The sequence below is a fragment of the Poecilia mexicana genome, unplaced genomic scaffold, assembly GCF_051168715.1.
Source record: "Poecilia mexicana isolate PSO_F unplaced genomic scaffold, ASM5116871v1 scaffold_13, whole genome shotgun sequence".
NCBI lineage: Eukaryota > Metazoa > Chordata > Actinopteri > Cyprinodontiformes > Poeciliidae > Poecilia > Poecilia mexicana.
Genome location: NW_028263382.1, coordinates 3,833,960 through 3,962,927, shown reverse-complemented (window position 1 = coordinate 3,962,927; position 128,968 = coordinate 3,833,960). Strand labels below are relative to the sequence as shown.

The 128,968-nt window shown below is 39.6% G+C and overlaps 2 protein-coding genes and 1 long non-coding RNA gene across 3 annotated transcripts; 2 read left to right on the top strand and 1 right to left on the bottom strand.

Moving 5' to 3' along the window:
• Positions 1 to 8,053: 8,053 nt before the first annotated feature.
• LOC106907048 (A disintegrin and metalloproteinase with thrombospondin motifs 8) lies at positions 8,054 to 55,505 on the top strand. Its single transcript, XM_088011486.1, has 9 exons — positions 8,054 to 9,039; positions 12,613 to 12,852; positions 22,327 to 22,459; positions 22,544 to 22,711; positions 26,493 to 26,785; positions 36,065 to 36,251; positions 50,707 to 50,879; positions 51,753 to 51,928; positions 52,995 to 55,505. The coding sequence occupies exons 1-9, from the start codon at positions 8,314 to 8,316 to the stop codon at positions 53,731 to 53,733; spliced, it is 2,835 nt and encodes a 944-aa protein (XP_087867612.1). The 5' UTR covers positions 8,054 to 8,313; the 3' UTR covers positions 53,734 to 55,505.
• Positions 38,896 to 40,233, bottom strand: LOC148155673 (uncharacterized). The gene is made up of 2 exons (XR_015765015.1): positions 39,257 to 40,233; positions 38,896 to 39,191 (listed from the first exon to the last, which is right to left on the bottom strand). It is a non-coding gene; the product is annotated as an uncharacterized LOC148155673 (long non-coding RNA).
• Positions 55,506 to 60,955: 5,450 nt separating the features above from the next.
• zbtb44 (zinc finger and BTB domain containing 44) lies at positions 60,956 to 117,671 on the top strand. Its single transcript, XM_088011488.1, has 6 exons — positions 60,956 to 61,314; positions 93,144 to 94,248; positions 98,027 to 98,111; positions 102,197 to 102,348; positions 103,876 to 104,176; positions 111,651 to 117,671. Exons 2-6 carry the CDS (start codon positions 93,180 to 93,182, stop codon positions 112,039 to 112,041), a joined length of 1,998 nt encoding a protein of 665 aa, XP_087867614.1. The 5' UTR covers positions 60,956 to 61,314; positions 93,144 to 93,179; the 3' UTR covers positions 112,042 to 117,671.
• Positions 117,672 to 128,968: the final 11,297 nt, after the last annotated feature.

Here is a 128,968-nt window from a genome sequence, read left to right as displayed (position 1 = left end):
TGCTATTGATTATATAAAAAGTGTTTAAATAATTGTACATCTAAAGATGGGAGATTTAAATATCATGTAAGGTGGAAATAATTTGTGTCGTTTTGGTGTTTCAAAATTTAATTGATTATAAACTGTTGAGCATGAAAGGGGCAGGACATTATTAGATATTGCTCCTTTTCAAACAGATAATATAAAATTGCATGTCACTTGGGCATGATAATTTGTTTTAACTTTTATTTATTTTTTTTCTTCTTTCTTGATTTTCTCTTTCTTACTGTTTACTCAATGTCACATGTTTTTTTTATGTAAAGCACTTTGAAATGCCTTGCTGCTGAAATGTGCTATGCAAATAAAATTTGATTGATTTTTCTTTTGTCTGAAATAATATTTTGGGAACAAAAGGGAGCCATCTGCCAGACTTTTTTTTTTACACCGACAATCCAATAATTCAAGTCCAACTATCAACACTGAAAAAAAGAGAATGGAGCTCCAACTTAAATAAAAGTGGAATTTGTCACAAGTAATTGAATAAGATTGGTCCAACTTACTTTATTTAAGTTTGTTCAACTTAATAAACTTCACAAATTATCTTGGACAAACTTTAATTTGATTTCTCATCACCGATTAACACAACATATTTAATTTGAATCACCAGTTTTTTTCACTCAATGCGCTTTTGACTGAATAAAAAGTCAAAAGTGTATTTATCAGTCAACTGACAACTCTGTTATTCTAGTCGGAGAAAAACTGAATGATTGTTTTCAAATAGAGCTTGATTTAAAATCATTTGTTCTTTTCTTAACCATAGTTTTCTCCAAAGAATCACACATACGAACTTCACGGGCCAGAATGTTGCTGCTAGAAGGATTGCACTCAAACCAGAGAATAGACAGAAAGCTGGAAACTGGCACTGTCAACAGTCCCCTGTGTTTCAAACTGCTTTTACATCTTAGTCCTGTTTTTGTGCAGTAGTTACTGTCACAACTACTGCAGTTTACTGTCAAGTTGTTAGCATATTTTTAGTGTATTTGTGTTATTTCTCAATGATGATGTGTGCTGCTGCCTGTCTTGGCCGGGTCATCCTGGTGGAAAAGGTTTTGATCTAAATGGAACTTTATCTGGTTAAATAAAGGTTTAGTAAAAAATAAAGAAAAGTGGCAGTACAGTTTCCTAAGGAGAGCTCAGCTAAAGCAGGGGTCTGTCTGCAGCCAGAGGCTACAATGACTTTTCATAACAAAAAAAAAAAAAAAAACTATTATAAAATTAAAAAATAGATATAATTACAATACCATGCATATTTTGTGAAAATATATTTTTCTTATTGTATTCAAATGTACTGTTTTTTTTTGTCTGTTTTACATAAATTTCCACAAATATCAACTGCATCTTTTTGTTTTCATAAACACAAAAACCAGAAAGTTGTCTGTTTTCAGAAGGTGACATTTGCAGCTCTAAACAAGTATTTTAAGCTGTACTGCGGATAAAACGGCTTCTAGGACAGCAAAGGTTGCTAAGGGTTTGCATTACAACCAAGCAGAGCTTGATCAGGAATGGCAGCAAGGTTGTGCTGAGTGTTTCTGCATGCACTTTTAAATGCACTTTTAAATCAGGCCAGGAAAAAAACCCATCAAGGCCAGACTGATGCTCTGTAGAAAGCATTGGACTGCAGAGAGGTCGGGTTCTGATGTTCTCTATGGCGAAACCTCCTCAGGTTTTCCGGACATCAGGAGAAAAAGCCTGCTCAAAGTGAAGCATCCACTCACTTTGCTCTATGATCCAGAGGGATTAGATGATGGACAATGATTTTTTTCATCTGCCATATTATAAGGCAAAGTGATTACGAATTGACTCTGGAATCCAATATCGAAATTTTTGGCTCTTTGGCCAGGAAACCTAAACCTTCAAAACCTAAAGAAGCTTTACATAAACATAAGGTGTTTTTCATTGGAAGCTTATGAAACAGGAGATTTATTAGTGCAGTGCAGGTAAAGACATCTAACATTATTAGCTTAAAAGTTTATGGGCCACAATTTGGATGACAGGAACTAAAACAAATCAAATGTAATTGCGGGGAAACAGCGACACCAATAGGTGAGAGTTTAAAAATGCCTCTCTATTGCTGTCGTCTTCCGCCATCTACTGCTAGAAGTATAACAGTGTGCCTAATGAAGGTTGGTTTTGGTTTTCGAAGTGTTTGTATTGATTTACATGATGCAGGAAGCAGCTTTGCTTTGCTCTAACAGCACAAGAGAAAATCCCCCACAGTATCAGGGCTGACATGTTTCTGCTCCTCTTCTTATGGAAACGAAAGACAAAGCCTTCCAGACCTGAACCCGTCTGTGTGTGTTCACTATGTGTCTAGGAGCCAAAATTAAAACGAAACCAAAACCAGAAAATAACAACCTTGGCTTGGTCACAGTGGCTCTGAACTCTCATACTCCTTTACTCCTTCTACCCAAATAAATTAAAAATATTACTATTTGCATAGGTTTCATATGAAGAAACTTGGATTAATGCTTCTGGTTGCAATTTATTAAGTTAAAGAACTAATAGTTATCTATTTGTCTGTCTGTCTGTCTGTCTGAGTAGATAGACAGACAGACATGTACTTGTATTAAAACACTTGTATAAAATTACTATATTTATAATAAATGCTCTATATTTCCTCCCTCCATACGTCTATCCTGCTTATCTATGGGGGTCTGGAGGGCTGGAGGTGGGGCACAAGGTCAGCAGTGCATCACAGACAAGCACCTGCAAACTGTCCTCTCCAACCAGAGCAGCTCCCCAGTGACAGGTTTCTCTCACTGGGTTGTTCAACTGAGAGGATTAAAACTCTTTTGTCCCACAGGCCATTAGGCTTCACAAAGGCAGGGAGACGGAGTAATAAGCATTTTAATGTATTAAAGCTCCTTTAATAGACCACTTTTTAATGTATGTATATTGTGTACCTTTTGTAGATGTTTCCAGTTGTATGATTTTTTTAATGCTGTGTGGATGTGAATTAATGTGTGAGCAACAGACAACCTTAATTTCCCTACGGGATTAATAAAGTTTTACCTTACCTTACCATTTGTTCATTTACAATGTATTAATCAAATGGATGTAATATGTATTTGTACAATCAACAGTTTAGAAACAACAGGATAAAAGTACATATTTTAAAATTTCCCAACTCAAAATATGAGATAATATAAATTGAACACCTACAAACTAGATCGACAATTATACCTGATTGACAAGGATATATTTTCTGATATTACTACGTACAAACAGGTTTTATAACTCTAACCCTGGCAGCAGAATCAAGACTAATGGGCTAATCACTGTTTGTTCTGGTTTTACCTCTGTGTTGAAAAACAAAACAAAAATGAAGAACTGGTTTGTGGTTCAGGCATGACAAACCTCTGGAACAGCCATACTGTTAAAATGACATCAAACTATTGAAATCTGTCCTAGTAAGGTGACATTTAAACGTCAATGTTTTTTAATGTCAATATTGTAATCTCCTTCCTTCATCTGGTTTAGGATCTCCAAAAGAGACATTCTGGTGGAGTAAACTTATTATTTTGCTGTCTGGTAGTTTTGTACATGTGTGTTTAACAGTCTGAATGCAGAGCAGACGACATCTGCTGTGAACACAGCTGGTAGGCTGTGTGTGCTGCTACCTGTGTATTCCCTCTCTAGTATTCTTGTCCATGCTTTACCTATGGCTACCACACAAATCACAGTGCACAGCGCTCCTACTGACGTCGGACCACTTTTTTCAGTAACGAGTAATCTAATGCATAGCTATTTCAAATCAAGTAATCAGATTAAATGCAGGGCCGTAACACAGAACCTGGAGGCTGGGGGTTTGGGAGTGGGGGGGTCTAAAATCCTATTTAGAGTTCCTATTTTCCAGACAATAGTGGAACACACAAAAGTAGTAAAGTTGTTTTTTGTGTACTGTTGTAACCATTAAATAATCTCCCCTTCAGTTCAACCTTAAAGGTGGAGAACCATGTTACCATTATAAAATAACTTGCAATTAAGTTTTGGTAAAGCTCAATGTAATTTTCACAGGTGGCGGAGCGTTGAAAGTAACTAAAAAAGTTACTTTTTCAAGGAGTAGTCAGTAATCCGATTAAAGTTACTTTTTCAGAGTAACTATGCCATCACTGGTACACAGTAACAAAGTTATTGGACTTTTCCTAATATGTTGCCAAAAATTAAAGTTCATGAAGTTGATTAACCACAAGAGTCAAGTTGTCTAAACATTGTGTTTTAAATGTATTCATCTTGAATTTGGAGATTTAACTTAATAGGGCAATTTAAACAAAATAATTATTTCACAATATGTAAGAAAAAACTGTTCTCACCTAGTTAAAGGCACAAATTTCTCTATTTTTTTATTCTCACAAATTAAAAAAACTACTTAATTTACTTCAGAATTTATTAAATTAAGGTCTTGTTATGAATTGCATAAACAAAATTTCTGGCCTGGTGAGTTTTATTAAACATCACAATGAATTCTGTAAACAAACATTGAGTGTGAACAGGACATCATCATCATCATCATCATCATCATCAATTACTTTATTTTGGTAAATTGTCCACATTAAACACGGGAAACAAAAAAATAAATAAAAAATCAAAAACAACAATAAACAAAACCATAATTTACCAAAAAAGCAACAGGCTGAAGCCAAGCTTGTTTTTGCCTATTTTATACTGAACAACCTACATATATAAATCTACATAGCTTTTTTATATTTTAGAGTTCTTTTTAAGCTCACCAAGAAACTTAAAATCATTCAATTCATTCCAGTTTCACACCAATGACTGAAACACATCTAGACTTTATCTGGCTCTTCTCTTTTGCACATTCAAATATAATCAAACCATGTTTTTAACTCAGCTAATTATTTTACTACTTTTTATTTCATCCATATTTTTTCCATAAAAAAAGAACTTTGTATCATCAGCAAATATTGTCAAAGTATAAAAAATTTAAGTCCTAGGAGAGAGGCTTGAGAAAGACCACATTTAACTATTTCAGTGTGACTTTGAGTTTTTCACATATTATAATCTGTTACTCATGTAACCCCTGTAGTATATGCAGTTCACATTTACCTAATAGACGGTAACATCGTACAAGAGTCATATCAATGTAACACACTTCCATTTCACTCACGGTACAACACAGGAGTTAAAAAAAAAAAACATGCCGCTAAGCACACTGGGAAATAGTTCCCACTCTTCTTCTTTCTGTTTTTTTTAAGTGCTCACCTAAAAACTCTAGTTTGTTCAACTCTTGGAGGTTTGACAAAACTAATAAAAAGTTAACATAACGTAAGTTTATCTTTCACAAACACACATTTAGGTTCAAAATCTAAAACTCACAAAATGTATTTGACTTAAAGAGCAGAAGATAGTAGACACAACTAACAGCAAAATCAGCGTTAAAAGGATCCATGATTAGTTGGAGCAATTGTCCTTGAGAAATATTTATTATAGATGTAAAAACAATACAGTTGTAATATTATAAGTTGATAGTTTCTAGGAAGTTTAATAAAATATTGTCACATGAACGTCGCCATGTCACGCTGCAATGCATTCTGGGTAAATGACGTCTAACTGCTCTATTTCTCTCCAGCCAAAACAGCAATGAGTAACATCTTTAAGCCTTTTCAAATTGAACTGGAGCTCGTTGAAATGGCAATATAGAAATCACAAGAGATGATGAAGATGAGGATGACCAAATGGAAGAAGGGGACATTGTTGGCTGAAGAAGCTGGTGCTTGCTGCTCCTGCCCTGAGCTTCATAAATGAAACAATGAATGACACACAGTTCTGGTCGGACTGTGTGATCCAGTAAGTACTTCTGTAGCTCTGTGTTTGGTCCAGTCTTGGTCTGAGGCGGTCACTGCTGCAGCAGAGGTCTGTTAGCTTCCAGCGTTTCCTGTCTCTGATGCTTTTTGCTCCAGTGGCAACAGGGTTTAGGCACTTTGTTGATAAAAGCACCTAAATCCTTCTTTTAGCTGCTTTTAAAAGTGCTATGAAAAGCGCTTTTAGGCACTTTACCTTAAGGATTACCTAAAAGTGATCCTTAAGGTAACGATCACCTGTAGAGCCTTTGTCAGTTTTGTCTGTTCAAATGAATTAAAGTATTCTGGAGGGAAATGTTTAGGCCACAAATGTAGGTCCTTTGGAAGTTGTTCGGCTCCGGCTCTCTTTTACTGTACTCTTCTTTTGTGTGGGAAATGATCCAAATTCAGATCACAGTTTTTGTTTGTTTTTTGTAATTATAGCCAACAGTGACACATTGTGGCATTATGTAAAATTATGCCAGTCAAACTAAATATGATAATCAGTAACTCAAGTAAAGTTAGCCTTCCTGTGTTTACTCTGCAGATTCGAGCACAGAATGGACCAAAGCACATCATCAACCATCAACTCAGCAGGTGAAGAAATGGTGAAGTCCATGGCTGAAAAATATAACAAAAGAGATAATTTAAGTAATTATAAGTTTTGGCGTATCACAAACAGCAATTAATTAGTTAATAGAACAATTACAACTTATTTAGGCCAACATGTTTAACTAATCTTGAATCCATTGAAGCTGCTGCCACTAAATGAACCATCGTGCCATGGTTGTTGGTGTATAAAACACGTTTTAGCAGGTATCAAATATTAGAAAATAAAGGGAATTTTGTGGAACATCAAGTCATCTCACATAATTGAAGTATTTGTGTCGCTTTTTATGTGCTCCAATTCTGATAGAACATGTATTGGGATGAGAGGTGTGGAATTTAGTGTCTAGCTGTAAAATGAAGAGGTGTGTTATTTTTGCATTCTTGTTCTACTAATTTAAAAAAATTCTATTAAAAAAATCAGCTTACCATCTCCGAATTAACATGTATCCAAACATTATATTTAAATATTTATTTCAATATAATAGCTATTACGTTATAGTGGAATGTAATAGCTATGCCCCCAAGAGGTCAGAAAGTTATTTCCCGAATGAAGTCAAATAACGTCAAAATGTCTTTTACTTTGACATTTCAATCACATGCATTCCAGGTGATTGAATTTTATCTGGGCAAACAGCAGAGAGTTGTGTTGGAATAAGTAATGTTATTGGGTCATTGACAAGATTTTTGTTTCACAGTACATCCTATTCATTGGCATTGGGGCACATGTCACCATGTATACATGCTGTGGAAATTGCATGAACTGGTGATCAGTATCATTTTGACTTTTGGCGAAGATTGTCCATTGTCTGTAAACTAATGAACTTTTTCAGACATTTGTCAAAATGAAATGCCATTAAACGGACAGATGTCGTCTGCAGATGTTTGATAGACATTTGCTTTATGTTTGTAGAAAACTTTTGATGAATGTAAAAATGAAACTATTAAATGTTCAGACTAGTTTCTTTCTGATGGGAAGGTTCTGAGAATGTAATATCTGGGGTTAGGCTGTAGAAATGAATGCAAGTCAATGGAAAGTCTCCACAAAGATAGCCACGCAAACGTGTGTGTGTGTGTGTGTGTGTGTGTGTGTGTGTGTGTGTGTGTGTGTGTGTGTGTGCGCGTTTGTTTGTAATACCTTGTGGGGACGATTTTCCTGACATATGCTACGTTGTGGGGACCAGTCGCTCCTCGTGGGGACCTGAGCCTGGTCCCCACGAGGGGAAACCCTGTTTTTGGGTCAGGGGTCAGAGTTAGGGCTAAGGTATGAATTGAGTTTTGGTTAGGGTTAGGAAAAGGGTAAAGGTAAGGTTTAGGCTGTAGAAATTAATGGAAGTCAATGGAAAGTCCCCACAAAGATAGCAAAACAAACGTGTGTGTGTGTGTGTGTGTGTGTGTGTGTACACTCTCACACACCTCCAAAATAAGTCCCGTAGCGGACTTCCAGATATGCGTCGCCTCGTCCCGCCGCTGCCAGGCAGCAGGGCTGGTTAATAATAGGAGTGCGGTTGTCAGTCCCCTCCGCAGGGCGGAGAGTCAGTCCGCTCTCATTGGAGGACTTTTTTTCCGAGAGTTTCTCGTGAAGTGCTGGTGGGAGGAGAATTTCCAGCAAGAAGGGATATCAAAAATAAACCCCCGTCATGCCGAGGGAAGAGCAAGACGTATAAATACCCCTGATGTGTCCAGAATGCGGTGCTGTTCAGAGGAACACAGAAAGACTTCTGGAGACAGTTCATAGACAGAGCACTGCCTGGGAGTGTTGGGGATTTAAGGATAATAGTCCCTGGACTGAGGAGGGCGCATCACTTCCTAAACATCAAGCTGCATTTTCCCCGTGGCAGCAGCTCTCTGCGTCTTGTGTCAGAAGATGCGCATCACGCCGCGTTTCGTCTCTTTGCTCCTCTGCCTAGTCAACGCAGCTCTTGCCTCCCAGTTTGAGTCAGAGGATGTTGTACCTGTTCGGATTAACGGCAGAATCGGCGGCCGCTTCTGGAAGAGAAGCGAAGAGAACCCCATTTTCACCCTCAAGGCGTTCGGCAGGAACCTGACTCTGAACCTCATCCCAGACACCAGTTTTCTGTCGCCGGCCTTCAACATCCAGGGCGTCAGCGCCGGATACACGGCCACTTTACGCAGCGCTTCAGGTGCCCAGCCCGAGTTGCGCTCTGACCACAACGGCTCCAAGAACCGGACACAGGAGAGCGAAGGACGCCTGCGGAGTTGCTTCTTCTCCGGAAACGTGGGTCAGGACGAGAACTCGCTCGTAGCGGTCAGCCTATGCTCGGGCATCTTCGGCTCCTTCATCACGGAAGGGAATGAGTATCTGATCGAGCCCAAACTCCGCAGCGGCCAGCGACCGGACTCTGCCGAGCAGCTGCATGTGATCAGGAGGAGGATACTCGCCGAGAACCGCGGAGTTCCCCTCCTGTTTAATGGCGCTGCGGAGACGCTCGGAGCGGAAAGTTTTGCGCACGGCGGCAGTGATGCACGGAGGGAAGCTCGCCGGAAACGCTTCGTTTCAGAGCCTCGCTTCATAGAAACCCTGGCCGTAGCAGACTCGACCATGACCCACTTCTATGGAGATGAAATAAAGGTCAGGAGACGTGAGATCACTCCCTCTTTCACGGTCAACTCCAGCTTTTAGATTGCGCTTTCCCGAAAAATCAAAACCCCATTTTAACAGCATATGACAGATTAACGTGTTGATGAACCTGCTTTACAGTGTATAAGACGGCTCCAGTAACAATACAGAAAACTTTAAGGGACCATAAGAACCTAAGTTAACAACAAAATAAATAAACCAAACTAACTATGTGATGGAAACCAAGATATTCTGCTCAGTCTCAGCTTAAATGTAAAGAAATTGGGTTTCAGTATAGACTTAAAATGATTATTGGTTTGAGAAGCTCCTCTTTCCAAAACAGCCTCCCCCAAAAACTAATAGTCACGTCACATCTGGTTCCGTCCAGGATTGAGGAATGTCTGGTAGAAGCTTGTCAAAGTCCAGACTGGTAAGACATTCTGTTTAGAATCTTTAAAAATAAAAGCAGTTCTGAAATGGACTCAAAGTCAGTACATGAAGCCTAAAATCAAGCGATATGAACCTTTTTGTGCAACTTTCAGCCATGATTAATGATTAATCAATATGGTGTGTTCCACAGTTCCACAAAACAGGTAAAACTCACCAATTACTGTCTCTTACTGATGTCACAACCTGCAAACGTTACTGTGATGGTGAAACCTGACGTTCGCCAAATATCTCACTAACTTTCCTGGCAATGCTCATCGCCTTAGTTCCCCCAACCTGTCTGTTGAGCCTGAATTCAATGCTGGAAGAAAATACACCAGGCATCGGTTTGTTTTCCTCGGCTGCTTCATAGAACGTGCTTTTGACGCAGAGTGAGGCTGGGAGGAAACCGTTGGGCTGCTGATCTCCACAGGCTGAGAGAAGGAGTCAGGCAACAGAAATGCAAAAAATGCTGGAGCACATTCCTTTAAGCTTTGTCACACGTTGGCAGCATTGCTTTGCCATCATCCCAAAAGATTCATGGGGTTTGCAAGATTTATTGAATGCCATTTTCTTTTCAGAGCATCAGAAACTGGTTAAAGCCAATATCTATAGATACTGGCTTTAACCAGTTTGAAAACCGAGTTCTTTGTAAAGGGTTTGACACGCCTTGAACTTCTCCACATTACATAATATTTAAGTTAATGTGACAGGCCAACATACAATAGTTGCTCTAGTAACTGGGTATTTGCAGTTTTAGTTTTCTGCTGCCTGGAAAAAGATACATCGTGTCTTGTTTGTTTTATGAAATGAAATAAAACACATGTTGGCTATATTTAGGTATCAGGAGCTTGGGGGACGGGGTGATCTTGTGAAGGAACTCTGTTTGCACATTGACCAGCTTTCTCCTGACACTGGAGAGCTTTCAGAGGTATTCTGTCTCTATTGAATGCCTGAATATCTCTCACTTTGGCCAAAGTTCACAAAGTTTCAAATCTGATTTATGTACAGCTTGCTTCACCAAGGTGAGAAGGCCTCAACACCAACCGCTGAGCTGTGCCACAAGCTCAACGTTTTCTCCACTTTTCTTATCAAAACACTTGAAGCTCAGTCAGGTTGGATGCAACACAGATTCTCAATTTGATTTCAGTCTCAATATTCACTGTGCCTTTTTAATGCATGAACATGGTAATATTGAACCTCCCCACTAGGAATGCACAATATAAACGGTATAGTATAAAATTTTGCCCTGCGATAGAGATCTGTAGTCTACTGCTGCTCAGATGGAAGTGTTTTACACTGATTGGACTATTATATGTTTTTAAGGCAAATGTTCATTTTAATGCAACTGACAGTTTGCAAAACGTGAGGATAATGTCCTGTTCACACTAAATGTTTATGAGCAGAATTCATTTTGGTGTTTAATAAAATTCATTATCAGATCAGAAATTTTGTTCATGTAATTCAAAACAGGAATTTAAAATATTCTAAAGTAAAAGTAAAATAAGTAGTTATTTTAACTTGATATTGTGAGTACAAATAATTGCAATATGTGTGCTCTATAACTAGGTGAGGGAAGTTTTTCCTTACACATTGTGAAATAATTATTTGGTTTAAGTTCAATACAATATTAATTAAGTAAATAAACAATGTTTAGACAACTTGTCTCTTGTTGTTAAATCAACTTCATGAACTGTAATTTCTGAGTTAAAACCAAAACCATTTTCTTGTTGACTTAAATTGTATTTTCAAGGCACCAGGTGGACTTTTATTTTCAAGTTAAACCACCTTTAAATGTTTTACAGTGTGCACATACATATGAAATTAAATGAGACACATCTTGGCTCTATTTACTAGAGGCATCAGTGTAAAGGAAGATGAGTAAAATGCACGCCACATTTTTCATGTTTTTCAATTAGTAAAAGATAAAAAGAGGTGTGGTTTTACAGCACTTTTCTTCCACTTCACTATTAGAAGCTGCTTTGTATTGACCTGCAACATAAAATCCCTTTTAAACACACTAAGTTCAAGTGGCAGAATGTGAAAAAGTTCAAAAGGATGATGTAACGTGAAGATCCTGGCTCTGCTGCCTTTAAGCAAAACAAAATCAACAGATTTTCTTCAAGCTCGGAGAGCTCTGTCTGTTTGCATTTAGCCCCGTCCTCGGCTGCCAAGCCCTCTTAGGCAACTGTACAACCAGGATCAGATGAACTAAATCTTACACCAGCAACTCTCCAATACAAACACACATTTCAAATTTAAAACACCCCCCGCCCCCACCTGTAGCTGTTCGTGTAGATGTGGAAAACTTTCTATGTGGGACTCTGAAAAGTGATGTCAGCCACATCATGGCATGTTTTCCAGCTTTTTCTCTTACACACTCCCAGTCAGCAAGCAAATAATTTGACCTCTAGTGTCTGAAAATCCATTCCAGCCGTGGCATGACAAGACATCCCAGTGTTAGAGCTGATCCGTGTCTGTTTTCTCCACGTGCCTCTGACTTTACATTCTAACTGACTTTAGGCCAATATGTTCTGCTCTCATTAGAAACAGAAAATCAAGCCATGACTTTATAATATTAGAATGATTTATCTAACAATAGTCATTGCTACCTTGTAGCTTTAAGAAGATGGGAGCATCATGTGATGAATCTGTATCTTTATGCATTTGACATTAAAGCTGCAGTGTCCAACTTTCATAAAAATGTGTTTTTTTGCATATTTTTTTCAACTTTTTCTCTGTCAAGATGATATAGTAGGAGAAATGTGATAAAATGGAGCAGAGCCAGCTACAGCACAGCAGAGACCATGCAGACAGCAATAGGAGCCACACTTTTTGCAGATGACCTATCTCATGTTATACTGTTATGACATAGTGAAAGCTTTAAGATATATGTAAAAATTACATTTATATAAATGTTACATACTTCATCTCTATCAATAAAACAAGCAAAATATGTTGTATTTGACTAAACCTCTTGCATTTAACTTAAATAAAGCATATTCTGTGTAACACATACTAAATAATGACTTATAAGGCATAACTAGTAAGCAAGAGATTGTGTCAAAAACATTGTTTACCTCAAAAAAAGTCTGAAACACAACATTATAATTTTACTAAATGGAAAGAAACATCTTGTTCTTTTGCTTTTCTCTGCAGCACTACGTCCTCACCCTCATGTCCATGGTGGCCCAGCTGTACAAGCACCCCAGCATCAAGAACTCAGTGAACATAGTGGTGGTGAAGATGTTGGTGGTGGAGGACGAGGAGGCTGGACCGGAGCTGTCCAGCAACGGAGGCGTAGCTCTGCGCAACTTCTGCTCCTGGCAGCAGCTTTTCAACCCACCAAGCCAAAGGCATCCTGAGCACTACGACACGGCAATGCTGTTCACCAGAGAGGTGAGGGGTGGACCACTGGTCTGCTGTGTGCTGTAATGAGCTCAGGGTTTTAACTGACGCTATGCTTTTAGTGAAATTTGCTCAGAATATGATGGACCGGTTTAATCCAGATGAGACAGCTGCATACTGTGTGCCAGGCATCAGAAAGTAGAAGTGAGGTATCATGAGTGGAGGGATCAGTCAATCACTGAGCTAAGATCTGCTTGTGGATGTATTAAAAAGTCTCCAGTGCACTCAGGGGAAATGCTTTCTGGAATAGCTTTAAGCCAAGCGGTCAGGTTAAGTCATAACAGAGCAATTAGTAATGATATCTATCACATCCATTAGACACATTCTGCATCTGGCAACTGCTTGTAGCAGATATCCAGACCAACCCATGAAAAAGTAAATTCTCTGTAAAACTAATGGTTGTGTTGACAGCAACAACTGCCATCAGATAAAGTGAAATTAGATTTAAGTCTTTGACTTTCACACTTCAATACCATCATTTTTTGGCTCAGCATCTTTCACGTATAATTTTGTCCACTTAACAGTTTGATCTTCGGGCATTTTCATGGCTCATAGTCCAGTAGATTTGGTTCTATTGAGGACCAAAACTTCAACATTTGTTCCATTTTCAGCTGCTGCAGTTCTCCTCCAGACTGCACTGTGCTAAACGATCTAAACCACATGTGTCAAACTCAAGGCCCGCGGGCCACATGTGGCCCGCCCCAGCATTTTATAGGTCGATGATTGACTTAAAATAGGTTTTGAGCATGAATTGACAACAAACTACATCTCCCATAATGCATTCCGATTACCAGCCAACATTACGGCTTCTCGCCACTAGAGAGCAGCAGAGTCACCTCAAGCTGCTTATTGATTTTCCCCGCGAATAAAACTGAGACATCGACAAGCTAACATCAAAACGTCCAAGAAAAGAAAAATCGATTTACAAGTAAGACTGAATGAAGATGTGTGAGTTGGTGTCAGGGCGGCAGGTGGCGCTAGACTTTTTTTGTTATCCGTTATCTTGACCGACAACATAAAAAAATCTGTCATGTACTATTTTTATCCGTGAAATTACAATCATATTAACATCGGCTATTTAGTCGCATTTTATGCGGTTTAGTTAATATCCACCGTGAATCCAGATCCCATCACAGATTAAGCAGATAAATGTATCTACATTTTTCTCCGTAGTGACAAAAACCACTGACTGAGGCCCCAATAACGTTTAATAAATTGAATTAAGCGACTTCACTTAAATTAGCATCACTTCACCCGCTGGGGTCTGAACGCACTTCCTCCTGGTTCCCATCTGCAGAAAAACCTGCGCTAATTCATCAGTCAGTTGGATCTGTCTGATCCAAACAGACCAAACAGTGTTTTACCCTGTGAGGTCCGGTATGAGCTTTTACCAGGATTTATTTATTTTTTTTTTTTATTTTTGCGTGGTTTCGCTTCTCCTAAACGAACAGATGTTACGTCTGCAGCTCCTCCAGAGCGCCGCTCTCCTGGGTAAAATGCACCAAGAAGGCTCCATTTGTTAAAACCGCTGGATGAGTTACTTCCAGCGGTTTTTAATTCTTCGCAGCGACGGAGCCGCGTCCGCAGTGGTTGAGCAGCGGACTGCACATGTTACAGTCTGATTAATTCTGCGTCGTCATTTATTTCCTCAAGATAAACTGCCGGCTCCTCAAATGGATTAACACAACATTTCATTCTCTTTAGTTTTCTCTGGTTTGTAATGGAGACTTGAATTCAACGCGCCATTTTAAACCAAAGGTTTGTAATGCGCTTCCTAACCAGACGCTCCAAAGCGTCCGGTCCAAAACTCTTCAACACGCTGTCAGCTCCCGGTCAGAAAGACGCATTTAGTTCAGAGACCATGAGATGCCCAAGTCTAGTTTTCCAGAGCTACCATCTGCAACTTTAGATGGTTCCTTCTCTAACACACTTGGACCATTGACTCATTATAAGCCTCTACAGACCTGAATGAGGGAAGTCAACCTTTTGTCTGGGGTGTTTTAGCAGGGATGCACTCCTGATTTGTACCGTCAATGTGGCCCGTTGAGGGTGGCCAATATGCTGCAGTGGCCCTCGGTGAAATTGAGTTTGACACCCCTGATCTAAATCATTTGAAGAAATGGTTCCCCCCCTCGCCTGTGGTGGCGCTGCACCAAGAACCACTGAGGGAAATAACAGGAAAACCTCAGTAGAAGACACTGAGCACAACTTCCTTCTTCACAAAATGGAAACAAAAATGGAGCAGCATCAGATTTTAAAGGTTGTAGGATTTCTCTTTTGTCTTTGGCGTATAGGTCGTTCACAATAAGTAATCAATTAATTTAAATTAAAAATGTCTATTTGCGTGATTCATGATTTTTTTTCTCTTTTCTCTCAAAAACTGGATATTTGCTCTCAACTCCTTTTTTGAAGGATGGTTTTGTTTACAGAGACTTCATAATTCATTTTATTTGTTCAGTTTGCTTGGTGTTCACATATGCATTCAAAGTGCACCGGAGTTCACCTCAACTGTACCCATATTGAGGTTTGTAGGCAGACCAGAGTTCATTTTTTCTGTTTGTACCAGAGTTCAATTGCATATTCACACCTCCACAAATGAACTGGACTTCCAAGGCCAACAAACCAGAGGTTAAAGCGGACTAAACAGATACCATCAAACCACCAGTACATTTTAGAGTCAGTCTGAGGTTCTTTTTCTAAAATCCATGACAAATGTAGCAGGACTCATGCTTTCCAGATAGTTCTTTACAGTCAAGAGAATATTTCCCCAGAGGTATCCAGAATCATCATCTTCTTTGATTCATGTGAGGCATTACTGTGCGTAATGTGAACTTTGTGCTCTTTCTTCTTCAGTAGCTATTTCTGCATTGAAACTCAACCATGGATGCCATTTTTGTCCAGTCTCTCTTTTCTATTGTTGAATCATTGGATCATTAGCTCTGACCTCTGACCTCAACATAAATAAATAAAGGATCCCAGGTACCTTGTCTGGGATCCTTTATGGTGGACTCGGTGTCCATGGGCTGTTGAGATTTCATAGTCAAGTTTACTGATTACCTACATTTCTTGTGTGACAAAATCCTTCATTTCCCACAATCCAAATGGATACTAGCAAGTATAATTTAATTTAGTTTGAATTACTTCTTATACTTTTTATAATTGTTTTGTAGTTTATTTGTGTTGTTTTGTATTTACTGACAGTTTGTATCATTAAGTTATTTTATTCTTTGTTTATAGCTAGACAAATTGAGCATTGTCCAGGGACAACAGATGAAAAATAGCCGTTTAGCTAATTCTGGTCCATTTGCAGAAATGTCAATTAAAGTGTGTAGTCCCTACTGGATAAATGAAATTAAATTTAATGTTTAGGCCCATTTTTTTCCCACCAGCTCAGCCGGGTTCTCACTGTGGTTCGCTGCAGTCATAGAGCCTTAGAACTGACTTTGTTATCCTTTCCAGTAATATTTTTCATCTATTTTTTAATTTCTATGAATCAGGAAATGATGTTTTACTTTATATTGTCAGACAGGTTCTGCAACAGATTGGCGACCTGTCCAGGGTGACCCCGCCTCTCGCCCAGAACGTTAGCTGGAGACAGGCACCATCACCTCCCGACCCCACTAAGGGACGAGGGTGTTAGACAATGGATGGATGTCAGACAGGTTCTAGTTGAGTGATTTATGGCATCAATCAGATTTGGGTGTGGCTGGAGAACTGAACCACAACCTCTGGTCAAGATTGTTTCGTCATGTTACCAAACTGATGAAAAAGTCAAATAGAAATCATCCTAAGAATCCTAAGTGTAATTATTAATGCTAGCCAGTACTATCGGTAAAAATGTGACTGTGCAGATGTGGGGCATGTGTTTAAATATGATTTACATCACTGAGGATGATGGAAAACAGAAAGCTACCCATATGGGCCAGAATTTGTGGAAACAGTAATTATTTAGAACTATTCTTAATTTAGGTGCATTAAAAGTAGCCTTGGGAAATAAAACGGTGTATATGAGGTAACTCAGTGGGAGCCTTTGGGCATGTGGAGGACATGAAACTGATAAAGGTGCTGCCAATATCATTCCAAAGTAATGATCTGATTGAACTCAGAAGCAGTCATATTTCACCATGTGGGTGAACTTCAGTGTTCTCTGTTGACAGCTGGAATATTTCATAGCAATTGAGCCACGTGTATTTTATGTAATGCTGAGACGTCACTGGATGCATAAATGTGAAGGCCAGATTGAAGTTTGAATGGAAGAGCAACTGTATGAGCACCATATTTACTGTACATGACTATGTCTATATTTACATGCAGTCATGTAAATTCATTTTTTTCTGAATGAGTGTGGTGCGTGCAAACAGACTTCATAAATTACTCAACAGGCAACAGAATGTGAGGGCTGGATCAGTCCTGTTTGGGCTGTGGACAGCTGACCGGAGCAACACCAAAGGTCCTGAGAGACACTTACAGTAGGCAACTTAATAAATCTAGAGTTGTTAAGGTGGCTGAATGAATAAATGAACATTTGCCCAATACAATGGGATTTTATGAGAAGTTGAGTGGCAGGTAACACTGTGATAATGAAGAAAAAGATATTTCTCTGAATGTCGAAGCCTTCTAACTTCTCTCTACTTCTAGGAATTTCTGTAATGAAACATTTGGGCACCAGACTGCTAATCTAATCCCAGTAGTATGTGTTTTCAACTTGGTCAGATCAGGTAATATTTCTCATGTGATAGCACCAAATCAAAATAAAAGTTGCTTAAAAGCTCGTTACATAAAAAACAAGTAAGCCCAGTTCAAATCCAATTACATGTATTTCAGTCACTGAAATGTTTCTATTCAATCCAAAGATTTCTGCTTGATTCAGATGAAACTCCATGGTAAAAATATCTGATTTAGACTACTTAGTATATTTGTTTCCAGTGGTAGGCACTGCAAATTAAAAAGTCATTTCCACTTACCCTAATTGATTAGAGCCCCCTCAACAGGGTCAAATTTGTTATTTCACACAACCTGTAGTTCAGGAAGTCATTCTCTGGAACAAACCTTTCAGAGCAGACTATGGTTTCATTTTTATAGCTATGTTGCCAAATCTGTTGCTCATTGACGATGGTAGTGATGTTAAACCTAAAACAAGACATAGCACAAATGTTTTCACTGCATGTTTCCTACAACATTAGGAAATTGTATATGCAAGACAAATAGCCGAGTTTAGCTGCTGTCATATTAAGGGATTCTTGTCCTCATGTCTTGTGTTGTGGTCCATCGGATTACAAAACATGGAGATAGAATGAGGACAGACAGGTCAATTATGGATGCAGAAAACAGATTGAAATGGAAAAGCTGGAATCCTTTCCAAGCTGGGGGGAATGTCAACACAGAACAAACAAATGATGCTTTACGGAGGCCTCAAGAGGAAATCCTGAGGATTTGATTTGTGAGAAACTAGTTCTTCTGTCAACTTCTAGCTGCTATGAAGATGCTAACAATGCAACAATAAGTCAGCTATTGTTAAAGTTTTATAGATCAGCTCTCTGGTGTTGAGGTTGGTTTAACAACAAACCTGGCATTTGTTTGCTCTCTGCTTGACGCTAGAAAGTAAATCTGGCCCCTGGATCAAGCCAACGGTGAACAGGACACATGGCTTCTCGCTGTCTTGTGTTGGACCTGTTGACGCAGCTTTCAGTCAGGGGAAACCATCATTCATGCAAACCCAATTTATGATTGTTTTCCATTTATGTAGCAATACGGTTTGAAATGTAGAGGGCAGAAGTCTCCTCTTGGACAAGCTGACTTTCGTTTCACTACAAATCAGTCCCTGCTATGATGAAGATACTTCAGGGGTCAGGGGTTAAATGTCTGGCTGGCTCAAGGCTGTGAATCCATGCCAAGCATCTGTCAGAAGGAAACTCTGTTTGCTGTTGTAAACCTATAATAATTGCGCTGTTAAACTGTATTTCATTTAGTGGAAACATTTTTTTTCTAGTATTTCTTTTTAGCATTACTGCTTGCTAGCTTGCTTCTATGATGGCATAGTGTTTCACATCTAGATCTAGTTTTGCATCAATGCCTATGCTTACCAGTGTGATTGTTACTATTGTGGAACACTATGTACCTTTGCATGCTGGGGTACATATTAACTGTCTGCATCTTTGAGTCCAGATGTCTTTTGAGTCCCAGAGTTTGGGGTGAGGTGAGGTCACAAATGCAAGAGCAGGCTTCTGTCGCCACGGAAAAGATTTCTGCTGTACTACCATCTTCTTTTTTCCAAATCAGAGCCGTGGACAGCTGCATGCTGACATTTAACGTCTTTACTAAAGAACAGATGCTCTGAACAACATGTTTATTTGAAAATAGGTTAGCAAAAACTTTCAATCACTACATGTGCAAAGCCGGTAGAGACAAACCCTAAAAGACTATCTGGAATTACAGCCAAGTATTCACTCAGAGGGGGTGAATACTATTACACACCACATTTTTCAGTTTGTTTGTAAAAAAAAAAAGTTCTAAATTTTGTACAATTTTCTTTCTACTCCACAATTGTATCTCACTTTGTGTTGGTCTTTCACATTAAATTTCAATGAAATATATTTATGTTTGTGGTTGTAAAAGGACAAAATATAGAAAAGTTAAAGGGGTATGAATCCTTTTGTAAGACGTATTTTCACATATTGTTTTTTTTATGCCAAATTAGTTTGAGAATTGAACCATTCCTTCAAGTAGCAAAATACAGTACCCACACAGCATGATGCTGCCACCATCTTACTTCACAGTGGGGATGTTCTCTGGGCTGTAAGTTTCTGCCGTTTTCCTCTTCATTTTGACAGAGTGGCCATTCAGCTTCCTACAGAATCAGATTCAGAATCAGCCTTAATTGTCATTGAACAGATGCATAACAATATTTGTTTCAGTACAGCCCGTCCAAAGAACAAAAAAAGATAAATGAGCAACATAAGACAGGGGTAGACAGGTGCCTGAGGCTGCAGCCATCATAGGATTCACTGCCCTTTCATTATTTCCTTTATTGATCCCCAACAGGAAATTGCTATTAAATATTAATAATACAAATATAACCATATGAGACAAAGTTTATAATAAAAGTTTATGTAAACCCTAACCCTACCCTATACAGGTAGAAACTACTTTCTGTGGCGCTCTGTGGTTCACTTTGGTAAAGTGAGTCTCTGGCTGAAGTCAGCACAGCATGGACTGGATGAGACTCGTTGTCCAAGATGCCCTGCATCCTTCTTTCTGACACCACTGTCAGAGAGTCCAGCTCCACTCCAACAACGTTGCTAACCTTCTGGATCAGTTTGTTCAGTCTGTTGGTGCCTCCACCTTCAGCCTGCTGCCCCAGCACACCACAGCATACAGGATGGCCCTGGCAACCACAGGGCCATCCTGTATGCTGTATGCAAAGTCTGGGAGATGTTGAAGGACCTCAGCCGCCTCAGAAAGTAGAGGTGACTTTGGCCCTTTCTGTAGACAGCATCAGTGTTTTTGACCTAGTCCAGTTTTTTATCAGTGTGGATGCCCAGATATTTATAGTTGTCCACAATGTCCACACTGACCCCCTGGATGGTAACAGGGGTCACCGATGTCCTGATCCTCCTCCTCAGATCCACCACCTGTTCCTTGGTCTTTGTCGCATTGAGCTGCAGGTGGGTCAGTCCACACCATGGGACAAAGTTGTCCACAGCAGCCCTGGACTCAGCCTCATCACCCTCTCTGATACAACCAACCACAGCTGAGTCATCTGAGAACTTCTGGAGATGACAGGTCTCAGTGCAATAGCTGAAGTCAGATGTATAGAGGGTGAAGAGGAAGGGAGAGAGGTCAGGCCCTTGTGGAGCTCCTGTGTTGCTGACCACACTGTCTGACACACAGTGTCACAGGCGCATGAACTGTGGTCTGCCAGTTAGAAAGTCCACAATCCAGGACACAAGGGGGGTCCACTGGAGAAGTCAAGCAAAACTGTCACAGAATCTGCATAACACAACATGTCTGCATTTCACATAACAGAAAAGATAATTACTTTATAAACATGTAGAAATGAATGAATGTGTTCTTTTGTGCTTAGGAAATAACAGCAGGTCACTGTATGTGTGTTTTTATGGGGTTTTGGTCATGTAGCGTTTACTTGGTCATGTGACAGTCATAATTATTGTTGTGTTCTGTGTTTTCTGTGTTTAGCCCTGTTCCTGTCCTGTCTGTGTCTCATTGCCTGATTTCCCTCCCTGTGTATTTAAGTCCACCTGTTGTCTTTGTCTCTGTCGGATCCTCGTCAAGTGTTTGTCTCCCTAGTGTCACGTCGCCTGTCTGTTTCCCCCGAGCTGCTTGCATCTGGACTGTTTCAACATTATACCTTCATCTTCGTCTTCTTCAACCTGGGTCTCAGTGTTCTTTCTCACCCCAATCAGCCACAAACCATGGCAATTATGACAGCACAAGAAAATGAGCTGGTTAACTCAAGCAGAAAAGCATTGTAGGTGCTTTAGGTGGTATCAGAAGTGTGGAGAAATTCATATGATATAGATGAGGAAAATATTGGTCATCAGCCATAAGAGGAAAAATAATACAGTGATCCCTGGTTTTTCTTAGGGGTTGCGTTCCGAAAATAACCCTCGATAAGTGAAATCCGCGAAGTTGTTACCTTTAGTTTTTACAATTATTATACAGCATAATTAAATACACTACATTGAAACCAAAGAACAAAAGCTGTTCATCAATCTGGAGTCATGTCATTAAAGTGTCTCCTCCAACCTGCCCCAGAGATTCACAGCTGGATCTACGGCAGAGCGATGGATCTCATCAAGCGAGCCTCTGGTCGGGTTTTGTGCTGATTCTGGCCAGTTTTTTCCTCAGGCATTCAAAGTTTTTAGCTCTCATCTCCTGAATGGCCAATCTGTATTACTTAGATTTAAATACGTTATTGGCACACAGGTAGAGAAGGAGCTCGGAGACTGTTTAGCCAATCAGGATGCAGAACACAATGCACTGTGAAAAAAACTGCACAAAAAAGTCCGAGAAGCAGCAAGTCGGCGAAAGGTGAACTGCGTTATAGCGAGGGATCACCGTATTGTCAACTTCCTAAAATAATGGCCCGAGTTATTTTTTGCATGAAGTGATTTGTTTTTGGCAAAATGACTTAGTCCATTATTTTAGGAAGGTGACAATATGGGATATTGATATTGGAGCACATTTTCATATTAGTGCCTTCTTACTTCAGGGGCTGTGAATACTTCTGAACACTATAAGACCCAAAGCTTCGGAATACAGCGTGAATGTAAGAGATGGTGCATGAAGCCACGGTCATTTCCTAAAGAGAGAGCGTAAACAACACAACTGTTTGGGAAAAACATTTTCCTTATGAGGCAGTAAACACAATCCCAATTGTTTAGACTCGATTTTCTAATTACTTACCCTCAACTGGATCTGAATTTTTCTGCTTTATCATTGCAGGACATCTGTGGACAGAAGAGCTGTGACACTCTGGGTGTGGCAGATGTCGGGACGATGTGCGATCCCAAGAGAAGCTGCTCAGTCATTGAGGACAATGGCCTACAGGCCGCCTTCACGGCTGCTCACGAGCTCGGTGAGCCGGTCTTTATAACCACAGAGTGAAGTAGAAAAGCTGGGTTGAGATTGTTTTGATAACCTGCTGACTCTCCCCCTGCAGGCCATGTGCTGAGCATGCCCCACGACGATTCCAAGACTTGCGAGAAGCTGTTTGGAGATCTGGGAGGGCATTACCTGATGGCCCCTCTGTTTGTTAGTCTCAACAAATCGGTGCCGTGGTCTCCCTGCAGCTCTCTTTACATCACTGAGTTTTTCGACAATGGCCATGGTGAGTGATACTAAACTCCTGCCAACTTGGACATCGGGTGTGGTTTTCTTATGGGGCTGATTCAGGGGTATATTAAACAGAATGTTCTGCTCTCATGAATGATGTCTTTCCTGCTTAAACATGCCGCTTCCCCCCAAATTGCAGGTTCTGGTGATAGTTTATCTTGCACGAGCTTTCCACATCCTCTTCTCTCCCTTTTGCGTCTCAGGCTTTTTTTTCACTGAGAGCCCATCTCCAGTTCTGCCTCTCCTCTACTGTGTCATGTGTTTTGGATTGTTTATGTCCTTACTAGACCAATCGGTGAACCTTTCTTTCCACTGAGTCATGGCATGGACTCCTTCCTGTTCTCCACCTCAACAGCCAAATGCAACAGCTGGTGCTGAAAAAAAAAGTTCTTTATCCGATGGAAAACATGTCTGGTAAAAAGTCACATTGCTCTAAGTGTTCATTCTGAAATGCTAATGTGATTATCAACTTCACTCAAATGTAATAAATTTCATTTGAGGAATGATAAAATGCCTTGTTTTTTGATTAGCCAGCAAGTTCAGATTCTGAGTAGTAAGATGGCAAAGGATGATGCATCTGTAAAGGTTACAATTTATTTCAGGACATGACTTGCCCTGAATTTTTGCCTCATAGTGTCAGAGAAGCACATTTACAAGGCAAGACAAAGCAACTTTATTTATATAGCACCTTTCAGCCAGAGACAATTCAAAGTGCTTGTACAAAATAGTTAAGATAATAGTTAAAAAAATAATAAAAAAATCTATTAAAAATCAAGCAGATTAAAATAGACAAAGCAATCATAAAAAAAATTAAATACAGCGAATGAAGAGAATTAAACATTTTAAGAATAGGCAACTTCAAATAAAAAGGTTTTTAACCTTGTTTTAAATAAACTCTAGATAGGGGCAGGAAGTTCATTCCAGAGAGATGGAGCATAAAAACTAAAAGCTGCTTCACCATGTTCAGTTCTGACTCTCGGAATAATTAGTAGGTTTGACTCTGATGATCTTAAAGGTCTGACTGGTACGTCGGGCTGAAGAAGATTAGAAAAATAGTCTGGGTTTTTATTATGAAGTGCTTTGTGAACTACTAAGGAGATTTTAATTTCTATTCTTTGAGCAACTGGCAGCCAGTGCAAGGATCTCAGAACTGGACTGATGTGCTGATCTCTTTTTGTTTTAGTCGGGACTCTTGCAGCGGCATTCTGGAGAAGCTGGAGCTGTCTTATTGCTTTTTTTGATAATCCAGTAAAAATGCCACTGCAGTAATCAAGTCTACTAAAAACAAAGGCATGAACTAATTTTTCAGAATCTTTTGGGGACATGAGATGTCTGATTTTAGCACATCCAGACATTAATCTGCTCAATACAGTCAGTGAGTATTTGAACCTGACTGTAATCTCCTGGTGAAAGACTAATGTACAGCTGTGTGTCATTGGCATAGTTGTGATATTCTCTTATTATTTCACATAATTTGAATTAATGGAAGCATATAGATATTGAAAAGAGGCGGCCCTAGGATGGAACCTTGGGGAACTCCACAAATAATTTCATTCCACTTGGATTTAAAGTTGCCTATGGACACATAAGAGGTTCTGTCAGACAGGTAAGCTTTAAGCCAGCTGAGCATTATACCGGAAATACCAACCCAATATCATGATCAACTGTATCGAATGCAGCACTCAGGTCAAGTAAAACTAATATTGACATTTTATTACGGTCAGTGTTCGATGGAGGTCATTGAATACTTTCACAAGAGCAGTTTCAGTGCTGTGATGTTGATGGAAACCTGATTGATGGACATCAAAACAGTTGTTCAGGGCTAGAAAGCCATTTATCTGTTTAAAACCAATTCTTTCTAATATTTTAGCCAGAAAAGGTAAGCAGGTATTGATAGATAATTGCTTAAACTGATGAGTCTAGGTTATGCTTTTTGAGAAGTGGTTTAACTATCGCAGTCTCTAAAGCCTGAGGGAAGACTCCAGAGGAGAGCGACTTATTAATTATTTGTAAAAGATCAGGAGCAAAAACATCTGAGACCTTTAAGAACAAACTGGTAGGGATAATGCCAAGGGAGCAGGTGGATGATTTCATATGATGTAACTCAGATCTTTCTGAGTGACCAGGTTAAAGTGAGTCATCCTAGTTAAGGTCTGATTAAGGGAAAACAGTTATCTGATTCTTTGTAACAGAGAGAGAGGAATTTACTGTCTCCCATATTTTCACCATTTTGTTTATGAAAAAAGTGGCAAATTTGTCACGAGGCTCAGAGGAGAAAAATTCACGGTTAACAGGAGAAGGTGGATTTGTCAACCTGTCAACAATCAAACAAAGCACGAGAGTTGTTGATGGAGGTAGAAATGATGTTTGAAAATTAAACACTTGCATTTCTCAGTTCAACATTAAAAATTTTTAGTTTGTCTTTGTATACACCTAAGTGGGCTTGTAGTTTAGTTTTACGCCACCGACGTTCTGCTTTTCGCCACTATTCCCTTTTCTGACTGACTCATCATTTCTCCAAGGTGGTTTATGTTTCCCAGAGATTACTTTTGTAGTAACAGGAGCAATGGTGTCAATAACTTTCTCGATTTTGAAAATCAAATCGTCTATTAGATCACTCAGAGAAGTACAGGAGTGTATAGCAGTTGAAGGAAAAGCCTGAATAAATTGACCGGCAGTAGTTTCTGTAATGCATCTTTTTGAAATGACTTGTTTATAGTTATCTTTTTGAGCAGGGAGAAAACTGTCCCAAAAAGTACAAAAATGATCTGACAATGCTACATCAAGCACTACAATTGTATATATAATCAGTCCTTTAGAAATAATAAGGTCCAAAGTGTGTCCATGATTATGTGTTGGATCAGGCCATAGCTGACAAGCTCTTTACTGCCTTGATCCAATGGATTGTCGATATGAAAGTTAAAATCACCCACAATAAGAAGAAAATCAAAATCAACCAGAATTAAGGACAATAATTCAGTAAAATCATCAAAGACATTTGCACAGAATCTAGGAGGTCAGTATATAGTCAGCATAGAATGAGTTTAATTGTAAGGCAACATATTCAAAGGATAAAAAGTTTACGTAGGATATCTGCTGAATTGAACAATACTGCAACTCCACCTCCTCTTTTGTCGGTTCTGGTCTGGCTTATGAAGCTAAAATTTGGAGGACATGATTCCATTAGAATAGATGAGTGGTGATTTTGATTCAGCCAAATTTCGGTCAGGAACAAAAAATTAAGATGATGATCAATATTAAAGTCTTGAATTAAAAATGATTTTCCTGCCAGAGATCTGATGTTTAATAAAGCCAATTTTAATATGCAGCATGAATCCTTCCTTCAGATTTCTGTTTGGTTTCAACATTGGTTTAAGTAGAATAGACACTAAATTTTGCAGTCTAAAGACTTTTTTGTCTCTGCGTGATTTTACTGATTTTTGTCTGTTATTTATCAGAATTGGTATTATTGAGGGTCCCTCAAAAGTAGAAGTTGATTTCACTGTGCTGAAGTCAGGGAGATGAATCTCGCTAACTTGTATATTTTTTACAGCATTATTCTGTAATCCCTCACTTTCATGATGGGGAAGCACACACTTAGTAGGCTAAGTTGTGGAGGAGCTATGCCTATAAACAGGCTGTGTTGATGCACATAGTCAATTTTGATTCCTTAAAGTCGTTGAAATACAATAATGCAAATTACCACAGCAACACAAAAGCTGATGATCTCTACCAGCCTGAATGGAATCCAGCTCTGATGTGTCCTCTAACCGTAGGAGACTGCCTCCTGGATGTCCCGGAGAGCACCATTCCCCTGCCACCAGAGCTGCCGGGTACCGTGTACAACCTGGACCAACAGTGTCAGCAGATTTTTGGGGAGGAGTTTGTCCACTGTCCCAACACATCAGACAGCGATATTTGCAGCCAGCTTTGGTGCCGAGAGGACGGTACGGGGCAGTGTTCCACCAAGAACGGCAGCCTGACCTGGGCCGATGGCACTCCCTGCAGGTCCAATGGGACCTGTCTACATGGAGCATGCAAGATGACAGAGGAAGTGATGCAACCACTGGTATGATCATTACTTTGATGTTTGCTTTCAAAGAAATATCTTTGCAAAGGTAAAACATCAGTTTTTAATTGTTTCAGATTCAGTGCTGCACCCCCTGCCAGCATTGTCACAATAACACACAATGAGTGGCTGTGCATGTGCTCAACGCTGGAGGGCAAAAACACTATTATTTTACTTGCCATCCATAGCCGCGCTGCTGCGATGGAACAACTCGGTAAACTAAGTGAAACCTGGAGATGTTATTCATTTAGCACAGTGCCCTACAGCAAAGAAAATAAATCAGAAAAACAATTGAAGAAGTCAAAACTGCTTGTATTCTTCATTTTTTTTCTAATCTAAACTTATGTAAACTTACTTATAGAAAAAAAGTTTGTTTGGTTGAAGTGAATTCTGGTGCAGTTCAAATGCATATATGAATGTCAAGCGGACCAGAGACCAAAAGCCAGAAGCAGATTTTAGTGCAGGGTATTCTGGACAAATACAACCAAAACAAACGCACAAGTCGAGTGCTAGTGAGAAATGGCTGGTGGTCTTCAGCCAAAGACAAAAGAGAAATCATCCAACCTCTACAATTTGACGCTATTACATTTTTGTTTGGCCTCAGGCTGCACCCTTCGCCCCTCTATGAAGTGTGGACTCAGTCGAAGTGCACATAAGGTTACAAGTGTGCAAATATTTGAGAATTGAGACAGTACGCCCCTGTGTCATAACTTCAACATCCAAAATGGTGGAACTGGTCACTGTTTAACCATTTATGCTGCTAAAAAAGTACAACTACAAGAAAAATAGATTTTACATGTACAGTATAAGGATTGTTGTTTTCCTAATTTAATGCTAAGGTATTTGACTGTTCAAATGTGTTTTGTTATGACTTGTTGAATATAGAGCAAAATTTGATGTAATCACACATTCTCAGTGACACAAAAATTATTTCAGTACTTTACATTTGAAAAAAACTCATACTTTTTCCTTTTTTTGCAGCTTGCTCTGTGAGCATCGCCATATTTTCAATATGGCAAAACATACACATTAAAATGTATTATTCAATTTAAAAATCTGCGATTTAACTGATTAGAGACATGATTAAATATTCAACTGCTCCTAAAAAATCATTTCTTTTATGTGGCTAAACGTTAGTTTGGTATAAATGTGTTATATAGTGGAGCTAATGTGCTAACAAGCATCAAGTTAAGGACAAACATACAAAAATAGAAAAAAAAATCCTGATGCTACATTGTGAAAAATAAAAAGACTAATCGAACTAACACGTTCTTCTTTAAAGAAAACATGAATGTTGTGACTTTGTAGATCAAAAATGTTACAAGAAATTCATAGGCATCAATATGACATCAATTTTCTTCTCTAGCCAGAGAAGAAACCCAGGGTTTCCTCCAGTGCGCTAAAGACCTAGTGGTCCGCCAGGCTTTAAGTGCCCCCCGACTAAGTGTTGTGTCTTTTTGTTGTTTTATTAAAAAGAAAAAGAAATATATATATATATAAAAAAAAATTCCCCTCTCACCCTCCGTGGGTGGTCTCTTTCATCCTCTGAGCTCGGGTCCTCTACCAGAGGCCTGGGAGCTTGAGGGTTCTGCGCAGTATCTTGGCTGTGCCTAGAACTGCACATTTCTGGACTGAGATGTCTGATGTTGTTCCTGGGATCTGTTTGAGCCACTGCTCCAGTTTGGGGGTGACTGCCCCGAGGGCCCCGATGACCACAGGCACCACTGTGGTCTTCACCTTCCAGGCCTTCTCCAGTTCCTCTCTGAGGCCCTGGTATTTCTCCAGTTTCTCATGCTCCTTTTTCCTGATGTTGTGGTCACTTGGTATTGCTACATCCACCACAACGGCTTTCCTCTGTTCTTTATCCACCACCACAATGTCCGGTTGGTTCGCCATTACCATCTTGTCTGTCTGGATCTGGAAGTCCCATAGGATCTTAGCTTGGTCATTCTCCACCACCTTTGGGGGTGTCCCCCATTTTGACCTCGGGGCTTCCAGTAGATATTCTGCACAGATGTTCCTGTACACTATGCCCGCCACTTGGTTATGTCGTTCCATGTACGCTTTCCCTGCCAGCATCTTGCACCCTGCTGTTATGTGCTGGACTGTCTCAGAGGCCTCCTTGCACAACCTACACCTTGGGTCTTGTCTGGTGTGGTAGATCTGAGCTTCTATTGCTCTGGTGTTTAGGGCCTGTTCCTGGGCGGCCAGGATGAGGGCCTCCGTGCTGTCCTTGAGTCCAGCTTTCTCCAGCCATTGGTAGGATTTCCTGATATCAGCCACTTCAGTTATTTGTCGGTGGTACATCCCATGTAGGGGCTTGTCTTCCCATGATGGTTCCTCCAGCACCTCGTCCTCTGTTCCCCATTGCCTGAGACATTCGCTGAGCACATCGTCCGTTGAGGCTTTGTCCTTGATGTATTTATGGATCTTAGATGTTTCATCCTGGACAGTGGCTCTCACACTCACTAGTCCTCTGCCTCCTTCCTTACGGCTCGTGTACAGTCTCAGGGTGCTGGATTTGGGGTGGAACCCTCCATGCATGGTTAGTAGCTTCCGAGTCTTAACATCCGTGGCCTTCATCTCTTCCATTGGCCAGCTAATTATTCCAGCAGGGTATCTGATTACTGGTAAGGCATAGCTGTTTATTGCACGGATCTTGTTCTTGCCATTGAGCTGGCTTCTCAGGACTTGCCTTATTCGTTGGAGGTATTTGGCTGTGGCTCCTTTCCTTGTGACCTCATCGAGGTTGCCATTTGCTTGTGGTATTCCCAGGTACTTGTAGCTGTGCTCTATGTCTGCTATCGTTCCCTCTGGGAGTGAGACCCCTTCTGTGCGGACGACCTTCCCTCTCTTTGTAACCATCCGGCCACACTTCTCTAGTCCGAATGACATCCCAATGTCAGTGCTGTAGATCCTGGTGGTGTGGATCAGTGAGTCGATGTCTCGCTCGCTCTTGGCGTACAGCTTGATGTCATCCATGTAGAGGAGGTGACTGATTGTGGCCCCATTCTTAAGTCGGTATCCGTAGCCAGTCTTGTTGATGATTTGGCTGAGGGGGTTCAGGCCTATGCAGAACAGCAGTGGGGACAGAGCATCTCCTTGGTATATGCCACATTTGATGGACACTTGTGCAAGTGGTTTGCAGTTGGCTTCAAGGGTGGTTTTCCACAGCCCCATCGAGTTTGCAATGAAGGCTCTTAGAGTCCTATTGATGTTGTACATCTCTAAGCATTCAATGATCCAGGTGTGTGGCATTGAGTCATAGGCTTTCTTGTAATCAATCCAAGCGGTGCACAGGTTGGTGTGTCGGGTTTTGCAGTCTCGGGCGACTGTGTGGTCTACAAGGAGTTGGTGTTTGGCTCCTCTACTATTTATGCCGATGCCCTTCTGTGCTGTGCTCATGTATTTATCCATGTGTCCGCTTATCTTAGCCGCTATGATGCCTGACATGAGCTTCCATGTTGTAGAGAGACAGGTTATTGGCCGATAGTTGGATGGGACTGAACCCTTTGAGGGATCCTTCTGGATCAGGATTGTGCGCCCTTCAGTTAACCATTCAGGGTGAGTCCCATTCTGTAGCAGCTGGTTCAGTTGAGCTGCCAGTCGCTCATGGAGGGCAGTGAGTTTCTTTAGCCATATATATATATATATATATATATATATATATATATATATATATATATATATATATATATATATATATATATTGTCTCTTCTGCGGTGACCATTTCACTGGCAGGGCAGAATTATTCGTCAGTGATTCTTGAGTATAGGGACAAAACAGGTCCTATGGATAAAGCACCAAATCTGAATAAAATATACACAAAATATATTTTTTTCAAATATCTAACTAAACTAACCTGGGTCATGTGAGCACAACAATGTATATTTTTCTGGTGTTTGCTGAATAGTTTTTTATTTTAAACATTGTAGTCGGTGGATGATGCCTGTAAAATCCCTTGTCCAGGAGCAGAACTCAATACATTATAATAGTTTAAAACAATTAAAGGAATACTAAGATAATATATTATGACAATTAAGTATAAGTATTCATATAAATAATTATAAACGTATCAATAAACTGAATTAAAAATCATTTTTATATATTTTCCAACTCCATTGAAATTTGTCCCAAGTTTTTGTCAACACCATCAGACATAAAAAGAATGTAAAAAAATCAGGCATTATTGGGGGACACCAGACCTTCTGAGGACCCCATGACGTTGTCTTTTCTCTTCCTTTGCTAGGAGGGCTAGTTAGCTCCGGTTAGCTTATGTTATTCTTTAGTTTTTTCTTCTGTTTTATTCCTAAGTTGCTTGTCACAACCATGATGTGTCATCACCATAACTGACAATTTACAAAACTTTGATGAAATTTTGTGAAATAAAAGCTTAATTTTAGTATAATGTAAAGATTTCATGGACCTGATGAGCTACAATATGGCCTCCTTCAGAATAACATCATATAAATTGAGGTAGTTTGGCTTTTCGTCAACTCCGTCAGTTTTTGTGACTCTTTCAGTTAAATTGTTGTCAAATCTCACTTAAATGTGCAATTAATTCATTTTAATGTATTTTACATAAATTGCATTTCTTCACATGTATCAAGTTTTTCATTTTACTCACTAGTTTGTCACCACCTTCAGTTCTGTGTCAACTCCGTCAGATGGACTTTTTGTTTTAAATAATATTTCTTTTGTTTCTTGAGAAGCATGTGTCTGTGAAATGAGTAAAAATATCACTAATAGGGTATTTTAAAAATCATTTTATATTTATTTTTGTCAGATGTTGATGACAAAGTTCTGGGTCAGGTTGATTGAAAATGTAATAAAAAAAAAAACTTGCAACTGGGAGCCTGCACCTTAGCATCTTTACATTTTCTAAACATTATTTGTCATATTTGCATACATAAGGTTGAGAAATAATAAAAAAAATATGGGAAAATTAAAACCCATTTTGTCCCTATTCTCAAGAATCACTGTCCTGAAAGAAATGGGTTTATAGTTTTTCTAGTTGCTGCATTGTAGCGTGCACCAATCAGACCTGTGGTGACTCGATGTCTGAAGTTCACCTTGACGCGGATCGCTCGTATTGGCTCACCTATATGGACATTTATATCAACCCCCTGTGAGGATGAGGATCCATGTTTCTGTAGAATTGATCAAGGTAGGAATCAAGTTTAAATCCACCGTGTTTGCTCTGCTCAGGCAGCTCAATATGAACCGCAAAAGTTCACATTGAGCTGCACTCAGTGTTCACAGGAACACATTTAGAGGTTATTGGACCGGTGGTTCAGCCCGTGGAGTAGCTTTCGCGCTCACCTCGTAGTCACGCAGGACGCTGGTTTATTTTTTATCTTAGTTTACTTTTTGCAGAGACACAATGCATATCAAATTCTTTGTCTACTTAAAGTCAGGTAGAGTTGCAACCACAAACTTCTCTGAGGCAAGTATTAAAAACTCAACAGACACGAAATAGAAGAGCTACTAAAGCCACATAAATTAAATCTACCGTTTGTCCCTCTATGTCCAGCAGCAGAGATGCGCAGGGCAGCAGGTCCAGCTCATCATACAGGGCCAGTCCAATGTTGAATGAGTAAACTACAGTTACATTTGACCGAGTAGTTAAATGTAACTGTAGTTTACGAAGATGCATTTATAAACAGCTAAAACTCAAAGATTAAACTCACAGCATCAGATTGTTGCAATGGTAACAAAACAATCTAACTATGAAGATTGTTCTTTGAACTTTTACAAAGTAAAAATCTTGAATTTAAATGTTAAACAATTTATAATCTTTTCATTTTTCCATGCTGAAACCATTAAATTAAGTTTAGCAGTATTGATATTCTCTTAATTAATTTATGCCTTGGGCCGGCTCTGAATTTGATCAGCATTACATTGTTTTTAGATCGAACTGATGACTTAATTTGGATTTAACAGAAGTGCAAATAATTGATGTTTATTTAACTGTATGTTTTTATTTGTTGTTTTTCAGATTCTATAGTTGTTGATTGAAGTATTATCAGCAGTGTCTTTCAGCAACATAATTATCCAGTAATATTTTATGTTTCCTGTCAACATCTTTTAATACAAAACCCTGGTGGACCGTCTCGAAATCACCCTGAAAACATTTGTTTAAAAATGATAATGATATAGAACCAAATAGCTTTCTATTCCACTCCCACAAAATATTTAAGATATTAATTTCATAATTATGTATGATGTTTTCCCTGAAATGACTTTCTGCAAAAGAAATTCAAAATAAAAATAAATTTCTGTGCATTTAGTGACTGAGATTTTAAGAAAATACATCTTTATTCAACTGCAACTTCATTAATGTTTTAGAGTGGATATTGTACAAGAAATCTATTCCATCTTTAAGTTTTAATATCATAAAATTTGGTCTTTAACGGGGTATGAAGAGTTAAATTATGATTTTAATGATTTAATCCTCTGGCTAAGTTTTTATCCACAAATACCTCTTTCTAAAAGTCACCTCCATTTTTAAAGTGAAATAATTTTGTTTAAGAGAATGCTTAAACGTTGCAGCATCACAGAAGTCCAATCTTTATTTATATTTGAATAGCTTAATTTAAGATTTGAAAATCATCTTGCACTTGTAACATGCTTTACTTTCCTCAGTTAGTTTGTGACTATTCTTTATTTCTTCTCAGTTTATATCAAACTTTTTTATTACTAATGTGTTACTAATCAGCAATGAATTGTGGGTAATACCAGTGGTGGAGAAAGTACTCAAAAAATGTACTTAAGTAAAAGTAAAAAAGTACTAGCTTTTAAAATACTTAAGTATTAAAAGTAAAAGTACTTGCTGAATACATTACCTAATCGCTAATATCATTAAGTGAACCGATCGTATTTAATTGTAATACATCATAAATGTGCCATTTTAATGAACAATGCCACAGATTAAACATGTTTTTATTGTGTTTACTCTCTGTAACATAGTTTAGACTTAAATATGTGATTCTATGCATCATAATTTCAGGGATGGAAACATCTTGTCTCCTGTCCTAACATAGCATGAACTTCACTTTTTTTTTTTTTTTTGCCACTAGTGGCTTTTATTTTTAAAGAAATCCAACAGAAAGGGGATGGAAAGAAGGTGGGTGGGGGAGGACATGCAACCAAGGAGCCACGTAGCAGAGTTGTAGTCAAGACCAAGTCAAGACCAGCACCCCACGCTACATGACACAAAAAAATTAAGTTTTACCTTCAAAATTGCTTCACAAAATGATCTGAAAGATCCACATTCCCATAAAACACCTAGATATTAAATACTTAGAGCTGAAATAAATTTAATCAGTAAAGATCCGTCCAGAAGAATCGGATCGTTCCTGAATGTCATATCACTATATTGCACTTTGGTCACAGCGTTGTCCCATATATGCAATACCTCAGTCAACACCTCCACACAATAATTCAGCGCATGAGTGACAACGTTTTTCATCGCAGATGCAACATGTCTCAGTACAGCTAGCTTTGCTAGCATCACGTCCACAGATCTTACCTTTCTTTAAGCTTTCCTTCCAAGTGACGCTAAAAGTTGGACTAAGTCCCCACCGTCTGTGAAAGCGAAGCGCTGCTGGTTTTACATGTCGCCATATCTTATGATTTATGCAGCTATTATCAATTAGTTAGACATCTTCTCCCGCTCAGAGGAAACCACTGCGCATGTCTGGAGCTCCGCGTGCAAGTTAAGGTGGAGGCGATGGGTGACAACAGACACTAAGTCACGTTATTGCTCGGATTTTACGGCGCCACCTTAAGACCCTGAACGTCACATTTTAACGGAAAAAAAGAGCAACGCGACTTGGATGTAACGAGTAACGCGACAGTTTTGTAGAAATGTAGTGAAGTAGAAAGTACAGATACTTACTGTAAAATGTAGTGGAGTAAAAGTAGAAAGTACCCATTATTAAATCTACTTATGTAAAGTACAGATACACAAAAATTGTACGTAAATACAGTAACGAAGTACTTGTAGTTCGTTACTTCCCACCACTGGGTAATACCACTTCACCAAAGTCCACATGGATGCAAACTTAGGGTAAGAGTGGAAATAGGACCCAAAATGGGCGGGGCAAAGGAGAATGCAGAGAATATGGGACACACTACGCACTGAAGCCCTTCAACATGAATGAGCATCTGAAGGACAGAAGGGCAGAACGAGGGTGGAAGTGCAAGTATTGAACAGAGCCTTTGTCTTTTGTGAAGAAGGAAGTTGGCTCAGTGTCTTCTTCAGAGGATTTTGTGATGTTTCCTACAGTGGTTCTAGGTCCAGCGCCCTCCCAAGGGGAAAGGGTGAACAAGTTTTTCAAAAAGTTTGGTTCATTTTACTCAGGGCAGTGTGAAAGAGAACCACAGCAATTGAAAATGAAACAAATGTTGGAGTTGAATCCTCATTTGAACCAAGTCTACTGGACTATGAGGTGTGAAAATGCCCAAAGATTAGGTTACATACTAGAAAATTCCTGCAGAAATTTTAAGGGGCCTTCCAAAGTGTGCCGATCACTTCAATCCCAGCATTTTATATTTGTTCTGATAAATAGATCCATGCCAGTCTAACATGCATATATAAAGTATTGTCAAGTATATCATAAGGTTTTCCACAAAGTGAATCACCATTAAAATGCGATGGCTGGACCCGAGACGACTATAAGCGTCGCACATTTTGTTCTCAGTCATGGTTCAAAATAAAAAACCATGAAGAAAGTTGGTAATTCTTTATTTCTAAAAAAAAAAAAAAAAAATCAATTTTCATATTAAGGATTTTAATTTACACTCAAAAATTCAGAGAAGTAATAATTTTATGTAAGCAAAACATGAATAGTCACAGGAAATATGTATTTTCCCACAATGCATTGTGAGATCTGATAGGTGCCTGCCATGCAATGCATGGAGAGCAGTGACTAACTGCTCTCCATGCATTGCTATGGGCAGGCCCCAATTATATACTGTCAAATATCAGTAGGTAGTACAGTTTGAAAAACACACTCAGTTGCCACATAAAGTCTTGAAACATGGGCAGCCTCTACTAGCTGTGAGTGACACATGCGGCAAGAATGTGGGCAGACAGAGACAGGGAGCGCGTGCCACACTTCAACACAAATTTAGCCCTGAGTCTGGGCATTCTAACACACTGTGCAGCCTCAAACCCAGAAGCCCAGACTGTGGTTACGGCTGCACAGCCTTTGGCTTGGAGCTCAAACCAACCACTGTGACTTGTTCTTTTCTTTCTCTGTGTTTAACCACAGAGGGCTGTGGATGGCAGCTGGAGCTTATGGGGACCATGGCAGCAGTGCTCCAGGACCTGTGGAGGTGGGGTGGAGTTCTCCTACAGGGAGTGCACTGATCCTGTGCCTCAGAATGGCGGGAAGTACTGTGAGGGACAGAGAGTTCGATACCAGTCCTGCAACACAGAGCCTTGTGACGCCAGTGAAGGTAATATCAATTTAACTTAAAAAAGTTCACTGGACACTTTACACTAGATCTGTCTTTGTCAAACTGTGGTCCCCAGACCACAGGGGGTCCGCAGCTGCCCCCTAGTGGTTCACAAGGTACAGCATGTCAATGGCCATTTCTTTGCCATGAAGTGAGCTCAAAGTGTGACACGTACTAAAAATAACAGTGTTTAAAAATAATAGTGAATAAGTGACTTATCATTCAAAATTAGAGCTATTGAGTGGAAAGAAAACAACGCCATGCAATGCATGTCTGCAGGAATATGTTTTAGTTTTTCTGGTTGAGTTGCAGAACTTTTGTTTTGAGGACACTATTACGATACATAGCATTCCACTGGCATGCAGATCTAAGTTTGCCCGGCCTGGGGTTGTGGCTGTGCGGAGTGCGATATGGTGAGCAGCGCTGCACCTTGTGCTGACTAACTGAATCTGTAACACCTAGAATAAAATAATTATTTATGTTCTGCATACTTATGGCTGAAAGTATGCACAATCCAACCTTAACTTTTAAGTCTATTTTGCTTTAATTATGCTTCTAATTTACAATAAGGCATACAACATTATTAATGCTTACAACATAGTAAAGAACGTCTTTTTTTTATTTCAATGTGTTTTCCATCATTGCAAAGTTTAGAATCCACACTTTCAGAATCTGTAAAGAACTCAAAGTGCCCCATACAGACATGTTCATAGTTCAACGTGGCCAGTCACATTTGCAAAACAACACCACCCTTCTCATTACGATGAACCAGGAAGACAACACTGAGTCAGTGAGTTCAGAGATTAATATTTTAATGTCGGGCTGCATACTTTAAAATATTGTGCTGTAACGGGCAATTTCAATTGTAAATTGTTTCAAATTTTTCAAGTGAAGTTACATAGGATCAAATGTGATACACACCACATGTGGATCTATCCACAGTAGGACTTTTTAGTAGTTGTGTTTCCATTAACTATAAAAGTGCACAAATTAAAGCTACGAAAATAAATTCACTTATTGGAAGCAAGGCAATTAAAAAAAAATTACACATTTTTCGCTAAAATATTTTTGTGGTGGTTTTTCGGCCATATCAAAATAGATGTATTTCACAAAAACTCCAATGAAAACCCCTTTGTTCACATCACTGGTCACGTGTTCAACACCCTGATGTTACTACCAACAGAAAAGATGAAGAAGATGATGGGAAGTGGTAGGAGGATCGTAGTATCTTTTTGCAGCTGCTTCCACCAGAGCTCTCTCAGCATCACATATTTCATAAAAAGTTGTCTGTCATTCGAATGTGTTTGAAAAATGACCGGCAGATTCCCCCAAATGCCACATAAGCTGGTTGAAAGTATGAGGGGTATGTTGCTCCAACACCTGAATAAGTCGCCGATGTCTCCGTGATGGCTGATCGATGATGAGTGCTGGCAGGATGGCTGAATTATGGATATATCTTATGTACGTCCTTCACTGCCATAATTTGTAATTACTTATCACATGTACAATTTGATTTCAAGCAAAATCAAAAGTCAGAAATTCCAAAATTACAAATTTGTGGGGTTTTTTTATACAATTGGAGAATGTAGACAAAGATTTGTGCACATTTGTAATGGAAATGCAGCTCCTGACCTCCATTCATTTCAGTAATAGATGGAGGTAAAACCTAAAATTAATGCTTGGTAATGACTTAAACATTCATGTTAATGTCAGGATTTATCCCTAATCCTAACACTTACTAACTCCTCCCATGTTCCTTACAATACCGTATTTTCCGCACTATAAGGCCCACCTAAAAACCTTCAATTTCCTCAAAAGTTGACAGTGCGCCTTATATATGGACCAATATTGAACCACAACAGGTCTAGCAATCACAGTAAGCAGCCGCCGACTTCATTTTCGCCCATAGAAGAAGAAGTGCGCGGTGCATGCTGGGATAGTTGTCAGAACGCTGGTTTGTAATCTATTAATAAAGTTTGACTGACCTATCTGACCGTCTACAATCAGGTCATTTAGCACCACGTTCTCCACCAACATTCTGTGCGCGAATGGAGAAGGGTGACCATCGTCCGGCCACGACCCGGCCCAGTCGCGGAAGGCTCTCCTTGCCGACCGGAGTCGGACTGTTTTGTTGACATTCTCTTTAGTGCAGCTCCATCTAGTGGATGCATAATGTAACTCCAGCCTCTACTGCAGCGTCTATTCTATGCACCTTATAATGCGAAAATACGATAACCTTAACCAAAACTTCATTAAGACCATACCTATAAACTGTACCCCAACATCAGACTGTTTGATTCAGATGGAAGTCTTTGTGACACTGACAGTCACTTAAAAAAGGGGGTCTGTTGCATTAGGACTGACCTTTGGTCAGCATATATCAGCAGCGGTGGCCCTTACTACTACTACCAGGGCCATGCAGAGACCACTAAAGGGGCAGGTGCTCAAAAAAAAAAAAAAGGGCACATCTAACCGCATTCTAGGACAGAATATTAACAAAGCCACACAGATTTCAGAGTTTAATAGATATACAATCAAAGCTAAGAAAAATCTCTATATAGAGCATACAACTATGCATATGTAAGATATTTTATTAGTAATTTCTTTCTGCAGGTCTATTTTGTTATAGGAAAGTACTGCAATATTCGGTAACACTTTATTTGAAGGGGGGTGAATAAGACTGACATGACACTTTCATAAACATGACATAACATGTCATGAACATGAATAAGCCTTCATGAATATTTATGACTGTTGTCATAAAGCGTCATTCGGTAAATTATGACACTTTTAATACAAAGTAGATGTAGCAGCTCCCCAGCACGTGAATTAATTTTTGCGCAGTCTCGACGGGTGATTTTCATGGCTTGTTTATTTTCTTTGATGTGGATCATCAAACAGTCACCACACCCATCTCAGTCACCATAGTCACCGTGAAAACTAAACAGATACAAATATTAGAATATAAACATAAACTTACAACACAAACAACAAATAAAACGTACCTCGCTGCTTTCACCGGGGAACGCTAAACGTTAACAGTGCCAAGCACATCCGACAGTTTGTTGAAGTTATTCATTGATAGTGATTTCCCAGCTTTTATAGGGCCTGCCCTCATTTGGCTACGGCAGCCCGCGAGGTACAAAAAAAAAAAAACAACAAAAAACTTAAAGTGCAAATACAATTAAACAAAACAAAACGTAAATCACCAACAGTGGTAATCAAAACAGACAAATATTAAACAACCTGCAACATCCTTTAAATAATTTTCAATAAATAATCTACAAATTTGAATAATTTAGATAACTTAATTTAAATCGTTCACTATCCATTACACTCCCACCAATAATGCATGAACTATTACCAGAAAAATCATGCATTATTTTAAAGTTTCTCTTAAAACCATACAGATTGTTTAAAACATACTTGTCTGTGTACATTCAGTTTACAAGTCACTTTCCAATAACACCACCAATTTTTGCACCGGTCTTTCTATCACTGAACTCTTTGAGATAATATCCCTTCCTGATCTTTGTTCTCCTGTTCTCAACTTCACTCTTCTAACCAAGCCATCACTATCAACCATCGTTTCCACAACACGACCCAACAGCCACCTATTTCTTGGGAGAAAATCTTCTTTGACAATTACAACATCATTTACCTTTACATTGCGCCGAATTACATGCCACTTTTGTCTAATGGAAATATTCTGGAGGTATTCTCTCTTCCATCGACTCCAAAACTGTTCAACCAGAAACTGTACACGGCGCCAACGTTTTGAGGAATAAATATCTTCCCTCACAAATGTTCCTGCAGGAGGCAAGGCAGACTCAGATTTCATTTGAAGCAAATGGTTGGGCGTTAAAGGTTCAAGAGAACCAGGGTCATTTATTCCCTTTAATGTTAAAGGACGACTATTAATTATAGCCATGGCTTCATAAAAGAAAGTTCTTAATGAAGCGTCATCAAGTTTTCCTAAGTTTTGAGAGAATATAAAGGCTAACACATTTCTGATGGTGCGTATCTGACGCTCCCAAACACCACCAGCATGACTTGCTGATGGAGCATTAAAAATGAACTCACATTGGTTCTCTGCTAGGAAAGACTCCAGATATTTAGGATCATACTGTTTTAGCTCATTTTGGGCTCCTACAAAATTTCTTCCTTGATCGCAATATATCTGGCGAACAGCTCCCCTCAAACTAATGAAGCAACGCAGGCCATTAATAAAGGAATCTGTGGACAAATCATCCAACATTTCAATGTGAACAGCTCTTGAATAGAGGCAGGTGAACACCAACCCATACCTCTTATATTCCTTACGATTTCTTTTAACAACAAAAGGACCAAAACAGTCCATTCCACAATAAGTAAATGGTGCAGATGCCTCCAAGCGTTGCTTTGGAAGTTCAGCCATTTGCTGTTCTTCCTCTGGTCGTCTGAGCTTCCTGCATTGCACACATTTATGAATCATCTGAGCCACTAACTTGCTGCAGCCAATAATCCAAAACCCATTTGTCCTGATCTGCATTTGAGTTTGACCTCTACCTTGATGACATACCTGAGTGTGACAGTAGGACAAAATAAGATGAGTGACATGACTGTGTTTTGGCAAAATCAATGGATATTTAAAGTCTTCACCAAGCGATGAATGTTTTAATCGTCCACCAACCCGCAACAGACCATCTTCTACGAATGGATTTAGATGGAACAGAGGACTGGAACGTGGAAGGATGTCTCCTCCTTTTAACATCTTCATCTCTGAGCCAAAGGCCTGTTTTTGTACAAGTTTCACCACTGATTTAACAGCATCCTCACGTTCTTTAACACTCACCACATTTGAATAACATTTGTTTCTGTGTCCAAGTCCTTTGATTCTGGCTACTACTTTAATCAGTGTTGACCAGGATGAAAATCTAGTGAAACGTTCCAGAAAATCTTCAGTCTCATGTGTTGTTGTTACAAATGTCTGGACAGTTTTAACCTCTGGGTCACCAACTAACAGATCGGGGCAAGATTTAAGTTCCCTTTTTATCTCCCCTTTCCATAAAAATTCAGGACCTGTTAGCCAGTTAGTGGTTAAAATCTCAGAGGCACACAGCCCTCTTGACGCATGATCTGCTGGATTTTCAGTGGTGTCAACATGATCAAAACACAATGGATTTCTCCTTTGTCATTCTCCAACCTGAGGTAGGAGCATGCACCATATGCTAGGTTGCTAGCATCTGAGAAATGATGTAGTTCTGTTTTAACAATGTTTCCAAATCCTTGTGGATGATAACATCTTTGTATCATTAATCTCTCGACATCCTGAAGGCTGAACTTCCACTTCTCCCACCGTACATGCAAGTCCTCAGGCAGAGAGTCATCCCACCCAATACTTCTGCGGCACAGATCTTGTAAAATGCATTTTCCATTCATAATGAATGGTGAAAGAAATCCTAATGGATCATACAGAGAGGCTATTACTGATAAAATACCGCGGCGTGTATCAGGTTTGTCCCTCAGATCGATGTGAAAACCCAAGCAGTCAGTTTTGACATGCCATCGCATACCTAAGGTATGTTCAGTAAGCGCCAAGTCAGGCTTGAGATCAGCAGAAACCACACTGGTGGCTCTCTCAGATGGATTCACACAGCTTAGGGCTTCAGATCTGTTGGAATTAAATTTGTGGAGTCTCAAACCACCTTCTTTGCACAGTTTCTGTGAATCAGTTATTAGTTTGGTGGCATCATTAGCTGTAGGGACACTTATTAACCCATCATCAACATAAAAATTATTCTCCACAAATGCTGCTGCAGCTGGGAACTTTGATTTCTGCTGTTGTGCCAAATATTTCAAGCCAAAATTAGCACAACCTGGAGAGAAGGCAGCACCAAAAAGGTGAACCTTCATTTGATACTCTTTAGGCTCGCTCTCCAAATCTCCTTGCTCCCACCATAGGAACCTGAGGTAACAACGATGCTCTGATGAAACATAAAACTGGTGAAACATCCTTTCGATGTCACAAATAATAGCAACAGCTTCTTTTCTGAAGCGCAGCAGGATTCCAATTAAAGAGTTTATCAGATCTGGACCAGTTAACAAAGTATCATTCAAAGAGATACCACGAAATTTAGCGGAGCAGTCAAACACCACTCTTAACTTATCTGGTTTCTTAGAATGGTACACCCCATGATGAGGTAAGTACCACACACAATCATTGGCGTTTGCCTCAGGAGCTAGTTCAGCATCACCACAGCTAATGATCGACTCTATAAATGTTTTGTAATGATTGTAGAACTGATCACTTCTCTTCAACCTTCTCTTCAGATGTTGACGAACCAAAGCCAGCTTCTTATTATTTGGCAACACAGGAAGGCAGGGTGTTTTAAAAGGAAGGGGCATTTTCAAATGGCCATCATCTTTCTGTGTAATATTTTCACTCAGAAGTTGTATAAACCGAATGTCATCTTGCGAAACACATTTACCTTCTGGGCCCTTTTCATTGAAATCCAACTCCAGAGCTTTTAAAACATCAGAAGTTAATGGAGCTGGCATTTCTTTCACCATCACTCTGTGTACAAATCTTTGGTTACCTTGCCGATCTAAATGTGGATTCGCTGCCCCAATAATACTCCAACCAAGAGCAGTTTTCTGAGCAAAAGGTTCATTTTCCCCTCCAACAACAACTTCCAAGGGAGCCAAAGCAGAAGGACAGTCAAAACCAATGAGTAAACCTACTTCACAGTCTTGTAAAGCAGGCATTTTGCCAGCCAGATGTTTAAGGTGAGGCCACTGTAATGCTGTACTTCTACTTGGAATGCAAGATGCATCAACAGGAATGAAATCACGTGTGTATGCTTGCAGCAACAATATGTAATTATCAGAGAAAAAACTCCGAACCTGCAAATCAGACACAATTTGACTTACAACAGGTGTATCAACAGAAACCATGGTACTAAGTTTTAGTTGTACTGGTTTTGTTTCAACAGTCAGGCCTTTCACAAGATCTTCTAAGACAAAGGAAGAGTCACTCTGAGTATCAAGGAGTGCATAAGTAAGTATTTCCTTCCCAGGATCCTTGACAGAGGACAAAAAAACTGGAACAATACTTGATGTCGCAGAAATGTTTCGGGTGAGTGCATGAGACAAAACACTGCGAGAAACCTGAGGCGTTTCTTCTGGAGAGATGGAACACTGCTGAGCAGCATCCTGAGATCTCACTCTTTCCTGGTGCAAACAAGTAGGATGATGCCGTCTACACTCTCCACAAACATGGCGCGTTTTACAATCTTTCAATAAATGTCCCTTTCTCAAGCATCCAAAACAAAGATGGTTCTGATGTATAAATGACCTTTTGTCTTCCATTGATTTAGCTGCAAATTTAGGACATTTAGCAACACTGTGAGACATGTCTGTACAAACCAAACAAGGCAGTTTAGATTTCAGAACATGAACAGTTTCTTGTTTCTTGAACTCCGTACTAGTACTAAGAGCCTTTGCTTTTCTGAAAGGATCATTTGAAGAAGTTCCAGACTTTAACAAAAATGGAGAAGCAATAGGATTACATGCTATGCGTGCTTCCTTTTGTATGAATCTAGAAAAACATTCAAAAGATGGATATTCCCCACATGCATCAAGTACTTCAACAACAACTCTACTCCATTTACGTACAACCCAGTCTGGTAACTTCTTCAACATCTTATGATTTTCTTCACAGTCATTTAAGATGGACAGTCCTTTTACTTGAGGAATGGCCTCTTCACAACTTTTCAGAAAGTCTGCGAAATTTCTGAGAGACAAGGGATCATTTGGTGCAATCTTTGGCCAAGACTTAAGTTTATCCCTAAATGCTTTCTGAATTACAAATGGGTTTCCATACCTTTCCTGAGGAACTGACCAAGCACCTTCATATGCATCCTCAGAGCTTCTGTAAAAGAAACCTTCTACAGCCTTTCGGGCTTCTCCAGAGAGATAACTTTTCAGATACAACATTTTTTCCCCAACAGAGATAGATTTTGAATCAATTAAAGTTGTAAATGATATCTTAAAGTCCACAAATTTCAAAGGGTCGCCTGAGAATATGGCAGGTACAGGAACAGGGAGGCGACTTAAACTTAACGAGCTCGTTAAGGCTTCAGCCAAGTTTACTGCAGGAACCTCAGAGCAAACCTGAGGTGGTAGAATTGATGCAGCCCTTGCAGTTGGCTTTCTTGAGCATTTTAAAGGTTGCACTGATTTAACTTCAGGATTAGAATCAAGATTTTCCCGTTCAACACCATCCTCAAGTCTGCTATAAACCTCAACCCGAGCTGCAGTCATTTTAGCTTCCATATCCGTTTCCATTACCTTTAACTTGCTCTTCTCCTCATCAAGTTGCTGCAGCACTTCAGCCTCCTTCTGCTTCATTTCTGCCATAATCTGGGACTCATGACATTTCCACTCACATTCAAGTTTACTGACTTTAGCATATTGAGCTTCAATCTCCAACATGGATCTAACTTGAACCTCTTTGGCTGCAAGATCAGCTTCTGCAATTACCCGCTCTTGAGAAACTTTAGAGCTGGTAGTTGATGAACCACATGTACATGAAGAACTTTCAGTAGAGGCTTCTTCAAAGACAGACTGATATTCATCTCTATTTAAGATTTCTCGCACCCTTTCTTTTTCAACTTCTTGATTAAATTTCTCTTCAACAATACTCCCTTCCAAACGCTTACATACAAGATCATAAATCTCATTTGTTAATATAGTACAGGCATCTAGTTTCTGCACAATATCTGGAGTATTTAAAGAATTACGTTGAAGGAACTCGTAATTCTGCCTCACTTTATCAAGGCTGTTTTGAACTTGCTGATTTATTTCATTCAGATTCTCCTGAGAGCAGAAACCTTTTAATTTCTTCCTAGCTTCTCTGGCAATTTGTTTCCAGGATAAATAAGATTTAAGAAATGCTTTTGTCCGTTTTGCAGATTCTGCCTCTCTGTACTGCTCTCCTTTTTCGGTTAACTTTCTCGTTCGAGGACCTGAAACCAACTCTTGTCCCTTTGGCTTTACTTCAGTACACAAATCTTCAGCAGAAAGTCCTTTTTCACTTGGCAGTGACATCTTAACTCTTTACAATGACCTAAACCTTACAGTGAAATTAAACCCACATTCAAAATACTTGCGGAACACACCATTCCATTTTTTTTAATTTTTTTTCTTTGATTCGGCGTAATTTCATAAACGCCAATAACAGTCAGGTGACGTCATCTCCAAGTTGTTTGATCAGTCAATTTCTCACCGAGCCAGCGATCATCATCTGTCGGAATCAGTTTCTCATACAAACTTGGATCCACCGCGAAGACAGCTCCTCATGGTGGCGTTGACTCCGAAGCGGCGTCAAACTTCGGCCGATGTCCGATCCAAACGTCTCACAGTCAATGGAAGGCGACACACGGAAGTCACGAGTTTTCACTGTAGCAGCTCCCCAGCACGTGAATTAATTTTTGCGCAGTCTCGACAGGTGATTTTCATGGCTTGTTTATTTTCTTTGATGTGGATCATCAAACAGTCACCACACCCATCTCAGTCACCATAGTCACCGTGAAAACTAAACAGATACATTATTATTATACATTATTCAAAATGTCTTTGTTATGACAACTTGACATTAACCAGGAAATCATTACTGTTTAAATCTTTAATAACATAAAGTTACCGAATTTTTAAAGTGTAATCAGTAATACTTTTATAACAAATTTATATCAGTAATGATTTATATATTAAATATTCATGAAGGCTTATTCATGTTCATGACATGTTATGTCATGTTTATGAAAGTGTTATGACAGTCTTATTCACCCCCCTTCAAATAAAGTGTTAACCAATATTCAAACCCACAAATTAGCAAGATCTGTAAATCAGAGCGAGACCACCAGACATATTTTGTCTTTACAGAATTACACTATTAAAAATATAAACAAGGGCACAATGCGACCTTTTAGTGTACTGTAATATATAAAAGAAAGAGCTGCCTGTTTGCTACACTTGCAGTGGAGTTTGCAAATAAAAGTTTGTTTGGCAAAAAACTTTTTAAGTTCATGAGACAAAAATTAGTTATTTAATTTAAAAAAAAAGCTTTTTTAAACAAAACTTTTTGTTTACAAAAAGAAAATCATTATAATTCCAAAAGTTTTGATTACAATAGTTTTTTTTTCATTGAATAATTGGGGAAAAAAATTTAACTTCATACTCTGCGAACCAGACCCTAAACTTACTTAAAGTCTGGTTGAGTTTCCCCCTTCATTAATGACTTTTATTACATACATTATATCTATCATGGTAATTCAGGGTGAGTTATTTTTAATTCTAAATGAATACCCTTGTTGGACTTTCATTTAAGTGCTATTCAAGATACATTTACCTAACGCTAGAATAAATGCAATGTACTTTATACAGCAAATTAGAAGATCAGACATATATCCATTATGGAGATGATCGGTTTTGGACGGGCGATGTTCCTATATTGCATAATCAATACTGAAGAATGACTGATATCATTAACGACACAGGAAAGAAGCTTTTTAGTTATTTTGCTTTGTTAGCAAAGTCGTTAGCTAGCAGCTAGCTAATAGCACTACAGCAGCCTAATGTCTGTATGATAAAAATACTGAATGATAGATCAGAACAGTTTCTCCTCACCTGGCTGTCTCCTCCCCTCAGTAGTTCTTCAGAGAAAGGCAGACAGAGGCCTGTCAGTGTCTGTTGTATTTCATTACCTCTCTGCTTAAACCGCTGAAGCAGAAACGAGACTTCAACGTTTTCCGTCATCTGACAAGTAGCAGGTCTACTCCACTTTATTCACCAAAATCTGCTCTGTAATTTGAACGTTCGCTGAGCTCCAGTTAGCCGCCTTATCTCACTGTGCGAGAGGCAACTGGGTCATGCGTCACGGGCAAAAGGTCAAAGGTAACAAGGTGACCGGAAGGCTTATTATGTTGTACAAAAAAAACCCAACAAAAAAACAAATAATTTTAGTACATGTTTTTATGTGTCAGAAGAGGGCTTAGGAAATAATAATACCAAAAAAAGGGAAAAAAAAAATGACCAAAAGGGCACTTGGGGCAAGGAGCAAAAGGGGCAGGTGCTCAAGCACCCCTAGTCCCCCCACCCTGCACGTGCCTCTCTACTACTACTACTACTGCCCGCCCACAAATTAGTGGATTTTGTAATCAGGAGAAAGCAGGTAACCTAGTCTCCCAGTACTCAGCTGAACTTACTTCAGTACTCATGCATGCAAAAAGAAGCAAACTTTTTCTGGCAACAACTGACAGTGAAGATATATTTTATTTTAAGTTCTTGAGCAACCTGCCCCTTTCTAATGCTGCCCTGTGCTACTGCCCATATAGTCTATTCAAAAACTGCCACTGTATATCAGACAATGTCCTAAACAGGTGACATGGACACAGCAAATTTGGAAGTGTCTATATTGGTCCACTCTTGATTGTGTTAAAGCAACACTTTTGAAAGTGTTGATAGAGTTGAATCAACACTCTCAGTAGTTGAAATTTAACACACATCAGTGTTGATTTACCTAACACTAGTGTATAGTGTCAAAAGCTAACACTATGAATGTGTGAATTTAACACAGATTAGTGTTAAATACAGATCAACATAGAAATCTTAATTTTAAAGTACTAATGGTAGAGTGTGCTGTGCTGGTGCAGAGGTTAAGCACAACCCACATATGGAAGCCCTAGTTCTCAATGTGGCGTTGCAGGTTCACTTCCCATCCTTTGCTGTATGTTTTTCCCCTTCTCTCATTACCCACTCTTCTGTCAATTCACTATCAAATAAAGGCCACTGGAGCCAATAAAACCTTTAACAAAAATACTACTGACAGTCAATAATCCCCAAATTCACTTTAAAAAACAGTAGATGTCACTTCAATCTACAAAAACACCAACACAAGTTGCAATTTCGATCTACTTGTATTTCAAAACAAGAACAAAATCAAACAGCACTGACAGCACCAAAGGTCATACATTTTGGCGATCTGCTATGTTTTCTTTCCCAACCATTTCAGAAAACTGCTTGTCATAGGGAATGTAATAAACCGAGTCCTTAATTGGAAGAACACAAAACAAATCCTCTTATTGATACAGTATGCATTTAAATGACCATCATAATAAAGAGTGTCCACTCTGCCAGGTAAAAGCACCTCAAATGTCGTGGAAAAATCCCATCAATGTTGAAAAAATCTTTGGTCTTTGGTGCTGCTCTTGTTTTCACCAACATGCAGGAGGAAGGGCTGTCCAGGTGCCACACCAATGTGGAAGGCTCTAAGTATTTTCCCAAAGCAAAATGCTTAGAAGATGAATAATAAAAAAATATTTACTCTATATAGCAAATAGTAAACAAAGCCAATGAGAAAGTGCTTCTACACAAGAAGTAGGATCATTACAATAACCACAAAGTTGCTCATAAAGGACAATATGGTCCACAGTTTCACATGAGCTGTTTGGATTCTTCTTGTGGCCTTTGGACGTAGGATGAAGCACATGAACCAACAGAAGAATGCCTGTTTTCCCAGCCTGGAGGAAAAACAGGAAAAATAGCAGGAACATTATAATAAATAAATATTTTAAAGAGAAGTGTGAGCAAAACTAACCAGATAGAAATTTTATTCATCCCTTTGGGATTTACCTTCAGGGAAATTGTAGTTCAGTTTCCCACACAGCACCAATATATCAAATCCTTAAACATTTGTTTTTATTTTTTTACATTAACATTTAGCCTGATTCTATTGTTCCTCTATTTCTATTGTACTCCTGTTAGCCAGTGAGGAGTTGAAGAGTTTTATTGCACGAGGTACAAAGGAGTTCCTTAGTCTGTTGGTCCAGCATTTTCAAAGAAGCAGTCTCCCCCTGAACCTGCTTTCCTGGCTGCTGATGAGAGTGCACACAGGGTGGCTGGTGTCCATAATAGCCTGGAGTTTCTGTAGGATTCTCCTCTCTAGCACTGTACTGTGGTGTACTGCCACCCCAGTAAACCACAGCATATAACAGGACGCTGGCGACAACAGACTAGTAAAACTATGAAACATGAAACTTATCTTGTTACGATAAGCTCCAGACAAGAAGCTACACTGTTGTCCCTGCTCCTCGGGCAAACGTGTGACGTCACAGATACATTACAGTTGTGGGAGCAACTCTTTAGGGAAACTAAAGAACTAAAGTTGAATTAGACTAAACCAGTGTTGAATTAACACTGTATTTTTAACATACAACATCAACACTGGAAATCTAACACTTTTGAACTTGCTGTGTACACACATGCACACAGGCATAGTTTGTATTTTATTGGAATTTTGTGTACCAGACCACTGCAGTGGAGCACATATATTTGTTCACAGAACATCTATATTTATACTAGAGCTAAGTTTAGATGTGTAACTAGTGTATACTAGAAGTGTTCTTTACTAATAATCTAGTCTTATACAGTCGGTTAACCTTGATGTGTTCTGCGTTGTGTTCAGATCAAAAAGGGAGTCAGACCACTGGAGCTGCTGGTTGATCTTTAATGCTGGCAGAGCCCTGCACAAATACAAATACAAAAAGCCCTTTAACATGCAGCTCTTCCACACACAGGAGTCAGAATTCCCCCAGCAGAAAAGCACATGGAGAAACCCTGTGACTAACTAATAACAATATCAGCTCTAATATTTACAAAAAAATTTCTTAACTTGTCAAAAGAGATGTATGTATTAAAACATAAACATTCACAGCTGCATGTGCTTTCAATTATTTTATAAATATATAAATACTTAACCAAGAGCAAAGAAACTTTCCTACCTCTCCTCAGGCAGGATAGTAGTCCAGTAATGATGTCATAGAACACTCTCTTAAAGTGACAGTACAGGTAGTAGTGTTTACCAAAATAAACAAAATAATACAATCCTTAAAATATAACAAAAAATTAGGATTCTTCAGTGTTAATCAGGATTTGGTGAAATTTCAAACATTATAAAATTAAATAAAAGCACATTTTCTAAACTTGTTACAGAAGCAAGATCAAGTTTGTACACAAAAAGTATCACAGTTCTAAAAGAGTCAAGTAATGTTACCTCTTCTGGCTTTTACAACAGCATGGCGTATCAATGATTGGTCTTCCACTTTTCAGTTTTTTTGATTTTGATTTTTATTTATTACAGGTTGTCCCAACAACCAAAATGAATCCCTGCTTTTAGTGATGGTGGAAACTTCATACAACATTCCAGGATTTGTTTTGGTCATAACTAGATTGTACCCCAACTTCAGAGTTGAAAGCTTTTGACATATGAACCCCTTACTGAAAGTCAATCTGCAGCATTTCTAGACCAGTTCAGAATAAATTTAAATAAGACATGTTGTGACATCTTTGCTAATAATGAGGTGATCTGATTATAAGAGTTCTACATTTAAGCAAATGTTCTATATCCCATGTGTAGGTAAAAGTTTCAGAGAAGAGCAGTGTGAGAAATACAACAGCCATAACTACCTGGACTACAATGGAAATGTCAAACAATGGATCCCAAAGTATGCAGGAGTTTCCCCCAGAGATCGCTGCAAGCTGTTCTGCAGGGCAAGGGGCAGCAGTGAGTTTAAAGTATTTGAATCAAAGGTACAGTATCTACATGGAACTGCACAACACAAGTGAAATATCAATTCGGTTAGATTTTTTGAGATAAATAAAATAATTGTGCAAACATATTTTTTTTATATAATTTGCTATCAGATGTTTTTTTTAGTAGTGATTTATTTCACAGTATAGATCTAGTCTGCACTAAAGTCCTTTATTGTAATGTTGGGAAACTTTTGGGGATCTTCTGAAAAATGTTACTGATTCAGTAGCTGTTTCATTAGCTTTCTGCTCTCATTTATACCTTTAACTGGGAAGGTTATAATCGGATCTAAGCTTGGATGTTTATTTTTTTTACCTGAATTCACTGACAAAATCTTGGAGTTAAAACTATCCTGAAAGCTTTTATAAAAGTATGTTTTTTACATATTTGTCAACTATGTCATGACAGTAGACTATATGGCAGATCATCTGTGACAGCTGCAGAAATGCATTGCTCTGTCAGAAACGTCCACTCAGAGCCAGGAGGGAGGGTCTTAGCGCTGTCAATCAACCTTGTGTACTCCTTGCTCAATGTGCTAATGGCTGAGAAACAACTAACAGTTTCAGGAAACTGTTTATTTGTCATAATCGGTGGCCAGAGAACAAGAAGGAGGGTGTGAGCAACATGGGTGGATTTCTGCCTCCACATGCCAGAGGAGGCAGAATTGCTAAATTTTTTCACAGATTATCTGTCTCATTAATATGAGACAGTCATAGTGAAAAGTTTAACGAGATTATCTTCCCTGTATCATTGCTAAGTTTTTTTTGTTTGTTTGTTGTTTGTTTTATAATAAAAATGCAGTTTTATTTGAATGCTGCTGGTGCATTACATTTATAATGATACCTGTGCAATTTCTCTCCGCGCCCCAGCAGGTGATTGACGGGACAACCTGTGGCCCTGACACCACATCAGTGTGCGTTCAAGGCCAGTGTGTGAAAGCAGGATGCGACCAGGTGATAGGATCTAACAAGAGGGTGGATAAGTGTGGAGAGTGTGGAGGAAATGGGCTCAGCTGCAGAAAGATAACAGGCTCCTACAACAAAGGAATGTAAGATCACAACAACAAGCGGACACATTAAAATCTGCCTTCATTAGAAATGATAGAAGTCTCTGCTTGCTAGTCAAACAAAACTGCAATAACCTTGTGAGCTCATTTTAGAAAAGCAGTTTGAAGATTATCATTGTTATCACAGGATAACCTAGCTTAGCTTAGCATACAGTAGGGTAATATAAGACTTTACTAACAGTTGATATATCAGCTGAAGTAAAAAACTTTCAGTAGCACTTTATAATAACTAGACCTTACTTAGCCGTAAATAGCCAATAATAAATAGTTAATTCTCAATTTTATTCATGAATAAACATTGAGTGTATTGGTTTTGGGAGTAATTGGTCATTGTAGGTAAAGCATTCATAAATGTGTTAATTTATAGCTTATTAAGTATAAATCATTCTTAATTAATGTTGTTTTCAAGGTTAATTAACTTTTTATTAATAGTTCAATATGGCTAAATAAAGTGTACCGTATTTTCCGCATTATAAGGCGCATAGAATAGACGCTGCAGTAGAGGCTGGAGTTACATTATGCATCCACTAGATGGAGCTGCACTAAAGAGAATGTCAACAAAACAGTCCGACTCCGGTCGGCAAGGACAGCCTTCCGCGACTGGGCCGGGTCGTGGCCGGACGATGGTCACCCTTCTCGGTTCGTGCACAGAATGTTGGTGGAGAACGTGGTGCTAAATGACCTGATTGTAGACGGTCAGATAGGTCAGTCAAACTTTATTAATAGATTACAAACCAGCGTTCTGACAACTATCCCAGCATGCACCGCGCACTTCTTCTTCTATGGGCGAAAATGAAGTCGGCGGCTGCTTACTGTGATTGCTAGACCTGTTGTGGCTCAATATTGGTCCATATATAAGGCGCACCGGATTATAAGGCGCACTGTCGGCTTTTGAGGAAATTGAAGGTTTGTAGGTGGGCCTTATAGTGCGGAAAATACGGTAGTTATTATAAAGTGGCACCAAACTTTCTTAGCACCTGATGTTGATGAAACATAAATTTAGCAAGTGAGAGTGTTATCTAAATGCTTTTCCTTTTTGCTCTATTAGCTATGGCTACAGTGACATTGTCACTATTCCCATTGGTGCCACCAACATTGACATCAAGCAGAGGAGCCATCGAGGAATCAAGCATGATGGGAACTACCTGGCTGTGAAGCGAGAAAACGGAGCTTACATCCTCAATGGTAACTTTTCCGTATCCACAGTGGAGCAGGACATTCCCATACTGGGCGCTGTGCTGAAGTACAGCGGCTCCTCCACCACATTAGAGAGGATCCAGAGCTTCAGGCAGCTGAAGGAAGCCATAACCATCCAGGTCCTGGCCACAGGAGGGGATGCCAATCCCCCCAAGATCAAATATACCTTTTTCATCCCTAAGGACACAGCGTTTAGCAAATCTAAAGAGAAAAAGGGCTTGTACTTGTCTCTACATATGATCAGCGATGTGTCTGACTGGGTGCTGGGAGAGTGGTCTGAGTGCTCCAAGAGCTGTGGCTCTGGGTGGTCCAGGAGGAGCGTCGAATGCAGAGACGGTGACGGCTTCTTCTCCAGCCAATGCGACAGGGAGCTGAAGCCCACAGACATCCGGCCTTGCGGAGATGTACCATGTCCTATCTGGCAGATGGGTCCTTGGTCTGCCTGCTCACGAACTTGCGGTCAGGGCGAGCGCCGCCGCAGTGTGTTCTGCATAGACTACACAGGGAAGACTGTTGAACCAGAGATGTGTGATCCAAATAAAATCCCAGAGCCAGCCTCTGGGCAATGTAACAACCATGACTGCTCATGAAAAGCATGATTACAATGAACAGTCTTTTCTTTTTGTTTGGTCAGAGTGCACATACAAATCCTGGATGGGAGCACCAGCAGCAGACGTTTTGGAACAAACAGCTATAGATATTGGTGATTACCAAGAAATCCAAAAAGACCTGGACTCTACATTTTAGAGAAAAGTCTTCAACTTTCGACTAAAAAGAAATGATAAACAACTAAAATCTAAAACTGCCTTGGTTTTATTCCTAAGAATTATTTCTAAGATATGAGCATGATTGAAGGGGGTTGGATGAACTTGTATGTTGATATTCCTGGTCCCACTATAATTTGTCTTTTGTTAACATTTGACATCCACTATTAAGATTCGGAACAGTGAAGATCTACCTCAAGATGCACGTGATGCTATGTGTAAATGCTCGTTTTTGATGTAGTGTGTGCTTTCTCTAGAATGAGATTTAAAAGCAAAGAATTAACTTCAGGAATAAATTTGCCATACTTTGCCATTTGTTCTCTAGATTTAGGTGCCACTGTGAGTCCAAAACATTAGCAAGAGCCAACACAGAGTCTGTATATCCTGGAGAACTTTGATTGGACAATTAAGACATGAGGCTATGTAAGCCTTTGGGAAAAGTGTTAATCTTAATTAAAATCAGATCTGAGTGAATTCACCAAGATGATAATGTCAGTTCCTTCAAAACCATCCATTTCATACCCTTATTTATAAACCACTGCATCCATATTAACTATAGAGATGGTCATAAAAATGCTCAAATCTCATGTTTAATTTAATGTAATTTCATATCATCTCCTGAAAACTTTTCATCTGGCCATATTTTTGTAGTTATCCCTATTTTTGGTTATTAGCTTTTATGAAATGTGTCAAATTGTAGCCTCTGGTCAACCATTGAACAAATGCTTTCCTGTTCATACAAATTATTCAAGAGAATCATAAAACTGCATTATTTTAAAATTCTTATCTTCCCACCCTCACCATCACCCTGTCGGTACAAACTCTTACACGATTGGTGAAGAATAACTAAAACTATAAAGGTACAAAAAGATTGCCCATGACTCTGTTTCTGGCTGAAAATGCAGTATACTTATAAAAGAAATAAAGTCAATGAAAAACAAAAATTCACTGTTCATAACTAGGGCTTGCACTAAAAGACTTCCACTGAATTTTTTTTTCTACAAGTTATTATATTGTGGATTATGTTTTCAGTGTTCTTCCAGTTGATTGTTTTTTATTCATTCTGAACCTTCACCAAAGAAGACAGATGTAGTCCAAAGCCACAGAAGCTGAAATTATAAAAACATGAATTTGTTCCATTTAAACATCGTGTGAAATGTGTAATCTTTGTTACACATACAAAACATCCTCTGACTTGTAGTTTGAGCAGCGATAAAATATTTATTGCAACAAATCTTTTTTTCAGTTCCTTTATGTCTTATAGGGCTAAGTCATAAACATGATATCTTTGTTGATTTAAAAAAGTACTGCTAATTTAATTTGCTTTCAGACTTTGTGGTCATTTGTGACTCCTGTATGTATATTTGATGTATTCATTTCTTTTGTTAACTTACAGTATAATATAAAAGAAATGGGATGTAAGGCTGATATTCCTTCAATGAAGGACAATGCTAAAGTATTGTTACAGCTTTCTAAGCTATTTATTTTTGTAAAGTTTTTACTTTGATTATGTAATTATCATGGTATATATGCTGCTGTCTTTGAATGTTCATTTTTTGTTTATTCATAAAATGGTCAAATAAACACATTTATGTTAACGAATGCCTCCTCTCTGGACACGAGTAAAGGTAAAACCATACGGGACCTGATTAAAGTAATCAGATTGTCACGTTAAGCATAAGCTTCAATGTTTTTCAAATGATAGAGCAACACAAACTGGAGCGTTGTAGTAAAGTGAAAGAAAACCAGACATTTGTTTGTTTTGAAAGTGTTGCATATATACTAGTTCAACTTCTCTTGATTAGCTGATTGATTCATTTTATTTAAATGGGGCCGTGCATATTAATGACTACAATGTTGTAAATATACCAGATTTAGCATAATGCTAATTTACATCCAAAGTCCTCTAATAACTCAAATTGACCTAATTACCAGAAGAACAGTCCACCTCTGTGTATTTTTTGTAAGTTTTAAGTAAAGTCTGGAACGCAGCAGACAGATATGTTTTCCATAAAAAGGTCAAAATTATGGAGAAGTTTAAAGCATAGTTTTGAAAATGTTGTTTTTGTTCAATCCATCATCTAAAATGAGAGGAGTGTGACAGCTTCAAACCTGCCAGAAAACTGCCTACATAAACTGAAATATTTAGCAGAGAAGCAGCCAAGAGCCCCCAGGTACTTCTGAAGGAGCCGCAGAAATCCACAGCTCTAAAGGGAAAATCTGTGAAAAAGGACAGCTTAAATCTTGTCCTCCAGATTCAAGAAGAAAGCTGGAGTTTCAAACTAACGTGGAAGAGTATGAGTGTGAGTAAATGAGCCCAAAACCAAACTTTCTTGTTTACATGTCACTAGTGAAAATCACCATCTGATTATCACCGTTTTATCAATGAAGCCTAATTGCCTAAGACATTTTTTTGGCAAAATTGAGATATATGCTTACCTTTACTCTCATCCCCCTGCTGCATCATCTTGCCTTATTACCAATGTCTTCAGCCCATCAGAACTCTTGTTAGAGTCCAAAATCACTGTCTGTCTAAGTCATCTTTTTAACCTAGGCATTTTTGCTGCTACATACAAAGATAGCAGACCACATGAGAAACGGGGCTCTGCTTACCACCAATGAAGCATTAGCTTTTCTCTTTGAGTCATTTGGTAAGTTAGTTCACATTTCTTCTACTTTGTAGACAGTAAATGTACTTTCAGTTAATGAAAGGGTTTAGGAACTGTGTGTTTAAACTTTTAATCACATTTCTGCAACAAGGTATGATGAAGTAGTATAAGAGTTTGCCAACACTAACAAAGTTTTACCAAGAATATTTTGTGTAATTTCAAGTCCAAACAATCTCTTTACACTTAAAATAATAATATCAACAAAGTGTTGTCCAACTTGAGGAAGCTGATTAACATTGCAAAAGCTCAAATAAAACCTCAACTGCGCCCACAAAAACGAGGTGCCATGGACAAAAATGAGGAAGTTCAAACCGTCTCTTCCATTCATCATAATGGGGCAAACACTGGCAAACAAGCTGGGTGCTTTGGAGCCTCTGGAGATTACTGTGCAAAGAATTCTTCATCAAATAAAGAACATTATGGACAATCTGGAGGATCCTCTATATCAGGCCGTTATAAAACAAAGTGTCTTCAGTCAGAGGCTTCTGCAGAGCTGTAGTAACAGATTGCTGCAGGAGAGCATTCCTGTTAACAGCCATGAGCATCTACAACACATTTTTAACGAAACATAAGTTACATTAAATTTCCCTTTGGGATAAAGTATTTTTTTAAATTAATTGAATTATACAGGTAAATGAAAACCAACAAATGTGGTAAGTTGATTTCAAGACAATGAAGTCATGAAGGAAGGACTTAAGTTATAGTTTTAGGAAACAATATGTTGAAAAAACCATGGTGATGGAAACAGGAACAGTTGTGCTCTATAGACTGTGGAGAAGATAGAGGTGGACTGTAGCACTACTATGATAAATGATACTCATAGGATAAATGAGTAGAGCTCTTAATCAAAGATAAATGATTAAAATTTAATGTCATTATACTTTTCTAGGGCCCCCAAATGGTATATATATATATACCATTTATATATATAAATGGTATATATATATATATACCATTTATATATATAAATGGTATATACTCTGAGCCTCTCAGAGTATATACCTCAGAGTCTGAGAGGCTTTTCCTCTATCAAACTATATATATATATATATATATATATATATATATATATATATATATAGTTTGATAGAGGAAAAGCCTCTCAGATTCTGAGGTCAAAGTGAGACGCCAGAGAGCATTAACATTTTTTTTTTTAATTAGATATAATTAAAAACATAATTATCGCGGTAGAAGCCATTTGTTTGTTAAATATTTAATTAAACATATTTACCGTGTTTGATGTTTGTTGTGATGTATACTCACAGAAGAACGAGGTAATTAGTCCAAGTTTGTCGTTTGAACGTTCAGGGCTGTGATTCGCCACAGCAAAGGTAAACAAAGGTAAAATAACTGAACAGGTGATCAACTCTAAACCACTCGCACCTTTTTACTCTCTCTATCTCTCTCTCTCTGACGTTTAAGCACACCCGTTGCCGTGGCAGCCGCCATGAGCTGAGCACCTGCAGCCGACCAGAGATTATGTTAAAAACATTCAGTCCGTTATGATATTAGGTTTGCAGGCTTGATATTTATTTTGTGATCATTAATAATCCTCTCATGAACACAGCGGTGGTTGATTAGTTCAGTTTAAACTCCTGCTCTGCTCGTTATTTTTTTGGTAATAGAACCGAAACGCACAGAATTGCGCAACACCTTGTTGAAACAATAATCACTGAGATTATTATTGTTGTTGGGTCATTAATTTGAACACGTTTTGTTGATTTTTTTTGTTGTTGTTTTTGTTCTTTAATAAATTTACGGACATTTTAAGCCAATCAGAGGAGGACCTGCTGGTCTCAGCCTCCTGGCTGCATTCAGTTTGTCTCCTAATGCCGAGATCAACTCAAAACCTTCTGCGATCGACGTGTTGCAGCCCTGTTCCAACAAAAGCACAAAGAGTTCAGAAACAATATGATATGGGGGGAAAAGCTATTTATTAACTGATTAAGTTGTGTTTTAGATTGTTCTTGAGTCACGGGCCACAGCTGATTAGTGGGTACACTCATGGCTGCACAGTGAATGCATTGATTTTTTACAGCAGTCAGCCGCTCCCCTCTCTTGCAGGTACTGGTACCCCCGCTAAATCTTTTAGGGGTACGCAGCACCGACAGTACCCCCTTACTTTCACCCCTGGCTATAGCCGTCAGTTCGTGCTAAGCTATGACGATCTGACAGCGTATGCTGATCTCATAGAACACCGGAGCGTTGCTGAGCTGTGAGGGCCTCAAACACTGCTTGCAGCTTTAATTTCAGTTATATCCTACGGATCTACGAAAAATAAAAAATAAACTAAATGTAATTCTGTTGAAAGGAAAACAGTGTTAATCTTCAACCTATTTTGAACTATCCGATCTGATCTCACGCTGAGACCGTTCTGACCATAGACATAATATAAGGATAGACCCTCATGGACCGCTCTCGCCTATTGTCGCTGACAAGATTTAGGGCGGCCATCTTGGAGCGGTCCAACACTCCACTCAGCGTTATGTGTTTAGCAGCACAATGACGTATCAGCGCATTTAATCGATCATAACACACTTTTTTGTTACTGTAAACCAGGGGTGTCAAAGTCAAATGGACGGAGGGCCAAATAAAAAATTTAGCTACAAGCCGAGGGCCGGACTGATCGAATGTTCATTGAAATTTTTTTAAATGACGCATATAGTCTAGTGAACCTAATTGAACCTACTGAAAACCTAACAAATATATTCCAATATGATCAGATAAATAAAGCAATATTTTCTTATGGCTCTGTCAGTAATCTTTAATTTTCAACAGACACAACTGAAATATTTTTAAAATATAATTGGATTGAAATACAATAAAATAAAGTGCAAAAATCTATTAATCCACATATGTCAGAGTCAAGGCATTTAGATGTGTCGCCGGCGAATTACGGTACTGCAAATTTAGATGTGTCGCTGGCGACACATCTAAATTTGCAGTACCGTAATTCCGCCACACGTAGCGCTAAGTGGAAAAATTCCAACGGTTTCTGAAAGGGGAGACGTTGCACTTTCCAGCAAGTATCGGGTTAATACGGTAACTTCGCAGCTGCAGCTGCAGAGAATGTAATTAATCCGGGGGGCACTCGTTTAATAGACGGTATATTTCGGCAATAACTTGGTGGATATTGAAAGTTCCGGTTGTTATGGATACATGGGTAAGTACATCATCTCACAGAACATTTAAAGAACTACTTACAGTTCAAATAAGGAAGATTTTTTTTTCAGACGTTGTGCCGGCTTGCTGCGGTCTGCGGGCCGGTTCTAATAATAAATCAAGATCATCCCAGGGGCCGCAAAAAAACTTCTCGCGGGCCGGATGTGGCCCGCGGGCCTTGACTCTGACATATGTGCTGTAAACCATATTCAAACATCTATCAAAGCAACATTTATAAACAATTGTATTTTTTAAGTATGTTTTTAATACATAGTTCATCATATTTAAATATGCTTAGTGGCTATAACAATAGAATAGGAATGGAATATTCTGATATCGATGTATGAAGAGCATATTACAAAGCACACAGCCGTTCATAATTTATTTAATAAATTATTTAGTAATATCAATATATATTTATACAACTATACAAACACTAATAAATAAAGATTAATAATGGCACAAATAAATAATGATTAATACTGAATTTTATATATATATATATATATATATATATATGTTTTTCAGCCGACGAGTCCAAAATCCGATGTGAGATTCATCCGTGCTGCAGTGAATCCGTCTCTCTTTATATATTTCTCCCTCTTCCTCACATCGTGTCTTTAGGAAATTTTCAAAACAAAAACGGAAGATTTAGGATGTATCTTACTTTTGACAGAGTGAAAGAATATAAATAATAGTCCACCTGTGTAAACTTTGCCGGTGAATATTATAACACAATATAAGTTTTGTAAAGTTTTATAATATATGTTATATTGTTTCATTTCTAATATAGGCCCTTGTGTCAGATAATCTAACTCAATGTTAGAGAATAATTAATATTTTTAGATGTACGGAATCTCAGTTAGCCTTCATAGCGGGGGTTACACCAAGCACTGTAGCTAATATTAGCTGGTATCTCGCCGGTGGACATAAATACAGTAAAGTAATATTCTAATCACAATATATACACAATAATATGTTCATCTTACATGTGAAATGTTGTCTGTGGAGCCCTCACATCAATAATCCATCGACCAGAACAACAATATCCCTCAGTGCTGAGGCATCTTCTGCTGTTTTGATTGAGCAAAGTAGGAGGGTATACCGCTCCAAGATGGCCGCCGTATTTCCTGCGCCGGAGCGGTCCATGAGGGGTCTATGCTTATATTATGTCTATGGTTCTGACTACAGGAATGAAGTGGAAGTTTCGGTTTCCGAGGTAACGCTTGTGTCGTCAAATGTGACACTTCCTGTTTCTTCCAGTATGACACAGTGTGGGTTGCGCGTTGCATTGTGGGGGTAAAAATATAGCACAGAGAAGACAACGGGGACCACAAAGGAATGAAAACAGCACTTCGGTAACTTTTAGGACCTGTTTATGGGAATGTGAATCCGTTTGAGCGGCATTCAAACGGTGAGCCGGGAATGCTGGCAACTGCCTCAGAGGAACGGGGAATGTGAGCGGGTGTAGCGGCGCAGCTGCAGCTGGGTGCACCGCTGTCTCCGACTGCTTTTTGTCAGCTGAGCCATCAGCATCCAGAGGCCCCGGCTGTTTTCCCAGGCCTCCCGCCCAAAGGTAAATTCAATTCTTACTGTCATTTCCAAATGAAGAGAACCCGTGTGTGAGACGCTAACTCGCTTCTTAGTTGCGTCTGCTTTGGGGAGACGACCTGAGTTAACTCACAGTGATATTTGGTCTGGTAGCGTTAGCATAGCAACTAACGACGGTTAGCTGTATCATCAAAACAAACGGTTGGACACGGCCAAAGCGAAAACTTCCAAATAAGATTAATGATATGTATCGTTTGTAGTTGAGGATGAAGTTACTCAGTTTTGTGCACTGATTTGTGAAAGTGTGTCTTACATTAAGACTTAATAGAAATAACAGATTTAGGAGAACTTATCGGTGGAACCAGCTGTCGATGTCTTATTTGGGTAGTTGAGCTCAGAGTTTTATGTCAAGTGGGCTTCTGTTGAATGCTCATCTGACTTGACACTTGAGTTTTAGCCAATTAGCCCTAAGCTCCCCTTTATAATCGTAGCATATTTGTATTGAGCATCTTTCCCCTTGCCCTGCAGCTGATGCCAACTTTCCTCAACCTGTTTTTGTCCTGCCGATAATGAAAACACTAGATTAGTAGAAGGTCTCAGTTGATGGCTGCCTCAGAGGCGCCGCCAGGAATCTTGGGCCCCATGACAAAAAATTTGATTGGGCCCCCTGTACTGTTACAAATTTTTGAGTCTATTTGACTCAAAAATCGTCACAATTTTAAAGTCTTACAATTACCTTGCTTTCTTTTGTCCAAGTCTGACACTAGCACAATATTTACTACTAGTGAATTTTACATGCAATAGTCCGCAGACAGTATGCAAATAGGTTGCTTACTTTTTTTCTAGTTTTAGATCACTGAAATGTCTCTCCCCACCAGCAACAGTCGTAGACAACGTGCAAAGTATAAATAAAGCAATCCAGACTTCTCAAAAAATGCTATGTAGTTGCATTTTATTCAAGCTTCTCCATATTTGTAAAAGCTGTCACCATATCGTGATAGTTTGCTATGAAACAGATAATCTGTGAAAAGATCAAACTCCTCCACCTCAAACCTGAGCTACTATTGCTGGCTAAAGTAATGCAACATTCCAGCCAAAACAACCAATCAGAACCAGGAGGAGCAGTGAATGAATGAGCTTGATTGACAGTGCTAAGCACTATCAATCAAGCTCATTCATTCACTGCTAAATGTTCTAATGGCAGAGAGAAAACTTATTACAGGAAAACAATTTATCTGCTATCATTGGTAGCTATGCTAGCTAACCTGAGCATTCACAACAGGCTATGCTAGCTGCAGCACAGAGCAAGGGGGAGGGAAGATGAGCAGCCACATGAGATTTTGACTAACTGCACTAAAACCCGCCTCCTGCTTCTGATTGGTTGTTTCTAGATAGCACTGGGAGAAGGCAGAGGAAATAAATGTTTCAAAGATTATCTCTCATCCTATACTGTCACAACATAATTACAGTTTTAACAAATATGTAAAAAAAAAAAAATTTTTATAAAATTTACATACTGCAGCATTAATTTCACTTAGGAGAGGACAGGTCAGGACGAACGTGGGTTAGAGCTGCTGCTGACTGACTCATCTGTTAAGTGTGGTAAAAGGTACAGGGACAAGTTAAATATATGAATTCATTAAATGCTAGTGAAATGGAGGTAAACAATAGTCTAGGCTCTAGCTAAGCTAACTATGCTGAATGGTTGATAATACACAGTCTACTCACCTCTCTTGGAGAAAAACTGTGTTACAAATTGACACTCTTGTCTTTTTCCCTCTTATCTCTATTTTTTGGAGAACCTGACTTAATTATTTTTCTTGACGGCATAGTAACTGCCACAGTCGTTCTGGTCTTCTACTGACTGAACACCGTCACAGTCAAGTGCGCTAAGCAGGAACGAACCATTTCATATCAGATAGATTTTGTAATTGACAGGGCCCCATTTTTTTATTTTTTATTTCTATGAACAAAAAAAAAAAATTATGGAGGGGCCCCTGTTGGTCAGGGGCCCTTGGAATTGTCATAACTTTTCCCCCTATACCCTGCCCCTGCTCTGCCAACGATCAAAATGCATTTTTAAAGATGTATTTGTGGAATGGACGAGTTTTAGTTTTCGTCTTTCAAGCTGTGACTGTTGCAAAAACACACCAACACCAACGAACGGCAGCTCTAACGGTTTTCCCCCAGAACCCGACACACAGTATACAAGAGTCTTCTGCTGTAACCACAGTAACAGTAACACAAAGTAACAGAGTTCTATATATGACATCTCCCCTTTTTTAAAACAAACCATGTTTGTAGAAACTTTTAACACCATTAAAGGATTCTTTGTTAGTCACAATAACTAATTGCAATCAGTCTTTCTATTCAGATGTCACTTCATGCCTGTGGATATATTTAAATGAACTGAAGGTGAATACTATAATTAAAGATTTAAATGAACCTCTTGACACTTCCTAAATAAAGTATGCAATTTAAAACATAGCCGAAAATACTAGCTCACTTTTATGAAGTTCAAAATCAAGATTGTTACCAAATTAAGCTAGTTGCATGAACATACACACATACTTACTTCTCTTATATTTCCCCTCCTTTTTTTAAATTAATAATCCCTCCCCCAAAAGAGAGCATCTAACAAATTGCTTGAGAATCTACAAAGTTAATCTCTGAACTGGTTTGCACAAGCATCTGTATCTAGTTCGAATGTGTCCTAGTGCACTTGTAGGGGTGGGTGCTGGGACCTCAGTCTCATTCGAATCTGCAGAAGCAAAATCTAGAGTGATGACTTGTGCTGGGGCACTAATGTCCATCTCAGCAATTTTAGTTAAAGCAAGTGGTGCAGATGGTGCTGTTGCTTCAGCTCTGAGTAGGGGTGTAGCGATACAATAATCTCACAATACAATACAATATACAATTCTGATCACTGGCATATATCACGGTATTTGGCAGGCGATACGATTCGATGCACTTTAACAATTTTCTGAAAGATTTTCGAGGGACAGAGTGACATTTTGTGTTCTATAGACTTAGATTTAATTAACTGAAAACTGATTAAAAACATCAACTACACAATACCTGACTCTGATTGGACAGAGACTTAAGAGTCTACAGCTGGAAAAAATGAATCAAAGATGCAGTGAGAAAATTTGTTTCTGTCATTTAATTCATGTGGATTTGACATAAAACTCAGTTTCAACAGTGATCCGGGAGCAGTGTGGGGAGATTATCAGCCTCTGTAGACTCTCAATGACTGCACTTATGTTTTTGTATTGGACATACTGTGGCTGCATGTTGGACCTTGAGTCACAGAAAAACAAAATCCGATTTGGAAAAATGTAAATTCTTTCACTGTGAAACGCTCAAATATTCATAACGAATGGTTTTTATAACCCCCTAACCCTAACCTGAAGCAGTACAAATACTGCTTCAGGTTTGTATCTCATAAGTCTCATGAGAAGACGCTGACACCTCAAGGGAACATTATCGATGCTCTGATTATTTACTAATGGCACCAGTGGTTTTGATCAGTTTCCACCTTGAACTGATCCAGACCACAAAGATATTTGTCAAACTTCTCACAAGCCCACACACTAGCCGGACATTCTATTTCTATCTGTGTGTAGCATGTTTCAGCATCTGAGAGGCTTCTGGAGCAGTAGGCAATTGGCCTCCATTCTTCTCCATGAATCTGGAGCAGCCCATAACTTCTTGCGTCTGCTGAAACTGCTGTGGGTTTGGGGATGTCCTGGAGCTGTAGTCAGCATGTTTTATTTTCTCAAAAACTGACTGCTGCACAAGGCCCCAGGGCCAGACGTTGTTACTCCAACAGTTCATTGCCCTTCAGTGGCAAGGAAGGTAACAAATCTCCCAAAGTTGTTCATTATTCCCCAGACTGTTTTAAGCTCCTGCACATTTTCAGGTGGTGATAGCAGCTGAAAAGCTTCCATCTTTTCTGGGTCTGGCCTGACCCATTGATGGCCGATGACATCAAGGGGTCATCGGGGTCAACTGGCTTTGTCCAAAAGAAAAAATTTCCTTGTTTAATTTGAGACCAGCCAGTTTGATGTGCTGCAGCACCCTTTCTAGCCAGTGGTTGTGTTAGTCTTTTGTTGCTCCATGTATACCAGAATGTCATCCATGAAAACATCCACACCCTCAAGCCACTCCAAAATCTCCAGCATTTTCCACTGAAAGATCTCAGGTGCGCTGATGATGCCAAATGGTAGCCTCTTGAAACAGTACCTGCGAAATGGAGTGATGAAAGTTGTTAATCTGCAGCTTTCTGGGTGTAGTAGGATTTGCCAGAACTCACTGGCTGCATCAAGAGAGGAAAATACTGCAACTCCATTTAGTTTAGAGGTTATGTCATCTGGAATGGGCAATATGTAGCGTTCCCTTTTCATTGACTTATTTAATTTAGTTAAGTTAACACAGATCCAGGCTTTGCCTGAGCTCTTTTTAAGAACAGGGACAATGGGGAGCACACCATTCAGTAGGTTGTGTAACTCGTTCTATGACACAATTAATCTCCATTCTTCACAATCTCCATTCTTTCTTCTTTCCAGCTCCAGTTACATCTGTCCATTCGAGAAACGAAACCACACAAAAAATTATTGTAAAATCGCACGCCCAGATCACGAACAGGGTAAAAAGCTCGCAGAGTTCAGTTGATTGTTTTGGATCAGATAGATCCAACTGACTGAACTAGTGCAGATTTCTCTGCAGAAGTGACCAGGAGGAGTTTGTGAGGCTGTGCGTTCAGACCCCAGTGAAGTGCTTGTAATTTAAGTGGAGTTGTTTAATTTAATTATAAGTTATTGGAGTCACACAGCCAGTGGTTTTTGTCACCAAAAAGTTGGATGCGTTTATCTGCTTTATTTGTGATGGGATCTGGATTCACGGTTCAGCTAGGTGAATATTAACTAAACTGCATAAAATGCGGCTAAATAGCCTATGTTAATATGTTATATAATATTATATATAGGTGTGCCGATCGATCGGCCACCGATCATAATCGGCCGATTTCCGTGAAAAAGTGTATGATAGGTGATCGCCGATCTCTGTCTCTTGTTGTCATTCACCAAAACGATCACCTGTATCTCACTTCTCAGCCTGCCTGTGCAGCTCATCTCCTCTTTCCTTCACGCTGCGCAGGCGGGCGGCAATAAATCCTGTAGTGTAGAACTTTAACACTCTGAGTGAATGGGGAAGTTTGCGTGTTGCAGCAGAAAATTACCTCGGGAGTGAAGCACGTCAAAATGCATCAACACAACGAATATAATATGACATTTAAAAAACAAACACTTGACGAAGTTTGGCTATATTGAGGCTTAATGCAGGAACAAAGGGACATCCGGAGCGGCTGGTAAAGCAGCACACAACTACCAACACTCACCTCTGTTTAAAGCTGCAGCATGTAACTTAAGCAAACAATAAAAGATTTTAGATATGTATTAAAACATTTGCCGTCCTAACATAAGACAGATAATCTCTGAAAAAGAATCGATCTCCTCTGCCTCCTCCCTGTGTTCTGCAGAATTACTCTGCACAGTCAGAAACAACCAATCAGAACCAGCATTAATCAGCTAGCCGCTATCAGGAAGTTATGATTTAGCCACTCAGGATTGTTTATTTTGATACAGCCTGCGTTTGAGTTTGAATGAATGTTTTCTTTATTACTTGACATTATTTGATATAGGCAGATTTGTTTGACTAATTTATGGAACTTAGAGCCTTGCTTTTAAATATCGTTTTACTGATTGCAGGTTTTTCAGTTGTTCTTTTGACTGAATAGCTGCTGTATTGTGCCTGCAAGTATTTTGCATGTTTATGTCTAAATTAGGTGAATTTATTGCCAGATATTTTTTAATTTTGCCAGATCACTTTTACCTAAAGCGAAAAATTAACAGTCAATCCAGGCGATCAGCAAAAATGGATGATTGGCTGAGATTGGCCTCATTGGTGATCAATATTGGAATTGGCAGCAGAAAACCTGATCGGAGCATCCCTAGTATAATATATATATTATAATTTGACCTGTAAAAATAGTAAATGACCAATCTTTTTTTTTCTTTATCTTTTTAATGCTGTCCATCAAGATGATGGAGGACAAAAAAGTCTAGCGCAACCTCTTTTCTTAGGGTTAGGGGTTAGGACCCCTTACCCTAACCCCCAATATACATATTTCCCCGAGAAAACTTGCTAAGCGCGGTGGTGGGGGCGTTGAGGTGGTCCACTGGCAGTCCACCGTGTTTTTGTATTAAAAGATGTTAAGGTGACAGAAAATATTAAAGTATTACTGTGTAATTATATGTTACAGGAAAACATGTCCAGTGAAATGCTATGTAAACCCACAACTAGTCTAAAAACAACAAATTTGCACTTCTGTTTAATCCAAATTAAGTCAGCGGCTCCATCAGGCCCCCAAGAACTTCAGGGGCCCCATAAACGCTAATATTTTAAAACAGACCACAGATACATAAACGTAACACTTGTTTATTGAGATGATCAATGCTGTTAAATTTGATTCAATTTCAGCATCTATAAATTAAAAGATTTTAAATTGTTTAACATTTAAATGCAAGATTTTAAGGACCTGGCAAGTTTACTTTGTAAAACTTCAAAGAACAATATTCAGATTGTTTTGTTACCATAGCAACAATCTGATGCTGTGAGTTTAATCTTTGAATTTACAAATCCAATTTAGTAAACTGCAATTATAACTTATTGCCTTTTAGGCTGACCATTTAAACTACTCCCTTCTGCCATATTTCACCAAATCTAACCCAGAAGCTGTTAGAGGTGCTGATGATTGAGTGGGACATAAGTCAAAGTCTGCAAGGCATCATGCAGCCTTGGACCGGCCATGCACAATGAGTAAATCCGCTGCACTGCGCAGAGATGCGCAACAAACGGGAGATTTGGCTTTAGTAGTTGTTCCATTTCGTGTCTGTTGAGTTTTAATCGTCACAGAAACTATTCTGGTTGGTCGAGTTCATGGGACTCGACCGTGTCTGACTGCCACGAGTTTCTCAGATCTCTGCGCGCATTAACTCTAAGTAGACAACACATTTGATATGGTTTGATGCATCGTGTAACTGGAAAAATAATACTAAAAATAATAAAATAATATAAAATCAGCGTGATGCGTGACTCCGAGGAGAGCGCGAAAGCTCCTCACCGGGCTGAACCTGCATGATCAGGTTAGCACTGCTCGTTATCCACAAACGTTCCGGCCAACCGGGACCACAGACATAAACTTTACAGGGAAAACAGACACAAAGCCACACGCTGGGCAGCGCGTTGAGATGTAAACGCCGCATATAATTGTTCGTTCACAAAGATAAATCATTCTCACCGCTCCACAACGCGCTTCTGAATTCGCTACAACTTATTCCTGCGGTTCACATTGAGCTGCGCAACCAGAGCTAATGCGGCGGGTTTTAAACTCTTACCTAGAGTTCTCCAAAGGATCATAATTCCTCACAGTAAATTGATGTAAATATCCTTACAGGTCAGCCTGTGTCCAGATTGAGTGAAAGGAGGCGCGCGCGATCCGCGCTGAGGTAAAGCAGCGGCAGCGCGCGAGGCAAAGCGCAGGGGCAAAGCGCAGGGGCAAAGCGCAGAGGCGCCAGCTGTGTGATTGGTCCGCGCGCTGTCGGGTTTAAATGCATAAACTATAAACTAGGGCTGAAACGATTCCTCGAATGATTCGAGTACCTCGATTACTAAAATTCTTCGAGGAAAATTTACCTGCCTCGAAGCTTCGTTAATTTATGTTTTATTAGTTAGCGCACCGTGTTCCGGCCGGGACTTCATTTGCGTTGCGCGGAGCTCTCACTTCCGCCTCTAAGTTGTTGACAAAAGCTAAGTCTCAGCGGCATAAAGTCCAATCTTCAAGATTGGCCCGTGGGGATTTTATTGATTGATGATAATGCCCGACTTTTTATCGTTTTTGGGGAACCAATAAGCATCCTTAAAATGACTGGGGGAATGCCTGGAGTACGGCAGCATTTCTCCTCCGGGGCTGCTGGTTGAAAGCGAACGGTGGGAAGAGCGCTGAGGTGAGCGGATAGCCTGAACAGAGCGGGCGGCTGAGTAGCTGATGCTTACCGTGTAAATGTAGCTTTACCGACGAACCGCACAATAAATTTCATATCCCGGTCTGAAAAAACGGGTGGCGGAGCGCATCGTACATGGCTGGTAGATGAGTTTCTGAGTGTGACCAGTGAAGGTGTCGTAAATATCCCGTATTGCTTCCCCCCGTGTTCGTCCCCCGGTCTAACGGTTCGTCAGTCCGCTGGTCCATTTCCTCCCCTCCACCCCATCTTACGTTCGTTCATTCGCCCTCTCCTCCCACTCCAGGCGGCATTTCCCGTATTTTCAAACCCAAAGCGTGACAGGTTAGGTGGCAAGGTGAGTTTAATTAATCTATTAAACTCACTGAAGATGAATACATAAACTAAAAGCTGGATTGTAGACATTTTTTATAAGCATATTTGTGAGCCTGCCTCTTTATTAAATTCAATATAATTTCAGATTTTTCTATAACTTTTCTTCTGGTTAACTTAGAAAGTGAGCTATTATTGTTACAGGTTAGTTTTCTAAACTACAAAAAAGCAACTGTTAGGGATGCTCAAATATGAAAAATTGGACTGATATTGATATCTGATAGTAACACCGGTATTATGCCAGATTTACCAATATTTCATTTTATAATTTTTTTTATCCGATTACTCGATTAATCGTAAGAATAATCGATAGATTACTCGATTACTAAAATATTCGTTTACAACAGCCCTATTATAAACCTATCCTTAAGGATAAATCTGCTCTGCTAGTGAAATGCTCAGAGCAACAGAGACGCTTGCAGCCCGGCTTTAAAATAAAAACGCGATTTTTTTTTTCTATTTATTTTTCTTGAAACGTAAACAAGCAGCGCTTAGCCTGGCGGCGAGGCTAGTAAAGCATGGCGGGCCGCCAGGCTTATAATACACTGGGGAAAAAAAAAAAAAAAAAATATATATATATATATATATATATATATACACACACACATACTTTCATACACTGGTATATGCCGCCAGCCCTGAAAAAATTGTTGCCCCCATCTTTTCACTCAGATATTTCTCTAGAATTCTCTAGAATATCAATTATTTCCACTTATTTCCACTTCTGTTAAATCCAAATTAAGTCAGCAGCTCCACTGGGCCCCCAGGGCCCAATGGAGCTTTAACATGCTAATATTTTAACATAGACCACAGATATATAAATGTAGCATTTGTTTATTGAGATTATCATTGCTGCTGAATTTGACATAATGGTTTCAACATATATAAATTAAAAGACTTTAAATTATTTAACATTTAGAGATAAGATTTTAAGGAGCTGGCAAGATTACTTTGTAGAAGTTCAAAGAACAGTATTCATAGATTGGTTTGTTACCACAGGTACAATCTGATGCTGTGAGTTTAATCTTTGAGTTTCAGCTCTGTTTGTTCACAAATACAAATTAGTAAACTGCAGTTATAATTTATTGCTTTTTAGGTTAGCCAGTTAAACTACTCCCCCTGTCCTAGATTTCACTAAATCTAACACAGAAGCTGTTAGAGGTGCTGATGTTTTTAGCAACAAAAGGGGCCCCAAGTCAGATTCTGCTCCAGGCCTCATACACCCTTGGACCGACGCATAGTGAGTTAAACCCGCTGCACTGCGCAGAAATGCGCAACAAACGGGAGATTTAATTCAATGCTGCTAATGTGGCTTTAGTAGCTCTTCCATTTTGTGTCTGTTGAGTTTTTAACGAGGTGACAGAAACTATTTTTGTTGGTCGAGTTTCTGGACGAGTTTACAGATGTCCGGTGGGCGCGCACATCAACTCTGTCCAAGTAGACAAAGCATTTGATACGGTTTGGTGCTTAGTGTAACCGGAAAAATAAAAATAGTAATAATAATAAAATAATATAAAATCAGCGTGATGCGTGACTACGAGGAGAGCGCGAAAGCTCCTCACCGGGTTAAACCTACACGATGAATAATTAGCGCTGGGTCGTCGGGAGCACAAACCTAAACTTTACAGGGAAGACAGGGCCAAACGCTGGGCAGCGTGTTGAGATGTAAACGCCGGATAATGTTTTGTTCACAAATATAAATCATTCTCATCGCTCCTCAAAGCTCCTCTGAAAGCGCGACTACAAGGTATTCCTGCGGTTCACGCAGAGCTGCGCAACCAGAGCTAACGCGGTGGGTTTAAACTCTTACCTTAATCAATAACTCCTCATAACTAATCATAATTCCTCACAGGGGGTTGATGTAAATATCCATAGCTGTCAGCCTGTGTCCAGTTTGAATGAAAGGAGGAGCGTGGGATCCGCGCTGAGGTTAACGCGCAGAGGCCAGCGGTGTGATTGGTCAGGCTTTAAATGCATAAACTATAAACATATCTTTTAGGAATAAATCTGCTCTGATAGTGAAACGCTCGGAGCAATAGAAACACTTGCAATCCGACTTAAAAAAAGGTGATTTTTTTTTTCTTATTTTATTTAACTTAAAAAAATAGAAAAAAAAGAAAGGCTTAGCCTGGCGGTGGCGCTAGTAAAGCATGGCGGGCTGCCAGGCCTATAATACACTTTTTTTTTTCCATAAAAACCTTGGTGCTTTGAACGTTAAGTTGAAGTTATACTTCCCAGATATTCACCTACCAGGTTCTCAGCCATCCAGGACATGGGAAAACCAAAAAAAGTTTAAAAATAAAGCAACTTAATTTATAATTTAAACAACATATAACTTGTATTGAGAGCCACTACAATAAATCAATATTTGAGGAATTTTACTAAGTGGAGTCACTCATTAAAACAAGTTTTAATGAGTCTTAAATGTTTGTAAAGGTGGAGCAGATATTAGATCAGTGACACTTAGTGCTGTTGTAAACAAATATTTTGGTAATCAAGTAATCTATTGATTATTCCTACGATTAATCGGGTAATCAGATAAAAAAAGATAAAATAAATCATTGGTAAATCTAATATAACAGCAGTATTACTATCGCATATCAATATCAGTCCAATTTTTCGCATTTGAGCTTCCCTAACTATTACTTTTCTGTAGTTTAGAAAATTAACTTGTAACAATAATAGCTCACTTTCTAAGTTAACCTGAAGAAAAGTTATACAAATATCTGCAATTATATTCAATATAATAATAAAGAGGCAGGCTCTTTATTATGCTCACAAACAGCCTGCCTATTTGTGAGCAGGCCATTATTAAAAAAAATGTCTATACTCCAGCTTTTGGTTTATGTATTCATCTTCAGTCAGTTTAATAGATGAACTCTCACCTTGCCCAGTCATTTATAGCGTTTGTGTTTTTGTTAGCAACGGGATTTGTTTGTCACACACAAACACATCTGCCATGTAACATCACGATGCTCTTCGCCACCCACTTGTTGCGCCGGGGATGATATGAAATTTATTTTCCGGTATTTTCAGTAAAGCTACGCATCTAAAGCACAGCCGACGTAGTGTTTGATCTATCTGCTCACCGTAGAAATAATCCCACCGTGTTTGTTCCCGCTGTTTGCTCTGAACCAGTGACTCCGGGAGGACAAAAGCTGCCGTACTCCAAGCATCGCTCCCGTCACTTTAAGGATGTCTATTGGTCCCCCGAAAAACGACAAAAACCCAGACATTATCATGAATCATTAAAATCCTCCCAGGCTGAACTTGAAAATTGGACATTATGCTACTAACACTTAGCTTTTGTCAACAACTCAGGCGGAAGTGAGAGCGCAAATAAAGTCCCGGCCGGAACAGGGTGCGCTACATAATAACACATAATATAACAAGGCTTCGAGGCAGATCAATTTTCCTTGAGGAATTTTAATAATCGAGGAACTCGAATCACTCGAGGAATCATTTCAGCCCTAGAGGCACTGAGCCAAACTCATATCTAAATATTTGAATTTTAGTTTGACTTATATGGGTCTCAATAGTTTGCTTACTGAGAAAAACACGTTTATTGAGCATTACCAGTTATACTAGTCATTTTTGGTCCTTCAGCTTGAACACATTAAAAAATTTTTAAACTATGTTACATTTCACTGTAACTTTTCTGATACCCCCAAAATTACGCTTAAGAAATGTCCTTGTTTATTGTCCCCCCATAATGAGATGGAATTTACTCCCTTGCAGGAGAGGTTCATTCCACCGCTCTTAGAACTGCGGGAGGCTTAAAAATCCGGCTATTAATTTTTAGCTAGCTTCACTACGTAGCCAAATTTAGTTTACAGAAGGAGCAAAAGCTAGAAGGGGTGACTCGGGTGAAGTCTGTTCATGTGTTGATATTTGTGGGGCATCATGCACATTGATTCTACAGATTTGGTACCAATATAATATTAAAGCTCACAAATTAGTCTTTATTTTGATTCCGTCTTTGAGTTGTTGACGAAAGCTAAGTGTTGGCAGCATAACGTCCAATTTTCAAGTTTGGCCTGTGAGGATTTCATTGATTGATGATAATGCCGGGTTTTCATCGTTTTTGGGGGACCAATCGGCATTCTTAAAATGACTGGAGCAATGCCTGGAGTATGGCAGCCTTTCTCCTCCAGGAGCTGCTGGTTGAAAACGAACAGCGGGAAGAGCGCTGCAGGAGTATTTATACATGTAAGTGGATAGACTGAACACGGCTGAGTAGTTGATGCTGATAGTGTAAGTGTAGCTTTATGGACGAACCGCACAATAAATTTCATGTCATCCCGGTCTCAACAAACGGGTGGCGGAACATGGCTTGTAGATGAGTTTCGTGTGACGAACGAAGGTGCTGTAAATATCCCGTATTGCTCCCCCCTGTTCTTACTTTCGTCCCCTGGTCTACTGGTCCCCGGACTTACTTTCGTCTGTCCCCTGGTCTATTTCCTCCTCTCCACCCCCATCTTACGTTCGTTCGTTCACCTTCCCACCACCCTAAGCCCCACACTTCAGGTGACATTTCCCGTATTCTCAAACCCAAAGCTTGACAGGTATGGGGCAAGGTGAGAGTTCATCTATTAAACTGACTGAAGATGAATACACAAATTAAAAGCTGCAGGATAGACATTTTTTATAACCGTATTTGTGAGCCTGCCTCTTTATTGACTTGAATATAATTTCAGATTTTTGTATAGCTTTTCTTCAGGTAAACTTGGAAAGTAAGCTGTTATTGTTACAGAGAGGCTCAAAAATGAAAAATTGGACTGATATCCAATAGTAACACCGGTGACATGCCAGATATACCAATATTTTATTTTATAAATTATTTTTATCCAATTACTCGATTAATCATAATCGATAGATTACTCAATTACTAAAATATTCGTTTAAAACAGCCCTAAAATTAATTAAGACTTTGAAAGAGAATTTTGACAAAAGTTTTTTTTCTGTTCTGTTTGCTTTATATACTGCTGCAGCCCTGTTCTGTGTCTGACTTTGCCTCTACAGGACCAACACAGAGCGTTCCCCTCTCCTCTGTGTGTGCGGAGGCTAGAGCTCTCTCCCTGTGAGAGCCCCTCACTTGAGCTTTGGCCTAATGGAAAGTCTCATGCCTCAGAGAGTCCACATGTCTCATAGACAGCTGCTGAGCGTCCTGCAGCACATTGGCTTCCACATGGGGCTGGCTCACATCGCTTCGCATCTGCTTTGATTGTTCTTACATAACTTGGCATTCTGTTCTCCAAGCTCCCCGCCCTCTTTCAAAGCCCCCGCTAATGCTGCCCTCCATTCCCCCTCAGCGATCACCATTGTAGGACACCCACTGCCTTCCATGATGAAATTTTTTTTTCTTTCAGTTTCCTTTGTGCTTCTAGGGACTTTTTAAAAAATGTATTTTCACATGTAATTCTTTACATTAGGTGTTCCCCTAAATGCCAGTTAAACAAATGGTATGTGGGGCTGCAGCTAATAATTATTTCAGTAATCGATTAGTGGATAGATTAATCAAAAAATGGCACATTCTGCTGATTTTTTTTTTTTCATTTTCCACTTAACCCTTTTTTATACATGAGATACATTAAACATCCAAATATGCAATAACTTAATTCCTTTCACTGCACAAAAAGTGGTGTTTTTGATCCTATACACTGACACAAACGCAGCTCATGAGTGACAGCTACCAGCAGCTATTGACAGCTTGCAGGACAGCGCACTGTCACTCACGGGACTCAAAAATTGTCGATTGCAGAGTCCCATAAGTGGGGGTTGGAGGTGTGGGGGAGCGGGCTGGTGGGAGGTGTTAACGAATCTACTTAGCATATGAATAGCCTAGCATATGCAAAGGCACTTCAGCAGACCAACGTGGATTCTCATTGAATGAAAAAAAAATGACATCACAATTCATCACTGACGTGATTGGTTGGTTTATGTGTCCCCATTGGACAGCACACATCTTTATAAATAAACCCCGCCCCAATCAATAATTTTAATGCTGTTTTAATCTATATATAAAATAAATAATAAATATATATACATACAGTGATCCCTCGTTTTTCGCGGGGGTTGCATTCTGAAAATAACCCGCGATAAGCGAAATCCGCGCAGTAGAGTTACCTTTATATTTTACAATTATTACACAGCATAATTAAATACTCTATATAGAAACCAAAGAACAAAACCTGTTTTCAGGTCAGCGGATGTGCGTATTCATCAATCGAGCCTTAATGTGATCCGGAGTCATGTCATTAAAGCGTCTCCTCCAAGCTGCTTTGCGAGATTCACAACTGTATCTACGGCAGAGCGATGAATCTTGTCAAGCGAGCCTCCGGTTGGGTTTTGCGCTATCTCTGCCCACAGTTTTTTCCAGCAGGCATTCAAAGTTTCAGTTTTCATCTCTTGAATGGCCAATCTCTGTATTACGTATATTTAAATACCGTAACGTTATTGGCACACAGATAGAGAAGAAGCGGAGACACAGAACACAATGCCCTGTGAAAAAAAAAAAGTCCCGAAAAATCCGCGAAGCAGCGAGACCGCGAAAGGTGAACCGTGTTATAGTGAAGCGAGATATATATATCTATGTATATATACATATATCTATATACAAATGTATGTATATAGATATATCTATATATCTATATATATATGTATATATAGTGAGCCAACTGGATAAGTCACCCGTCTTTCCCCCAGGAGACCCGGGTTTGAATCCAGTCCGGGGCAAAAACACAACAATGAAATTGAGCTATCCAGTGTGGGTCCTTAACCTGTTCGTCTCAGGTTGTCATTCACAATGACAGGGGTGTCAAACTCCAGTCCTCAAGGGCCGCTGTCCTGCAGTGTTTAGATGTGCCACAGGTAAAAAACAGTGGAATGAAATGGCTTAATTACCTCCTCCCTGTGTAGATCGGTTCTCCTGAGCCTTGCTAATGACCTAATTATTCTTTTCAGGTGTGGTGCAGCAGAGGCACATCTAAAAGTTGCAGGACAGAGGCCCTTGAGGACTGGAGTTTGACACCCCTGTCACGAGAGGACCCAAATTTGGGTCCTCTCGTGACAGACAGGTTAAGCAAGACCCTTTGCGCTACTGCCTACCTCATATACCATGAGAGACATTGATATGCACGATATGCCGGCTCAGATGTTGCCCGTCCAAACAAGGTCTGTATCAGGTTCTGGGGAACCAGAGCACCCTGATGAAAAATGGGCTACTGGAACAAGACTGAAATGGGCGGGAGGTGAAAACATGGATCTGTTGGAACGCTACTACTCAAGTAACCCTAGTCAGAGGAGATACATGCATATAATATGGAAGGAATGGTTAGTTCGACATCCCCAGTTAACACTAACTGCCAAGCAACTAGTAGCTCAGTGTTCCAACATCCACAAATGGCAACTGCTATCACAACTTGAGATTGACGAGGTACAACACAAGTGCTATGGCAAAGGGGAGCCAGGACGCCAGGTCAGAGGGGAGTTATCTACAACTCCCTGTCCAGAGATTGGGTATGTAGCCACAGTAATGAACGGACCACCAAAGCTGAACGAGGCAGCAACTGACCTGAGAGAGAGAATCGTAACCCGAATGAGCACTAGACAACCCCGATGCCAATTACGTCATCTGAGTGAAGTACCATCAGACAGTATCATTGAAGATGCAAATGCAGCATTGAGAACAATCCCTACCAACACCATAATGTAAACCAATGAGCTCATGTACAACTCGGCATCAGTGACCCTGGAGGTGCTTGGCTATAAGAGCAACCATGAGAGCTATGAGTTTCAATATCCACCATGGAAAAGACGGTTAGAAACTAAAATCAAGGTAACAAGGAGGGAAGTGAGCCAACTGTCAGAGCTCCAAAGAGGTGCGATGAAAAGATCAGTACCAAGAAGTACAGCCAGATGCCCGTGCCTGCCAAGCAAAGGCTTCAAGCCTTGGCCAGCCGCCTAAAGAGATACACGAGGGAGAATGAAGCCAGGAGGATTAACCGCCTCTTCTCCACCCAACCAGCTAAAGTTAAAGGAATAACAATACTAGGAAGGCATATGGGAAAGGGAGGCGTCCCACAACAGCAATGCACAGTGGCTAACCTCTCTACGAGAGGACCACAGCAACCTCCCTGAGCAAGCCCCGGTAACTAACACAATGGCAGATGTCCAAGAAAGAGTCTCAGGTATGAAAAACTGGACAGCACCAGGACCCGACATGATCCAGGCCTACTGGCTGAAGAAACTCACTGCCCTCCATGAGCGACTGGGAGCTCAATTGAGCCAGCTGCTACAAAATGGGACTCACTCTGAATGGTTAACTGAAGGGCGCAAAATCCTGATCCAGAAGGATCCCTCAAAGGGTTCAGTCCCATCCAACTGTCGGCCAGTAACCTGTCTCTCTACAACATGGAAGCTCATGTCAGACATCATTGTAGCTAAGATAAGCGGACACATGGATAAATACATGAGCATGGCACAGAAGGGCATCGGCATAAATAGCAGAGGAGCCAAACACCAACTCGTTGTAGACCACACAGTCGCCCCAGACTGCAAAACCCGACACCAACCTGTGCACGGCTTGGATTGATTACAAGAAAGCCTATGACTCAATGCCACACACTTGGATCATTGAATGCTTAGAGATGTACAACATCAATATAACTCTAAGAGCCTTCATTGCAAACTCAATGGGGCTGTGGAAAACCACCCTTTAAGCCAACTGCAAACTGCTTGCACAAGTCTCCATCAAATGTGGCATATACCAAGGAGATGCTCTGTCCCCACTGCTCTTCTGCATAGGCCTGAACCCCCTCAGCCAAATCATCAACAAGACTGTCTACGGATACCGACTCAAGAATAGGGCCACCATCAGTCACCTCCTCTACATGGATAACATCAATCTGCGCCAAGAGTGAGCGAGACATCGACTCACTGATCCACACCACCAGAATCTACAGCACTGACATTGGGATGTCATTCGGACTAGAGAAGTGTGGTCGGATGGTTACATAGAGAGGGAAGGTCGTCCACACAGAAGGGGTCTCACTCCCAGAAGGAATAATAGCATTGTAATGTAATTGAGGACAGTTACAAGTACGTGGGAATACCACAAGCAAATGGCAACCTCAATGAGGTCACAAGGAGCCACAGCCAAATACCTCCAACGTATAAGGCAAGTCCTGAGAAGCCAGCTCAATGGCAAGAACAAGATCTGTGCAATAAACAGCTATTCCTTACCAGTAATCAGATACCCTGCCGGAATAATTAGCTGGCCAATGGAGAAGATAAAGATGTTAAGACTCAGAAGCTACTAACCATGCATGGAGGGTTCCACCCCAAATCCAGCACCCTGAGACTGTACACGAGCCGTAAGGAAGGAGGCAGAGGACTAGTGAGTGTGAGAGCCACTGTCCAGGATGAAACATCCAGGATCCATAAATACATCAAGGACAAAGCCTCAACAGACGATGTGCTCAGTGAAAGTCTCAGACATTGGGGAACAGAGGACGAGGTGCTAGAGGTACCATCATGGGAGGACAAGCCCCTACATGGGATGAACCACCAACATATAACTGAAGTGGCTGATATCAGGAAATCCTACCAATGACTGGAAAAGGCTGGGCTCAAGGACAGCACAGACAGCACAGCACGGCTATGAACGGCATGTAAAAGAATAGTCTGATTGGGGGGGGGAATAAATTTGCGGTACAACCTTTTGTGGCAATAGTTTTATAACATGTTTCGCAAATTACTTCATTTTGTTCGACATTCTCCATATAAAATCCAAACCACTGCCATATTATTGATCCAGCGCTGTTTCTCTTCGGAACTTCAGTTACCGTCTCATTCATGGCTCGCCTCAAACTCTTGCTGTCAACATGTTGTTTGTTTTCTCCGTGCAGCGTGATTGGTAGAAAATGGGGAGAGGGACTAGTGATGCATTCATAGGGTGTTGGATAAACCATACTCAGTGAATTTGAAGGCGAAAGTTTATTATTTGAACAACAATTTATACTCGATAGTTGCGATATATCCATTAAACTATCATAAATTGAAATTATCACGATACATCGAGTGTACTCGATATATCGCCCAGCCTTGCTCTTAGGTCTATAAATATATATATATTTTACAAACCTTGTGTTTATTACCTAAGATGGAGTAGCTTTCAACAAATAAGCAATTTCCCCTTGGAGATCAGTAAAGTACACTGCTCAAAAAAATAAAGGGAACACTCAAATAACACATCCTAGATCTGAATGAATGAAATATTCTCATTGAATACTTTGTTCTGTACAAAGTTGAATGTGCTGACAACAAAATCACACAAAAATCATCAATGGAAATCAAATTTATTAACCAATGGAGGCCTGGATTTGGAGCCACACACAAAATTAAAGTGAAATGTTCCCTTTATTTTTTTGAGCAGTATATATTCTATTCTATTTATTGTGAAGACTATCGAGAGTTGTTTTCTCCTCCTCTAAAGGTTTTTAATTTTAACTGATTAAGAAATTAAGCTTGTGCTTCTCCGCTTCCAGTTCCAGAATATTCTGGGTTTTATCTGTCAGAATCTGTCTCTTGCTCTTGGTGAAGGTGGACGCTTCTTTCATCTGCTCCCTCCCTGCTCTTGTCTGCCCTGCTTGCTCTGTTTTTGTCCTGTCTTTTTCTATATTTTTGGCACCTTTCTTTGCATATCATCCAAATCTACAAATTATGGATCTACAAAACTGGTCTCTCAATGCAATTGATCAAATTTTCGACTCGAAGTCTGGGCACAGGAAAGCCCTCTTGTCCTGCGGGGACTCACCCGGCGGGATTCACCCTGGATTTATTCATAACAGGATTTCTGCTGTTTGGAGCTTGTGGATTCCTGGCTTATTGACAAATTTATGACAGACTTGGCCAAACTAGCGAACACTCTGACTGTTGGTGTGACAGAGATGCAAGTTGGATGCGAGTCTTGCCGAGACTCGCAGCCCAGCTGAGGAATCAAAAACTCACTAGTGGGATGGAATCAATCTTGGAGAAGTTACTAGTTTCGGTGGAACGACCAAACTAATTTGGATGATTGGGAACTGAAATGTATTGGAGAGAGACTTTAGGGAAGATTGAAATTTATAATCTAACCGACCTAAGACATTCGGTATCTGAATTGGCTTTCCCCATGTTGCCTTGGAAGGGCTGCATATTTCCAGTCTCCTTGAAGATATGTAAACACAACGCTCCTTCATACCTCACCCCCTCCTGTTGTCCATGCAGCTGTGGAGCTGAGCGCTCCCAAGGCCATCATGCCTTGATATTGGACTTCTGCCAGGAGGCTGAGCAACGTGGTTTCATGGCCCTGTGGTGTCACCGCCTTCACTCATCTTTGTTTTGCCCTTTGTTTTGTCTGAGTGTTGCCATTTGACCCAATGTGTCCTTTCCTCTTTTTTTATTTTATTTTGTGAAACTGTGGAGTACTCACTTTTAACCCAGAAAAGGAATTAGAACAAACTTGGAATCCAGAGGTTCTGGTTTATTAGTCACTCTTTAGCTTATATTTTAGAAACTGTGGAGTACTCACTATTTAGATGCAGAGACTCCTATTACTGCAACCCAGAAAAGGAATTAGAGCAAAGTTGGAATCCAGAAAAAATTCTTCCAGAACAGAAACGCTTAGGTTTTATTATTACTTAGAAACAGTAGAGTACTCATTACTTTTACAAATTTAGAGCATACTTAGAAAGTCCAGAAAATACTTATACTTTTCTAGCATCCCAGAAGTCCAGAGGGATACTTACTTACTTACACTAAAACCCCTTTTGCACTGCACAGCTGGACCAAGGTCGACCCGATCACTTTTGCATTAGCACTTCCAGCCTGGTACCACCCGGCTCCCTGGAACCCTGAGATCTGCAGTTCCAATCGGGCCGGCCAGACCGGGCCGATTTGGAGTTGGCCCCCGCAGGTTCATTGGCCGTGGGGGCGGGACAAAGACCAGACCTCTGGATCAGAGGAGCACTAGACTTTCTTGATGGCTGTCATTTCAATATGCTGCATCAATAAATTCCCATCATAATCTATTCTTACCCTACAGTAAGATTACAATCGCCTCTTCAGCCAAACATTTTAATGGTAAATGTAAACATTTCTCCAATTGAACCGATCAGGAAGTCGGCCAGGCTGTGAATGAGGGGATTTCCGCATCTCGCTTCGCTCCAGCTGGAAAATCCCGCCTGCCGCAGCGGTAGTTCAGCTGGCTGCGAGTCCAGCTCAGTACGGAGCCCCTCAGGGGACATGGGGAATTTTTTTTCTTTTGCGTTCCCTCGCAAAACTTTTGCGTTCCCTCGCAATAATCTACTGATCAGTTCATGCGGCATAATTGATACTATAAGCCTTTTTTACGGTGGAAGCCGTACTTTCTGCTTTAATACAAGCTTATAAAGTTTTCCCATGGACTATTGAGTTATTATCGCGGGATAATAAGTCATCTGATTGTGTCTCTATTGTGTTCGTGTCTGAATGGTTTAAAGGGCTGCTTTCTGTTCCATCTGAGCCTTAACAGACATAAACATGCAGTAAATAAATCGATTTTCAATCAGTTTTTTGCACCAAAGCGTTAATAATAATAAACACGTTTTCACTGAGGCTCTATAAGAGCAATATGAATGAAATAAGTAATTATTGATAGGAGCAGCGGCTTTGACACCTGGTGGTGGGCGTGTCGATGTGGGAGTGACTGTCATGAAGTATGAATGGGAAGGTGACGCTGCTGGCTGTGTGTGAGGAAGCGGGTGAGCTGGGTGGTCGGTCCTCGCAAAGTTTGGAGCATAATAAAAATTTAAAAAATCGATAATTGTGACAGAACAAAGAAGAGGTTAGGAGTTGATTGATACACAGACAGATGAGATTCCCCGAGTTAATCCAGTTCGGCCCTCTACCACCATTAGTTTGCTGTGTTTTATAATAATATAACGTGTTTATTATTAACGCTTTGGTGCAAAAAACTGATTGAAAAATCGATTTATTTGCTGCATGTTTATGTCTGTTAAGGCTCAGATGGAACGGCACAGAAAGCAGCACTTTAAACCATTCAGACGAACACAATGGAGACGCAATCAGATGACTTATTACCCCGCGATAATAACTCAATAGTCCATGGAAAAACTTTATAAGCTTGTATTAAAGCAGAAAGTACGGCTTCCACCGTAAAAAAGGCTTATAGTATCAATTATGCCGCATGAACTGATCAGTAGATTATTGCGAGGGAACGCAAAAGTTTTGCGAGGGAACGCAAAAGAAAAAAAATTCCCCATGTCCCCTGGGGGGCTCCGTAGCTCAGAGATGACATTCAGATCAGATTTTTTTCCGTTAAATGTAAAACTAAGGTAAATGTTTCCCTCAGCTTTCACGCTCATGAGCGCATACAGAAAAAGCAGGACGGGAGACCCAAGAAGAAAACTGTTCTGCGGTTGCTGTTGCTTGTTGCTAAAGCTTTGGTAGCTTTAGCAACAAGTCGATTTACGTGACGTATCCTGCTCAATGCAAAACGACCAGGGCCATATCACCAATAGGACCGGGTCGAACGGAGCCGGGCCGGGCCGGACCCTGCAGTGCGAAAGGGGCTTTATTTATCAACCCAGAACAGGGATTAGAACTTAGAATCCAGAAAACCTTACGTTAGCAACTACTTTTCAGACTCCTATTCTTCCAAACCAGAAAAGAAATTAGACCAGAGGATACTTACTTATACTTATCTACCAACCCTCGGATTATTTATTTTCTTGAAAAAGTATCTCGTACATTTTTCTCCTTCTATTTCTCTCTCTCTACTTCTTAAAATAACTCCCTTGCTGTTTATTTCTGCTAAAATCCTCATTTCTTTCTTTACTTCTCTTATTTCTTTATTAAAATCCATTCCCTGTTGGTTTAAAAGGTGATATCTCTGTAAACGTTTCTGCAGCTCCAACATGCGTCTCTGCTCTTTTTCCTGCTTGTCGGAAGAAAGTCTGGGTCCTACCTTTCACCATCTCCCACCACTGTGCTCGTGTTTCGTACAGGTCTTGGAGGGTCTGCCACTCGTGGTACCGCTCCCGGTACTGGCTGACCAGAACCTGGTCCTCCAGCAGGGAGCGGTTTAGCTTCCACAGACCTCTCCCGGTCGTCACACCTGAAGGGAGTGAAAGCGTGCAGGACAGAAGGAGGTGATCGGAAAAGAAAGCCGGTGACAATCTAGCATCGGTTAGGGCGCAGTCCCTTGTGAAGAAGTAGTCAATGCGAGAGGCCTTAGAGCTATCATCACTGACCCAGGTGTAGCCCTCCTCTCCAGGATGCATGCTTCTAAAACAGTCCACTAGTTTAAAATCCCTAATGATTCTCTGTAATAAAAGTGATGTCTTGTCTACCTTAAAATCTTGTCCTGCTCCTTTTCTGTCTTTTCTAGTTCAAATACAGTTAAAATCCCCCCCAATAATAAAAGGTTTTCGTCCTAGCATGTGGGGCTGCAGTTCCTCTAAAAAGTTGTACCTGTGTTCACCACACTTAGGGCAGAGTTTCGGCTGACCTTGATAATGAATGTAGCCTCGGTTCTCCCCCAGGACTATCATGGATGGGAGATGTTTCAGGCCCTGGAAGCCTTGGGGGTCTTCCCACTGTTTAACCCTCCTAGTACCAACCTGTCGGCGCCGACAGGATTCGGCTTGTGTAATTCTCTTAACCGTAATTCCTGAACGGTGCAACGTATCAGAAAAATTCCAAAAGTACAGAAAAGCTGAGACATTGCGCTTTCAAGGCATATATGATACATTACGGTAGCTACCCGGGAAAGTTTGATATGAGCTTGACCAATCAGAAGAAAGATTCATGGTTGCGTCACATTTGTCACCCAAGCTACTTTGTATCATAACTCGTGAATGGCTGGCCGAATTCAAAAAATTTCAAAAGTATCTGAAAGTGCATAAAAAGGGCTTTCCAACGGTGTATCACATCTGCATGTTGCAATAAGCTTTCCATAAGATTTTTCCGTTACGTAATTTCAATGCGAAGCTAAGCATTGCATCCTCGGAGCAGCGGTGCGAGAGAGAAAGGAGACGACGGAAAAGGAGACGGCAGAAGACAATTTGAAAGATATGTATAAACGAAAATCAGAAAGAATAATCAAGAGTCGCAGAAAGGAACATAACGAGGAATATATTACTGGGACAGAACCAGGGTATGTAAAACACGCCGTTTTTTCATATGTATGCTGCACAACGCTAGCTAAACGCTTAGCTTCATCTTCATTCCTGCATAATTTGTGCAATAATTATTTATTATGCTGAAAATAGGAAATTATTTCCTTTCAAATTTTATTTTTATCTTTTTCATAATCCTGCTATAAATTTACATTTGTAATGAGTAGTTTTTTTGTGATTTTACTGTATATTTCTTTTACTTTAGGCCATTCTCTGAACCAGAGGATGAACTTACCCCTGGTCACAGGCAGGGTCGCAGCCACATTCGCAGTGACCAAGGAAGAGGAGATGTTGTCCGCAGCAGGTCACCATGTCGTTCCTCAGTAGCTGCATGGAAAACCACGCTTGACCCTGACATCACTCCCCCCCCACTGAAGTTCAAGCCCAAAAGAGCTCCTGGAGTTCAGCCACCTCTAAATTCCCAAGTCTCAACTCCAGGTGAAATGTTCTCCCACTTTTTTGATGAAAAAGTTTTGAAACTTCTGTGCAACAATTCAAACAAGTATGCAGTGAGAAATCATCGTAGTGGAAGAAATTTTGCCTGGAGTGAGATCACTATAGAGGAGATGAAGAAATACTTGGGTTTGTTACTGTACATGGCTTTGCTGGAGCTCCCAAAAGTTTCAGATTTTTGGAGGAAAAATACAATTTTCTACGTGCCCTTCCCCTCCACTGTCATGTCCAGGAACAGATTTAGGGTTATTTCTTCAAATCTTCATATCAGCGATCCAGCAGAGGATGCACTGAATGATCAGAGGAAGGGGACAGGAGAACATGACCGTCTCCACCGGGTACGACCTCTCCTTGAGATCATGAGGAACCGGTGCATGGCTTTTTACCATCCAAAGCAGCATCTGTCAGTTGATGAAAGAATGGTGGCCACAAAAGCCAGGATTGGTCTGAAACAGTACATGAAAGCCAAGCCTACTAAGTGGGGGTTGAAGTTCTTCGTGCTGGCTGATGTGAATGGCTACACTGTTGACTTCTCTCTTTACCAGGGGAAGTCAACAGCATCGTCAGGGAACGGGCTCTCCTATGATGTGGTGACGTCACTAGTAAATAAAGATTACCTCGGGTCGGGTTATATTATTTACTGTGACAACTTCTACACAAGCCCCCTCCTCTTCCGCTACCTGAGTCAGCAGGGATTTGGGGCTTGTGGCACTTACCGGCAAGGGAGGGTCGGTGTTCCTACGACCACAGAAAATGCCCTGAACCGAGGGTCACCGAGGGGTTCCATTCGATGGATCAGGGAGCACGACCTTCTCTTTGTAAAGTGGATGGATACAAGAGAAGTTTCCATCTGTACAAATGTCCATCCAGTTTACAAAGGGGAGACAGTGCTCCGCTGGCAGAAGACAGAGGATGGGAAACGCCAGAAGCTGCCTGTCCCCAGACCAACAGCTGTGGGGGAGTATAATAAATTTATGGGAGGGGTTGACACTTCCGACCAAATGCTGGCAACACACTCCACCAAACGACGAACCAAGAGGTGGCCAGTAACCGTTTTCCAGCACTTTCTGGACATTGCTGTCACCAACAGCTTCATCCTTCACAAGGAGCTGTGTGCCAGTAGGCACCAAAAGCCGAAAACACGACAGCAATTTCAGGAGGAGGTAGCTGCATCTCTTCTCGGCGTTTCACTTCACAGCATGTCTGAACATCACCCCTCTGAAGACCACTTCCCTGTTGCCACGAGCCAAAAGCAGGAAAAGGCCCAGAGAGCCAGCATGGGGCGACGACAGTGCACTGTGTGCAAAAGAAGCACCCCATGGCAATGTGAGGTGTGCAGAGTGGGACTCTGTGTGCAGCTGGAGAGGAACTGCTTCAGAGCCTTCCACAAAAAATAAAAACGCCTGAAATAATAATAAAGAAAACAGGCATAAAATCTTGTAAATTGGAGGCCAGACTTCACAGTTTTCTCTGCATTTATGGTATATGTTGAAAATTGAAATTGTACATCTCAAATTCTTTGCCCCTGTCATCTGAAAGTTTTTATTCAGTAATAAACCTGAAAATTTCAATTCCGATTTTAGTTTTTTTTCTCTTTAAACTGTTTTTTCACAATTTTTAATAGACAAAAATGTTAAATGACCATCAAATACTGAAAGCTGAGGGTGTTTTGGAAAAAAGAGCAAAAATTCAGACTCATTGCACATTTTTTAAAAATTTTACAGCCATAAAATCAAAAAATGCCAGGCGGACCAGTTAATATTATGGTCTTAAGAGGGTTAATGGGGACCCGCCAAGTGCAGTTCCAGATGCCGTCCACATCACACACCTTCGTAACCTGGCCCCTCACCTACCCAGCCACATACAGATGTCTTCGGCTCTGACAGTCTCATTGAACATCCTGACAATCACCGTTTTCAAGGAGTTGTCAGTCAGTTTCTCAACGTCAAAAGCTGAAAACTGGGTCTTTGCATTTTCATACCTTGTCCAGAATTCTTTTAACAGGTCTAGTTGGGGCCTGCCCTTGGGCAGGCCCCAACTAGAAAATTCCTGCAGAAATTTAAATGGAGCCTGCCAAAGTGTGCCCGTCGGTTTGGACCCAGCGTTCTGATGCTAAAAATTACCATTAATGCTAAAGAAAATTGCAATGTAGTCAATAACCTGTGGAGAGTCAGAAGCATGTGGACTAAGCTGTACTTGTACCATTCAGTATGTTGCATACGGTAAAATTAGCCAAAATGCTAATAATAGCATGAATGGTATCATAAGAATGTGGGGTATCATGTTGTCATTGACTTACTCCATTCAGTGTTCTAAACATGGCAAATAAGTAAAAAAAAATTGGCTAAAAGCTTATTTCAGGAGAAATGCTAATGGTACTGGCTTGTGCAAGCCAGTGCCATAACTTGAGAGAAAATGCTAATAAAGGCTCATATTATTGCACCGCCATAGGTGGTGCACTAACTCAAGGGAAAAAGATTATTAAACCTAATGTAATTGCACTGCCTACGGCGGTGTACCTACCAGAGGTTATTAATGAGGCTTTTATTTTGAAACTTTCAGTAAGCTTCATTTTAAATTGCCACACTAATCCAATGTGTAACAGTGGTTTGGTTAATCCAACTATTTAATGCCCAAAACAGCAAGTACTTCTAAATACCAGCTCAGCCGTCCTCTGTAATAATTGAGTTTTCCACCATGTTGTAGTTCTGACCTTCTGGTCTGCCCTCTGTATTAAAGTGTTCCGCCATGGTTAGAACTACAGAGACTTTGTAGTCCAAACCAGCAGCTCTGCCTTTCTCTGTATTCTGTTGCTATAGCGATGAATCCTCAGCCAACTGCCCTGTGTGTGAGACAGAAAGGTGGAAAAGGACTTCTATCTTTATGAGACACCCAGTCAGTTTTAATGAAAAAAGCAGACCGAACAACTGCTTCCCGTTCAGGATCCGTAAGGCCGATCCAAAAACCGTTTGAAGCATATGAGAGGGCTATTTGTCATCTCCGTTCCTTCCACGATTCATATCTGTAGCTCATTCACAGTAATTACAGTGATGAGAGAAATACGGTGTGCACTGAGCTCAGAAATTTTTCAGAAATGTATGTAAAACACTGGGGTGGAGCGTCAGTTAGTGCTGTCCCATCACTTTGCTTTGAAGCACCTGGACTGAAAACCGTAAGCCCTAGGGAAATTTTGAAAACATTTTATGGAACCAGGCATGCGTATCAATTTCATGACCGACTTTCATACCAATAGAGCAATTTTTGCTGCCATGAGAGCGATTTCAAAATCATTTTGGGGTCAAAAATCCACTCCATTTCTCACTCTAAAAAAGCGACAGTTGGTGTCAGTTACACTCTGCGTTTCGGCAGTTGGAAATTTCACTCGTTTTTCGCTTTTTACGTCGCCGTCGTAACTCCGATCCTCAATAAAAATAATAGCTCCAATGCCAGGATTGAGCCGCACTTTTTGATACCACTTTTGTGGGTGGGCACACAGCGGTACGAGCCGCATTAACGGTAATGGAAGATGTTATAATAAACAGACATTCTATTGGGTGTAGAACAATAAGTGCCTGCCATACCAATTTCTAAGCAAGGCAGTCACTGCTCTCCCTATGCATTGCTATGGGCAGGCCTCTATAAATATTTTCCTGTGTGTTGGATGAGAAAATAAAGACCCCCAAAAAATGGCATGAGTTTTCTCTCACTTGCCGTTCAGGGCTTTGGTATGGAAGTGTTTAACTGCCAGAGCTTGGAAATAAATTCAGGAGCAGCATCTCATTAAAATGAGAAAACTTTCTTGTTTTAACGAGATGCAAAACTCGTTAAAACGAGAGTTTCTTGTTTTAATGAGAAACGTTCCTGATTTAATGAGATGAGTTTTATGTCTCATTGTAAAGAGAGTTTCTTGTTTTAACAAGGTAAAATCTCTGACAGATTACGACTTGTTAAAAAGGTATAAATGGGCTCACTATGACTACTTCTCATCCAGTTTACTCTAAATGGCATCTAAAAATTTTGAAGTGTTTTTCTCTTACAATCGATCATATTTAAAAGATATTTTGAATTTTGTGAGCAGGGGTCGCATTAGCAAATATTTTTCATATTTGACCAGTAATTTTTTGACAGGCTATAATTCACACCCTTGACTGGCGCACATACGCAGACATTGTAAACTTTATGTAAAGAGGCAACTAAAATCAGGCTAAAAAAAAAATCCTTTCTGAGTATCATCCAGGGTGGAAATTATCACCCGCCACTGGCCAAATGAGGGTAAAGGTATGAAGTGGCGTGAAAATTGGAGCAACGTCCGCCACTGTGACAATTTGAACAGGAAAAAAAAGCTGCATTCAGTTTGAACTTCTCTCCAGGGGAGGACTGACCGTCTGGACTACAGAATGATGGACATACTTTCCATATCTGGCGGCCCTACGCTGTCATAATTCAAGAAAAAAAAGTATATAAATATATTTTTTATGACGGCAACAGCCCAGTGGTTAATTTTATTGTCGGACATTGAGGTTATCCAATGAACTTCCTCAGTCCTCCTTGGCCCGCCCCTTCTCTCCGAGGTTATAAATGGAGCCGATTCGGCTAACCCGGGTTGGTCGGAAAAACTACAACAACCAAAGCTAAAAAGCACATAAGCTAATTCAGAAAAATGTGTCAAACTGACGAATGTGTTAATTATAGGGATGCTCCGATCAGGTTTTCTGCTGCCGATTCCAATATTGATCACCAATGAGGCCGATCTCAGCCAATCACTGATTTTTGCTGATCGCCTGGATTGACTGTTAATTTTTCGCTTTAGGTAAAAGTGATCTGGCAAAATTAAAAAATATCTGGCAATAAATTCACCTAATTTAGACATAAACATGCAAAATACTTGCAGGCACAATACAGCAGCTATTCAGTCAAAAGGACAACTGAAAAACCTGCAATCAGTAAAATGATATTTAAAAGCAAGGCTCTAAGTTCCATAAGTCAAATAAATCTGCCTATATCAAATAATGTCAATTCATTCAAACTCAAACGCAGGCTGTATCAAAATAAACAATCCTGAGTGGCTAAATCATAACTTCCTGATAGCGGCTAGCTGATTAATGCTGGTTCTGATTGGTTGTTTCTGACTGTGCGGAGTAATTCTGCAGAACACAGGGAGGAGGCAGAGGAGATCGATTCTTTTTCAGAGATTATCTGTCTTATGTTTTAATACATATCTAAAATTATTATTATTTTTTTTTTTGCTTAAGTTACATGCTGCAGCTTTAAACAGATGTTCGGTGTGAGAGTTCACTGCTGGGTGGAGGTTGAGCGGTGCTCTGTCTGTGAAATAAATACTACCAGTACCGCGTAGCGGCGGTTCAACAGCGAGAGCAGAACCAGCGTCTTACACCGCTAGTTCACTGATTTGAATTCATTTTTGGGTTGTTTAGCTTTCTGGCCCTGATGCTAATACAGGTGAGTGTTGGTAGTTGTGCGCTGCTTTACCAGTGTTACGTCAATCCGCCTTTCCCCATCAGATGCGGTTCCCCCTGCGTCTTCTTGCCGCTCCACCCCGCCCACACGGCAAAATACGCGCGTGCTCGTTATGAGCACTGAGTAAGCACGCGCTTGTACGGTGCGCTTGTATATATATACACACACACACACACACACACACACACATATATATATATATATATATATATATATATATATATAGATAGATAGTGCTATATGATTTTAACGCTCAATATTACCCATCAGCCCATCAGATACCGTTCACCCTGTTTTAAAGGGTGGGGAACGGTATCTGATGGCCATATTTCACCCATCAGATACTTTTCCCCCTATGTTATATATATATATATATATATATATATATATATATATATATATATATATATATATATATATATATATATATATATATATATATATATATATATATATATAATGGTGATAATGTCTATGGTCAGGATAGCATACATGCAGTTAGTACGCATGCCCGCGCATGCGCATTAAGAAGTCCCACCGTCAGTGGAGTTGTCAGTTCACCATACGCAACAAGTTATGACGAAAATAAGTAATCAAATTGTCTATAATATCACATAATATGATAACTAGATAAATATACATGTGTCGTCGTGGTTTCAAAGTGTATTTAAAGCAGGTCTGGCTGCCGCTGCAGTCAATTACAACACGCGCCCGTGTGAAACTCATTAATCTACTTAACCGCTAAATCAGGATGTCATACAGCTGTTAATAACAAAGTGTGTGATGATCTACGTCATGATTCTATGTTGCTGATTAAATAAAATCATATGGTAATGACTGCGTATACATGTCTGAGCTAAGCGTATGACTATCTGACAATGTATGCTGATCTGACAGGACAGCGGATGGATGTCCCTTTGTTCCTGCATTGAGCCTCAATGTAGCCAAACCCCGTCAAGTCCTAGTTTTTTTAATGCCATGTTGGATTCGTTGCGTTGATGCATTTTGACGTGCTTCATCCCCGCAACACGCAAAGTTCCCCATTCACTCTCAGAGTGTTAAAGTTCCACACGACAGGATTTATTGCCGCCCGCCTGCGCAGTGTGAAGGAAAGAGGAGATGAGCTGCACAGGCAGGCTGAGAAGTGAGATAATTGTGATCAATTTGTGATCGGTAACAAGAGACTGTGATCGGCGATCACCGATCATACACTTTTTCACGGAAATTGGCTGATTATTATCGGTGGCCGATCAATCGGCACACCTTTACTGAAAACCAAACATTTTGACGTTATTATCAGGGTTGCTATTAACAAGAACCCAAAATATAAGTCATGTTTGTTAATGTCTATACAACATAATTCTATCCACTCACTGTTCAGCTGTCTGCCTGGAGAATCTTCAATGTAAGAAAGTGAGAAAATGTGTCCAAAACCTGTAACCTTAATTAGTGATAAATAAAACTGAGTTTAAACTTTTAAGCTCCTGATCAATTCTTAGTAACCAAAATTTGAAAACATGAAGGTTTTCACATTTTGGGTTAGGGTTAGGGTTAGAATGATCTGACTGGTCATTCTAACCAGTCAGATTAGAATGAATACGGCTTTATTTGTTCTCAGTATAACTTGAACATCAGATGAATCATAATTAAATGTATTGACAAGTTAAAAACAACAGATTGTTAATGCACTTCAACTCTGTAAGAACACCAGACACATTTTTTTAAATTAGAAATGTTTCATCAGCATATTGGGCTCATGTGATTCCTGCTCCAGAAAGGTGAAGGTGTCTGGACATCCTGAAGGTAAACACTGACTGGCAGGAAGACGGACACTGATGAGACATCCTACAACTCAGAGGCTGCAGGAAGAACCACGATGGTCTGCAGCGGCAGTTTACCAACATCTCTGGATATTATTGGCTCAGAAAAACCCATTTTATAACATTACTGGTCAAATGCGGTTTCAATCAAAAGGGTAGGGGGAGGGGGAGTGCTGCAGGCTGCCCAATAAAAGCATCATAATGGACATCGACAGTTTAAACCCTTAAATCTCATCCCTGGAAAATACAGTGATAAAACCGCACGCGGGCGTTCCGGTGCAGGTTAAGGGGTTAAAAAGTGTAAAATTTTAGTTGGTGAAGCCTTTCTATAAATGCATTTGATTTCAGGACATGTTTTAAATAAAGATGGATCCGAGACTTCTTGCATTTTGCATTCTAAAGTGATATGTTTTTGCTGTTTGGTTGCAGGACAGATTTTCTTTATACAGTAAGGAGGACTTCACCATGGGGGTGAAAACCTTCACCCACAGCTCAACCTCCCACAGCCAGGAGATGCTTGACAAGCTGAATGCCTTGCGCAACGAGGGTCACCTCTGTGATGTCACCATCCGGGTCCAGGACAAGCTCTTTCTAGCACACAAGGTGGTCTTGGCATGCTGCAGTGAATTCTTCCGCTCCAAGCTTGTGGGCCGGCCAGAAGACGAGGAAAAGTTTGTGTTGGACCTCCATCACGTGACGATTAGTGGCTTCGCTCCACTTCTGGAATATGCCTACACCTCCACCCTTTCCATCAGCACAGAGAACATCATCGACGTCCTGGCAGCAGCCAGCTACATGCAGATGTTTGCCGTGGCTAGCACATGTTCCGAGTTCATGAAGTCCAGCATCCTGTGGAGCCCAACGAACAACAGCAGCAGCAGCAGCAACATGGCGGTGGATAAGGCACACGAAGCGGCACCTGAGAGCGCTTCGTCACACTGTGCCCTGACGCCGCTGGATGGCAGTGTGTCCCCCGTGTCGTCCGACTGCAGCGTGATGGAGAGGAATGTTCCCATCTGCCGGGAATCCCGACGAAAACGGAAAAGTTTTGTGACAATGGCATCGCCAGAGAGCCCGCTCAAATGCACTACACAGATGGTCACCACCTCCCCTCAGATCCCCAACCCGTCACCCTCGTTTTCGGATGGCCCAGCCCAGCCGATAGAGTCTTCCTTGGCTTTTCCCTGGACGTTCCCCTTCGGCATCGACCGGAGGTTTCACTCAGACAAATCTAAGCTGACGGAGAGCCCCCGCTGTTTGGAGGCAGGTGCCCCCGGGACCTCGGAGGGCGTGGTTGCCCGCCGGCTCAGCGACTTCCTGACGTGCGAGAGCTCCAAAGTGGTGTCATCGCCGGTTGCTACAGAGGAGGAGGACGTGAGGGTGAAGGTAGAGCGACTCAGTGATGAGGAGGTTCAGGAGGCATCGTCCCAACCAGTCAGCGCCTCTCAGAGCTCCATGAGCGACCAGCAGACGGTGCCGGGGAGCGAGCAGGTCCAGGAAGAGCTTCTTATCAGTCCACAGTCCTCTTCTATAGGTGGGCTTCTAGTACCTAGAAACTCCTCCAAAAGGGCAGTATTATGTAATTAACTTTTTTGAGCTTTACATCATATTTTGTTATCCCATCGTCAAAAACATACTTGGAGTGTCGGTTTGATTCTTTCATGCATGTTTGAGAAATCTTTTAGTCTCCTTAGCAACTATTCAGCTGTGTAAAACACCTGGGTTGATCTAGCTCCACCTTCAAAACGCAGCTTCTCCTCTGAGCTGCAGTTTCCAAGCTTCCTAGTTTCTGCTTCACAGAGCACCCCTCCCCTGTTACTCCCCCACTCAGCTCCTTCAGACTAGCCAGCAGCAATTGGCAAACACCTGGTACAACTGCTCATTTGTTGAGCTACTTCTCTCAGCAACACTGGTGAAAATGTTGATAAAGGGTCAACAGAGGAGGCATGTTGTGATGCCTCCTCTGTTGTTTGTTGGACTCCAAATTTCTTTTTTTCCCCCCATTTTATTTTATTGATTTTCAGAACTTTGTGTAAACAAAAGCAAGCAATAAAAACCACCCATCCCAAATCAACATGGAGCATACATACATCCAGTCTTCATACATAAAATACAGACAATCCCAAATATGATTTAAAGTAGCTTGTCCCCAACCTTTCGAGGACAGCGGAGTTAACACATTTAAGGTAAAAAGTAGTCGGTCCTTATCTCCAAATGATATCATAGCCCAGGGGGGCATTTTGATACTGAAATTTCCCACTCTCATTGAAGGAAGCACTGACGAAAGCCGTGTAACATCCAACACAGGATGTGAAATTCTGTTAAGGTAGCGCTACAAGTCTGCAGTACTTTTTGGCCTAGGAGGAAAGACTTTAGGTGACAGATGGAAGCTGAATCATTTGGGAATAAAATCTGCTTACATGGTAGCAGCTGTTGGTACCTCCTCAACAGGTCTCTGTATTTCATGTCGGTGCACTTTGTGCCGCATCCAAGCTTAGAGGATTGTGGCACGGAGGTGGGACTGAAGCAGAAAAAGCTGCTGTGCAAATAATAAGCAGCAAAGCGGAAATTCTGATCACATGAACACAATCAATGCTGTGTGCATTGTGACGGGCAGAGTGGCAGGTTTATGGATTTGAGATATGGAGCAATTTTTCAACAACAGAAAAAAACAGCACAAAAGTGAGAAAGATCTGAAAGAACTGAGACTCCTCTGTGACTGTGGTGCATCAGACACGTGTTTAACCTCTGAGTGAGCTTTAATTTAGTGCATCATATTCAAAATATTTAAAGGTATTAATGCCTGAATATTAATGTTTGTATTAAATGCCTCTTTAACAATGTTGAGCAGATGTGAATCCAGGAACTTTTTAATGAGGGTCAGTGATGATCTTGGGGTGTTGGTGTAAAATATGCAAACATTAGAGGTCACTACCGCAAATAGATACAAATTGAACCATGTGAGTAAGTTGTCTTAGTACATGCTTCAAAAATGTTCTGCGTGAGACACTTCCACATCCTCCTGTTTGACAGAGGGGACTCAAAAGTTTTCTGTACATCTGTGGATGACTTTTTACTACACTAAACAAGACTAATGATTGTCTTGTTTCACTGACACTTGAAGAAGTTAGTTCAAGTACCCATCGCAGAGTACAAACCAAACCTAAAGACACTTGTAAAAATTAAACACTGTCAGGTGTCCCACTAAACCCTTAGGGACTAACAAAATAACAGTTTCAGCAAGTAATGTGGTATAAAATTGTTGTGTGGCTCGTTACAGTCACAATGAACTCAATTTGGCTCTTAAAGCTGATGTATGTAACTTTTTGAAAACCGTGGACTTGGCCTGAAAATTTGAACAAGCCCCACCCTCTTGCTCTCTGCTGCGTCACGCAGCCCTCCCTCCACAGCCCCTCCCGCACAGAGAAGACTAGCGTGCATGCACAGGATAGTAAACAAGGCTCCACTACGGCGGATAAGCAGCTATAGTATTGGTAGGTATCAACGTATGCTTTACATTTTAAAAATAGTCAGTTCATATTTGAACTGTCAAGCACGATGTAATAATGAGAACCTTAACCTTAACATGACCAAAATCCTAAACATGCATCTATTTGAGCCTTTTTGTGTAATTTTGACCCTGTGGATGAGTACCCAATTAAAGCTATGACCTTTATTGAAGCTGTAGGTTTTTATCAATCCATTCCTGGGGGAAGAATAGTTTAGATGTAGCATTTAAAATCCAGAATAGACATTCATGTTGATGATGAAGGTGTTGCAGTGACTATTATAGTACTGATACATGCTGTATCCTGGGGTGTCCAAAGTGTGGCCAAGGGGCCATTTGTGGCTCTCAAAATGATTTTCTTTGGCCCTTGACCACAGGTGTAGAATAGTAAAAAGTCTTTTTCTTTTTAGGTCCAAATCCTTTTTATATTTTGAATCTTTAATGTTATAGAGATTTCATTAAAAAAAATAAAAGAAAACCTAAAAACCTAATTTTTGCATTTTTAATTTAATTAATTTTGTGACCTGCCAGTAGTTTATAATTTGCCAGTTTTGTCCCCAGGGGCTGTTATAATCAGACTCTGTGTTACTCTGCTTCCGGAGTTTCCTACCCTCCACACTTTTATCAAACAGTCCCAGCAAAATTTACAAGGATTTTCTGTATTGTCATAATGATTGAAACTGGAATCATTTTCCCCTATATGATTAGGTAGCCAGGTGCATCGTTAATAAGCAGGCTCAGTTCTTTATAAGGGATGCCCCGTAAAGGCATAGACCAATCTAAGCTAAGCTCATCTGATATTACCCCCTCTACATTCACAGACATGATTCATGGCAGAGTTTTATGCATTTACATATATTTGGTTTTATTTAAAAACTCATATTGTATACATATATGCCTTTACATTAATTATACATTAGCTAAGAAATTCTACAATGTATGGAATGTAATTAATATGTACTAGCAAAGTTTAGATAATTAAAGTTGTAAAACAAACAAGATTCTGGTATTTAAACTTTTTCTTTTTCATTGAAGTTATGAGAAGTGAAATGGGAAATCGGATGCAATGTCCTTCACAAGTAGGTGACAGTAAAGTCCCTTTAAGTTGACTCCCACCCGTCTTAAGACGGTATAAGAGGATGTACTTTCCCCAGCACTCATGTCTGTGTGGCAGATAAGCTACTGTGGCTCTGTGGGTAGCGTAGTCATCTTGTGATTGGAAGGTTGTAGGTTTGATTCCAGCTTCCTTCTGTCAATGTGCTTCTGGGAAAGGCACATTAACCTCAAATTGCCTACTGATCTGCATCTCGGTGTATAAATGGGTGAATGTGAGTCTAAACACTGTATAAGTTCAGTCCATTTGCCATCACAGTTGACTGAATGTGAGCGAATAGCATAAATGTGATAAAATGTGGTTTATCGCATAAGCATGTAATTCAAAGAAATATATATATTTTAAATTGCATAGATAACTTGATTGTTATGAAATTAAAACATTGTGCTTTATGTATTTAAAATAAATATACTTATTAAATTAATATAACTTTAATAATACCAAATACATAAACCTAAGGATTATGCAATTAAAATAAATAGGCTTTATTACACTGATGAATATGAATCATGTAAAGTTTATTTGATAGGTTTGCATTAAAATTCTCTACAAAAAAGTTAAATGGAAATTTGTCATAATAAAATTCCATAAATCTCACAGGGTTAAGTATTATGTGAGTGTAAGACATTTTCATATAGTTTTATCATAGTATAGCCTCCATGAATCACTCTGTCCTCTTTCTCCTCCCAGGATCAATGGATGAAGGTGTGTCAGAAAGCCTGCCTTCCATGCAGAGCACCTCTAACGCTGGAGGACACGCAGAGGATGATGAGAGGTACCTTTGTCAGAACTTGCCATGAACGTGTCATAAGTCATAAACAACTTATAGACATGAAGCTCATCACAGCATGTCTGGACCACCCTGTTTAGGTAATTCATCTGGACCTGAGGTGATGCACCCAATCTAACTAGTGGGGTTTCATTTTTTTATTTTTTTATTTATTATTTTTTTTGTCAAATTTGCAAGAGACGTGATTTATTTTATGAGAACTGACTTCCATTCAAGAGGATCATCTGCAAATGTCAGACATAAAACGACTGACTCATGTTGTCATCCTCACCTACCACTTAGTCAAGGGATTTTTTTAAAGGTGTGAAATTGATGGAACTGAGGAAGAATTAGAAGTGCGGACTCCACTTTTTCGAAAGGATTACATGTTTCCACACACCTCCCCTGTATACATACATCCACCTTAAGGTTTTAAGTGGTGGTGAAGGTTGTCAAGCATCTTTTAGCTTCTTGCTTTACCCTCTGGTTACTTTTTTAACCGCATAAAATGATATGTTGGTATATTTTGTTAGTCAAGTAATTGGCGGAATAATGCTTTGTTCTGTTGATCTCAGAATAAGGATCTGAGAAGTTGAACCTGGGTTTGATGTCACACCGGAGGAGATGGCGTTCTGCATTGCATAAGCAAGACTACCTTGGATTTTTTAGTTTGGACAGTGTTGACTGTTCTAGCCGAATGATTGGTAAAGACGACTAACATTAAGCTCCATATGTCAGAGTTATTGGAAATTGATTGATTATGCCTAAAAACAGATGCTGGATGTGGCAGGAATTCAATCAGTTTCACCATAGTTACCAATTTTCCAAAAATCATGAACTATCAAATTAAATATTTCATGGTTTCCCCAGGAAATGAGAAACATCAGGCGCAAATCGTGACACCGCACCTACTGTGGCACTTCTGGTGGCATGTGTCACAGCTGCCACTGTTTTCGGGGCTAGCGGTCAGTGTTGTCAGTGACTTCGGCACCTTCCAAGGGTTTCCGCGACCTCATATTGGCACCTCCCACGCCTCACGGACCGCTCTCGCCTATTTTTGCTGACGAGATTTAGGGCGGCCATCTTAGAGCGGTCGACCGCTCCACTCAGCGTTATATGTTTGACAGGCACAATGACGTATTTGAGCATTTAATCTTTTATAACACGCTGTTTTGTTACTGGAAACCTTATACATACAGCTACATTTATAAACAATTGTATTTTAAAAGTATTTTTTAATTGTATTATACATACTTCAGCATATTTAAATATGCTTAGTGGGGAAAACAATAGAATAGGAATAGAATATTCTTTGGTGACAGCTTCTGTGTCAGATTTAATATGAATTAATTTATAATTAATGAAAACAACAGTGGATCTGGCACAAAGTATTGCATTTCCTCTTAAGTGTTGTGTTCCCTTAAAAAAGCAAATTTGCCCTGGTCTATTTTTTATACAGTCTCAAATTTCAGTTTCCAATAAAGAGCCTCAGTGAAAACATGTTGACACCTGCCATAAGGTGTCACTTGTGCCACGGGCTTCCGGGTAAGGTGCCACTTGTGCCACCTTACCACCGGGTAAGTTGGCACTTAATTCTATTTGTTTGAACTAAAGTTATTCAAATGTTACATTCTATCTGAAACAGACAAGTTGAGGTCACAGCAGCCCGTGGCACCCATGGCCATGGGCTGCTTTGCCGCCTTACTACTGGGTAAGGTGGCACAAGTGGCCATGGGTGCCATGGCTGCTGTGACCTCAACTTGTCTGTTTCAGATAGAATGTAACATTTGAATAACTTTAGTTCAAACAAATAGAAATAAAACTAAAACATAATTCTCATACATATTTAAATATACAGCCGGTGTTCAGACTTAACAGAGAAAGACAACTCCTGCACTGAATCCATGTCAGATGGGACCTCTTCTGCAACAGCTGATAATAGCTACCACTACAACTGACACTAGGTGGCCATGGTATGTCAGTGCTGATTATAATTATTTTCATACAATGACCTTAATATAATGCTATTGATTATTAAACTGGGTAAGTTCACTAATATGGACTTATTAGTTCATATTAGTGACAGTGGCAACATGAGATATAGACAATTCCAGAGTGACATTATGTTCAGCATGGTTCCATGACAGTTCACAGGATGTCATAAGTTATAGTGGGTGCCTGGTCTATTACCTAATAGACCAGGCAGCCACTATAACTTTCAGTGTTTTATTTAAGATAATGCAAAGTTTTTGGAAAACATGTTATCATAATTTTCCAAAAATGCCTGTTAACCAGTTTTAAAGAGTTACTTATTATTATTTAATAAATTTAATCTGCTATTTTTCATTACTTGTCAAGTTCATTACAGATTTGTGTGGCAGACATGAAGGTTGCTTCTCTGTGTTTGTTTCTGGTTCTGTTCATTGTCTTCAAAGTTTCTTATTCAAAGATGAGAGAATGACTAAAATCTGAAAGTATGTACACCTCAAAAACTTTGACAATGTGTGAATCTTAAGCAGCATTAAGAACAAGATTGTTACATATTTTTGGAAATAAAAATTACTTTGGGTTATACTTAAGATGCAAATGATTTTTAAATGAAAATTGTGCTGTTTACATATTATTTTATTTGGCACATATGTTTCAACATTTTTTAAAGTTTATGTCACAAAGTATATGCATAGTAATTGATTTGTCAATATTTATTAGCCATTGCATGTAAATACTTTAAACAGCAATAACATATCATTTAAGTTTTCAATAGCCAAGAACTAAAATATTTGTGTATTATAAAATCCCTCTCTGAAATCATTTGAAGTCTACTGTAAAATTCATGTTTAGTCAACATGTGAATTTACTACATCAGGATCAAATAACTTATTATTCATCCATGAGAAATTATAATCATTACGCTTAAAAATTATTTTTCAAACTTTATTAATTTCTACAATATACGTTTTACACAACTACTACGTATTTCCATCTTGGCCAAAGCCCTATCTGGCAACCCAACGGGGTTCAACAGGCTCCACTGTAATAGTGACACTTAGTGGTAGATTCAATTACTTTGGTCATCTTCCTTCAATTAAATTAAGTCAAAAATATTCAAGGTGTTAAACAGATAATTAACCAATACAATTACCATTGAAATAAAAATTTATAAACAGGCAATATAAGTAACACGTTTTCCAAAAACTGTCATTGCCATCCCCCTAAACATCGGCACCAGTTGTGACAGCTCTGAAACATCCTGGACACCTAATGGCAGCTCTAGTGGAGGCCAGACTCAGCTGTTGCAAAGGTGCCGAAACCAATGGCATCCCGATACCTGCTGTGTATTTGATTAATTCAAAGACGGAAGGAGTCGTCTGGATTATTCAGATGAACTTTAGTGAATAAATGGGATGAACGAATCAAACATGATATACAAAAAGTGTAGGAATTCAGCTAACATAAGTCTTTCTGTGAAAAAAACCCTGAAAAATTCTTTCTTCTTCGTCTGTCTTCAAGTTCTTCTTCCACTAGTTATAAAGCATCATGGGATATGTAGTCCATTTGCCGAAGCCAGTGGCAACCATGGTGGCAATGTCTATGGTGGCAACACTGGCAGCTAGCCCCGAAAACAGTGGCACTTGTGGCGCATAATGACACCTGCTGCAGTAAATATACTAAGCTTGGGGTTAGTGTAGTCCACCAGCTATCTTAAGTTGCAAAAATTTGGCGGTACATGAGCGGCGTCATAATTTGGAAATTATAATAATGTGAGGCCAGCGGGCAGGTTCAGGGATGGCACAATTGGTGTGAACACCCTCGTGCCCAGTTCAATTTGTCAACTATAAACCTAGCTAATAGTCTTTATTGTCGCTGTTACTGCTGAATAACAAACCTATTTAAAATAAATAACACTTAGTGTGGCGGGGAAGTAAAGCCTGGTGGCCCTCCAGGCTTATGATACACTAAGGGAAACCCTGAATATATCATATCAAATGTAGGATTTAACGCCAAAAAGTAAACATAAAAGTACATATAGGTAATGTTCCATGCATCCACCAAATCAAGATTGTCTCTGCTGTTCTTTGTTTCTGTTTTAGGCTGGAAGGTATTCAGTATCCATACCACCTCTATATAAGCCCATCGGCTCGACCTGGCACCAATGGCCCAGACCGGCCTTTTCAATGCCCAACCTGTGGAGTCAGATTCACACGCATTCAAAACCTGAAACAGCATATGCTCATACACTCCGGTAGGTGGGACCAAGTCAAACAAAAGTATTGCAGTATTGATGTTTTGCACGTGAAATCGGGCTCTTCCCCACTCCGCCTTGATGGAAGTCAAAACACTTGAGTGAAGCTGACCACTTAACTTCTGGAAATCAGACAAACATGGTGTCAAACCTTTGTGTTAGGTTTGAGATGGTGTGTGCTGCAAAAATTTTCATTTATGCCACTATCATTTCAAAGATATTAGTAAATGTTTTCATGATGTCCCCTGTGCCAGATCACTTCAAAGTTTCTCCGATTTATTCCTGTCATCACAAATCAAACATGAGGAAGAACCCCACTGAATCTGCAATGTCATGTATTGTATGTTGACGTTTTTATCCCACTGAGAGAAACCGTGTAAACATGCCTGCGTAGATGTTGCAGTCGCTGGTATTGGGTCTGGAAAGTCAATTGTTGGTTCCTTTCCACAGATGAAACGTAAAAAGCCTGTACAGTCGTCCTTGGTCGTATTTTGTGCAGTAAATCCCTCTCACTGACATCTAGTATCCAGCGTTGATATTTCCTTGTGCTCCTCTGGGGTTTTGGAAATGGAATAAAAAAAAACTCCCGTCATATGCTGCTGATCACCATATTCCGACATTTGTTGTGGCTCCCTTTTACACTAATCTCCGCAAATGGGCAAGAAATGTCTTTAATGTTCTGTAAATTGTCTTTAAGCTTCAGTACCCTGAAAGTTTTGACACTATAATTTAGTTATTTTCTAAAAAATGATCTGTGTTTCTATTGTATAGTTTATCATGATATAATGATATATTTACCAACATTGATATTGGTTTTTATTTTCGGTCAGATAAATAAAACTGACATTTACGACCAATATTTATCTCAATATTGTTGCCATTTATTCCTGGGAAGAGGGGAGGACATTGGTCATGTGTTATTTGTTTGGTCATATGTCGGTGACAGTGATGCAGCAAAGGATTGTGGGGACTTGTGACTTTTTGGGTTTTAAGCAGGAGGTGTCAGAAAAGTTACCACAGGGATGACTGGCTGGTGGCGGCCAAGCGTTCATAGCGACGTCGCTTTTTGATCCTTCAATGTCGGCTCTTCCTATCATTGTGAAGCAGAATTCACTAAGCGATGGATTGTTCACCCACTGATAGGGAACGTGAGCTGGGTTTAGACCGTCGTGAGACAGGTTAGTTTGACCCGACTGATGATGTGTCGTTGCTATAGTAAACAACACAGAGGTATTGGCGCAGTCAGCAGGGTGGTCGGTTTTTATTTTCCAAGTATCAAAAGGGTAGTGAAATGTGTGTGTGTATATATAAAATATTAGTATTTCTATCCCTGATGTTTTTATTTTTATTTCGTTTGATGTTTGATAATAAAAGTACAACTGCACCAAGATCTTAAAAGAAAAAAGCTTTAATTAAGTTTGAAAAGACAAAACTGGGAAAAATTGTTGACTGAAGAACCTTTTAGGAGGAACAAGGGAAGAAATTTAAACTGAATTATGTTTTCCTTGTTTTGTCCCGTTCCTCCAGGCATTAAACCTTTCCAGTGTGATCGCTGTGGGAAAAAGTTCACACGGGCCTACTCCCTAAAGATGCATCGGCTGAAGCACGAAGGTAAACGCTGTTTCCGGTGCCAGATTTGTAGCGCCACATTCACGTCCTTCGGTGAATATAAGCACCACATGAGGGTCTCCCGACACATAATCCGCAAGCCGCGGATTTATGAGTGCAAAACATGCGGCGCCATGTTCACCAACTCTGGCAATTTAATTGTACACCTGAGGAGTCTGAACCATGAGGCATCCGAGCTAGCAAACTACTTCCAGAGCAGGTGAGGAGTTTGGGGGCGTTGGCCCCCCTCATTTACTCAGATCTCCCCTGGTTCAGAAAATATCTCCAGTTTACATGCTGATGTCTGAAGTTCATTGGATCGTTGTCCTCATTTGGTTTTGTTTCTGAGATGATAAGTGACTTGAAGTTTTTTGCTTTAACATGTGGAGATTTAATGACTCATTCCAAATCAGGTTTCCTTTTCAAGATGTTAAACCTTCTCATAACTTATTGGAGGCAGAATATTATTTACATCTGAAATTTATGCCACAAAAGGGACGGCTGGAATACTGAATAGCATTTAATGAAAATGTTTTTCTGGTATTGCAGTGATGATGTGAGTGTAATTTTTTTATTGCAAAATGAGTAATTATTATCATCATCGATCATTAAATTTATTTTCATGTGTCCCATAAATGATGCAGTGTTACTTATAAGAAAAAAAAAACATCCTTCTGCAACTGGTTGGACCCACAGTCTAGATCATTCCCAGAAGATTCAGAATTTAATGCTAAATTGCTGCTAAAGATTTTGACAACCAAACAAAAGAATATTAAGGATCAACTATACATCCATCTTTGATTGAGACCAACATTTAAAATGTTTTGGATGATTAAAAGCGATAAATGTATATGGATAAAGAAATCAGTTAATGTCCAAAAACCCATAAAAACTAAAAGGTAGGGTGACTCAGAGAGGAAAAAAAACTTCATGTATCAGATGGTTTTTTTTTTCCATTTTCCTTTTTTTTTCATTTTGTTATATTACACAAAATTCTGTGTACTTTGTTTGGGATTGTATGTGGTAGATCAACATAATATCATACATAATTGCACCGTGAAGATGAAATTTATGTACATTTGCAGTTTGGTTGTATTATTTTTTTAAATTATTATTAAAATCTGCAAAGTGTGACATGGATTTTTACTTAGTCCAATTAACGTAGCTTTGATATTACCATTAAAATCCAGTGCAACCACTTTCCTTTGTAAGTCACCTGGTTATTAAACAGACTCCATATTTGTTTCTTTTTAACTAGCCAATATCTATATCCAAAGTAAGTGTTGCTGTTATGACTGATAACAATAATCCAACTATATTTAGTTGGATTCTGACATGAAGTTCCATGCATTCAAGCTTTGGTTGCAAATTACATGTATTGCCAGTTATATATGCTGGTTGTATGGTAGTATTAGCTAGAATGCTAACAACTTAGCATTCTAGGAATTTGTTGCAAGAAAAAAAAAGGAAGCTACTTCCATTACAATACAGGGTTTCCCCCAGAAAACTTGCTAAGCCCGGTGGTCAGGGTGACAAGGCGGTCCACCATGTTTTTGTATGAAAAGATGTGAAGTAGACAGGAAAAGTAAAAATATTACTGGGTAATTATATGTTACAGGAAAACATCGCCAGCAAGACACTACTTAAACCCACAACTAGTCTTAAAAACAACAAATGGAAAAATACAATTAAAATTAATATCAATTATTTGCACTTCTTCAAATACAAATTAGTAAACTGCAATTATAACACATAAGCTGTTAGAGCTGCAGAGATGTTCTTAAGTCAGATTTGAGATTTTCAGATCTTCGTGCGGCCGTGCGCATTAACTCTGGCTGCCTAAGCAGACAAGACATTTGATATGGTTTGTTGCATCGTGTAACTGGAAAAGTACTAAAAAAATAATATAAAACCAGCATGAAGCATGACTACGAGGAGAGCGAGAGCTGAACCTGCATGATGAGTGGTTAGCGCTGGTTCGTTAACCACTAACGAACCAACGTATGTGCCCAACAGGGACCACGTACGTCAACGACAGGGAAGACAGAGCCACACGCTGGGCAGCGTGTTGAGTTGTAAACACTACACATAATGTTTTGTTCACAATTATAAGTCATTCTCACCACTCGCTCAACACGCACCTCGGAAAGCTCTACTACAAGTTATTTGTGTGGTTCACATTGAGCTGCGCAACCAGAGCCAACGCGATGCATTTTAGACTCTTACGTTGATGTGAAGTTTGCCAAATAAAAATAATTCCACACAGGGGGGTGATGTAAATATCCATACAGGTCAGCCTGTGTCTAGTGTAAGCCAAAGCAGGTGGGCGCAAACCATGCTGAGGTGAACTTAAGAGACCAAGCAGCGCAGGCGGCAACATGCAGTTGCGCCAACGGTGTGATTGGTCCGCTCTCCGGCTTTATATGCATAAACTATAAACATATTGTTTAGAAATAAATTTGCTATGCCAGTGAAACGCTCAGAGCAATAGAGACAGTTGCAATCTGGATTAAATTCGTAAAAATAAATAAATTGGATTATTTTTTTTCTAAAAACAAAAACAAGCAACGCTTGTCGTGGCGGGGGGGCTAGTAAAGCATGGTGGGCCACCAGGCTTATAATACACTGGGGTAAACCCTGCAATATTCAGTAGTAATATTGTGGTTGCATGTTTTCCTGATGTCACCCAGAATATTAACCATGCCGCACTTTTCAGATTTTTATTCATTAATAGTTTTTAAAAATGTCCGATTTACTTTCCTCTTATGGTTATGTGGCATTCTGAGTTGAGATAAAACTAGAAAAAAACCAACTTATGGCCAGATAATATAATCTGTCACCAGATAAATTGTTGCTAAGGAGGAAAAAGCTGCAGTATTTAACCCATTTTTAATGCTTATTACCATACAGGTGCTGTAATAACTCTTTTTAAAACCATCAGTTCCTGAGTCTTGTTTTAGGACAATAGTTTTGGATCGCTTAAATCAGTTTTTTGCTGTTCCAGATAAGTCTAATGTTTTTTAGTTGGAATTTAGTTGTTTAGAAAGGTTAATTTTACAATTTAAAGAAATTTTCATTTGCACATCAAACCTCGGCTTGACCCTGATCTGCCATGACAAAAACAAACTGATAACCGTCAATTAATCATGATCACATAAACAACAGTTCTTAATACTGCCTTCTATTAAAACTCAATGATTCATGACAAGATTAAAAACCCAGAAGAGGGATGTAAAAGTGGAGCTCAGGTTTTATGAAAAGGATTTGCACTGAAGACGTATTACACTTTGTTTTCCATTGACTGGTCTGTATATCACCTCACAATTTCCGTCTGCAGCAAGAAAACGAATAGGTTGCTGTGCGTGAAGGAGCTCATCAGTTTCACTTCTTGGTACAGTTTGTTCCCAGAGTATGTAAAATGATGTTAAACCAGGTCCTGCCGATTAAGACATCACACATTTTGCACTTCTACCCAAGACCTTCCCAAACAAAACCATTTAAATAAACTCCAAAGTTCAACTTAGGCTAATTAAATGGTTGATCTGATGAGCGATACAGCATCTGAACTGCTGATTTTCTGATCTTTTGGAATCAGTCAGGCTGGCAGGTTTCCCACTATTATTAGTATTTACTAATTGTGTGAACTTTTCAGAGGGCAGGATATTTTTAATACACTAAATCCATATTTTTTAGCAATACAAGTGGGTTTTACATCACTTGTGTTGTCTTTCAAGAAATAGAAGTGGTTCATTTTCCCCAAAAGTCAAGGTATTCATTTTGATGTCTTCACAAAGAGGACTTATTAAAAATAAACATCAGTTTGCACTCAGTTCTCGGACAGTTTTTGTTTTAAAGAAACAAAAAGTATAATAGTCAGAATACTTCTTTAAGAAGTCAGACGTTTTCTTCTCCCCCTCCCCCAGACTTTTCCACTTCTTAATCAACTCAAGCCCTCACAGGTTGACGGGACTCATATTGACTGCTCAAGTGTTTTATGGTAGAAGGTCTGTGCCTGAGATCATAAGTGTGGAAAATTGTCTGGCTGCTCAGGCAGACTCTTAATTCCCTTTCTACGTCTTCACATAAAAAACAATGTGTTTATTGTGCTGTAGATGCAGATTTTCAGACCCGTCTCAGAGTCAGATGTGTTCAGAACTGAACCATTTCATCTGGATACTTTGCTTTAATATCCAACATCTGATCAGGTATACATGTATAGAGGTGTACATTTTAAACCAGGTGATTGGACTTGTTTGAACTAAACTAGAGATCCAATACTGAGTGCACATTCAGTTGAATCAGATTATGCTGTGATGCTGTTTTACAGACAATTGTGTGTTCATTGAATCTTATTAGGGCTGCACAATATATAGCCAAAACGTTGTAATAACAATGTCAGCGGGTGTAATATTCACATCGCAAAGGACTGTTTAGAGTGCAATAATTGTTGGCAAATATATTCAAGTGTTGTGAATGTGCAGCTTCCATGCTAATGTAATATTTAGGTGTGTGAACAGTTTCATGGCAGCAGAGGATCATACTTGACCTTAATGATGTTTCTCAAAAGCCTAAAGATGACAAAGTAATGGAAAGAAGAAAATAGGCATATTAGCAACAGATATTGTCCTCACGATATTTACTAATATACAGCTCTAACAATAAGAATAACTCAAATTTGGGCAAAACCCATAAATGTAAGTTTCACATAAAGTGGTCAAGTCAGATAATTGTCAGATAAAATGCTATTCAAGTCACCCATTGAAAATTTTTGTATTTTTTTTCAAATGCATTATTTTTCTAACCCTATTTCCATTTAACCCTAAATCTGATCTATAGTAAGAAAAAATAGGTGTTTTGTAAACTTTAAAAGCATTTAGATGAAAATGTCCCAGTGCCATGGGACCAACAAAAAGTTGTAGCATAATCCATATGTGAAACAATATTCCATGTTTTCCAATGAGGCACCAGCTGCTGTGTGTGTTTTTTTTAAAGGGATTTCAAACATGAGAACAATGTTAGGAATTTCTCAAAGGGGCAGCTGTTACACTGAAACTGAGCAAACACAGGCTTTCACATTGTTATTCATGTCTTTGTTAGTCTGGAGCTTCTTGTTCGTGAAAACAGAAGAGTCAACGAAATGGATAGGCCACAACCAAAGTTATTGTAGCAGGTTTTTCCTAACTTCCATTTTAGCATCATTATATTGTTACATTGTGGCTTTAGCTGAGCTTTTAGGTAGAAACCAGCAGTCAGCTGCTGGAAACAAGGCGCTCCTGCTCCTCCAATATCCCAAGCTGTCTAAATATTCTTGGCAAAAGTCAAGTGAATTGGAACGCTTTTGCTTTCTGACCTCCTCTATAATGTTGTGTATTAGTTATACTGCCAAAACCTTAGCAAGGTTAGATAAATGCATTTAATTTGATTATCACTCCAGCTACAGATAATCACTAATAGATTAAAAGTCTATTTATAATATGGCTGCACAACATCACAGTAATATTGTGGCCATAAGTTTACAGCAGAGATGGGCAACATCAAATTGTTTATTATTGTCAGGGTAAAGTATAATGGTGATAAGGATTAATAATCTTGTTATATAAGCACAATCTGTATGGTTTTGTTTGTTAACCCAAAACTCTGACTGGCTGTGGTTTTTGTCATCTCTGAACTGAACAAAGTGTCAAGAAATACTCCACATCAGGCAGGTCTTTATTATATTAATATTATGTTGATTATAAAGTTGTAATGTATTGTCATGTTTTTGGAGTAAATTTACCAGCCCATATGTTGTGCCTGAAATGATCCATTACCAATCCTGTCAAACAGTGTAATCAATGGGCTCTACTGCAACAAAGTCTCTGTGCTCTGATTATGTCTGGTTCACATAGCAACATTTTCTAATTATCAGCCCATTTTTAAAACCTGAAAGACCCACATTTCTGACGCTAAAACATTTAAGGATAATAAGTTTATGTGGTTCTACAGATTTCACTCCCCCACATTCAGCTGTCAGATGGGAAATCTTACAAAACCTCACAGGACCAAACGTGAGTTCAGTGTAAACCAACATGGCCGATTGGGAAGAAGCAACAGCGATAGCTTGTGGACCACGTTTAACAGAGAAAAAACAATACAAAGATGTATGGAACGTCCTCCAGACTTTCAAGTAGCCACGGCAGATATGTTGTCTTTCTTGTATTGTCGATTCTCCTCTTGTGTTTCCATAATTTTTGTTTCTAATTGGCTAAACGTCACATTCAACAAGTTGTGTTGTCGTTTTTCTTAAGGGAAAACGCTGTGATATCGGGATAAGATGATCCAGCATGTTGAATATCCCTGATTTAAACGTGAGCATTCCTGAATGGACCAGATCTGTTAACATTCCACACTCAGCAGGAGGAAGATCTCTTAACATTGCCGTGGTCTTAGGGTGATGCTCGGCAGAAACAGGGGCTGATGGTGGTGGTAAGGGGAGAGGAATGTCCCGTCAGACTGTTGATTCTTGAAACAACACAAAAAAAACTAGTGAACTAGCTGCATGAGGTTAGTGCCACCCTGCCAGAGTGTGGACAGGGTAAAAAACTGGTGGGGTCCAAATGACTTTATTTGAGAAATATTTATTTTGGATGTAAAGACAATACAGTAATAAAAAAACTGTTTGGTTTTTAGAAATTAAAATAAAATATCGTCACATGGATGTCGCCATGTTGTTTACACTGTAATGCATTCGGTGTAAATGACATTCGTCATTGTCTAAGTCCTATTTTGAAAAATAGGACTTAGACAATTTTGCTAAGTCCTAATAGCATAATTGCCTATGTCCAGGAAATCATGCTCTAAGCCTGACGATGGGTTCGATTGCACTAGCTCTGTCCAATGTAAACAGCGATGAGTAACATCTTTAGGCCTTTTCAAATTGAACCAGAGCTCACTGAAATGGCAATGTAGAAATCACAAGAGGCGATGAAGACGAGTAGGACCAAATGGAGGAAGTGGTCGGAGTTGGCTGAAGAAGCTGGTGCTTGCTGCTGCTGCCCTCAGCTTCATAAATGAAACATTGAATGACGCGTAGCTCTGGTCAGTCTGTGTGATCCGCTAAGTAGATCTGTGTCCGGTCTGATCTTTCGTTAGGTAACACCTATTTGGGGTCCAGTCTTCAGTCCAGTGTCAGGTCTGTGGTTTCACATTCAGTTCTGTTGGCAGTAGGTACTGAATGATAAACAACAGCTCAGGTAAAGTTAGCCTTCCTGTGTTTACTCTGTAGTTTCAGGTACAGAACGGACACAAAACACATTATCGACCCAGCAGGTGAAAAAGTGGTGACTTCCTTGGGTGAAAAATATAAGGGAAGATATACAATTTTAGAAGTTATTTTGAGTTTCTATGCATCACAAATAGCAATTTAGTAGTTAATAGGAAAATTACAAAATATTTAGGCTAGCATGTTCAACTTGTTACTTGTGAGACTGCAGGTTAGGATTATCTTAAGAGCCATCCTGATTATCGGGGCATCCTTAAGATTGTCCGAAGAAGGAAAATCTTGCTGTGTGAACCAGGCATTAGAGACTAATTTTCATTAAAACTAACCATCTCATCTACTTTTATTGGCGGAACTTTCCAGATTGCATCTGCTTGTTTGTGCCGAGGTAAGAATGAGAAGACAGCGAGGTCACATGTTCTCTTGGTCCTTTCAGTGATTTCCTCGTGCCCGACTACCTGAGCCAGGTACAGGAGGAGGAGGAGGCACTGGGAGTTCCGTATGAGCTGGAGGAGTCCCAACATCACCCAGTTTACCTGGGCAGCACCTCCACTGTCGCCGCCACCACCACTGCCTCGTCCTCTTCCTCAGTCCAAATGCCAGTCATCTCCCAGGTCTCCTCTTCCACACAGAACTGTGAAAGTTCCTCCGGCTTACTTTCGCCTGAGCCTCTGGACCCCCTGGAAGCCCCAACCTCCAATAAGACGGACGCCGATGAAACGGCAGTCATGACGGAGAATAAGATGAGTGACGGTGTCAGGGGCAGTTCCCCAGAGGAGTTTGGAGAGGAGCAGCCTAAGGAGGTGGCTTCCATTACCATAGAGTGATCCAAGTCTTCTTCCTGCCCCTGATGTTGTATTTTGCACTCAGGTTATATGGGAATATAAGTCTAAATGATCTGAAGACCGAAAGAACTCGGAGATCCACACATGCAGCTCTTATCATGTGGAACCATGGAAACGCTACAGAGTTTTCAAAAGATGCTGTTGATTTAATGGCATCGTTTTACATGCAGAAACTGCAGCACTTCTTCAGATTTCACACTAGTTCATTGGCTGGAGAATCCGGACATCACAGCCTCCTTGCTCCCTGAAAGCCAGCAGTATTTTAGCAGTTTTAACAAGCCTGTTTTGTTTCCCATATGACTTGAATGCAGCGCTGTCTCAAGTCAGTGAAGTGTCAGCCAATTGGAGGTCTGTCCGTTCCAAGCCTTGCTCTACTTTTAGAAAGTGCCTGAGAGTTCACACTTTAGCAAAGTCACGTAGGAGAAATGAAGTGACAAATCAAGTCTTTGCAAACTGAGCTAAAATAGTTATTGTATTACATTTGTAATAGTAATGCTAGTTTGTATGGGCAGAAACTGTGTTACTCATTTGGTGCCGTTGCTATTGGCAAATATTACATGTTAATATTAATCTATCCTGCAATAGCTTGTACTGTACTTCTATATGAATGCTGTGTATGTTGAGTGTTGTTCTATGATGTGTAAGATGTGTGTGTATGTGCATTTCTATGACCAGTATGAACACAGTGCATTTCCTTTTTTAAATGTTTCAAACTTGAACTGTATTCCCTAAAGTTATCTGTGCAGTGGAAACACTTTTTTGACTGGTTCCACAGTTTGACTTGTCAGTGAACACTGTTGTGAAATCCACCTCTGGTTCTACTCAAAAGCAAAATTCTCTGTTTCTACATCAGTTTGCATAAATGTTTTTGGCCCTTAAGTCCAGGGTCAAACAGAAGATGGACAGTTTAACTTCATGGTGTTGTGTGGGATTTTCATGGTGTAAAAAAAATCCTGATATTCACATGGAGAATTAGAACCAAATGTCTGTGATCTGATCAAATTGGTTTTATTGTGAAGGAACAGCAACATCCCTACGACTTTTAAAATAACAGAATATGGATTACTTTATCTGTAACATTCATTCAATGTCACAGTTTCATTTTGATCCATGTTAGCTAGCTTTTGCTAGCTGTTGTGCACTTATTGATCCCAGTAACGAGCTCATACCTATTTCCAGCTGCAGGTATGTATCACCAAGTCCATCCTAAATATGTAATCACTCACTATTTTACCCCAACTGAAGCTCAGCCACTTTTTTTGTCAGTGCTGTTTGCAGTTACTTGATTATCAGTCGGTACATTGCTAATGATGTTAGCATAATGCATTTGAGTAATGGTTCCAATTAGGTAAAACATGACAGGTATTTTTTGTTTGTTTATTTTACCTTAAGCAGAGACAAAAAAAAATGTTTTCAGTAGATCAATTTCACAGTTGCAAGTCTCTGTGCTCTTTGACATTTTATATTTCTGCATTTATGGATTTTTTTCTCTCAAAAATGATCCACTTTCTGTGTGATGAGCAGATAACTCACCATGCAGCAGTTAACAAGTTATCTATTTATAGTCCAACTATAAGTACATGTGGTTTTGAGGCTGCTTTTGGTTTGGATGAGGGCTCAAAAATAAATTTTTCATAAGCTTAAACTGGTCCAATGTGAAAACTTCAGAAATGACTGTGTTATATGTTAATTCATAAGTTAGATTTGAAGATTTCTATGATCAGGAATTTCTTCAAATCAGTGAAGACAGGTAACTAGCAAGATGCAAAGATAAACTAATACACAATGATTACATTTGTAAGAAAATGTTATTCATGGGAAAGAAATGAAAGTGGCACCGGTCAAGAACCTCATTTTAGACACATTATTAGGAACACCTGTGTGGTTCTGCAATCAAATATTGCATCTAAGTTCAAGTAGACTATTTCAACATCAGTCGTCTATTTACAATATGGAAAAAGAGAAGATGTCTTCATTTCCTCCTTGTAGTCTGATGCTTTTGTGGGCAATTAACTGCAGTATGTAGGATTCATTTTTATCATTGCAGCTGCTGGGATTCACTGTAAGCAAGAAGTGATCAGAGCTGTTCTTGCTTTAGGAATAGAGAAGCACTGAGCAGATGAATGTCTCTTATTTGATTTGCAGTTTTTGTTGTCAGATTTCAACCCTCTGAAACAAATTTTTCCTATTTGTTTTTTTCCCTGTAAGAACAGCATTTAGAATCTTGTTTTACTACAAGTCCTGCTGTAAGCGGCCATGTTTATTTTTTTTGTTTTACTTAGAAGAGCTGATTTCTCTGTGAGAGAGAGAGCTGTCACTGTTTAGCTATTTTATTTTAAAACAGAGATTATTCATTTTAAAATGACTTTAGGATCTTATATGGCTTGAGCAGTTAGCATCGTTAAATAGAACAGACCCAACACTGACTGAAATTATAAAAAGGGTTCAAATATTTCTGAATTCAGTATGTTCCATATAATATAACTATGAGTGCCAAATTACAATATATAACTTATGAAATAATTTAAATCTGCCATTAATTTAATAAAACTGGAAATACATGCCTATATAATTAAATATGAATGAATTATATGGGCTTAAATTTAATTGTGTTGAAGATATTGACCTCATAGTCATATAACTAACATAGAAGAAGGTCTTAATTTGTTGCTTGAAGCAGCCAATCAGACGTCGGGGCCTCCAATGAATTCAAATTAAGTTTGTTTTTTTAGGATCCTCAATATCCATTGCTGTAACACTGGCTACCCTTCCTGGGGTCCACATGATTAAAAAAAACATTTATTACAAACACAATTATACACATTCAACATATTATTAGGAACACAGCATATTGATTAATAAATGTACAGTTATAACACTTTATGTAGTAAAATAATTAAACAGGGCTGTTTAAAAAGCTTCAGCATTTGTTACATTTATAACAGATGAAAGAAGTGAGTTCCATGTTTTCGTTCCTCTAAAAACAGCTGGAAGAGAAACAACTTTTTATAGCATGCCTTGCATTAAGATTGTGTAAAATTTGGTTAAATAAAAAATAATTGTATAAAATCAGGCTGCACAGGTGCGCAGTTGGTAGAGCTGTTGCCTTGCAGCAAGAAGGTTCTGGGTTCAATTCCCGGCCCAGAGTCTTTCTGCATGGAGGTTCCATGTTCTCCCTGTGCATGGTGGGTTCTCTCTGGGTACTCTGGTTTCCTCCCACAGTCCAAAACCATGACTGTCAGGTTAATTGGTGTGTCTAAATTCAATTTAAGGCTAAGATGATTGTACATGATTGTTTTGTCTGTTTCTGTGTTGCCCTGGTGACCCGTCCAGGGTGTGCCCTGTCTCTTGCTAACTGACCGCTGGAGATGGGCACCAGCACCCCTCCTAACCCCGCTAGGGACAAGGTTGTAAGATAATGGATGGATCAATATATAAAACAATTGGTATTTTCTAAAAAGCATAAGAGGGTAATGTACCTTATTTTTAAACAAGGGCCACCCTGATGCTTTTTGCATCCTGATAATTGTGCATTTCATCAAGGACAATGTTACATTTTTTTAACTTAAATTTTATATAACTGTTTAGTGCATTGCTTTATTTATTTCCTTTTTGAATAAATTAATTAAATAATTATTTCATAGGTCACTCTCCATAGTCACTGCTTCCTTTGTCTTTAGTGCAACCTGGTAGCTCTTGGGTTTGGTGTGTTCACTGACCAGTGAAAGGTTGGAATTTTGAGTTTCTGACCCTGTGCATCTATTGTGTTTATGGAGCAGCTGGTGCATGCTAATGTGTGGATGTGATTACTGAGTACATAAAGCCGGAGCTGGTTTCATGTTTTATAACAGTTTGTGTTTTTTGGAGTTGCTGTTCTGCTCATGTGGGTCGCGGTGCCTGAGTCTGGAGGAGACGATGACCGCCACGGTGACTCTCCATGAATTCAATGCTACTGACAGTGACTCTGTTTCTCCTCCTTGTTTTGGGATTAGTCCATTCAGTGTAGAACACAGGTGCTCACATACAGGGTTGATTGTAGAGGTTGGCTTCAATAGTGCTGTTACATGGCTACATCCTGAAACCAGTCAAAACTGGTGGTACCTTGTGCCGTCCTCACAGTCCCTTTTTTTGTTGTTTGTTTTAAATGTGCCATTTGCCCTTTATATCCGGGTAGAAATAATTTTTTTAAAAAACGGGACCAAATGTTCTCTGTCTCATTGGGGATTTGCCATGGCAATCAGTTGTTGAACATGATGGAAGAAAAAGATAATCATTCTAAGTAGTTCATGCTGTTCAGCATAGGGGTCCTGCTGTTGTGGCCCTTAAAACACTGTATGATGTTGTGCATTTAAGAGGCTAGCCTTAGTAAATGGACCTATTTTCTCTAGTTGCACAATATTACAATGTAAAAAAAAAAAAAAACTGTTTTCTATCCTCCTTGTATGTCATGCTTTTCAGTTGTTGTGCTTTGTGTCTGTAACATTTTGTTGTTTTAAATGATGAAATGCTGCTGATTGTTGAAACGCAAAAGTGCCCAAAATATTTTTGTGAACCGATGGCGTGCAATAAATGGACTGGTGTTGTTTCAAACTTTCTTTGGAATTTTATATATATATATATATATATATATATATATATATATATATATATATAGTCCAAAGGAATATAAGATTCTTTTTTGTTTCAATCAAATGTGACTGAAAGTGTGCCGCACAAGCAGAAACCCCCTGATTTTTTTTTTTTGATCTGTGAAACAAGGAGCACGGCTGTTGCTGAGCAACTGGTTCTCTTCAGCTCCGAAGCATTTTCTTTTTTGAAAGTTTGCATGTTCATATCGTTCTGTGAAGTGACAGAGAGCATGTGTTGAGTTGGTAGCAAGGCCTTATGACTCTTCAGCCTGTGTAGCTCTGATATGGACAGCATGCCCTCTTTTATTCCTTACATTATCCCTTTTTATGTGCAATGTTTTGAAAATCTCTTGATTACATATAGGACATGCCTTCTCAGTGTACACTTGATGTGGTATACATGCTCCAGTCCATATGGTTTATTTAACAGTAGGGAAATCCAGTAAAAGCTCCACATGATGACATCTATTTTTGGTGACTTTTTTTGTATGCTATTTTAAGGCATCTTTGGATATTCTTGTTAAATGTGAATGGGTCACTTTAGTCTTTGTATGTATGGGAGGACCTTGGTAGTCTTCTTTTTGTGACTGTCCACAGTGTTAGTATATATATTAATATATAAATGTACAGTATATACACTCATACTATGTTGGATATTCTTTATGCAGTAACTACTTGGTTTCAACCTGCTTTCTCACAGATGTTGTGTTTTGCGTCTTTGATACCGTATTTCAACAATGTTTTGGAGAACCTGTACACAGATGTTTCAGCTAATTCTAGACTGTATTAAGTGTTTTAACTGGATCATATTCCATAGTTGGCAGTGAGAAAATCTAGCAAGGGCACTCTTTATGTAAGAGTTTATGGTTGCTTCAAATTTTTGCTATTGTTCTGGCTTTGCAGTCTTGTTCTTATTAAAAAAAAGAGCTGGTTTTGTATATGTATAACATGTAAATAAAATGACCAGAGTCAGAATAAAAAAAATCTGTTTCCATGAAGATTTCTTTAGGCTTTAAGTGTTAAGTGTCTTTTATTTATATGTATTAAATATGCCTAAGTTTTGTCACATGCTCAACTATGTATTACTTTTTCTGGTGGCATTTTCTGTAAGGCAAAAGTTTGAGTCATCCTCATACTTTTTATGACTTGAGGCGGTTGAAGCTACTGCTAACTCACTGCATACATACCCTTGCTATTTAGTCAGCTAGCACTTTTGCGGCTATCATTGGTAAGTGCTAAGTCTGACCAGCTGGCTGGACGAAGTTGTGGACACTTAGGTCTTAAATTCCATTAATAATTGTCTTAATTTGACTTGGTGACTGTGGCAGGCGTTCGCTGCCCTTAGCCGATTCTCTGTTACACCAAATTTAATTCATTAAATTATTCATACTACTGGAAGATTTTGCAATTAAATTTATTTAATTGAACCAAAAAGTTTGTTTCTAACAAAGAATTAGACTGGCACCGCTCAAAAGGATATAAACATACCTGTCAAGTTTCTCGTTTTGGCCTGTAAAATATTTGACCCCTCTGACCCAGCAGTGCTCCCATATTAGCATTTTCCTATATAAGAGTAATTACGCCATGCGTCTCTCGCCCGACAGTAGTCAGTCTCTGCTGTACTGATTAAGAGTTGGCCACAAGGAGGCGTTAAGATCTCCACAAGTAGATCTAGTGTCAAACAGACTGTGTTCAATAAAGTTAGATATAAAAAAATGGCACTCAGTGTGAGAGTCAACTCAATACATGATACCAGGACTGGTTGATGAAAAAAATAGTATTGTAAAGTGTGCTTCAAAAGAATGACGTGCATCTGGGAAAGATTGCAAAAAATGGAGTCATTATGCTAAACGGTGCTATACGAAGAAAGAGGACATGATATGGGACAGTTTAAGTCAGAAACATACAGGGAGGAAGATGAACCATCGTATGTGGAAACATTAACACTCCACACAAGTGACGTTGAGGATGAGTGGATAGCAGATTTGTACATAAATGGAGTTACTGTCCCATTGACAATAGATACACTTGTACAAGTATACTGTCAATGAAAAATCAGTAAAAAAGCCCACAGTGAAACCTAGGAAGCTGAGAGCTTTCACCAACCAACCAATCCCTACAAAGGAGAGTTTAAAGTAACTCTTTCAGGAAAATGACTCTGCACACTGTTTGTTCTGGCTGAAAAAGACAGACAAGCTATTCTAGGACTGAAAGCAAGTGAAAGACTAGGACTTGTTAAGAGTAGTAGGAAGACAAAGATCGAGGCTCACCAGCAGAGATCATGGCTGAATTCAAGGATGTGTTTCATGGTGTAAGATGTCTACCAACCAAATATAAAATACAGCTGAAAGAAAAGTACCTGTAGCGCTGAAAGAAAGACAGAGATAAGAACTTGAATCACTCACAAAGGAACTGTGAGAAAAGTTGAAGAACCTACAGACTGGGTCAATTCACTTGTTATTCCACAAAAGAGAAAATGAGATTTAAGTCTCTGCATTGACCCAAAAGATCTAAACAAGTGGCTGAAGAGAGAGCACTACAAACTCCCCACCAATTCAGACGTAACTAGTGCAATGGCAGGAGTAAATTTTGTTTCCAATTTGGATGTGTTTAACGGGTTTTACCAGATTAAACTGCATGAAGAAAGTGCAAAGTTGTGTACATTTAATAGACGTTTGGCAGACCCTGTTTTCTTCGCATGGCCTTTGGTATTGCACCCGCACCCAAAGTCTTTCACAGAACTGAAACTGTTTGGTGAAATGGAAGAAGTTGGAGAGTTTCTGGATGATGTAGTTTTGTGTGGAACTACAAGGAAGGATCATGATGAAAGATTGTAAAAAGTGATGGAAAAAGCATGAGAGTCTGGACTGAAGTAAACAAACAGGTCAGTTTGGAGTGAGTGAAATTACTTTAGATGGGGGACAAACTGTCAGCTGCTGGAATCCAGCCAGACCCCAAAATTGTAAGAGCAGACATGTCACCAGCAAAGGACAAATTGAAGAGTTGAGTCTAAAAACCTACAAATGGGGGGGGGACCCAACAAAGACATGAAAGAGGACTTGAGAAGCATCACAAATCATTCAGTTGATCAGTTATTTATCAGTGTATCATGCTAGCATGATGTTAGCATCATGCTAGCATTATGTTAGCGTCATGCTGTGAAGATGCTTTTCTGCAGCCTGATCTGGGTGACATAGAAGATAAGATGAGAGCAGCAAGATATTCAATTCAAATCAAGAGCGATTAATTGTCTAAAAAATGATTGCGATAAACGATAATATTGTTTCAAGACCTTTTGACACTGATTTAATGAAAATGAGGTAATTAATGTCTGTGATTTCCTGCCATAGATAGATACACTTTATTTTCAAAAGAACACATAACACTGGAACTGATAAACTAAATAAACAAAACAACCAAAACCAAAAATAAAATGAACAAAAATCGTACTTGAATAAAAACTAAACATAAAGCCAAAGTGGAAATAAATACGGCATTCAATCAAAAGAGTGCAGATTATGAAGTCTGTATACTATATTGGCCTTCAGTAATGACTAGATTTAAATAGAGAAGATGGGCACATCCTGACGCAATAGTTCACACTACACGATGTTTTGCCCCTATTTTCTTAGTACGTTGGCCGATCCAAGATTGTTGCTGGTGATTTCTTAACTGATCATCCTGCAGTGTGGATCGTCGTGGCCGCTCGGATCTAAATCAGGGGTTTTCCCTGATTGGGAGCTGAACGCTGAATGTGACAGGTAGCCAATCAGAAAGCGGATTCTCCTCCTGCTTTCTGAGGGGAAATTACGGAGGGGAATCCCAAACAGCTGACACGGCGCAACCCGAAGTCCAGCGGACATTGGAGCTGAACGTGGAAACAACATTAATATTTATTCAACATTTCGAGAAAGAATATAGAAATGACAAGGGGAGGAGTTGGAGCCAAATTGCTACCGCAGTTGATAAACCTGGTAGTTAACTGGACTTGTAGCCATAATTTTGTGCCCATGTGGCTGGACACCACATGGCATGACGAACCCGTTTGAACCGATATACCGAGGATTTCTGTCGGCCAATGTGTCTCTCAGGTTTTGAAAATGGGCCGACAACTCGTGTCGGACATTACCTGGACATTACACTAAGGAAATAAGGAAGGGAGGGTCAGTGGAGAGCACCGGAGCTGAGTCTTTTTTCATTCAGTGTCATCAAGAGGAAGAAAAAAGGCAGGAAGAGACGATAAAGCCGATAATTAAAATGAGGTCGATATGTTTAATTTATCGATTAATTGATTTATCGTTTATCTCGACAAGCCTAAGCGCCAATTCACAACAAATGTTTCGAGACACTTCACACAAAATTATTTTAAATTCATTCATACGCGCTGTTACAACTGATCCTAGTTATCAACAGTACAATATGTGCAGTTAATAATTCAAATTAGTTTACAACATTTTTAATCTAAGGAAACCCAGCAGATTACTTCGAGTCACTGACATCATTCACTCCTGGACAAAGCAACAGGAAACAGGAAACAGTGGTTTGTGTTGTGTGGAAAAACTTCCCTTTCATAGGAAGAAACCTCCAGCAGCTGGAGGGTTAAACAGATAAATCTTGTCAAAACTTTGCCAAAAGGGTAGAAATCAAGCAAATATTGTTGCTTCACCTCCTCCTCCTATGGAAGTCTCAGACATATCACATGAACCTGGATCTCCACCCTCCTGTGGGTCACATGGGTAAGCTTTGCTTTCATGTCTTTAGTATTTAGTATAATTTATAAGCAGGTCTAATCCACACATTATGCGAATGTGGCCTATATTTGTGTGGTTCTGTTATGATTCATGTCCTGTCCATGCTGTGTTAAGCACTCATTCAGTTCACCTGCCATGCCTGATTGCTTACCTGTTCCACCTGGGCCTTGCCCTACTTAAACACCCCTCAGCCTCTGCTTCCTTGCCAGATTATCGACAGCCACGAGCCAGTAGAGATCCAGCGTTTCCTTCCAAGCCTTCAGTGTTTCTTTGACCCCTCCTTCTGACCACGGATTTACCCCTCCTGCCAAGCCCCTCATGGATCCCTTCTATTCTGGATTTCTGGACCCTGACCCAAGCTCTGCCTCTTGACCACCGATTACTGCCTGCCCCTCAAAGCTAAGTTTGCTCTCCTGTGTATGACCTCAGCCTGATTATCGACAAAGTCCCTGGGTGTTGCATTTTGGATCTCCCCGTGGAGATCTTCATTGCCGCCACAGAACCTGTTCTATTGGTTTCCTGCATCTCCCTGTCATCGGACCCTCTGTTCCTCTGCTCTACAGGTCAGTTAAGCTGAACATTTCTAAGATGCCCCTCCTTTATCCGTACATCACCAGTCTTCTCCCCTCTCTCCTCAGTGCTGTGTTTGATGACCTCTCCCTGAGCAGAAACCAGTATAAGAAAAAATAAACTTTTTCCCTTTTTGTATACTCCTTTGTGTGGTTGAATTTCTGGGTCCCCTCTGAGTGTCCTTACAGGTTCAGGTTTTGTGTGACACACACATAATGTGTGTTGGTGATGTGGCTGTGCTCTTGTGGGTCAGGTGGTACAGTGATGGTATTGTGCGTTCCCTCTGATCCTACAGGCCGTAAGAGTTTGAGAAGATGGAGCAGAGACACAAAAGGAAACAGGATTGTGTCGGTGGTCATAGATATAGAGAAACTCGTAACAAAAACCCAATCCAGAGTGGAATCAGACTAAGGTTTATTTTTGTTAGAAACTGTGGAGTACTTACTTTTAACCCAGAAAAGGAATTAGATTAGTCACTCTTTAGCTTATATTTTAGAAACTGTGGAGTACTCGCTATTTAGATGCAGAGACTCTTATTACTGCAACCCAGAAAAGGAATTGGAGCAAAGTTGGAATCCAGAAAAAATTCTTCCAGAACAGAAACGCTTAGGTTTTATTATTACTTAGAAACAGTGGAGTACTCATTACTTTTACAAATTTAGAGCATACTTAGAAAGTCCAGAAAATACTTAGATTTATTTACCAACCGGGATTAGAACAAACTTAGAATCTAGAAAAACTACGTTTCAGACTCTTATTCTTCTAACCCAGAAAAGGAATCAGACCAGAGGATACTTACTTATACTTATCTACCAACCCTGAATAAGAGTTTCTTTTGTTTGTATTTCTTTTTAAATCCTGTAAAGCACTTTGTATTGTTTTGTTGCTGAAAATGTGCTATATAAATAAAATTACCTTTACCTAAGAGGACAACATCTTCCAACATGGCAATGACCCTGAGAATGTCCGGCCAGAACTCGGACCTGAACCCAGAGGAACATCTCTGAATCTGCTGAGACGACCGGTAGAAAACAAAAGGGATGTGATTACTTTTGGAAGCATCCTCTCATTTCATTGGCAACACATTTGTTTAAAAATGAATAAATAAAGAAGACTAAAAAAAGCAAACAAAGGCTTGAGGCTAATCATTAGTGGGAAAAGTTAGAGCCACAGTGCAAACACAGGTGGTTGAATAATGCAGAGTGTAGGATGGAAGCCATGATTCTGTACTCTGTACTCCAACAACACCCCCACTCAGGCAGCATATATTACCTTCATTACAGCCCCTCTGTGTAATCCATGGCTCTTACTTCATGCCTTGTAAACTTTTACTACAGAGACTGAAATGTGTTTGCAGATGCATTAAGTGCTTGTTTAAATTTTTTGGTTTATCTCTTGGAAATGAAGAGCCTGAAGGCAGGTTTCAGACAAACTAGATGCAGCCGTTTCTGAGGACAGTGATAATACTGTGGTGAGTCTTGCTGCCAGGAAAAATAAAACACACTGCATGACTAACACACTTGTCATACATTCCCAATCAATGGTGGGGTTGGATTTAATGGAACATTCCACATCTCCTATCTTTGCCAGATTCATTAGTTGTGTGTCTATAGAAAGTATCCAGCCCGGTACTTGAAGCACTGACCAGGGAAGCTGTGAAATATTAGCCTTTGTTCACCTGACAACCTGCAGCCACACCTAAATTGAAGACACTTGTTCTTTTCCAAAGCTTGGGGACAGGCGATGCCAACTGCCTGAAAACCTCTGATGGGAATGATTTCTGCATTTTCCACTTGTTTACATCTGCCAATAGATTCACCAGACCAAGTAAGTAATGAAAGAAATAAAGACATTTATAACCCCTAACCCCAGCCGTTCTCCAGCTCCCTCCTCAGCGCTCGGAGGTTCACTTAGGGACTGCCAACAAATTTCTGAACCAAACACTCCTAAGAAACAAATGTTAATAAATGCCTTGTGACCAACTGATACAAAAAAGTGGCAATTCATGCTTTTACATGAGACACACCACCCTCTATTAAAACATCAAGTCATATTCAATAGTTGAAATAACTTTAATGTTAAATATAATGTTTTCTTCAATAGCTTCCATATTGTGTGCCACATTGACTAAAAATCAGTGTGAAATTGTTGTACTAAACTGCATAGATGAGGCACATGTATTTTTATTCAATTTGATCCCTTTTTATTCGCTGTCAGTGGGTCAGATGATGTGAGCTATTAAACACCAATCATATATATTTTTATATATAAAATAATGTAAGAAATATAAAACTATCTAAAACGGGGAAAATGAGTTTACATCAACTCTCCAGTCTAGCAGAACAATTTCACATTGATTTTGAGTTAATGGGTCAAATGACTTAGAAATGATTGAAGAGAAATACTAAATTTAAACTAAAAAAATAGCTAGCAAAAACAAAAAATGAGTTAAAATGGAATAAAAATGCTGGAGAACGGCTGGCAGAAATTAGCGTTCATAAATCGGATCAACCTTGAGCTAAACGCCGCTTGCTCCGCAGATATTAGAATATCCAATATCCAACTTGAAAACAACTTCGCTGCAGTCAGTAACACAACAAAACCACCGGGATAAAGTTTGTTTTGGTCTGTGGCCTGCAGTGTTGTGTTCAAGACCACCTAACCCGAGACCAAGACAAGACCAAGACCAGAGTGTATCGAGACCGAGACAAGACCAAGACCAGCGGCCGCGCTACATGACACAATAAAATGTAAAATATGATCGAAATTGCTTCTCAGAATAATCTGAAAGATCCATATTCCCATAAAAACACCTAGATATTAAATACTTAATACATTTTACCAATATTAAATATTCCATTTCTGTGCTAAAATGTGTGATGGTCTTGTGCCATCCCTAAAAACATAACGCCCTGGGCATTTGCCCATATTGCTCATGTAAGAATCCACCACTGTCTGCACCATTAAACATAACAATTGAGGCAATGCCCTGACGGTAAATAACGCTCAACTATGAACACTGACCAAGGAGCAACAAGCAAGAAGTAACCAAACAGAAGGCGCTCATCGGGACTGTTTTCACTCTCTATCCCAGTACATGAAGCCAGGTAGTCTGACACCATGGCAGACATTACAGCTGCCACTTTGAACAAAAACAATCAAAGAGCACACATGCTCTGCGTGCTCTTTCGTTCTTGTGTTTTAGTTATTTGTTAATTTAAATATCAACGTACATAATTAAATAATGATGCAGTGTACACAGAGCATTACTAGAACAAAGAACGGGTGTTCTGTCAGGTCAGCATACGTTGTCAGATAGTCATACGCTTAGCTCAGACATGCATACGCTGTCATTACCATATGATTTTATTTAATCAGCAACATAGAATCATGACGTAGATCATCGTTGTATGGCATCCAGCTGCAGCCAGACCTACTTTAAATACACTTTGAAACCAGGACAACGCATGTATATCTATCTAGTTATCATATTATGTCATATTATAAACAATTTAATGACTTATTTTCGTCATAACTTGTACTGACAACTCCACTGACGGTCGGACTTCTTAAGGCGCATGCGCAGGCATGGTACTCACTGCACGTATGCTATTCTGACATCGTATGGTAATCTGATAGAACAACGGCTCTCAGTGAGTGACACTCCAGTCCTATCTAATAAATAAAGAGCCGCGGAGAAGAATCGACTGTTTTTGAATGTCACATCATTATATTGCAGACTTTTGGACATAGCGTTGTCCTATATATGCGACAAGTCAGTCAACATCTCCGCACAATAATTCAGGCATTGAGTGACTTTTTTTCATCACAAATTCTTATGTGTCTCTGTACAGCTAGCTTTGCTAACATCACGTTAACGGAGCTTACCTTCTTTGAGCTACTTTTCTAAGTGACGAAAAAAGTTAGACGTTGTCCCCATCGTCTCTGAAAACGAAGCGCTGCTGAGTTAGCTCTGGCCATCGGATTTCTTACTATTTATGCAGCGATATTATATTACTGACGATTAGACAAACATTTTCTGCCGCTGAGAGAAAACCACTGCGCATGTCCTGGAGCGCCGCGCGCGAGTGAAAGGTGGGGAGGGGAGGGGGAGACACGTAGTTGCTTGGATTTTAATCGGTGCGTTTTGCATCCACTGAAAACAAATATGTTAACAAATAAAGTGGACAGTATGCTGCACGTTTAGTGATATTTTCACAGTTGCGGTCTCGACTGGTCTTGAAATAAAATGCCGAGTCCTCAGAGCCCGAGACCGAGACAAGACCGAGACCAAATGCGGTCGAGTCCGAGACGAGACCGAGACCATCAGAAAACGGTCTTAAGACCGGACTCGAGACCAAGACCGATCTCGTACCACAACAATGGTGGCCTGTAAAGATGGCACCGAGCGACTGGACCTAAACGCCCCACAACGTCTGACGCAGTGACGTTGGTTCCGAAGCTCTATTGACCAATAGTAGGAGCTGGACATAGAAGGCGGCTCTCCTCATTAACATAGCGATGCACACGGAGAAGCAGAAAGAGGAGAGGAGGCAACGACAAAAGAACGAGGGCTTTTATGAAACTAAATATCTACTTTTCTTGACAAAAACGCATGTTTAGAGGAAATGAAAAAGAAAATACATTTCTTGACAACAAATGTGTAAGGACAAAGAAAAACAATGTATATCTATATTTTCTATATTTCTTGATGGAAACATATGCATAAGGACAAGGAAATGTATATTTATGCTTTTATTTCTTATTATGCCAGTTTGGTCCTCCATATTTTTGTCTAGTTTCTAGTGCAAATAATAATTTTATTCTATTTCAATGGACTTGAAATAGGACAAAACTAACTTACAAGAAACCTTTCAACAAAATGTAGGAGCTCGTTTTAACATACATTTTTAGTATAAAAAGTTCCATCAGCAGATTATTTCTCTTATAAAGTGAAAATGCATTGGTTTTTCAGACAATTATTTCCTCTGGTTTTGGATGTTCTGCAGCTTAACATATTTTTGCTCTTACTTTTTTACTTTCAGACAGCTGTTATGAAGTGTAGTCATGGCAACAATGTGTTGTTAATGTGTTGCTGATTAGCATCCCTTAAAACTCAGATAATTCCAGAACTACGATAACAAAGGAGTTGAAACTGAAGTTCATGGGTACAGAGCAGGACCAGGGAGCAGAGACCGAAGGAGGAAGTTCAAACTGACTCGTCCAAAAATGATTATACCCCCGACTCCCAACGTTTCTCTGCCTGGATTTCTATATGGCCACACACAGATTTAGAGAGATCCTTCCAGCAAACAGCATCAGCATCCACAATGACTCTTTGAAGATGATATGAGTTATGACAACATTTAATTTCCTTTTGGGATGAATAAAACATTTTTTAATTTGCATCTCCTCAGCTGAGCTCGGTCTCTTTCCTCCTGGTGATTTATGAGCTGCTAAGCCAGTTTAAAGACTCATCTTTAGGTTCTTGGCCCTGATGGACGGTTTTGTGAAAGAGCCAGTTGGAGGAACATCAGTTGGTACGGATGAGGCATCACATCTCTGATGTAGAGATACTTCTTTGTGTTGCCTTTGTCATTCAACACTTATTCCACTATGCTTTCTGGAAAACAACAGTACTGTAGCAATATGGATGACATCATAGGCTGTGAGCGATCAGCATTACAGAATACATCATGACATGGTTCTGAAAGAGGTGCAGAAATGACTTAACCCAGTGGAAGGTTCTTGCTTTCATTTGTCTGTGACCAGGGGAGGTTTTGGTGATGACATCACTGCTAATGTCTCTGCAGTGAGACATTGGCTTTAGTTAGAAAAGCTAATGTCTCACTACTGAGCTATTCCATTATTTCAAAACAAGAATTATGATTGCAGCAGTGCTGGGATGAGGCTGCTGGCTGCTCCACGCCCAGACCCAAGTTGGGCTGTCTTGTTTTTGTATGTTGCTAAGGACACCGTCTCTGTCTGACAGGGAACCCGACATCAAAAATCCATCTCACCTTTCTTAGGAATCCTCTTAGAGATTTTATTGTTTCTGCAAAGAGCATTGCTTCTGCAGAGCAAAGCTAGGCTTAACCCCTAAGGAATGTTTTCACATGGACTTTTTGTCTCCTTCTCTGGTGTGTTTATTTACCCTGGCTGAGAACAATTCATCCTGTTCACTTCAGTGCTGAAAGAAACCTCTTCAGATGACATGACTGTGACGTTCGACACGTGCAGCACACTTTGAAGGCATGCTTTCACTTTTTCCCTCATTACATAATGTCTGTGATGGCTTTGAGTTCAGCATAGAAGGAGGCTGAAATTCATATCAGACCAGAAGAAGCAGTGTTCAGAGAGCACAAGGGATTTCTTAAATGGCATGCTGTGATTTCCAACCCACCACGAGAAAAGGGTCTGCTGCAATTTGTTCCCATTGCATTTGTGGAAAGTCATGGAAAAGTGGACCTGACAGCAGTGACAGTAAAAACTCTGTGACATTTTCCAGTAGTCCTCGTGTCAGCCAGCACATGCGGACCGGCCGTTGGAGCCAGGACCTGCATCAGAGTTTTAGGGAACAAGGAGAGTATATTTTCATCTGGAGATTGGCAGAAGAATCTCCAACAAGTGGCAAAGCAAGCTCCACACATGACTGAGAGCAACGGCCTTTTCTCACTCACTGACTGAAACAGCTCCAGGTCAACTATTTTGAGCAACTCTAAACATGGAAACAGAAAATCAATGCTTTAATATGAAATATTCTAGACAGTTATTATAAATGGCTGAGAAATATGTTTCATTAAATCACAGCTTAAATTTACAGTATTTAATGGTGATCATTTCCAGAATGCCTAATAATTTCATAGAGAAAGTATTTTCTTCTGATTAGGTTTTTTCCTTCAAGCGTCGCCACGACAAATCATCTGTTTCTGCTGTTTGTGATTTAGATGTTTAATTTGG

Coding starts and splice junctions, on each gene's coding strand:
- LOC106907048 (XM_088011486.1), top strand. CDS start 8,314: ATGCGCATCACGCCGCGTTTCGTCTCTTTGCTCCTCTGCCTAGTCAAC. Junction 12,853..22,326: donor CAATGCTGTTCACCAGAGAG/GTGAGGGGTGGA, acceptor TTATCATTGCAG/GACATCTGTGGACAGAAGAG. Junction 22,712..26,492: donor GTTTTTCGACAATGGCCATG/GTGAGTGATACT, acceptor CTCTAACCGTAG/GAGACTGCCTCCTGGATGTC.
- zbtb44 (XM_088011488.1), top strand. CDS start 93,180: ATGGGGGTGAAAACCTTCACCCACAGCTCAACCTCCCACAGCCAGGAG. Junction 98,112..102,196: donor CACGCAGAGGATGATGAGAG/GTACCTTTGTCA, acceptor TTTCTGTTTTAG/GCTGGAAGGTATTCAGTATC. Junction 104,177..111,650: donor GCAAACTACTTCCAGAGCAG/GTGAGGAGTTTG, acceptor TGGTCCTTTCAG/TGATTTCCTCGTGCCCGACT.